The sequence below is a fragment of the Aulonocara sp. 'chitande type north' Nkhata Bay genome, linkage group LG2 (assembly GCF_057382095.1).
Source record: "Aulonocara sp. 'chitande type north' Nkhata Bay isolate Kocher_YH1m ecotype deep benthic linkage group LG2, A_spYH_male_GT1.1, whole genome shotgun sequence".
Lineage (NCBI taxonomy): Eukaryota > Metazoa > Chordata > Actinopteri > Cichliformes > Cichlidae > Aulonocara > Aulonocara sp. 'chitande type north' Nkhata Bay.
Genome location: NC_141345.1, coordinates 31,919,244 through 32,063,422, shown reverse-complemented (window position 1 = coordinate 32,063,422; position 144,179 = coordinate 31,919,244). Strand labels below are relative to the sequence as shown.

General features: G+C 38.8%; 3 protein-coding genes across 15 annotated transcripts; 2 read left to right on the top strand and 1 right to left on the bottom strand.

The window, feature by feature from the left end:
* The first annotated feature begins 19,774 nt into the window (after positions 1 to 19,774).
* Positions 19,775 to 23,216, top strand: phox2bb (paired like homeobox 2Bb). The gene is made up of 3 exons (XM_086264259.1): positions 19,775 to 20,368; positions 21,005 to 21,192; positions 21,529 to 23,216. Exons 1-3 carry the CDS (start codon positions 20,128 to 20,130, stop codon positions 21,955 to 21,957), a joined length of 858 nt encoding a protein of 285 aa, XP_086120385.1. The 5' UTR covers positions 19,775 to 20,127; the 3' UTR covers positions 21,958 to 23,216.
* A 1,272-nt stretch (positions 23,217 to 24,488) lies between these two features.
* Positions 24,489 to 107,326, bottom strand: LOC147338204 (LIM and calponin homology domains-containing protein 1-like). 13 transcript variants are annotated; one of them, XM_086259164.1, is made up of 29 exons: positions 107,029 to 107,325; positions 72,605 to 72,675; positions 70,257 to 70,326; positions 63,728 to 63,834; positions 59,418 to 59,448; positions 56,185 to 56,295; positions 54,597 to 54,795; positions 48,245 to 48,503; positions 46,726 to 46,998; positions 43,958 to 44,344; positions 42,642 to 42,677; positions 40,361 to 40,487; positions 39,945 to 40,102; positions 39,006 to 39,492; positions 37,036 to 37,365; positions 36,597 to 36,705; positions 36,391 to 36,482; positions 35,904 to 36,009; positions 35,235 to 35,309; positions 33,741 to 33,769; positions 33,021 to 33,134; positions 31,377 to 31,469; positions 31,026 to 31,193; positions 30,472 to 30,566; positions 29,883 to 30,035; positions 29,079 to 29,174; positions 28,062 to 28,170; positions 27,328 to 27,430; positions 24,489 to 26,423 (listed from the first exon to the last, which is right to left on the bottom strand). In XM_086259164.1, exons 1-29 carry the CDS (start codon positions 107,128 to 107,130, stop codon positions 26,398 to 26,400), a joined length of 4,116 nt encoding a protein of 1,371 aa, XP_086115290.1. In that variant the 5' UTR covers positions 107,131 to 107,325; the 3' UTR covers positions 24,489 to 26,397. The 13 variants fall into 13 exon arrangements, with proteins under 13 accessions (XP_086115290.1, XP_086115299.1, XP_086115330.1 ...); XM_086259173.1 differs by having other exon boundaries at positions 36,600 to 36,705; XM_086259204.1 differs by lacking the exon at positions 29,079 to 29,174 and having other exon boundaries at positions 107,029 to 107,326.
* Positions 107,327 to 110,866: 3,540 nt separating this feature from the next.
* LOC147338203 (transmembrane O-methyltransferase homolog) lies at positions 110,867 to 111,520 on the top strand (the record flags this gene model as incomplete). Its single annotated transcript, XM_086309374.1, has 2 exons — positions 110,867 to 111,051; positions 111,138 to 111,520. Coding segments are annotated over 2 exons (444 nt in total), but the record flags the coding sequence as incomplete, so codon positions are not given.
* Between the last annotated feature and the right edge of the window lie 32,659 nt (positions 111,521 to 144,179).

Below are 144,179 nucleotides of genomic sequence, written 5' to 3'. Positions count from 1 at the left end.
CTCCCTGTTTCCCTCAGTAGCCATCCAGCCATCCATCCATCTAGCCAGCTCTCCTGAGTCACTTTTCATAATTATTGAATTACATTCCTGGCAACCCATTAAGCAGGACATTCTCTTCTTAACCACCTGCTCTTCCCCCCTCCTCCACCTCATTTTACGCCATCAATCTTTCAGCGTTACCGGAGCCCCTAAAAGCTTTCTGACTGCTCTATAATGGGGGACAGCGCGGGGTCAGGGGGTGCTACAGGACTGTGTGTTCAGGAGCAGTGATGCCTCAGCATTTGGGTGGGGAGCAGGGCAAAGGGACAGGTCGTGGTGTTGGTGTGAGGGGGCAGTGGGGGTCACTCTGTGCAGCCTGGCTGGAGTAGGTCACTGACTGGACCTTTGGCTGGGAACAGGAGGGAAAAGACATGTTTGTTTTGTGATTAGGTGACTTTGTGTGAAAGTTAACTAATCATGTGCTTCAACAAATAAAAAAAAAACAAAATTAAGGTGTGCTGAGACTGTTTATAAGATGTTATAAATCTGTCACGTTCAGGCATTTTTAAAATTTTTTATAATTTACTTTTTCATGCCCTGTTTTAGGTCATTCTGCTTTAGGTAGCAATTTCCTACATTTCCCAGAATGCCTTTCTTGTCATCCTTTAAAGAATGTTGGACGAAGGATAAACCTGCTGCATTAAGTGATGGATTCAAGCATTAAACACCTCCCCTGCAGGCTTGAAACAGCTGTAAGAAGTTTTAGTCAACAGAATCAGATTATTAGTCCTTTTTTGTCCCGTTATTGTGTTGGAGAGTGATTCTTTTTTTGCACCACAGCATGAAACTGTTTGTGTTGCGGCAAGAAAAAAATGTAAAAAAATTTCAAGGACAGCTTATGTGAAGTGAGAGGAAACTCTTATTCATTGCCTACACAAAAATATGCACATCTACTCATCAGATCAAAGTTTCAAAGAAGGGGAAACAGATCACTCAGGAATTGTGTAAGTGATGTAAGTTTCTTCTGACATTTTATTTTACTTACTTTAAAAATGTGCTTCAATTTAAGTGCACATGTTGCAATAGTTTCCACTTCAACACAGGACATGAGTGAACAAGTGTTACACAGGATTTATATTGTAATTTCACTTGCTCTGTAATGACCGGCAATTCAAAGCCTCTTTGAGCTCACATCTGAGAAATAAAACATAACACAAAAATATCAGTTTCTGATTGGCTAGGATGTGTCTAGTAAACCTGCAGTTAGCAACTGAGTTTTGTTTGTATTTCTCAAATTTTTGAAGAAATTTTATTTGCATTTAACAGCTTAGATCGATGACCTATTAATGTTTCTTTTATTCCTGCCACCAGCCTAGTGGATAGCGCTAGTGATTTATCTTGATTGATATCAGTGGTTATCCTTAGCTGGCATGGCGGATATATGAACACTATTGGAATATATTGGATTTTAGTAATACAATCATTTAGACAGACATTTCCTCACATACTAAATAATTCTGATGCAATGTCTTCCTTTAAGACTACAGGAATGTGTGCTTTCTTTATGTACATTTTCCCCTTTCCACTGTGATATGGTAGTAGCTGTAACCACTTGTTTGGAGGAAACAAAATTTTAGAAACTGTAATTATACATAAAACCCACATGATAATTTTACTTTACCTCTTCAGTGAAGAAGGTTATTTCTTGTTTTCTTTCTCCATGTGCTGTCTTGAGTGCAGTTGATAGGTTATGAGGAAAACAGAAGTGATGCCATCCAGCACAACACCATTTTTGGACAGTCCCACCAACTGTATTACAACTAAAGTGGTCATCTTAACCACTGTCACTTTAATGTCATACAAATATAAAGAAATTAATATAGTAAATGATGTTGCTGCTTTCAAATGTGTTTGTTTTATTACAAAGCATGAAGTTTCCTTATTCTTTTTTGATGAAAGCTACAATTATGTCAGTAATTGTAGTCTGTTTATATAAAAGAATTTAATAATACCATACTCAGTAATAATGCAGTAAATGCAATAAACGTATTATAAATTTATAGAGATTTGCATTTTGCAAGATTTGTAATTTTAATTAGTAATAAATTGATAAATGGTCTTGATCCCTAATTAATTGAGCAGCTAAAGGACCTTTTTGGCTGGTTAATGTATTATTACGTCAAATGGGTTCTAGGACAATCACTGTGTGAAATTGGTGGGAGTCACACTTAACACTTTAAAGCTAAGTGTATCATTGTTGATACATGTGTTTTTGTGAGTTTTGTGAGTTGTGAGACTTCTACATCATTGGCATGACTTTTTTACCATCAAGAAATGATATAAATTGCATGACACATTTGCAATTAGTAAATTGCTAAAATACGGCTAATGTGGCAAATGTGAAACAAATTAAAACTCATATACGCAGATTAAAATTTTATATATTTTTATATTTTTTGTCTAAAGAAAATAGGAACACTCCATTATCAAAAAATTAAAGATTTCTGGCAGTTATTTCATGGTTCGGGTTTTAAAGGGTTAACACCATAATCACGATACTCTATTAGACAAAAAAAAAAATACTAAAAAAGACTTGACTGTGCATTTTAACTTATGAAAGAAGCAGTTCCCTCATAAAGTCTTTAATTACCGGGACACAGTTTTGTTTTATCATTTAATTACCAGCCAAAGTATTAAAGAGCATTATAGAAAACATGAAGGATAACTAAGTATAAACTGCATAGTGACTCTATATCCGCTATCATTTTCAACATCGGTTTTCTGTATAGTTTGTTACCACTTATTATGAAAGATTTACATTTTTTGGCGTGGATCCATTTATTCCAACACATGTATGCAAACCCTTTATACAAATTAACTATTGATGTAATAGGAGCACTATTAATCATGGTGAAACGGTAAATACTTTGACACTCATCACTTGAAAACCACTAACAGTATAATATGCTGGGGTATTTTGCTATTGTGAAACTCAGTACTCTTTTCGCTGTGTTTTCCAGGAGATTCCACGTAAGTCAATGTTAAGTGAATAGTAAGGTTAGGCTCGTCTTTACCCTGCTGGCTTATTGACTCACCTGTCAATGCCACTGCAGGGAAAATCTATAAAGCCTAAGAATGTTATCTCAACATCCATTTGTGGGTGTGTTGGTTCACTCATGCATGCCGGGGTTTAATGGTGTTGCAAAATATTTTAGCAGAATGTGCTTTAAATTGACTGTTTTGGAGAAATGTTGTTAGTGTACGGTGTAAATGTACTGTGTCATTGAATGATGGGAAGAATGTTTCCATGAGAGCAGAAATATGTATAGATTTTAACAAAACAACAAGACCTTTCATAAAACTGTAAGAATTAACCTTTGCCCTTTGGTGACATTAGATTTTTAAAACAAGGTGACAGTCGTGCAGCTCTCATAAACTTATAACTAGGCATGAAAAGCGATAGTGGAGGATTGTGCAATATAATGAAGACTGTTAAGGGACAAACATTTTACAAATATTGGTAACGGCAGTATCTAAAATGCGAATTACAGTTTGATAAAGTTTGAAGAAAAATTGTGGTCACAGTAAATAAAAATGCAGACTGTGATGCAGGTCTCAGTCTTATGAATGAAAGTCTAAAATGATACACATCCATCACCCTGATCTAAAGTCGTTCACTTTGTACATCATCAAATAGCAGAGCTTTCTTGACTGGAACATTGGACACCAAAGAATAAACTGCAGGATACGTTGAGCTAATTCTTCTTGTTATAATAATAAGAAATAACCATTTGGTTTTTTGGGGGTTCTTTTTGCTGTTTATGAAAATGGGTTTAATAAGAGGCTCAGTTATATAGTAAAATTTGTTATGTAATCACATCAAGAGCCTAAAAACTGGACTGACTGGACTAAATATTGTTTGGAAAATAAAATGCTAACTTGCTAAATCCTCATCAGATGATAGCTGGTATTTTTGAGGTTTAATCTAATTTGTACCCTTTTTTTGCTCTTCACATTTTTACCAACATAATCCCAAAGTCTACTTGAATAATAGCCTCAAACTCAAACAAATGACAGCAGAAGCTGTCTGCTGCTCTGTGTCTTTCCACTAGTCTGTATCTTTCCATGCACAATCTGTTTATTTTTTAAGGAAAGTAAAATATTACTTAGGACTTCAGTTTTGCTGAGGATCACGGAAAGTACAAGACTACATGTCCTTACAAGAATAGTAAAACAAACGTGTGTTGTTACATGTTTACAAGTAAGCACTATCAGTGCAGATGGAGGGTTCATGCCTCACCTCACAGCATGGAGCTCATTACCTAATGCTCAGATCCCAACACGTATTATTCATCTCTGACAGCTTGCGCACTTTGCATAAAACAAACACACACTCATAATCACACAGATACACACATGTTTGTACATCTATCTTTCTGAGGACCCTCACCGATTAGAATGCCTTTCTGAGCCCCTCGCTCTAACCGTACCCATCCCAAATAAATTCCTAACCACTATCCTAACCATAACTTAAACCTGATTCTGAAGTTTTGACCTTGAAACAGTTTTATAGGATGTGCATTTCCTAAAATTTTACTCTAAAGGCATCATTAACTCAAAAAACGCGTCCTCTTAAACACACACGAAAGAAAAACTAGCATGCTTTGCTGAACACAGACATAATGCACAGCTGCTCAAATCCACATATGCTGCATATAAAAGTGACCTTGCAGACCAAACGTAAACGTATGCCACACACACACACACACACACACACACACACACTGAGAGCATATGAGTAATGAACAACCTTAATAACACCTCCAACTTTTCCTCTTCTTCTCTCTGCTGGCTGTTTAAATTCACATCCCCCTTTAACATCGTTCTAATCTGATTACCACTGGGCTAATGGCTCTCCTTCTGCTCCTCCCAGACACTCTGCCCAGACCTTGGAAAATACACACACACACAAACACACACACAACCACACACACAAACTGTTCAGGGTGTGTGCAGAGGCACTACATCTGCAAAGTATGGCAGAGGGAAAAGAGCTGAGAGAAAGAGAAGAAGGGAGAAGTTGGTGTATGGTGTTTATATGCATGTGGGTGAATGTTTTGGAGGGTGAGGGTCGGATGAGGGTGGAGGGGTGGAGGGGTGCAGCGGATCAGCGGCCAACTCCACTCCAAAACCCTCCCCTCACTCTCCCTTTCTCTTCCCTGCAATACCACCCCCTCCCCTTGAGGAAATCTATAGGGAGGGAAGGCAGAGACAGGTGCATTTCTCCACAAATTGAGTTAGCCAAGACATGCCACATCCAATTGGGCTAAATTGATGTGAGAGTTTGTGATGTCTGCCGTGGGTATTACAGCAAAGGTCAGTGTGCCGAGACAATGACATCAATCTGGTCCACGTGGCCGAGCGCTCGGGCCCCCACCAGCCCACTGATTCAAATGCAAACCTGCAAACGCAGGCAAGGGAAGGAGAGGGCGGACAAACGCTGGTATCAAACGGGTGGGCATTTTGTGATTGCTTTTAAACAGACCTCAACACTCTCTGGCTGACAGGATAGGATTGGATAGGAAATACCAATTAGCTCTCTTAATCATAAAGTATTAAAAGCAGTAATCAAAAGGTGTCAACGATTCAGATAAATGTAATATTCAGGTTAATTTGCTTATATGGACATACCTCTGCAGTAAACCACTTAACAAGAGACTTTATTCAATTACAATATATACCATCTAAAATAGTTTGTTAAATATAATAAAGCGATATATTTCTGTCTTTAACTGAGCAGCATTTCATTTGTAGCAAAATAAATTGAGGCTGGTACTTTAAATGCTTCTGTCTGTCACTTCTTTCGTATAATTGAGTCTTGTTTTACTCTGAAAATAAAGTGTGTTATCATAATAAACCAGCTGTATGAACTGGGTGTGTCATAATAAGAATATGAGATTAGCGGAGTTACCCTAACCAAATCACAACATGCATCAACTTGGTTACTTGATTTAATTCCCCATCAAATTGTACATCAATGCAAACACAACCAGCAAAGACACTTCAGTCATGCTAATAAATGCCTGTAGGAGTGGCCTTGGTTTGCTGACTGATTGGCTTTGCTGAAGACATGGTAAACACATTTATGGCTATAATGTTGACAGTACTGAGCAAATAAGGCCAGATATTTTCATGAGAATTTGGAATTGGAATCAGGAAGTCCTTTCACCTACACAGCAGAGTTGGTCGATTGCCTGTGGTGCCCAGAACAGCTAATATTAGTTTGCAGATTTGCTCATGCCTCATTAGGATGGACAGTCAGTTGAGGTAGAATAAGAAGCAACTAAGTCCTCGTTTAAAGCAAGCAAAAGTGTTGAGGGACCGATACAGTCCGGAGAGAACTTTCATCTAGGAGACTGACGTTTGTATCCAGTGGGTGACCATTATATTTAAAGTGTAGGTTTTTACATTTAAACTGCTTGGTTAGGTTTAGAAAAAGACAGTGTAGGTTGTGGCTAAAATCCACCATGATACGTTTTTAATCACATGTTCGAACCTTTTCCACCCCACCTAATATATAACTGCCAAAAAGAATGAATAGACTCCATAGCTTTCCTAAAAAAGTTATTTTTATTGATGCAAGACGTAAACTTAAACCTCCATAAAACCCCAACCAGGATTGTTTTACTTGTTAAGATTTACAGCTGTTTTCTGAATTCTACCTGAGAATTCATGCAGAATATTAAGATTAGCTTAAAGTAAAGACTGGAATTAAAGGGAGAAAGTTAAAATCCATCTGAACTTGATTAGTTAGTCCTTGCTAGCACTGGATTGAACCTAAAAAGAATAAGGAACATTTTTCCAGTCCTCTATTGTCAAATTTTGTAGAGCCCATACAATTTGTGGCCTAAATTTCCTGTTATTACCCCACAGGAGTGGGACCCAGAGTGGTCTTCTGATGCTGTAGCTCTTCTGCTTCAAGGTTGCGCAATCAGAGATGCTCTTTTGCATACTTTGGTTAAAACAAGTGGCTATTTTTGTTCTTATTACCTTCTTATCAGCTCACAGCAGCCTGGTTATTCTCCTCTGAGAACCACGGAGAACATGTCCACAGATTTTCTTTCCACGTTTATAACAGAGCATGAAAAACAACATTAACAACCCTCAGCTGAAACTAGTGAAACCTGCTTTTTAACTGAATTCACTTCAAATGCATCAACCAACCATTAAGAAATTCAGTTAAAGTTTGTGTCAACTTTGCTAGTGTCTGGGATGTTATTCATATATAAGCCTATCTCAGCAAGTCTGCCAATGCAATTTACCTCATGAACACATATTGCCTATCAATTTCATATCCAACACATGAGTAGTAGTGGTTTAGGGCTACTTTGCTTCTGCTCTCAGAAAATCCAATAGAAACTTCATCATGCTGTCACCTCTACCAGGGCCTGCAAACCCAGATTTCAGGGGTATGGCTTTCATTCCACCTCTATTCAGAGAGCCATTTTCTTTGATCACATTAGCTTTATTGCTCTTCTTATGGTTCCCTCTGTCTTCTCACTGCTACTCTATATCAGCCCAGGGCTATTGGTTTTCATTCTGTGGCTTCAATCTGGACCTGGACCAGGCCAAGCTAGACCAGCTTACAGTGACGTTAATTCATATAAAAGCTATATGAACAGCCAAGTTCAACTCCTGACTTCCCAAGCTCACTCCATCAATGGGGCATTACAACTGACAGAGTACATTAAAAGGTAAATATACAGTAATAGTAATTTGTTGATGAATGTAGCTTTTCTCAAATCCCTCAAAGCAATAAGGGTAAATTGATGTTCTTCCTCTGGTACTTTTTTATATTAAGGTTTGCTTGATGTCATATTCATTTCTATAAAATGCCAAAACATACAAAAAATCTGATCACAATACCATGTAGAAAAAAGATGGTTGTTTTCAGTGATGCTCTGCATCGATCTTTATTTATCTCAGAGCTACTGTGCAGTTTATTTGTGTCTAATCTCACCTTTGTTTTTACCAAATGAGCTGAAAAGCTCTAATTTCTCTGTAAACTATCTGCAAACCCCAGCTGATTAAAGAAGAGTCATCATTTGCTCTCTTTGACAAGGTTTCCTGGAACCCATGGGATCCAGGAAGAAGGCTCAATTCATCGCCAGTCAGTGGAATCCCAGACCAGAGATTTGTCTGAGAGGCAATTTACTGTCATTTGCCAGAGAGCGCTGGGCTGATGCATAAACATCGTTCCTAATATGCCAATTCATCATCAGGCAGCCAGGGGATTCTGGGTGTGTTCTGATCAAATTTGCACCCAGCGATGATGAGGGGCATGTTGGTTTTGCTGCAGAAAAGTGCAGATCCAGCTATTTGTCACGTCAAGCTACCAAAGGGGAGGCAGAGGAGGAAAGATGCACTGCACAGAAATAATATACTGCAGAAGGAAAGGAAGCTCAAAGGTGTATCACGGCACTCTGTTCATACTCAGCTAACATATGCATTTTTAGCCTTGTAGTTTGGGCTGATCTAACACTTTAGTCTAAAATAAAAACGGTAGATTGTCTGAAATGTTTTACAGGCCTACTGACATTAGTGATCCCTTTACATGATGCCTTTCAACTATAGTTGAGACTATAGGCCAAATTACTTATTATACAGGATACCTCATTCAAAACGTTCTCGTCTGTGTTGGGCATTGTTTACAAATGTAGATACATTTTTAAATCTAATAATAATAATAATAATAATAATAATACATCACTGTATGACAATAGCCAGTGGTTTCAAGATTTCATTTTGGAAACTGTGTTCCCTCTCTTGCACATCACAGGAGGTCTTTACTCACAACTGGCTCCAAAAATAATGGATATTCCCTACAAATCATTATCATTTTGTAATGTATACTCATATGTCACTAGATTGTCTGTGACTGGGGTAGGGATTTCTTTGCATCTATTGAATATTTGATATGAAATTGGGTACAAATATATTCACACATTCTCAGCATGCTTTTAAATAAGTAACATTGACATTTGACTATATGATTTCTTTTTTCAGTACTTGGTTATATTAAAAAAAAGTAAAATCACAGTACCTGTATTTAGCAGGCATTATGAACATTGAGGTCCCAGTTTTTGCTAAACATGACAATGTAATCATTTTCCAAAAGCAGTGCTGCAGTAGTCTCACAGAGAGCCTAGACTTCTCTATCTCTATCATACCTTCATAATATGGCCCCAAAGATCACCTGGGAAAGCTATTATTACAGTCTAGTTATGCATTAAAGTAAAGCAAACAGCAGGGGGCTGTGTTACTAAGTTCATGTAAAATGAGAGCTGTTGTCATCACCCTAATGTTAAAAATGAGCTTTCTGAGATGTGTCTTGTGTTGCAAGGTGTCTCTTTCAAACCAGTAATGTTTGGGTTTTGGTGCCTTAAATCAAAATGCAAATGAAAGAAAAGCTAACGACAGTAACAAAATATTCAAATTCCAGCCATCTGGTCAAATTCTGATATGCTACCTGCCTCTTAACATGAACTTTGTCACTCTAAGAGTAAAGTGGATGATTTCCAGCTCACTTCTAGCTCCCTGTGTTTATTCTTGAACTGGTGTAGCTTTGCATCATTACCCATTCAGAATAACTCTTACTTATCCTATAGTGGGCTTTGACATGACTCCTACTGCTAAATACAGGCACTATGAACATTGAGGTCCCAGTTTTTGCTAAACATGACAATGTAATCATTTTCCAAAAGCAGTGCTGCAGTAGTCTCACAGAGAGTCTAGACTTCTCTATCTCTATGAAACCTTCATAATATGGTGCCTTAAATTACAAAAAAAGAAGGAAAAAGAAAGAATATGATCAATTAGCAGTTTTCATTTGTGTAAATTTTACTATATCTGGCATTTTTGTGCAGTTGACTGCGTAAAATGCATTGTGCCATTTTTTAAAGCTTTGGGTAAATAAAATTAAAAAAAATCACAGTGATGATGCACATGTTCTTATAAATCCACAAGAATATGTATCATATATAATACAGTTTGTGTTAAAGGGTTAGTGCATGCTCAGTTGGTACTAAGGAGTCCAAAATCTGCCGCAAAGATTTTCCCCAATGCCATTACACCACCCTCAGCCTGAACTGTTTCATGTTGTTTACACCAAATTTGGACCCCACCATTCAAATGTTACAGCATCACTCATCAGACCAGGCAAGGTTTTTTCCAGTCTTCTGTTGTCCAATTGTGATGAGCACATGTGAATTAGCCTTAGTTTCCTGTTCTTATCTTTTAATCATTCTCTGTAAACCCTGGAGATGGTTGTATAGGACAGCCCCAGTAGGTCAGCAGTTTCTGAAAGACTCAGACAAACTTATCTGACAACAACATTCAAAGCCACTAAAATTATCCCCATTCTGATGCTCTGAACTTCAGTAGGTTATTTGTCTAAGATAATGCCATGGCTTATTGAACAGGTGTAGCCGAACTCACAAAGTGGCTGTTGAGTGTATTATAGCACGTTATTTCTGGACAATCTATGGATTGTCTCAGGCAGGCTTATTTGGCAGACTTGTTGTTCCATACAAAGTCATATATTTGATCATTTTTTCATGAGGTCCCTTTATATTTTTCTTACCCGCTTCATGTAGTGATTAGTTTGGTGTGCATGTGTTTTTTTTAAAGTTCTTTACCAACAAACAAACAAACTACAACAAAACTGCTGCTGAAAAGTCATTTAAAAAATAAAGCTGGTGTTATGGGTTTTGTTTTGTTTTTTCTCTGAGAAAATTTCATGAAAATTGCAAAAGCATCAACAGTAAATGGGTGAAAAATGTGTTTTTAAAAAGGCTGAAGCATTTCTTAAAATGATCAGGCATCATTATTAGTCAAGCTGGAGTAAATAGTGCATTTGCTATGGACTATTTTCAAATGCTGATCAATACACATTTTGTGCTTTACTATTTCCAGAAGCGGGAATGTTGGATGGACTCTAAACACCGTATCTATCCATCCTAATGAAGCAACAGGGTGGCTTTGCAATATTTTTAATTTGACAAAACAAATGAACAAGATTTTGGCTACAGAGAACATATCATAATGATCAAATCGTTGTGTTCTTTTGATTTGTTCATATTATGAAAAATACATAAGAAATTATGCCTGTATCTTCTAGTGACTTGATATGGGCTCTAATGATGAAGCCCACTAACAAGAGCCTCTGTGAAAACATTAGAAAACATTATAAATCAAAGCACCCTTTTTGTTTACCGACCAATTTGCCATCCGCATCTATTGATTTCAGCCAGAATGCCGAATCTTTGTCTTCCAGTTCTGTAGTGCAGCATCATCCTTCAGAGCCCAGACAGTGGCCTTCTGGGAACAGGAAGTGAATCAGAGTCTGCAGTGGACAGACTGACTCTGATGGCTCCCATCTGGCTGTTCTTTAAGGATTCCATCCAATCAAATTAGCTTTGATTGATCAACAAGTGCTGCCATTGGATGGTAGTCATGGCAATATAAATCACCCTCTCCCATCAATACGGATGGCTTCATTGAAGATGAGCAGTGGTGACAAAGTGTGCATGAATTTCGAGGAAGTTGACTTCCTCTTGTACAGTTTAGTAAATTTGAGGTTGCTGCTGGAGAGAAGAGAGATGATGGTATCAGGATCTTGCTGTTCAAAGATGGATGTGATTCAACATGAACTCTGGATTTACGCATGAAAAACTCATCACAGTTATCTAATAAAATGATTTTCTAGCATGCAAATGAGTGCGCTAATCATTACTTATTAACTGATTATAAAATTTCAAATACTATGCACTTACCAAGATACACGTACAACAAACACAGCTATACATTTTGTTTGGGAAGAAACCAAGGTTTGTTCAATTTAGCATCCATCTGGTATTCAACAATTAATTCACTAACAACTTTTTTTTTAATGAGGAAACATTGCCAAATAGAGCTTCACAAATTGGATGTGGGACTCAATACCACTAAAATATTCAAAGTAATGCACAAACAGCAGTTGGAGTAGTAAGTGCTAGACTGAAACATGTCAAATCAACAAAAAATGAACAAGCAAATCAGTTAAAATGGTGGCATGGTCAATTAAAATAGATTTTATTCACTTCTCTAAATATCTTATCAATAGCTGTAGCCAAAAGCTCTAAACAGAGGCAGTTTAACTTATCAGTCACGACTGTACTGTACTGTTCTACTATAGCATTATGAAGCACAAGCGGTATGCTATGTGCTGCAGAATGCATCTCCATTGGTGAGTTTCTTGTTGTTTCAGCTTCTAAAGCCACTGAAAACAGTGACTTCAAATTTGGGCCTGGCAATTTTGTGCTAGCCATGCCAGTGCAAGCTTTTCGCCACTGCGTGTCAATGGAAAAGCATGGAACCAGTTTTAGATTGGGCTCTGGAACTGCTTTAGTGGAAAATAGATAGTGTGGTTATCTAATCTAAATCTAAAGTGAACTGAAGTTAAGTAACTTCTAGTGAAGAAGTAGCTCACAGGAGGAATGATGGTGGGCATGACAATGGAAAATAAATTAGAGCGCTAATTAACTAAAGTGATATGATCCTACTCCTTATTTATCATAATAGATTTTCATGTATTGAGAATTATAAAACTGCTATATCGTGATACCATCTTTATTATGGGTGATACTAATGGGAGCTACTGTAATGTCCACCCCATGTGGTAAACTTCTTCAACTGAGTAATTATAAAAAAATGTGGAAACAAACCATTGAGCACAGCTTCTTCAATATTTCCGCTGTTATGTTTAGCTTTCTTTGCATATAAGTTTAGATCTATTTGTTTTATTGTTATTTCAAAGCTTTTGTTTTAAAACTGAAAAAAAGGACTTTGTAAAATTAAAACTATATAGTACCTCATCTCAGTGGAAAAAGTGGAGAGAAACTTGCTTAAAAACACCAGCCATGGTAGATTTAGACTTTTTACTTTGCAGTAATAAACTTCAAACACTATTTGTGTATGAATGAATTGTAAAGTAGCCATTATAATTTAACCTACATGACTGTGGGGGTTTATAAGTATGGTGTCCATTAGTTGTTAATAAGGGTTGACTGAAGCTGTTCAGATTTCAGTCAAACACACCTGCACAATAAACTACCTCAAATCATCTGCATGATCAGGTGATGGCTGTACATCAGAGATGGGCAGTAACGCGTTACTTGTAATGCGTTACTGTAATCTGATTACTTTTTTCAATTAACGAGTAAAGTAAGGGATTACTATTGCAAAAACGGTAATTAGATTACCGTTACTTTCCCGTAGGAACGCTGCGTTACTAAAACCGTGATTTTTTTGCGAGAATGTCTCTGTGTGCAGATCAACAATGGATCATATATCGATTGTGGGAGAGAGTATGTGCATGCAGCGTTTAAAGCGTGGAAGTACTGACCTTACTTTGAGTTTGATTCCATAAAAAGTGACAAAAACATTAGTGTCCGTTGTGCGTGGGAAGAAAACTTCTTTTTACAGTGAAAAAACTCCCTAAACAAGCACCGAGTGCGCAACTATGTAATGGGAATTTCACAGAGAAACTCGCGGATTCTTCAACTGACCGCGGCACACCTGCACCAGGGTAAACCTCCGCCTACCGCAGTCCTGCTTTACAGGTGAAAATAGAGCAAAAGGACCCAGTGTCTTTGACTTTCTTTATTTTCTGCTGTGTTTTACTTGCATCTATTTGAAAGACTGAGTGTAAACACAAAAAATATTTTATTTTATTTGCTGGAATGTGCAGAAAATAGGTTTAAATGTTAAACTAATTTATTCAAGTCAGAGAATGTTGCATATAATTAAATTTTTGCTTGATGCATAAAGTTAAAAGATTAAAACTGATAAAACAAGTTAAAAAAAGAGACTTTTCCATTTGATTACATTTTGTATGATGGATTATGCAGAAAAAGTAGAATTGGGCTGAAAGATCTATCGCTTTAGTACCTATTCAGGTTGTAAATCGTGTTTTTAAAAAGTAACTAAGTAACTAAGTAATTAATTACTTTTGAAAATAAGTAATCAGTAAAGTAACGGGATTACCTTTTTGGGGAAGTCATCAGTAATTAGTTACTGATTACTTTTTTCAAGTAACTTGACCAACACTGCTGTACATCAGCTTAAATAAATGGTTATTTAATCTGTCTTACAAAATGTTTGTGAGAGACACTGTTTGAAGTTTTGTTACAGCAGTTCTGTTACAGCAGTAACAATATAGCACCCTGACAGCTTGTGATATTGATAAGTTCATTACCATTTGTACCATTTATACCAGATGTACAAGAAACAATAGATTTGAGAAGACCTGTTTTTGTGCATGCAGGGTTATTGTCTCTTGTTGGGACTCTTTTGACTATATGGAAATAATAATTCATATGAGCTGCCTGGTGATTTATGCAGATGGAGTCTGGGGGCAAAATAAAGAGTCTAATGTACAACTGGGGCCACGTGTTTAGTCTGAGCGCATCAAAAGAATATGAAATTGAGAACGGGGCACGAGGCTAAACAAATGAGCAGCTTTAGAAATTGATAGCAGGTGTTTACATGCGGCATTTTTGCATATTGTAATGTCGAAGCAGGGGTGTGTAATAAACATTACAAAGCGTTGTATAGTCTAATAATCAATATAACTCACAATGACCTTGACGTTTTATGATGGATTGGGAGACACGGCCTACTGTAATTGCTGCCCAGCCCTCCCTCCCTCTTTCCTTCCTTTCACCCTGCCGCCTCCGCTCCTTCTCTCTTCCCTTTTTTGACATTAAAAACCGCTCCATCATCCTCGATGCGCCGCCTTGTCGCCTGCCGCTCAGATGACCATTAATCGCTTAATTCCAGTAAACCTACGTGCGCACAAAAGGCCCCTGTCTGCTGCTTAATGCATGTGTGATTAAGCTTTTAGGCCGACCACACGGCATTATTAGCAAGCAGGTCCTTGTATAGAGAGCCAAATGCCTTCAGGGGGCCCGAGGGTGGTGTAGGATAGAGGAGGGGTGGGTGCGGAGGGTGAGAGGGGAGGCAAGTTAATGACACTGACCCTCACTTCCCCAACAGCTATTCAATTCAACAATAATAACGGGTCACGCAGCTGATTTATGAGGCTCAGGCTAATAATTGTCAATTGCTAATGCGGGGGTTGGAAGGGGGTTAATGCCAGTAGACTATGCTAAATAAAATATGCTTTGACCCCACTGGGGGGGAAAGCAGGAGGCCAGAAAAAAAATGACAGATGATTTTTCAGATTGCCCCCCTCCCCAAAAAAGCTTGTTGCAGTTTAACTGAGTCTAAATCACAACGTGGTTCGGCGTCTGTGACTTAAAACATTTATCTGGGACCTGACTCTGACTCTAAGCCTGACTCCGGCCTGCATACCCCATCCGTCCGCCTGCATGGCTGCAATAAATTAATAACAACCAAACAATGTGTCGTGGAGAGGCGGATTCAATTACCAAGTTTATTTACAGGGAAAATCTCATGAAGGCCATTGACCAACGTTAAACAGCGCGGGATGAAACGATGACAAGAGCTCCGATAAGAATTTAATTCCATCTCATTTCAGACGATTTTATGAATCAAATTCTTGAACACTGGCAAGAGATTTAATGATCACATCTTTGCGAAATCTTATTTCAGGACCGGTCGATGGCATTTCTCTGCGTTAATGTCGACTTAGAGGTTGGAGTAATTTAGTAATTGATTCCTTGCCTGGCTCTCGCCCGTGCCAAGGCCGCGTTTGAGGGTAATATGTTTCCTAATCTTATCCACTGGAATAAGATTTTTATGTTAATCCACTGGCTGGTCTCTTGGTCACTTGGGAAGAGCAGATAAAGGCTCAGAGGGGCCAGAGAGGCCAGAGGAGACGAGCTGTGCTCTGCTGGAGCTGGCTGCAGCATCTGGAAGACAGTTAACGTAAGATAAGAGGGAAAAATTACACACAACACAACCTGTAGTCCACGAATTCAAAACAGTTACATTCACAATTTATTACGTGATCATTATAAACCCATAAAGGCGAGATGAAATGGCGCTAAGTTGATTTTCCCCCTCCCTTCTTCTCCTTTACTGTATCTGACGATCACCGTGACCTCTGGTGATCTTATTTCATAGATTTTAACAAGCTGTAAATGCACATAATATTTTCTCCATAAAAATACAAAATACACAAACAACAACACGAGACTGAGCCTGCTCGCAGCAGGCTGTATCCCTGGCGTCTTTTGTGCTGGCTGAACGTTTTTTTCTGCAGACATGGAGAAAGACACCAGCTTCTAATTGAATTTTGCCTCTTTCCCAGATGTCACTTTCCATCTGTGCGCTTGGAAACGCGATGCGCCTTTTACGCACCAGCCTGGAACACCTTAAAGTCTGATGTTTGATCCCCCCACTCCCCCCACCCCAACCCATCCTTTTGAGTTAACATATTTTGCGATGTTCAGTTTTACATGGTGAAAAGAAAGTACACCTAGACAAAATATCCAACACGAATGTGATTTATTACAGAATAATTGCCGCCCATTAATAATAACCCGAATTATTAGTGTAAAGATGTAGCAAAGCCTCCTTTCTCATCTTGTAATCGTTTTTCTCAGATATTTTTCACGCATTTTGCAACTAGGGAGACCTTCTATCCATCCCGTCAAATTGAGACATCAGACTAAATTGCCATGAGAAATCGTCCCCAAAATGAATTTTTTATCTGCTCCAGAGCCCCTCCCCTGCAACACGCGGCCTTATTAATAACCGTTTTGATAAGCGTAGGATTTCCTCGGGCGGAGGAGTGAGACATTGTAGGTGAAATGTGACAGCGGGATCCTCCCATCTTTCTCTCTCTCTCTTTATCCTCCTCTGTTACTTTGCCTTTTCAGGGGAGTGGATCCATCCAATCCATCCAGAGACAATGGCATTTTGTTCCACTTTTTGTCCCTCCTGTCGACCCGCATTCCTATATTGCTGAGCAACGATAGTGTGCACTAAATGGAGAGGAGTTCCTCCCATATCCCTTCTATTGTCCGGCACTTGCCAAGGGAATTTAAGGTCTTGCACACATCGCGTTTTCCTGATTTATTTAAGTGAATACATATGGTTGAGGCCCTTTATTTGCACCGTAATTACGAATTAAAGGACAATTATGTTAGTGTAAATCACTGTTTCTTCCTCACTCACGGTGTTTGGAAAAGGTGCTTTGTATGGAGAGTGTTTCAACCTGCAGCCAACAGACCCTGTGCATCCACATAAAAGCTGACTGCACGTCTTGCATCGTGCAAAATCTTTTCAAAAGTCATTGAAGTCAACTCACATTGCAGATTTTCTCCTTTCAGATTTTATATTCTCACATCAAAACAAAATCAAACTGCGGCTTTGGGTGCCAGCCGAACCAGCTGAAAGAATTAAAAGATGTTGAAACTATAAAAAAGGAGGCGTTTCAATAGCTGGTCTATGGCGGAGGGACTATAGACCACAAGAATAAAGAGCAGCTTCAGTGAAAGAAACCGATGGCTAAAAGCTATAATTGTATTTGCCTCGGCGAAATATCAGAAAAGACTTCTCGTTCCTTTGAGCGTTATTAGATTAATTCCCAGAGATGGTTTCTTTTCTCGCTGCCAGACGCGTGGAGGGAGGACGGTGAACCATTTGGCTCTTTGGTTTCAATAATCAAATTAACCATTTGGTACAACTTTTGGGTCCCAGCTCGTGTGTAGAAAGAGAAAATAAAAAAAGAAAACATTTACATAATAGGGACGGTTGTGTCAAGAAAGAATTAACTTTTTTCTGTTCTCATTGATCCCTGGGAAGACAATGTACACAAGGAAGAAAAGGGAGAAACACACTGCAACACGTCAGCAATTGTGGAGAAAAATAATTGATGGCAGAATGCAAGCAGGTTTTCTATTTTTTTTTTTTTTTTTTTTTATTTAGCGGGAGCTGCACCTTGTTGTGTTCGGTGCCACATTCAGCCTCATATTCCCCCCTGTTTCAGTTTAAATAACAAAGCAAGTCAATATTTTTACTAAAAGGCAACAATTAAAAAAATAAAATCGTATATTTTATGTCATGGGGCTATAAATGGTGCACAGTCTATATATAGCTATAGAATATATAGGTAATATATCTTATTTTATTTAGTGCCGCTATTTAGAATATGAAATCTTTATGTCTGCTAGCATTTTTCCAGTAAACGTCTACATTGTTTTTATATCAGCCTACAAAAATTATTGTATATAAAACTCAATATTATGACAAAATCAAATATCTCCGAGGTACTACAGTTACAAGAAACAAAGATCCATAAAAATCTTATGATGACGTTTTATAGGTTTTACATATTACAAAAATTTTGTCTTAATGTCCAAGCTGATAGCCTCAATATAATAATAATAATAATAGAAAATACTAACATACTCTAGTCATCATTTTATCCTCAGATTATTATAAGAATATTATTGTAACACTTCGATGTAGGGCCACTACTCATATCAATCACCCAAACATGAACAGAATAATAAATTCAATAATCAAACACTTATGTGCTAAATTTAATAAATGCACCGTAATTGCTTTTCCTTCTTTTTGTGTTTCGATCATTTGAAAGGGAAAACTCGCTGCTTCAACAGAGGACTTGAACTCGGTCCAGTGGAAAAAAAGAGGAAGAAGAAACGCATCGAGAGTGTAAGCGCCATACAAAATGGTTCACCTTATTACGCAAACCAAATTAACCACTCAGCCAATATTGTGAGCCTAAGAGGTCCGATGACTGCCTCGCCAGTTCGTTACTTTCATTAGAAAGATGTTATTTGCCAAATAAACGGAATAATGAAAGTAATAAAGACAATTACAAACTCATTTGAATCATAAAAATACACCCGGAAGTTTCGGGGAGATTATACTGCAGCTGAGCAGGAAAAGATTTGGAAAAATGTTGGCAGAAAAGGCAAAATTTAGTATGAAATCGAAGCCGGAAAATACGTTTATTACCGCGCATAAATTCCAACACGTTGGGCTTTGAGCCCATGGAGACAATTTCTACCTTTCTTTCTACCTCCCCCTTAATAACAGCAACAAAGTCGTGAACCACAAATGATACTGTCCGGATTTAAAATCGAGCTGTGTCTAAGAGTTTCGTGTTAAATAAAACCCGAAGAAATCCAGACAGGCGATACTGCGTGCAGGTAGCACACATTCAGTTTAAAAATCATATACGTGAATGCATATCTCGTTTCTTTTTCTCTAAAGTTGATACAAACAGGTAATTAAAAAATTAAACCAGGTGCTTTTGTAACAAATTGTTTACCCCCAATAAAAATATAGATGGTTATAAGAGATAAAAGCCGACACGTTTGGCTTCACTGCAGAAGACCAGAGTCAGGATCAGTGAAAATAGTCGGAGCAGACGGGCAGAAAGAAGAGGTAGAGGGGGAATACTATGTGAAATCCTGCCCAAGGTATACGGTCGCTTAAAAGGCTTAAAAGCTTGGAGAAAATTGGATCAGGGAGAATCGTCACCCAACTTTCATTATTTCCAAGTGGTGTGATTGAATTAAAGGGCAAGATGGTGGTTGGAGAGGAGTGGGGTGGATGGGTAGAGGGGTGGGCGGCGGCGGCGGTGGTGGTGGAGGGGTGCGTAATGGCGAGGTATTAAATTCTAATTAGAGATGCAGGGGATCAATGATAGGGAGGTTGGACAGCCCGGGCCCCCAGTGCCAGCCCAATAGACTGATGAGTTATTGTCATGTAAAAAAGCGCTAGCAATAAGACCAAACGCTTTGCTATTGTCCAAGCGGAAAGAGCCAAGTTTATTATGAGGACTATATGCTCTAGAGACCTCGGGCTAGGCGGCTCTTAGGGGGCTTTTCATAAAACAGGGCTAGGTTCCTATAAAGGAGGCCAGTTTTGGAGCAGGCGCTGAGCAGTGAACATCTACCCACCGTCCAGCCTTTTTTTCCCAGTCAGTTCAAACCAAACAAGTAATCTTTCCCCCCAAACTCAGACCGCGCGTCCTCCTCATTTTTGTTTTTATTATTTTTTTCTTTCAAACCCATTTTTTGGGTGCTTTTGTTTGCCATTTTTTCCAGGGAAGTGCAGCTTTCTAACTCTACCGAGCCTTCTCAAATGTATAAAATGGAGTATTCTTACCTAAATTCCTCTGCCTACGAGTCATGTATGGCCGGGATGGACACTTCGAGCTTGGCATCGGCCTATGCGGACTTCAGTTCGTGCAGTCAAGCCAGTGGGTTTCAGTACAATCCCATCAGGACCACTTTTGGGGCCACCTCCGGCTGTCCGTCTCTCACGCCGGGGTCCTGCAGTCTGGGGACCCTGCGGGACCACCAGAGCAGCCCGTACGCCGCAGGTAAGCAGCGGCTCCAGAGCCTCAACCCCGTGTATTATAGGACGCCTTGATTGCATTTGAAAATGGAAATGTGTTTAGTATTTACGAAACGAAATTTGCTTACACAAATGAAAGAATTTATCACGTTAGAAGCGATTGCAGGCAAGCGGTAATTCGGTTACGGGGTTATACTATCCCAGTCACACCCAAAACCGCCAACAGAATTATCTTAAGCTGCCAAAATGATAGGCATAATTTATTTACTTTGCGATGAGACATAAAGCTTCGAAAATAATTAGATAACCAAAGACTAAAGCTCATTATTGACACCGAATTGGAGTTACAGTAGCAACAAGCGGGGCGGATGGGAACATTATGACAAGTTTTCAAACTTGAGCCTCAATCTGAGGAGAACAATTAGTTTAACATTACAATTAACCCCATCACAGGTCTGCAACGTTATCAGTTCTGAACTAATTCAAAGGTAATCAAAGGCATAATACAATTGGAAGCTTTAGCCCAGCGTCCTTAACCGGATTTTAAACAAAATATTGAATTTACTTCCATTTGACAACATCACATTTACACACCCTCATATCTCCCCATTACTGCACCGATAAGACCACTGCACGTGTAACCATGACATTTCATTCACAGTTCCATACAAACTCTTCACGGATCACGGGGGACTGAACGAGAAGAGAAAGCAGAGGCGCATCCGGACCACTTTCACCAGCGCACAGCTGAAGGAGCTGGAGCGGGTTTTTGCTGAAACACACTACCCGGACATCTACACTAGAGAGGAGCTGGCACTCAAAATCGATCTGACTGAAGCCAGAGTGCAGGTACATAACTACCGACTCCTTTTACTCACAGTTACGCACTGGTGGATGCAAATGAGAACTATTTCAAAATACTGGGTCTAATCAATCATTATCACTAGATTTTAAGCAAAAGTTGAACTGCTTTCACAATGTGAAGGGCTGAGTACTACTGCTGTGTACACATTGGCAAAATAGACAACGTCTTTCTTCTGAGGCTTTCAGATATTAAAACATCTTTATATGACTAAATTATTTAGAGAACTCAACTTTTCTGTCGCCCTTTGCTTTGTCAGTCTTCTAGAAATTTAAGTCACGGTCGTTAAACGTTTCTACTTCCACCTTTTCACAACTAAACAGGTATGGTTCCAAAACCGACGTGCCAAATTCCGCAAGCAGGAGCGGGCTGCAGCAGCGGCTGCAGCTGCAGCCAAGTCCAGTTCTGGAAAAAAGTCCGATTCGAGAGATGAAGACAGCAAAGAGACCAAAACCACCGACCCTGACAGCACAGGAGGACCGGGCCCGAACCCCGTGCCCACCTCCAACTGCGGCGGGCCGAGCCCTACTGCAGGCCAAGTCAACACCACCGGGAACGGACAAGCGGACCAAGTGAAGACCTCCGTGTCCACCGGCATGGGAGTGACAGCACCAAGCCAAGGCTGGGCCACCGCACCGGGGACCATCACCTCTATCCCGGACTCATTGGGCGGGCCCTTCGCCAGCGTACTGTCGTCTTTGCAAAGACAGAACGGAGCCAAAGCTACGTTAGTAAAGACCAGCATGTTCTAATGAAGCTTCACATCGGGGAAAGAGAAGCAGAGCAGGGGAAGAGAGATACGTTTCCTCCTTCTCTGGAGACTGAAAAGCAATCGCCCAAGACTGACTTAAGGACAACAAAAAGCAGTTAGGAAAAAAAGATTACTACTGTTATCTTTTATTTTTACGCCTTGCGTCGTTTCTTGTGGCCAGTTGGCAGTTTGCGGCAAACATATCCATCTTGACAAGTCAGATCGTCTTATAATAATAATAAAAAAAAGTTATTTTCTACAAACAAGTGCAAGTTGTGTAAAATCTTTTCAAGCATGTCTCGGGACGAAATACACTGAGAAATAAGACAGAAAAGGTCTTTTTCTACGTGCACCAATGTTATCTAAACAGCCATTATTCATGCATTAATTAAAAACACATTAAGCTTGAAATAAATACTTAAAATCGGATCAATTGACTTGTTAAGATGAATATATTTTGGTCAGATTTGGAGCATAAACAAACGTCGCCGCGCTGGAAAGGCGTAGTGCCATCAGTGAGCAAAGGAGCCTCGTTAAGTCACATTAAATGTCAGTGTTCATCAGATGCTTTGTTTCGTTCAGAGACGTTGAATTTCCACGACTGAGGATGCTTTCCACAAACATGGTATGAAACAACCAATATCCAACAAGACGCTGACGCATTTTGCTGTTTTGTTCTCTGCAGACACAACCTGCTGTGTGGAAGTGGCCTCTTACAGCTGTGTTTTGGTTTCTAAGGCTGCTGAGAGTTTAGTTTCTTTAAATTATCGATATAAACACAATTATTTCCTCAAGAAAAAAGGCACAAACTTACTGCAATGTTCACCTCTGACAGGAAATCTGTATGTTTTGTGTGTCTTTCTACGGCAATGTTTTTGTGGCTCAAAATTGTATAGTGTTAATACGTATTATTGTCTCCTATAGTTGAACCATAGGCCATACTCCCTCGTAGATCGATCATACAAGTCTTTTTGATGTTTTACAAAATTCCCTCGGAAGAATTTATTTTGGGTAAAAAAGGGGAATGGATGCAAACATTGTATTTATTTCTATATAATTTGCATGTTGTCTCTTTGTCTGATTTTACAATGATTTCCCTCCCATTTTGTGAGCATTATGTAACATGTTTTGTCCAGGATCTGAAAGTTATTTATATGTAGGTAATGAATGCTTATATTTAAGAAGGAAATATTTCTACATGTGCACATAGTTTTCCAGGTGTACCATTGAAATGATTGTTGATGATAAAAAAAAAAAATAATAGTCCATATTGTTTTGTCATGTTTTTCTTTGGGAAAGAAATCGTGGAAATGATCGGTTATTATTCTTTTTGTAGTATACGATTCTTGAACAATTTTGAAAAAACAAATTTTGTCACGGTGGTTTGAAAAGGGCGAAGATTTCAGCACCACGGACAGCACCGCGACGTTTCACAATTCGTACTTTCGGATTGACTTTTGGGAAAAAGAAAAAGAATGGGAGAAGGTAATCCGGCCTTTAGTTTAATTTATGAAACTAGGATGTTTCTATAAAAACAAACAAACAGACAAACAAACAAACAGTCAGTCAATCTTTCTTCAAGAAACTAACTCTTATTAAAAGGCAATGTTTAAATTCGGGGGAAATATTGTATACGAACTTGAAATTAAACTACACTAAAATACACTAATTATTTTTCAAGAAATGAAACTCAATCAGGTTTATTTTTAAAATGGTAAATAAGGAGTTAAACAAACTGGCTGACACTTTTTATTTTGTTAAAAAAAACATCCGTGGAATCCAGTTTTCTGACTCAAGGCACAATTTGGGAATAATCGCTACCAGATTTTAGGTGAGATCAAAAATACGGAAATCCGTTAGTTGAACACAGAATTCGTTTCATGTATAAGCCAGAGAGTCCATCGAGGTAAAGGTTTTAATTTTATGAAGTCACATTTTAAAAAGGCACTCTAATAAAAAACTCAGGACCTTAATAGGCACCTCTTTGAATTTAAGGCCAAATAAATGTTCGGAGTCGTTATTCTCGGTTTATTCTGACCCAACTTGAGTATTATTTTAGTATCACCTGAAAACATCATTAGGCTACAGACGGGTTTTTTGTGTTTTATCATTAGAAATTTATGGTGCTGTCATAAAAACGCACATGAAAAAAAAAAGAAAAAAAAAGAGGTTTCTATTCTCACTGGGTTAGAATGAGCTATTATATTATTTGATAGTTTATCAATAGGAAGACACATTTTAAACAATTTCTATGTAAATCTTTAAATAACACTCGAAAATTGGTTACGGTCAGCTTTTTGTTCTTGGAGTCACATGACACATAAAAAGGACAAAAACAAATACGCTGTGATTACAGGTGAAATGACTGAGCATAATATTTGTCCGTTTACTCATGATTCCAGACCTGAAGAGTTTCGCTTTGTGACACTTTTAACAAACAGGCATCTTACTAAATGTACATTTTAAAGCATTTATTTACTTTTCTTCTGTAATTTTATTGCAAAATGACCAGACAGAAGCAGGGCGTTAATGTATAACATTTTATTTATAAACATACAGTATGCTATAAATGCAAATGCATTTAAACATCAAATTAATCTATATTTCGCATAGTGCTCAGGTGAATATTACAATAAATACAGAACAGACGTAAAAGGTTTCATTCCCCAACTATCCTGCGATAAGAAGACCGTCTGAATATAGAGCTCCGTCTCAAAGATCCCGCTATAAGAGACTGGGCTTGACAATTATTCGTTAACTAAATTGAGAAAAAAAAATACACAATCATAACAGAAGTTTAAAAATACTGTAGATCAAGAGATGACCCCAGAGGGGAAGCTTGGCTATAGGACACAGTTCAGGAGGAGAAAAAGGAGGCTGTTTGCTAGTTTGCTTTCATACAGCAAATCATTTGGTTTTAGGCTTAAACGTGCACTTTTTTTCATTACATCCACAACACATAACAGGAAGAGCTCTTCTCATACACCTTAAAAAAGAAGCAAGTGACTGAAAATGTGCAGCCAGCGCCACAAATCTTTAGTTTTCATCCAACCAAATATTGCACAGGTGCAGCTGCTGCTGGTATATGTTTATAGTATTTTTGCTCTTTACCTAGTAATAACGTGTATTAGTGATTTTTTTTTAAATTTTCAAGGTATAAATGAATTCTATCATTGAGCCATTATCAAAATTACCTCAATTAAAAGCATAGAGAAGTCTATATCACTCTAGAATAAAACATCCAAATTAAATGAAATTTTCCCCTGCAGTATACATAATCTGTCTTTTACCAAGTAGACATCACACGCTTTATTTCATTTTATTCCAGTCTTTGCATTTTTTATAGCACTGCAAACCACAGAGGAAGGGAGGCGGGGGAATTATGAAATCAAATTTGAGTGAAAATAAACAGTACTTATCAACTAAAATAAAGCGTGATGTGAGGGAGAGCTGCAGCCTTCTTGTCTGCAGTTTAAAATTTGGCCAGATCCCTCCAACAAAATAAAATAAAACAACATAAAATAAAGGAGAAATAAAACACCATCATACAGCTGGTGTTTTTTCCTGCATCACCTTGCTTTCCTAAGGCACATTGAAGTCTTGACTTTCCAAGCTGATAGATTGGAAGAGGAACAACCTGCTGTGACCCAAAAGCACAAAACCAGCTTTTAAGTCCTGTTATTGCCCTAATGATGAACCTACATCCATACTATGTCTTTATACTCGAAGCTAATTTTATTCTGTAAAGAAAAAGAGACACTGGAGGTCACTGCAAGGGCCAAAGGATAAAAATAGTGGCTTGCTCTATATTGTATTTGAGTCTAAATAGTCACCTTTATTGCACTTTCTATATCTGTTTGCTGTAATTTATCACTTAACTGAAGGAGGATACATTTATTAATGTGTTTTGGATTAAACCTGTTTAGGCTCTCTGTCTGCCTAGCTGCCTTACCGCATAATCTATATTCTTTCCAGTTTTTGGATGCTTATCCCTCCAAATTAAGAAAATCTCTCTTAAACGATAAAAAGTGATATAATATACTGGCAATAATTCACATTTTTGAACACCTTGTTTGTGTTCATTCAGACAGTACAGGGCATCAACATAGTCTACCTGTGTTTGAAGCATCTGCAGATGTGTTTTCTTTTCAACATGGCTGCCGCCTCAGAGCAGTCTTTTTCTCGCTGCTGCGTGATGAAACACAGTCTGTGGTGGCATGAGGACCAATCAAATCCAGATTTCACTCATGCATCAGATGACACACATATGAAGATTTTTTTTTTTCCCACATTTGGGCCACATGATGAATCTTGAATGGTTATCGAACTGCAGAAGATGCAAAGATTCTGACACGCTGCGAAGGACGTGATTTGCAGATAATCAGGTTAAAACAGGGATGGGGGGGTTCTTCCTTTGAACCTTGTGCTTGTCAGTCGAGCGTCACAATGTGGTTGGCTGTCCGGCAGCTTGACAGGAAAGGAAAAGAGGGGAAAGAGAATCAAATTGGCAATTTTTATAAACCACAATTGTTTTTCTGGGACTTCATGTTCAAGGACATGGAGCTTTAATGAAAGAAGACCTTCTTAATTTGAGATAAAGACTCAGGAGTTTTCTGATAGAGGCCCTGATTTGATTTTGCGGTTTACTGATCCCCGAATGATAACGGCTGTTGAGAGGTTACTGAAACACGAGCTGTGTTGTTTGAAAAAGTTTTGCTGTTGTGCAGTAAAAGTGAAAGGGACAGAAAGTTACTGTCTTCCTCTTCTGAGTGCAACACCCCCATTTCCTCCTTCTGCCCGTTTCAGCTTCACTGCATCTGGTGCACCTGTATTAAGCTGTGCTGGCGAGGATTTTCATATTAAAATACACTTGTCCTATCAGCCTCACAGTTACGCTGCAATAAAGAGTAAGTTTTGAAACACACTGAAAAGTTTTAGCATAAAATAGTGTCAAGTTTACTTTGAAAACAATAAATCAAAATAAATTTGGTTTGTTTTTCTACCTGGTTCATGAGAGCCGTATTTACTGCTGCTGCTCACATTATTAAAATCTGCATTTATTCATCATTGAAAATAAGACATATGGCCAACATTAGCAAACAATAAGGGAGAAGAATACCTTTCCCTTTTTTTTTTTCTTCTAATTTTATACAAAGATTAAACTTTTTGTTTTGTGAGGATGATGCAAAAAGATAGTTATTTATTTCTGGTTATTTTTAGTTATTTATGGTGGTGTTGTTTTCTAATTCCGTACACCCTGACCACAGACGTAAACATTCCTTGTGAATGTTCCATTCTCCCTGGGAGACATAGATATAATGTAGGGGGAGACAGAGGAGGAAGACATAGGAGAGGGTTCAGGAGGACTCACAGCGGGAGCGGATGTAGCACTGGTGGCAGTTGAGGAGGCCGTTTTTTATTCGAACATCCGTCCCTGTGGTTGTATCGCCTAACTGTCCTTTACACACGCCACACTGAAGAGAGAGACAGAGGGAAATTGCAAATGTTGTTACCAACTGTTGTATCCTAAAGGAGAAGCCTGGTGTTCCCCTAAGAGTTTCTAAGTGTCAACAAATCCAGTGAAAGACTTCATTAAATCTTTTTGGCTTTCAAACCTTCACTTTCTGTGGTACTGAGACTCAAACCAATTATTTCTACTAAAAGGTGGACATTTTTAAAGACAGATCACATACAGATGGGTGACTGATTATTATTAAATCCTTTATTTATACAGGCTGTCCTTTTCCAAGTTCAGGAAGAATACGGAACACAGCTAATTTTAAAATGTCCTGTGACCTGTTATTGTAAGTGCTGTACATAAATTTAATCAAAGAGCAGAGGTAACCAGGCAGTCTTTGAAGCAAAGCCTTGTAGAGCCTCATCGATTCAACTGATACTCTTACACGTGTTTGATGATTTAAAAATTGTTTGCACTTGACTTGACCTGAAATATTTGTAGACTATTGTCTGAAGTAAAAAATGAAGAAAAACAACAATAATTTAACCACTCTTATCTTTTAACACTGCTACTCATTTTATCTAATCTAATCTGGATAATACACAAAACAGAGAATGACAAAGATGAGCACTCTCTCGTTCATCAACCTTAAAGCAGTGGATGTGGAAATAGAGGCTGAGGGTCTCTATGATCATGGCAGCCCCTTTCCCTAATGGCTGACCACAGCTGGAACACAGCTTCTTCCCACTGACAGACCTATAGGAGAGAGAGAGAGAGAAGTAGGAAGACACATAGATGGAAAATCACCAATATTAAGATAGAATCTGGTTTTCCACTCTTATGTTTTGTGGTGCTCTTTTTGACCCCTGCTAACTTGTGAGTCTGTATATTTAAAATATTGAAAATTCATTGACTAGTATGCTGACTTAGCTCCTGGGGAAAAGCTAATATTTCAGGGGTTTTTGGTGTAGCCAAGAAATCCAGACTCTCTGTTCCTTCTATCAGTCACTGTCTTTGAATGGAAACACATTTAAAAAAAACAACATTATCATCAGTCAGTAGATGTGTTTTCAGCAAATGCATCCCCTCTTTTGATCTCTACAAGGACTGCTCACCTGTGTGTAACTTAAGCCTGCTCAAACACGATTTGCCAATAAAACTGCAAACAGAAACCAGAAAGCCAGAAGTCTTATTCATTCCCTATAGATTCTGCAGGCAGTTATCTGTGGCAGAGATTCATGTACGTGCTGTCTTGTGCTTTCACTGATGTTCAGCAGAGGCTGTTTGCTGACATCATGGTGTACATGTATGTTTTTGGTCTCCTCTGCGTGCTGTTAACTGCATTTTAAAAACATGTTAACTGAAAGAAAACACAATTTCTTAAAGCTGGATAATGGATCATTTGGAGCAGTTTATGTGAATGTGCTCATTGTACGACGATGAAACATAAAAAACAAAACTACATAAAATGAATGAATACACTGCTACTTCTCGACTCCACCATTCTTTGGTTCTATTCAAATACCATACAGGTTAGAGGGTAAATGCTGCTGGTACATGTTATGAGCTGGGTGGAGAAATGCAAGCAGCAAAGCAGAAAATGACAATGCAGAAGTGAATCACAAGCTCCCTTTCCTCCATGTGGGCCATTTGTGATGCAATACCTGTTGGGTGCTGGAGGCAGTGCGTCAGAGGGTGGTGGGCATGCTGCAGGGGTTTTTGATGAGCTGCGGCCCATGTTATTATCAATAGGGCCACTCCTGGAAATGGACAGCAACATGCAACATGACGATGACTCGCAGTTACAGCGACACTATTGGCTGTCAGAGACAGACACGAGCCAATCCAAGACAGAACAACAGTCAAATCTGCTCAGTGATGTTTGGATAGATCCAGCATTACTTCATCCATTAAAATGTATTGTTATGTGTTACTATAGTATATGATTCTGCTGATAAGGTTTATAACACTTCGGTCATGGCAAACAATAATGCTGCTTCAAGTACTGGAAGACTATGAAGCAAAATGCAGGTATAAGATGCCACCTGGTGGTCAAACAGCATAACAGGAGCTTTTACTCCAACACAATAGAAACCTGCTGGTTTCTGGTGTGATTATTTAAAATATGCATTTATAACACAGATATCTCTATCTCTCTATATATCTCTATCTATCTATCTATCTATCTATTTTTTTTTTTTTTTTTTTTTTTTTTTTTTTAAAAAGCAGAATTTTTTTTTAAACTGAAGACAATGGACATGAGAGGATAAAATAATGTTAAAGAATCACACTGCAACATGAACACATGGCATATTTGGAGATTATATGTGTCAGGACAAGAAACTGCATTGTGTGCATGCTTTTAACCCACCTCTATTTAGAAGAGGAAAACAAATGGAAGCTATTAGAGAATAATATTCAGGAACTGTGGCAGAAGCTACACTGAAGCCTTGTTCTCTCTCACACACCTTCGTCCTCCTGGAGGTTTGCTGCCGTCTGCTGGGAGTTCTTGTTGTTTCTTGACTGGAGTTGAAGACTTGGCCAGTACCGGAGGAACCTTTTGGCCATTCTGTAGGCTGTGTCCAAATTTCTCCACCTGACTGCTGCTCTGACTCATTGAGCTGATGACAGCAGAGAGAGAAATGTGCTGAAATGATCGGTCAACTGTCAAAAATACACAGAATTCAGACAAAGACACAAAACAAAATACTGTCATGGCCATAGCCTGCAGGATTTGTTTCATCACACAGAAACAGGCGGATCAGTCTCACTGATCTCATTTTATCATTTAGTAGTTCATCATTTTAACCTGAGAGCAGTTCTCTTCTAAGCTGATTTACCTTTACCTAAAGTATCAAAATCAAAAGTGGCTCTCAATTTAAAACTGAACCTTTTAACTCATTTGCAAAAAAACAAAACAAAGAAAGCCCTCCTATTTATGACCAAATATAGAGCAGTATTCTAACATTTAAGCCTCATTAAGTGCTACTGTGGATTAAGAACTTATTATTTGAAAGAACATTGGAACATTTACTTAATGGAGACACCTTAACTAACCTTCTGGCTGTTTTCATGCTGTCATCAGCGGTGCTGATGTCACTAGTCCGGTCATTTTCTCTCCGTTTCAGATCCACGCTCTCTGTGCTCTCCCTCTGTGGCAGCAGGTAAGAAACAGCAAACTGTTAGCTGACCAGCCTCGATGTCCTCTTAAGTGACTTTCAAAAATAACTTGAGCCAGTTAAAAAGTAATGAATTTAGCAATAACTTATATTTATCATACTTATCATATATGCTATTAAAATCCAATGAAGTGCTCTATATGTGGTTGTGGCTTGTTTACAGCCACATATTGTCAAGACCAAATTAAATAATGTAATTTTGTGCATGCATCAAGGAGCATCATAAACATATTCATATATACACTATATTGTAAATTGCACCTTTTTTTTTAACTTGAACTCAGCTAAACGAGGTAGCAAACGAAAATACTTTATTAACAAAACAAAACAAAAAACATGTCACATGCAGGTGTTCTGGCCACTGTTCATATGAGGGTGAATTTATACAGTGTGACGGTACACAGCTCATATTATGATCAATGCGCTATTCACCGATTGCCTCTCCAGCAGTTCCTGTTTACGTTCCCAGTCAGCAAGAGAACGAACGATAGTGTCCTGAGGATCAGTTGGGAGAGAGGAGAGTTCATCTCGACTGGGGGAGGGCAGGGCGGAAGAGCGGGGCGTCAGAGGCGTCACGGTTTCCTCCAGTATCCGACGCTCCTGTTTTAATATGAACATAGATGAATTTTAAACCATAATTTAGTGGCCAGCTGGGCAAAGGTTAGCTGAAATACTACGTTTAAACTTCAAATTCACACACACATATTACATGTAATTCAGTTGATATTGTTAAGCAGAAAAACCCATCACAGGTGCTGTCAAGCAAAAAACACACCCACACACCTCCTCGTGGTACTTCCTTTCCTCCTCTGCCACCTCCTTCTGTGCTTTCTCCCACTCCTCCTTCAGTTTCTCCTGCTCACGCTGGTACTTCTCCTGTTACCATGGCAACACAACACATGACATGCAGCACAGCAGAGAGGAAGACTAAACTGTCTGCAGTTGGAAAACAAAGGAAATGCGCAGACATATCCGACATCAACAGAGTACTGAGAGACTTTTCAAAAGGCCAACCAAATGCTAAAAATTCTCTGCTTGTGATAATGTTTTAACTTGGTCCAAGAAGACAGAGAGCTGCAATAACAGGCACACGCTACAACATTTCCATGCAGAATACCCTCATTATGCACTTTAACTATGTGAAACTTGATGTACAGACATATGTGAAGGCAAATTTAGCTTCCTATCCACTGCTATGCCTAAAAAAAGATTTTATATCTGCTTGTTAGGAACAAAAAGCAAACAAAGGAGACCAAAAGCAGGCAGTGCAGACAAAAGCAGAAAGCGTATCATGCAGAAGCTCTCAAACAGTGGGTTCGTACACAATTTTCAAAACTCCATTTAAATGTTCTTTGGTTTGGAGTATGGTTTATAACTGCCTATATCCAATAAAAGCAGAAAAAACACAAACATATTTTCTCAGATTACCTTTTTAACCTTTTAGACTTGTGTAAGAACCCCAAAAAGAAGGCGCCATTTAAAGACAACACATAGACAACACAGACGCAGGGAGGCTAAAAGGAAGTAATGAGTACACTGATGCACCAGACATTCATCCATTTCAGCGCATCTCATCTCAAACCATCCTGCAACAACTGGAAAGAAGGGAAATCGGCTTTCATCACTGCTTCGTCTTTTTTCAAGATAACACTGTAGATGAGCTTGATAAATAACAGACACTGCAACTCCATTAAATGTTGACAAGTGTGTGGACTTGAGATGCACCTGTTATAAATTGAGGAGAGAGAGGGTGACTTGGGCAGCAGCAACAGCAGCAGCTTTGGACAGAGTCCTTGCCTCTGTCTGTGGCTTGAGATGGAGACAGTGAGGGAATAAAACCAAAACAGAGGTTCTTCCACTGCACAAAATCGCCACCTAATGGTTAAAGTGTGCACAGACGCAGCTTGGGGGGGATGGGGGTGAGTTTGCCTTTACAGGAGGATGTGTTCAATACAAAACAAATATGAGGCAAGCTTTGCGAGCAGCAATGAAATGTGGTTAATACATCCGACTGTAAGAGGAGCAAGTCAGTGACTGTGCAGCTGTGCAGCAGTGTGGTCTGGATTCATGTTTAGTTCCAGTTACAAAAAAAAAAAAGCTTTCCAGAAAATCATATTAGAAATAATCTTTAATAGCAAAATTCAGTAACAACACCTGCTTTCCACACCGGCTGCAATTTATTATTATTTTTGTTAAATCACCTCATTTGTAGAAATGAGTCTGAGGTCTCACAATTAAATGTCATTAAAACCTCAGGGGCCGAGACTGACCACAACCTGTTATGTCTTTCCACAAAACTGGTTTGTGCTGCTAAAACACAATATATCATTATAGCACACTGTAGGTATGTTGTTCTCTATAAGAAAGCTAACCCCTAACTTTGCAGCCTCATGCACCATGCTTGACTCTTTTAGGTATACTGTGTACCTGCAGCATGCGCTCCTGCTCTTGCTGCCACCTTTCCTGACGCTTTCGCTCCTCATCCGGGTCCCAAGACCAGCGGTCTCCCCGCTTGGCCTGGGGTAACACCGGAACTGACACCTGATAGACCCCAACACACACCCACACACACATATCACCATATACAAATATCCATGCACACATTCACATCCAACCACAACCCATTCACGCACAGATCAACACCAAAGTGCACACACATCCACCACAAAAAAAAGTAGAAGAAGAGAAGGGAGGAGACAGAAATAGTTGGTCTACCACAACAGCACTACTCCAATGCTAGCCAAAGGACTCCTACTAAGGAGAGAAGAGACAGAGAAAGAGAGAGATGAGCTTAAATGAAAATAAAATAAAAGCAGTCTCAGCCATCGACTACAGCATCATCATCTGGCATGCTACATAAACAGCTTTGTGTGTCCTATAATAATTAGCTGAGGCGCCTAAAATATGACAGTATGTGAGCACTGAATAATAAAACTGAAAGATTCACATGCAGTCATATTAATGGTTTTCTTGCTTTGCGTTTCTGTTAAAGTCTAAAACACCTTTTTCACTCTTACCTGTTGTATTTTGTGTATTCCCTCCCTTCCGCATAATTTTACTTTTACAACATTAAGCTAAACTACTGGTGTACCCATGGTACTGCAGGAGGGGATAAGCAGTAAAAAGGGTTTTTGTGAATTTACTCACATTTCCACGGTGATCCTTTTCCGCCTCTTCTACAGAGAAAGGAAACAGCGGTTAAAGCAAATGAGATATTTGGACACAGGGGATCAAACTAAGTCACTCGGATATTGAGGAAAAAGACAACACGCCAAGTGCTGATTTCCTGAGGAGTAAAATGGGGATGAAAGAAAACAAAGACAGAGCTGAGTCCACCAAGAGCAACAATCATAGTCAGTAAATTAATAATTTGTCAAAGGTTCAAAGGTTTTATTTTGTCTTTCTAGTTAGAAAAATGTTGATATAAATTGAAACTTTGCCTCTTACTAGGTCAGGTTTTGTAGGTTTAACCAGTGTGTGGAAAACAGCTGAACATTATCTTTTTTGACCTCGTCTGGCCAGGACTCTGCAGTCTATTTACACCTACAGGCCAGTGGACACTCTTTCAAGGATGAGGATGTACACATCCTGGACAGGGAGGAACGCTGGTTTGAGCGTGGAGTCAAGGAGACCATTTACGTGAAAAGGGAACGACCTCTGAATCGAGGAGGGGGCCTAAGGGTACATCTTTCAGCATCTTACAATGCTGTGATTGCAGCCATTCCCCAACTCTTTGTGAATGGAACTCATGGCCATTGATCGGTGGTCTTTGATCAATGGTCATGAGAATTTGCATAATTATGATGAAGGAACTGACCTCCCAGCCCTTTGTTCCTTCAGTGGGCTGGTTTCAGTCATTATGCAAATATACTGTTTATAAGATTTGGGGAAACCTGCAGTCAGCTGAGACTGAAGACGTCACTTGGATGAGTGACAAAACGTTTCTCCCACAAAACGCTACGTCCAGATGAACAGAATCAACTTTTGGAGATTATTTTTTTGAAATTCACACTTGCATGCAGAAAGACTGCTACGCAAAAGGAGTCCACAACAACTTATAAATAACAGTCAAATGTTCGAATGATCAAAACAACAGATAAACCTTACACAATTAAATAAATTTCTGTTAGTTACAGGCTGTAACTACAGTTCTGTGAGAATATATTTCTCCCCTACCCAACATCTGGCTTTCCCACTGCAGTGGGTACTGATTAATGCTGATCACAACTTTAATAGAGCTCTAATACACACCAGATGTTAGAGCTTTTGGTGGAAAAGCCCCCATAATGTGAAGCACACTGAGGCAAGCATGAAACTAAAAGTTAAGCAGGTCAAAAATGTGTATAATCTTCTTTTAATACATTGTCAAAGGGCACTTCTTCTCATTAAGAGCTTCTGTAAACATGATGAGAACATCTTTTACAACAACAAGACACTGATGAGCCAGTAATACTAAGAATGAGAAACTTCAAAACACATTTAAAACACAGAAAACGTCACTGTTCATTCACAAAAACATTGGAAATGAAGGAATAAACAAGAGATGGGTCTGGGGTCTAGCCCTTGGAGAAACGGCAGGGAAGCCCTGTGCACCAGCACTCAAGGGCGGAAATGTGATCGCCACGAGTGGAGGGAGTTTACCTTGCGGAGCGAAGAACTCCCAGCGTAATTTAGGGCTGCTGGTTGCCAACGAAGACCTGACACTGTTTGCAAGCTCTATAGCGAAATAAAATAAAAATGTGCAGGTGGAAGGAAAAGAGGGAATTAGGGGAGAAAGGGAAAGAAAGGAGGAAAGAATAAGGGATAGATGTCAAAACCAGGAGGTGGAGAGGGTGCAGATTGCAGCATTCCTCCTGTGATACTGTAAGTGGAAACTGGAAAACTGGTATAAAAAAAACTAAAATTAAAATAAATTTTTTTTTAAAAAAACCCTTAAAGAGCAACACTTTTTCCCCACATAAAAATTAATTCCAGTTTGGTTATACAAATTATGAATAAAAACAAATAAGAAAAAAAAACAAAGCAAGGCAGATTTTTTGATTGATGTTTTGTTGGATTGCATGTCCATCTCCCTTATGAAATAAAATGGGATATACTACAGCGATATGATAAGTGAGTCGAGGCTTTGCTAAAACAAGTCTCATCATGATCGCAAACCTTTGAATGCCCCTTTAATCATAGCAGCAAAGCAAAGTGACATATTGGAAGGCAAAAAGAAAAACAGGCACTAACAGGGATTTGCTGATCAAGCATCTAAAACAATAAGTATGGTAAATAAGCCAGTTTTCTGGGTGTTAAACATGTACATACCTGCTTTTGTTTCCCATTGCTGGTGATAACCAGATGATCCTGGTGGAGCTGAGCTTGATGACATCTCTGACCTCTGTAAGAGCTCCCGGGAGCAGGGATCATTGGCCTGCAGGTAGATTTAAGATTATAGAATAGAACACCTTTTATTGTCAGTATACACATGTACAATGAGATACAGAGCATCTCCTACACAGTGCAGATATGTAGGAAAAGAAAGGGGGGTGAGGTGCACAGGTCTGCAGCACTATATACATACGAACAGTATTCAAAATTTAAAATGTACAAATATAAAAATCGGGAAAAATAAATAAATAAATATTGTTATAAATTTACAAATTAAGGATTGCACCGTGGTGATGGTAGTTGTGTAGTCTGTGTATAGAGGGAAGTCCTTGGATTGGGGGGTGGAACTGTGTTATGAGTGCATGTTATCCACTAGACATCTACTAGACAGATGGCTCATAATTTGAGTTTTGATATCACCTACTGGCTGATATGACTGTATATCAACCCCAGACTGGACAAGATTAGAGAGGTCTTCACTAGATGGTTTGGACATTTCTTGTTCTTGTTTGGCTTCTGAAAAAAGACATACAAGAAGTTTAAAATCTACTAATATAGTTGCACAGTGTTGCATGAACTTCAGTAACACGTGTTTGTTCTAAAAGTAACCACAAGGTGTCAGCATACTACTACCTGCAGGTGGGTTTTGATAAGCTACAGCATTTGGCTTTTCTTCCTCTGAAGCAGCTGCTGTCTGGTTTCCAGTCTTTCCAAAGCTTTCCTGTGGCTTCTGCAGCTCCTGTAGGGGTCACATATGGATTTCTTTCTGAATGCTAAACTAAATTCTGCAGATCAAAGGGCCTATGTTGTGTAAGAAGTACAAACGAAACATGATATTTCAGACTTGAAGAGTTCAATCTCAACTAAATTTGGGCAAAATCATTGCAAGATGCATGATATAATGCATGGCAAGGAACAGAATACAGGGCAAGTATTCAATATACGGCATTATTGAGAGAGGCAAAATACTCTGCACCCAGAAAACTGGGCTTGGAGTAAAATACCCACTAACCATGCTTCTTTAAAAGACAAAAAAATGTAAATAACTATAAAACATCGGAATTCTCACTGATGGGAGTGAGGTGGGCCGGCTGGGTGGTGTTGACTCAGTGACTTTCTCCTCCTGGACCTCCTGAGTGTCCTCAGAAGCTATCTCTGTAACATCTTGTGTCTCCTTTGCCTTTGCTGACACTGGACTTCCTTCCCTAGAAGAGGTGTGGGTACTGTGAGGGAGTGAGGTTTCTGACAAGGGAACATCTACAGCACCATCTACAGTGCTGTTTTTGCTTTGGGAAGGGGATGCCTGAAAATGGGGAGGCGAGTCCCTCCCTTGACTCTCAGGTGTGGTGGGAACATCGTCACTTCCAACGTCACCATTTACTCGCAGCAAACCATCCACCTAGGTAAAAAGAGAAAAAGTTTAATGTTTAATTTTCTGTGTGTAGTGTTTATACCCTTCGCTTTTCAATAAATGGCTTCAACATGCATTAATGTTAAGAAAGCAAGCTGAACGATATGGCTATACCATTCAATTTTATTTATTTTGCTCTAAATCATAACATATGCAATTTCAAGGTAAGATTACAGTATTGAACCACTCATTTCTAGATAAGAAGGTGCTTATTGTCCAATTTATTCTTCATTCATTACATGGATAAATATAGAAATCCTGAACAACACTGACTGCGAATAAAAATGTAAAATAAACCACGCCAAAAAACCCAGTGGCCTCATTTGTGGTCATTATGAACCTCTCTTCTCAGTTAGTAATTAGCTATTCATCCAGCTCACAAGACCACACTGCCCTCTATGAACAAGAGGCACTAATATATGTGCGAAGAGCTCCTAGTGAGCGGTAACTCAAGACACGGTGGTAAAGATGGGTGAATGCAGGCTCAGTCTCCCCCTCTCTGCCTCCACCTTCTCATCCCTCTCCTTGCAGCCTGTGTGGGCTCTCTTTGTCCGTCGGGAGCCCACTTCACATTGAGAGGGTCCTACTTGTCAACTTCTTAAGTCAATAGGGAACAGAGGGCTCCATTGAAGCCCAGGCTTTGCTCAGACTCCTGACAAGGAATTCCAGAAGAGTGCTTTGTTCCATTTGGTCTGATAATAATCTTACCCTCCCTCTTTTCCACACCAAAACATAAGATCTCATCATGAAAATTCCCATTTTGTAATTTTTTTCTAGAAGAAAAGGAAATGGATCCCGTTGAGAGTACTTCGAGCTAAATTGAAACATTACATGCTTCTTCAGGGAGGGGATGTCTTACATTTTCCTACAAACCAGCCAGCTCATCACCATGGCAGTTCTGTGGTATTCTAATGTAAATGCCAAGAGACCCGGAGAGGAATTTACCCACAAGGAGGGAAACCGACACTTGCAAGTAACCACATTTGAAATGGTCAAGGCCTTAATCACCGTTAGACTAACAAGATCTTATCTTCTTTTTTGTATATAGGAATAAAGCTTTAGAATCACTGTGTACACAACCTGAACAAGAAGCACCATACTGTATATCCACAGCAGCCCTGAAGCTTCCTGTGACAATACCTGCAGGCAGTGCAAATGTTGAAAGCAGCTGGATTGTCAGCTGCTTAGTGCATAGTCATAGTCCAATATGTTCATGTACATGTTCGATGAACAGACACTAAGAAAGTGGGAGTCATATGCACTTCCTTCTATACCCAGGCAGCATCCTAGCCTAAACCAAACTGGGTATATCTAATAGTGAGAACAGATCACACATGAATGGGATTATTTCCTGCTGTGTCCCACGTGTGAGAGAGGGTAACATCTGCCAATGTTTTGGACTGAACCTCCTGATATTGTTCATGTGCAAAAACAGCTAAAAACAGGACTCAGTATTTGGAGTAGACAACTATGAACATTTTAATTGTTGTCACCTTAATCCTTAATCTTAAATGTTTCCACGTGTGAATTGTGGTGCAATGAAAAAAATATACTGACATCTGTGTTCTCACATTCAGATATATCTAGGTAAGTCAATATCTGACCTCCTTCGCCTGAGTCAATCATACCTTGTTGTTCCAAGTTTCACCTCCTGCAGGTCGGGCCTGGAAATAAGGCTTGGGCATCAGCAAAGGCACCGGTTTGGGTGACAGGGCTCGGGTTGATGGCGGTTCAGAGGAGCGAGAGCGTATCTGAGACCGCTGGTGTGAGGACGGTTCTTTGGGAAACTCCTCGATTCGCGCCTCAAATGTAGAAGTAAACTTTGGAGTCGGGGCAGACTGCTGGCGCAGATACCTCATGGGCCCATTGAAGTCAGAATCGAAAGGGTCTGGTGTCGTGGGAGAGGCTGACAGGGAGAGGGAGAGCGGGAAAGGTGAGGTGGGGAAGGAGGGGTCAGCGGATATGCTGCGGTCCAACAACTTTGGCAGCTGCAGGCGTTCGAGGACTGTTTCGCTTATGGAGAAACGCTGGGCGTAACGTTGGAGAATGCCAGTCGCCTCCTCAGGAGTTTTGGCTTTCTTGTATGCCTGCCGTAGATCCTCCTCACGACGCTCCCTTAGAAAGAAGAGAAAGCATAGCAGAGGTAAAGCAGTTGATATAACAATTATTTGAACCTACTCTTGCTTTAGCCAAGCTTTGTCTAAAAAGACAGATACAGAAATCAGTTGTAATTGCTACCAAAGGCTGATTGGTTGCTGTCAAACTCAAGAGACCTTTTTTTTTTCTTCACTGCAAAAGATCAGTTTCTTCTAGTCATTTCACAATCACTCACACAATCTGCTCTTCCTTTTAATTTCTGAAGGAGACCTATTTAAAGTGAACTCCAGGAGGAGCTGCATTCACCTCTGTGCCCGCTGACAGCAATGACAGGGGACATATAATTCTCTTCTCTGAGAATGACCCAGTTTTTCTTTACTTCTGATATCATACTGAGCAAAGAGCTATTGGCTTTCCTGTGGTATACTCATTAAAGCAGTTCTCAGTAGGTTGTCGTGGATGTAACTTACTTGTCCTCTACTATCTCCCTATAGGTCTTGATGCTTCTTCTCCTCTGAGAGGTATAAGTGTCTCCTGACATCAGGCGCTCCATCATCTTCCTTTCCTCCTCCTTTTTGATCAGATCCTGGGAAATACTCCTCCTCCGACTTTTCCATCGGGCCAGGTCCTGACACCCATACAGACAGATTCAAAGTATGTCCTGGTTCAGCAGCACTTTGAGCTCCCTGTTATTTTACTGGGGCACAGCTAAAATGACTTTAGAAGACGCTTGTATAACAGGCCACAGGCAGTAAAACCATAGCAGTTAAAAAGGAATAATGAAAGTAATGCAAAGATGTAACAAACTGCATACAAATAAATGTCAGTCCCATAAAACAAAGACCGAAAGATACAGAGTGAGCGACCTAATGTCTGAGAAACTCACATCCTGCCAGTGGTCCTCCTCTTCCTTCATTTTGTTGTACTGGTTATGCATCCGCTCATGACGCACCTGACTGTGCGGCTGTAACGTGGCTTCTTCCTCACCACGCATGTCGATCATACTCACACTCCTGCAGGCAAGGGGAAAAAACAAGCAGTAATTATTTAAATCAAACTGGGCTTATTAGTTATACTACTAGTGATTCTATAGTACATGATGTACTACTACTGTAATGGTGTTTTCATTTTGTCATTGGAACACAATATAAAAAAAAAAAAAACTGCTTTAACATATTCTATACTTTCAATGCAACTTTGAAGAAGTAACATGTTTAATGTTGAATAAAAGCTACTTTTGACTGCTCACTTAATCATAAGATGTCACCATAGCAAGTAGGTCTACATGTTTGATCTGGCAGATTTCTTTTTACACCAGATGCCCTTCCTGAAGCAACCCAAAAGGGATTTCTCCCGCTTCCCGTAAAACTGGGATTTTTCTTTGCTTATAAGGCGAGTGTGTAATCCACTATACTACTGGAGCCACTGAAATGGTTAATGTCAAATAAACACAGAAAATTAGCTTTACCATGTATACCATGGAACAGTCCAAACAGAATGTATCAAACAAACCACATCGTTCAAAAACTACGTCAATTTATCATAATGAGGAAAAGGTAAATAAACTGGTCCCAGTGTCTCAGAGAGATACCAAAAATAAAATCATTGTTCCATGGAAACATGTTTTTAAAGGAAACTTCATGCTTGCTTAGTAAGCAGAACTAAGATTTTATCCAGCCCATTGTTCCCTCGGAAGATCAAACAAAGATTTCTGCGTCTTTGCTCTTTGGATGGATTCGATATGTTTCAAAACACATTTAAATACATTTAATATCAGTTTCAATCTGAGTTCATCAGATGCAACAATCAGTATGATCTTCATACAATCATTGACTCATTAAAGGCAGTTTACATTTCTCTTTACATTTGTTCTGCAATGGCGAAACAGTTTTACATTACAGATGAGACAGAAAGTACAGCTTTATTGTTAGAGGCATGCAGCAACAATGCATGTTGATCACAGAATTAGAAAGCCTAAGAGCAATGACAACTGTCTTAACTATGTGAATATAGCACCTGTCTATTTTTAGTACTTTTATGTGCTGGCAACAGGTAATTTTCAAAGGTATCGCTTGGCTTACAGTCATAAGTTACAAAAGAGTGGCACTTAGATGGTACTCACTCACAAATGCTTTTTGGTTCTCACTGAGCAGTGTGTGCATTAAAGAACATTGCAGCAGTACAGTATTTTCACACCAAGGGGCAACTGCACTTAAGCAATCCCCTGTCATCATGCTGCACTTTTAGCTGTTGTGTATGGGATTAAAGGGACTGGTTGTTGGCAGGCTGGTAGAAATGGCTGCTTTACATGACACATGCAGCTGGCTCGCAGAAGCACTGAGGATGAGTTTAGCAAGTCCTCTCCACATCCTTGGCAGCAGGCACGTTGAATAAATTTGAGAGGAATGGATTGTTGCCAGGCAAAGGCAAAAAAGCACTAGGTTTATTGAAGCCATATTTTCCATGATAAGCCTAAGAGCCAGGGACACCGTTTGACACTGTTGAAGCACACAGCCAAAAATGTCCACCACAAATCATTTAACTGCAAGCAGGAAAATCTGCTTATTTGTGAGACATTTATGTTTTCCATGCAGAAAAAAGTCGTCACATAAGATCGCCTTGTAACAAAAGCTGTCATACATCAGCACCGACTGGCTGCACTGATTCCCACTAATACCTCTACGAAAACAGAAATCAGATAAATTACTGTCATTGCAGAAAGCATTTTGGTTCCATTCCACATTTCTGTAGACTATGTGGTGTTTAACATGTCATGTCAAAATTGCCCCAAAAGATGAATTAAAGGAATGATTTATGACATTAGGGTATCAATTCCAGTAAAGTTTGAGGTTCTATGGGCCACTTCACATGATCCATACCCTGGTAAGAGCATATTATGGTTAAATGACAGCATAATGCAGCATTTTTTTCAACACAAGATTGTCAATATGAAATTAATAAAGGAAAAAATAGAACTTTTATAAATATAAATTGCTGTCAGTGGCGACATTTTTCTAAATTCCTTCAATTTCTGGCAGATTTCCCCACTTCCCTGACCTATTTCCAACAATGAACAAATGATTTAATGACTTATTGAGCCAGCTCTATTTTGTACTGCAGAGCAATGCCAGGCAGCTGAGCCTGTGAGGGGTAAAAAGACAACTTACTGCGGATCATCTGACACACAATCTGTGTGGCTGAATCTACAGAAGTCAGAAAGCATGGAGGGAAAACACAATCACAAATGAACACAACACTCTGAAGAGAGAAACATCTCATCCACGCGTGCAAATATTAAAAAGCCATGTTTGCAGCTGATAATGAGTTAGTTTGTGACTACGCACCAGCTTAATTTAATTACTAATGCTTGAAACAAATATGTGTGGTGATCTTTGGTTGTGTTAGCTCCTAGGTTAAATGACAAACCTCAAGCCAGACACAAGGGGGCAGTCTTATCCAGAACACAAATTTACTGCAGCACTAAAAGCACTGCTGGCATAAAATAAAAATAATTTTAAAAAACACATTATATGGCCATGATCTTAGAATGCAGTTGACACTAAACTATTGAAAAAAGAAAGAAAGAAAAAAGGAAATGCATGTTTTATTAGACAGCACAAGGGTAACATCAAGGATGCAGCTGTCTTTGTGTCTGTGACCACCACTTGTAGGTTTGGCCTTAACCACAAAGGTCTTCATACAGAGCTGTCTCTGTGATGTTGGAGGGGTGTGAGAGACAGTGTGGCCTGTGGTTTGAATCTCACAAGATGGGAAAAAAAAAGACTAAATCAAGACCAGGCAGATTGTTTGCTAAAAATGGTATTTGTCATATGGTATGTCCTAGTAAAACATCTATTTGCCATATGTTTTGGGGTAGATAGATGTGTGGCTGGGAATATGCTTTAAAGTCAGCTTTACTATAGAATTTCATTGGCACACTTTGAACTATCACTGTGTGATTGCCAATCTAGATTTGGATTCAAAGATATAGACTGAAGAATTACTCATCGATTTTGGTTCAAACTGGATCAAATTTACTTCAGAATGCACTGAAGTTGTTTCCTAATTTGAAATCCCTGAACAGCTCAAAAGCTGCCAACTAAAGTCATGCACAGTTAATCAAAAAGCACATTCTCAAATGTTTCTACTTTCACAAATTAATCAGTCACAAAAAAGCAAGGATAAGAGAAAAAGTCAACTTTTCAGACTTTCCATGCAGCCCTTTTCAACAACAGATTTTAGCTGGCACTATCAATTTGCCTTCATGTAAAACAGGTAAAAAAGGTCATGCAGTCTTCAGATAATGACATTCATCATCCACAGAGAAGCACTGCAGTCTCACGTCAAGATCACATGCTGATATAGAAAATTCAAAGGGATCATGGAAATAGAAGATCCCTTCACTTTGAAGTGAATTAAGCCGTTTTAGCTTAATGCAGCAAAGTTTCATTAAATAACAGTGTAGCTGTTGGAGTGAGCTCACTTTGCTGGAAGACTGCTGTCCACCCAAGACGTGCCTTCATCCATTTCAGTCTGTGGCTTTCCCTTCTGCCGGCACGTATCAGTCGTTTCTGTTGATGCGGTTGCCATGGCAGTGGGCACAGGAAGGAAGCTAGACGGACTCAGGGTGACGAGACATTTGGGTGAGGTCGGTATTTGACAAGCCTGTTTATCATCTCCTTTTGCATCTGCAGCTACCAGAGAACCAGGAACTCCTTTCCTTATTGCGACATCCTCCTGGTGTGTCACAGGTGAATGCTTCCCAGCTGTGTTGATGGGGCTCGTTTGAAACACGGAGGCGGCCGTGGCATTTGCTGCTAGGGTCGACGAATGGTGGAAGAATTCCTCTGAGCACGAGCGAGCTGGAGTACTGCAGAAAGCAAAGCAAACTAAACCGTTTTGCTGCCTGGTTATTATCCTACATCATAAGACAGCATTCCTCTGGAGAAGCCTAGTTTTTTTTAAAGACATAAATCTATGAAAATAGCGCATGGTCACAAATTCCTTCAGAGCAGACAAAGTCAAAGCAAAATTCACAAAACAGTCTGCTGTTTGTCATCCTGTGATGAACAGCTACTTTCTGGGAGGCTTATTATTGGACTGTAAATTCCCAGAATACATGGTAGGGAGGGAGAGACTGGCCAGCTGCCGGCAGTGAAAAGGCCAGGCTTCAGTCCCAGCCTGCTCAGGGTCAGGGAAGGAAGAAGGCCTCATTTCCTTACATCCTGAGGGTGGGTCGAATGTTCATGTTCTCTGTGAATGTTTGTTTGTGTGTGGACACATACAGTACATTCTTGTGTGCATCCATATTATATATACATATATATGTATATTTCTGTGTGTCCATGTTTCAGTTGTGCATGCAGCTTTGCTCCTAGCATATGATTGCAGATTTGATAGAAATATATTGTGATATAACTGGAAAGCAACCACTTGGTTCTTTTGTTCTCCCTTTCACTTGATCAAAATTTATGTTTGATTGAAAAAAATCTAGAGAACAACAGATTTCTGATACTTTAGATGTCAAACAGATTTGGTCATTACTGCAACTACAAAAACAGCTAAAAAAACATGGCACTGGGTATCTGCTCTACTCAACTAATTGAGTGAAACAGCAAAAGCTCTTAAAAAGGATGTGTCAACATTGCAAAAACCAATTAGCTGAAATTGAAAAAAAAATTCTAGCCTTGGCTTTATTCAGGAAATATGCAAGATGGGGAAATCCATATAAAATATCCTACAAATCCCCTTTGTCTCGGACAACCATCCGATTTCTATTGAGGATTCACTCCCTTAACATTCTCAATATTCAATCAATGTCACAACATCTGTGCCAGAAGACAATGCTGGAAACTGGAGGCATGACTCTCCAACAGCACTGTGAACGAAACGTCGGTTTGACTAGGAAATAACACCGGATAAGGCCGGACTGCGAAATTACATAAGAGACCTAAACTGACATTTTTCAAGGAGCACTGCAATCACATTGGATTTGTGTGAGCTGTAAAATATACAATGGCATTGTTCTTTGACAGCTCATAATCCTCACCTTGTTTCCTGACACCAAATGTATAATTTGAGACTTTGGGCTGTCCTGCTGCGTACAGACTTTCTGAAATATATAAGCAAAAGGCTGCAAGTGCATTACAGTCTGAAACTGGTTTAAATAAGATGTGACCCTCTTGCTAACTTACTGTTACCCAAGACTGGATAAAAGGAGCAGTGGAAAAGATGATCTGATAAAAGCAATGCCAAAAAGAAAAATTAAACATCAGCTGGAAAAGTTTTCTACCATGGAAACTGTCTTGAAGAAAACAGTTCTTAGAGATGTTTGTTGAGTATCGTGACTATCACAAACATTGGTTTTGGACAGGTACGCTACAGCTGAAATAAGCAAGATCAAATTTTCAGTGTTTTCTGTGGCATTCAAGAGGATTAGAGTCAAATATATCAAAACTTGCACATGAAACACGGCAAAATACCACTTGATGTAGAATAAGTTAACCTTTTAAAAAACAAAAGTTCAGCTGAAATATTACTGCTGACTCTACTCATGACCAACAATAATAAAGATCTCTACACACTGAGCACTAAACTCTTCTATCATGGACTTGCAAAGTTTCTTCCTGCAAAAACCAATTGTTGGCATTCACCAGGAGGTTTTAGGCAGAGCCAAAAGAAAAATCATCAGTATTGAAAAAACAATTTCAATTTTGCTCATTTGGTGATTGATTTTCCAAACATAGCAGGAATAACTGTCAATCAAATGGTCAGATTTTTACAGAAAACGTATACATTTCTATCAAATCTGTCAGAAAATCCATACCATCCATAACGTTATTGCACTACCACCCAAAATGCCTATTCTAACCCCAAACAACTCCAAATACTGTTTATATATTATTATCAAACTGGAGTGTAGAATAACAACATGCTATTAGTTTTTCATTTACCTTGGAGCTGTTAGCTTAAAGCAGATATGGATAGTGGTGTGGTAATTTTACTTTATTTACTTTTCTGACCTCCCCCCCACCTTAGCTGTGACACTGCACAGAGCTCTCTGCAGCCACCTAAAAACTTTACACATATAAAATAAATTTTTGCTTAAAAATCAGAGAAACAATGTGTAAAAGCACAAAAATAAACTTGACGGGTTAAATTAAAAAAACAAAAACATAAAAAATAGTAATTACAAAAAGGAATGGGGATGTTGATATCTGGTATTGAGAAAATATGAGTGAAGGTTAAAACCTTTGCTCAGAGGTGACCATCAGATGAATTACAGTCTCTCTTGGGGGCTCTGCTTGGGGCTGGGGGAGACTACTGGGCAGAGGCTCACTTCTCCTTCTTTTGCCTGCTGTATGGATCTCAATGCAAGGCGGAGATGCAGACTGCCTCCCTTCGTGCTTGTCCTTTTTAATGTGGTTCTCCTTTTGAATCTGTGTACAGGGTTTAAGGGGCAGGGTGGGGGATGGACTAGGGGATTCTCCAGGAGGGATTTCTAAGCTACAGACCTCATTTAGACTGAGGCATCACCCATTCATGCAACACACACACAGGAGAGGAATACGTAATCACATTGGGAGTAAAATTAGTCACATGAGGATAATCACAACATGATGGTCATAAGACATGAAGCACAAACAGATGTAGGGAGGGTTGGGGAAAGAACGAGTGAAGGACACACCATGACATAAAATAATAAGAGGTGAAGTAAAGAGATGGAGAAGGAGGGAAAGAGGAAAAGAATAAATGCAAAATCAATATGTGAGCTTTGATGGATGAAAAAAATAGGGAAATAACCAATTGGGTAGCAAAACTTTTGCGAGATCCCGAGTTTGTTTTGCGAGATCTCGCAAAAGTCCGTCTTAATTTTTTTTTCCTCCCATGTCCCCTGCGGGGCTCCGTACTAAACACCAAACTCAATCTAGTCAATAGCAAACAAGCAACATCGGAAGCTACAAGAGACAATCAAAGCACATCAAGGAATCTGCTGAGCAAGCAGAAATCTGAAACTTGTGATGAAATCTGCATGGTGTCATGCCAGACTATTTCAAAAAGACCTTTTGTTTTAAATCTGCTTCAGACATTTGCTTCAGTCAGAATTAGAGCCAATGAAAACCCACATCTGGCCTCTATTAGCCACTCACATCTGTACAATACTAGAAAAATAATCAAAAGCTGAGAGGTTTTATTACAGACATATGCAATTTGACATAACACCTAATCTTGCCAATTACTGTAAAAAAAACTCAAACAAACAAACCCCCCCTAAACATCACTCACACACAAAACATTTTAAAACATTGAAAAATCTCCAACAGCTGATTTGTTTTATCAGTTCTGTATTAAAGTAATTACTTTAAATTATTTCATGGTCTACATCCATATCTACTAATCTCAGCCATCATCTTCACGCTTATTAACAGGATTTCTGGGCAGTCAAACTTCTTCCATCCGCACCCTGAACTGTGCGCTTTCAGCCAGAACTTTTTAAACAAGCTTTAAAAGGGTTTATCTGCACCAATCAGTGTCAAGCCACAGTGGTGTAACATGTACCCCTGATAATCTGTTCATTAAGCTATTAAACTTCTTTGTTTCTTATTTTGGATTGTGCCCAACTTAACAACAATTGTATATATCGACACACAAACAACAGACACCTTTTAGTATTCCATACATATAATATTATATGATATTTTCAGTTAGGCTAAACTAAATGCCTTTTTGATAGCCAAGTCACAAGAGCACTCTCTAGTGTTACACCTACCTAAGAGGTCTGTCACCCCCTACAGGTGAAGTGGCGGTACTCCAGCTCTTGCGTCCTCCCTCCTCTTTGTCGTTGCTCTTTTTGCGTAGTGGCGTTGGCAGATATCCACTCTGGTTGCTCTTGTTGGGCAGGTACTGGTTAAAGGGTACGGCGGTTCGTGGCTCGCTGACAGACGTCCGTCGTGCCAACATGTCATCCTTACGAACGTCTGGCATCTTCCGGTGAGGAGCGCCGTCAGACTCCGAGTCGCTGCCACGGCCTAATGAGACGAACAGAAGTGTTCACTGGCACCAGAGGACACATTTTTCATCAAAATTGTATTTTTTAACCCATATGGAAGAAACAGACTATACTACATGTTATATATGCACTGTGTGTCTTTAGAGACTACACAGCGATGTCTCTCAAAAAGTATTTTGCATGAGAAAAACATAACCACTTTTTTTGCATTGGTCATGGTATGATGCTGTACATCTTGATATGATATGACAGAAACACTGATTAAAAGTTCTGAAATTAAGCAAAATGGCAGGAACAATGCTACCTGCTAATACTGATTTCCTTTACCTCAATGCTAAGAAAAAATAAGCTAAAAACAACAAAACTCAAAGTGTGATAGAAGTAATCAGAAACTCAGATATACTCTACAAAGCACCCAGTTCTCAGCCCATTTACACTTGTGACAAATCATGTAAACACAAGTATGTGTTATATTAAAGCCCCTTTTCAATCGCAATGTGTTCAAAAAACGATAAAAAACGACTTCATTTTAAGTATCCTACACAGCAAGAAAACTGTATCTTGCTGAGTCATTGCAAGAGAGAGACAGAGGGAGAACAAGAGGGAGACATAAGAGATTAAACCCAAAAATAAGATCAGAGGAAAAACTGTTGATTGAGGAGTCTCGTGGCAGAAAGCCCAGATTTATTTCTTTAAACCTTCATATACGCATAACAAAATTACAGTGGTCTAATAGTGTTATTAGACCACTGTGCATTCTTGCCACAGAGCATAAATCAGATGCAAGCCTGTTTTTATGAAACAAAGCAGGTGACATAAATCATCACTAAATTTGCATTGTGCAGCTTGTGCTGACTAAATATTAGCACGCAGTTAGACACGGAGTAAATTCTTCCTGTGTGAATCAGATTTTAAACATAATGTTAGCTTTGTAATATCAGTGGTAACACCTGGCTGCAGAAGTTTATTGCTTAAGGACTTTCCCTACTTGGGGTCCTAAATTCCTCTGTGCGATGGCCCACTGTGATCCTCTAAAAACATATAGAAGAAAGAAATGAAACTCAGTCTCATTCAGCAGGTCACATGTTTATAGTTCCAGTGATTTACTGAAGATATACCAGTCACATCCACGATTACTTGGCAATGTTTTGCAAACCAAAGCCTAGATATGTTAAAACCCGCAGCAAACAGATAACTGCAGCCTTGCTTTATTCAAGGTCGCTAAAAATTCCTCTCAAAGATGTTCAGCACATGTGCTACTGTCCCCTCCCTTTGAGTGCATGTGTACTCAGACTATGACCTATAAATTTATGACTCAATGTATATATATTCAGAGTACAAACCAAGAATTTTAACCAGATCTAAGTCATAAAATCTTCCCTTAGTTTTGTGGACATACACGTGGAAGCAGCTGTCACATTTGAACTTGTGAAAAGCTTCTTTTTCTATCAAAAGGCTTTTTATGTGGTTTCAAAGATTGACAGATCAAGGTCCAAAAAAAGACTTCGAGAAATCTGCACTTCTAACAACGAAGGGTTCAATTATGGCTCTTAACCCATGCAATGGAAACATGAGGGACTCTGCCATCCAAGTCGATCCATCTTTAAGGAACAACATATGTTTTTTACAGGATGATGTGCTCCCTCTGCACACATGGTAATAGTGAAGCTTGAGAGAAAATGTATCATGGGTCAGGTCCATAGTGTACCAAGATTTTAGAAAAATACAGTGACATCAATAGTCATCATCATCATCATCATCTAGTTATACTGCATTACGAAAGAAAAAGTTACAAAGTGTAGTTCAATAATGATCGCAGTAACTGAAAAGTTGTAACGAATGTCCAAAACACCAAGTATGAAAAGACAAAATGTAAGAACAATGTGAGAAATAATTAATTCAACAATGTGTTGCTAACTACAAATACGTAGCATTTATTATAACTGTACAATGCAAAAAGAAAAACTGGAAGAAATAACACAAATGTACTACTATTAATACCAATAGTAGTAAATAAGTAACTAATACGTAGTATGTATTATTTCCAGTGCATGGAAGCACATCAGTTGCTGATGAAAGTGCATCATCATTAAGACATCCAATGAATGTGAACAAACGTCAGCTTTGTTATATTCATCTGTGAGTCCGCTATTGTCTGAGTGACTTTTATCATCAGATGGTGAGTGCGAGTGTCCATGCGGGTGTCTGTGCACATGCTTGTTTTTCTGACCACTCGAATGTGATCAGAAACACTGACCACATACACCGTACACTGCTGAGACTTTACATTATAATGCACCAACTATCCAGACATCCGAGGCACAAGCCTTCAAGGGAACTTCAAAGAAGAACAACAGGAATGACTACTGAGCTGCCGGGTCCCCAGCTATACGTGTCCGTACAAGCGTTAGTTACACTCTACATTTTAGTTTACAAAATTAACAGTTGTTGCCTTTATATAAGATCATTTTCACTTCTATGCAAACTAAAATTAAAACAAATTAAAAAAAGATTCCAAGTTTGAATACAGACAATATCATTCTTACAATCGTAAACTGTTTATGTGGCAGTACGAGAAAAAAAGCTATGCTTTCAGTTTATGATGATTTTTCATTGATTATGTATGAAGCCAGGAGTCTGAAAACATATAGTTTTCAGACACTTTGGAGAGATATTTTCTACAAGACCTTTAAAACTATCTCAATTACATCATTCAATCATTCTTTCAAACGGCTTTTGACTGGCAGTGGGCGCTGCCCTGTAAACAGAGAAAGTGAGAAGGACAATTTTACTATAGAAGCCCACAAAAGTGCCTCATTTATCCAAACCGTATCCATCTCCACACATAGCCCAAACAAAAGGGCATTGCCAATATTGAATTTCTCGATTGAATCAAAGTTCCTAATTTCTGTCAGGGTGAAGTCAGTTTTCAGTGCTGAACAGAGAAAGGGCTTTGTCTAAAGGTCAGGGCAGGGAAAACCTGCTGGAGTCAAGTTTGTATGGATGTTAACAAAAGGATTCTTTTTTAACCCAGGGGGCTAGATGTACTCAAAGCCCCCTGGGTTAAAAATATCTAGTTTGTACCTGTGGGTCTCATTTGATCACTGATATTTTGATAACCAGGAATAATAAATATCACAAGATTGTGATGTTAAATATGTAGCTTTTGAAAGCATGTATGCATCACAAAGTGCTTCTGAAATAAAATAAACTTATCAAAACTTAAAAGGAAATTCCACCACAGGTAGCGGTATGCTAAACTTCAATCTGCCTCCTCAGTTCATCAGCTATCAACTCTCTTCGTTCTTTTCAATCTTTGGATGATATGTAGGTGTCAGCAGGTTGACAGTGTGACTAATCAGCTGTGAGTTACATGTGTCGGTGGAAAAATTGATTAGGTAATGCTTCTGTAGTATAAACAAGAGAGGTTGAAAGAATGTTTGTGGCAGCTTTTTTCGAGGCTATTTTTAAGAAAACAGAGCCCATTTATTCCATCAAGTTTCTTTTTGCGTAATAGTGGAATACCCTTGAAAAGCTAATTTTGGGTCACTGCCGGAAAAACGTGAGTTATTGTCAGATTTGGGGGTCGTCAGGCTGGTGTTGCTTATTGTATGTTTAATTCCCACTTCAAGCATGAAGAGAACGTAGCAGTTTCTTTTTAGGGCTCTATTAAAAGTATATAGTGACTTGTGGGACACCCTGTATAGCGATATCTTGCCTACCTTTATTAGCAAACATGAGTAGACAGACAACAACAATAAACATTTGCCTGGTTTTCTTAACTCTTTCAAGCTGCATGTGCATGTGTGTGCATGTGGTTAACAAGATCGCTAATAAAAGGTTTTCTACCCGCCTGGCACCCCACCAAGCCTACACAGTCCATATTTTTTAATAGACAAAATGACAGCAGGCAGTGCAACCTACGTTAAACTTGAAAAAAAGGTTTAAAAAAAAATAAAGAGAAACATGGTAAGGGGTCAACTTTCAGTAGACTGGCTAAAACTTGTTCATTGGCCCATATTTAGGATGTTTTGGATACCATCATCCTAGCACTTTTTTAAAAAAATAGCGAATATTGCTTCTACAACCAAAAATGAAAGCTACTTATCTACAACAATAAAGTAAACACTTAAAAAAAAAAACAAAACAAAAAAAACCACAGGATACATTGCGGATTTTTCCTTAAAGCACTATAGTTTGACTGTTGATGACAACAAGGGACAACAGTTTCCTTTTGCACTTCCCTCAAAACAAAAACATAATCAGACAGGATGCTTTTCCTCAGTTTTTCCCACATTCAGCACAGCAATGACAAGTACATTACACTGTGTGACGAACGCAGTAATCTTTTTTATAGTCTACCATTAAAATTTTATACCTTCAAATCCGCAAACAGTCTAGCAATTAGCAGCTTTCAATGAAAGCATGTGGCCAGTTTGGCATTATAAAATACTCATGTGAGACCAAAATGTATTTTTAACTCAATTTCTGACATCAGCCCAAAGCCACTTCAAAGGTTTTGCAGCTTATGCTGGTCTTGCAAGTGCCATGCTACCATGTCGGATGTCTTAAACTGCACATATACAGTAGTAAGCATTTTTCGTAATAAACAACAAAGCAATGTAAACACGTTGAGGGAAATCTAGAGACAAAGACAGAAATTAATGTGACAAATTTAAAAGTATACATATTTAATCTCTATTTGATGCCTTCCAAATAATTACAAAGACCATATTTTTACATATATACATACATTATATGTAACAATATCTTCTGTTCTCAAAACCAAGAGCTGTTAGTTTCATAATCCTTGACATACCAGTCAAGTGTCAGATCAAAACCACTGAAAGCTCCTTCATGAAACCACAACTCTTCCTCTTCTTTGTCTCACATACTGTATAGAGATAGGTCATACCTTCCTTAGTCTTTGGTGCTGTCACTCATCTGAGTCCACACTTAAAGAAACGCATCAAAAAGCCGTAACTAAGGACAAAAGGTTCAAACATCAAGCACAGAGATACTTTTGTGCAGATGTCAATGGTATGAGGAATGGTACAAACACCTTAAGACTGCGAGCTGGGACAAGTATGATAGCTGAGACTATTTTCATTCATACTAGATTTAATTAGATAAGCAACAGAGTTAATAAAGAAATAGAGTTATAAAATAAATCTACTGCATTGTGCATTTTTAGGGGAATTAAGGACTAAGATTTCATAGAGCTTTCCCTGAATAAGCAGGGTTTAAGTGTTTCACTGTTTAAACTACAGCTTAAAGTCTCCCTGCTTACTTCTTCATAAGGACAGGCTCTAATTTGTACTGTAACAAGAAGTACTTTTCAAAATTTCTAAACAAAAAGAAAGGACAAAACAGAAGCTGTGTGGCTGTTGCTGCCTTGCCAACTTCATCTTTTCATAAATTTTGAATTTTCCCTTCCAAAAAGATGAATAAATGAAATGCCTTTGGTTTTACATCACCTGCTTGTTGGAGCATATGTTAATATTACATAACTGAAATGTGTTTGAAACCAAACCAAATGTGGACAGATTTGTTATTGAAACTAGACTCTAGGATGTTTTCTGACACTGCAGATTGACGTCAGATAAGGTGAAGAACACAGAGAGCTTTAATACGGTGCGATTGTAGCCCTTGGTCTAAGAGAGGTAACAGACACTGGAACTGAGCCCAGCCACTACTGAATTCCTTTTACAATGTACATTACCATGGCTTAAATATAACAAGAGCCATAAATTGACTTCAAAACAGTACAGAGATTATTCATGTTATTCTCTCAAACAGCCTTTGACTTGAACTGGGCGTTGTCCTGCAAAAACACAGCCAGAACAACAAGCCTTCATACAGTAGCATTCAAAGCACAATAAACCTCATTTATCTATATGTTGCATCTGTGCACCTTGCCCAACCTGCACAAAGACTTACTTCTCACTCACAGGAAAAACAGCTATAGCTAAAACAACACAATGGCTACTGAACATATTTAACCTGCAAATTGTGATTTAAAGGGTGGCCATTGTAACCAGTCTTTCACAGTCAACTAAAACTAGCAGTTCAGTGTGAATCGAAGAGTGTATAGACTAAATTTTTTTCCTACCATCACTGCTGCCGCGGGCGACCAGGACGTCTGGTGACGGGGTTTGTCTTGAGCGTGATCCGAAGGAGTCCAGGCTGTCGAATGAATCCTCGCGCCCGTGGCGTGGCGGAGAGAGAGAGTCGCTGCGCTCAGAGTCCCAGCAGTCAATGTAGCCACTGTCCCGGATGCTGCGTTTAGGGCTCTCTGCCTCTTCTGTCTCCTGAGAATGCATACACACATTTTACAAAATGCATGAGCACAAAAAAAAGAGTGATAACAAATGGTGGAGAGTAATGAAAGTAATCAAACACCCTAAAATGAATTAGGAATTTTCGCTGCATATTCCATAAGTCGTCACTGAAGTCCCCCAAACTTGTGTTGTTTGGCCTTTGTGCCCACTACAGCTGTCATGCTGCAAGTCTCCACTCTGCCCACATCTATTTTTCCAATAACCTCTCTCTTCTTCTACCTACATCACTCTTCATCATTTTCTCTTCACCTTAGTGACCCCTCCCTTTCTCTGTCCACAGCTTTAATGTGTTGTTGCAGCTAATGGAAGGTGGGGAAAGGCCTTTCCTGTCTACCAAAAGACTTCCTGCCCATGACCCCTCTACCATCTGTTATGCAACTCCCAAACTCTCCTAAATGTCTTTGTTATGCTTATAAAACAGGCTCTACAGCAGCAGAAGTCATGTGTGATTTGTTTCTTTCACTTTTACACAATTTAAACCAATATATTATAACTTATATACCACTATACCAGTTAAGTAAGAAAATATGCATCTCCCTCGTAACTCACCCTTTAAAACAAGCACTTAAACTAAGTTTTTTACAAAAAGTAAATAAGAGCGCAGCTGAGCTCACATTTACCTGCTTAGTGCTTTTCAATCATCAGTTTTGGTAAGGTCCAGCTTCCATTTAGTAACTGTTGGAAGTGTGGCGGGAAGTGAATAGTCACTCTGGAATTTCATGCACCTGCACATGATGAGCTTTCCTTCATTTTATTAAAGTTTTTTTTGCTTTGTGGAATTATGGCTTTGTGTTGTCCGTCTGCAACGTGTGAACATCTGGGAAAGTATTTTTGCTGAATTGGCAGCAATTTCCCAGTTTTACAGAATAGCAAAAGGACGTCACATAGTGGAATAAATTGCACAGAACTGACATCATGGCTACGAATGACGGTCACAGAGGGTGTATGCATGTATGTGTCTTGAGGGTTTGCCATTTCTAACTTTTCTCCTTTTTCTTGGGTCATTAAAAAGGTAAAAGGTAGGTTAAATTCAATTTTCTTGACTGGAACTCGGGTGAAAGGTGTTTTCTCAGAAATGTTAGTACAGCGAACAAACACACATTTTCTGAATCTCAGTTCCAAAATAAGTGATTCTGCAGAAGCTGTGTGTCATGCCTCAGGTCACTTTGGCTGTAGAAATGAATTACTGCAGGGATCAAATATTTAATATAGCATATGGTCTCCCTACCTATTACACTTGATAGCTCTGGTTACTAAGAGAGACATAATGGGGGGGAAAAGCAAGTGCTGACTATATTATCCATGTACTTGAGATTTCCATTATATTTTTATCGCTGGCATAAACATGAGCTATCCAACCTTTCGCATCTGTGACAGCAGGCCCTCAAACTCTTTCAGGTCCAACGTGGGCCCGTTGTAGGATGTACAGCTATTGGCAGCACGACCCAACCAGTAGATAGTAATTAAAACCTGAAGAAAAGAAGAAATGCAGACAAAAATCATGAAAAAATATCAGCTGATCTTTCCAATAAAAGAAAAGCATGAAACAAATTAACCTTTTAAAACTAAAGAGCTACTTGATCACATTTCAATACCAACTCAAAGCACTCTGTCTTAATTCCAGTCGGCCTTACATCACCTTAAACAAATTGTACAGTCCAACAATATTAAACTTATTAATTTAGAAAAATAACATTAAAAATTAGTTTTCAAATCCTAATCGTCACTAGCAGAGAAAAAGCAGTCTGGGCAGCAGCCTCACAGGCCACTGGCATCCCAAGTCTTCAAAATGATAACCTGGATTCACACTGTTCATTAGCCTGTCAACTCAAAATATGCTACACGGGTGTATCTCTGGTATGTTCATGCAGCAAAGCAGTCAAATAGCTATAAATAATATTGGATGCATTGAAGGAAAAAGAAAAAAACAAAGAAAAAACTACAACAAAACACCCACTCTCTTGCTTTCACTTTTCCCTTTTTTGTAAAACAGTGCCAGCTAGTTTCCTGGTAATTGCAGCCCAGCCTCTTCCAAAGAAGTGATAAGTTAGCAAACGCAGCTGGAAGAAACACAACAACACTGAGGCACTGTTCAGACACCGAAACTGGTCACAGGCACTTCTCTTGCTGACATATAGCCACCTTTCTGTGGTCACAGTGATTTATAATTGCCTGTTAGCTAGCTTAGTGCTGAGTATATCAGTTACCCGGTCATTCTTAACTCTCTGAAACACATTAACAGCAGCTGAATGAGCAGCTGAAAGAGCCTCTACTTTTGTTTTGGCACCACTGGTTGTAACAAATGCCCCAACGTAACTGACTGTGGTTGAGGAACCAACGAACTGAAGTTCTTTTGTCAGCTAAATGTCTAAAATGTAAAATTTACACACCGACTCCAGCCAAAGGGAAATCACACAGAGCTGCACCTTTAACACTGTTGGCAAAGAGCTCCCAGCTATATTTACTGTGTCCATGTCAACGAGCTGTCCACAGGGAGCGCTTTGATAAGAAAGCTCAGCAAGGCTTAATGTGTTTATTTCAGTCATACTGTCAGTGTAAACAACTTCTGCCATTCAAGCGCAGTTGGAGGGAGTGCAAAAGAACCAGTCTGCTGATCAGAATAAGCACAAAGCTAAATGAGACCTTTTATGTGAAGCTGTGTTGGACGATGAAGATAAGTTAAACTTTTAGCCTTATTAAAGGGTGAAACATGATTGAGCTGCAACTGGGGACAGTTCCATCGATCAATCATTGACTCTAACTATTATACAATTTTAGTTTCATAAGCCATATTTTCAGAACCACATGAGATTTTTTATCTAATATCCTGACACTACAGAGGTGAAGCTGTGACAACACAGCTGCTGAGGTTTAGCTTCATTAGCTGCATACTGCAGCTCTCTCAGCAGCAGAATATGGAGTTTCTGTGTCACCACAATAGCAGATTCATGCCAACTCCCACTGGAACTGGGTCAGCACCAAATGTGTTTCACTTGCTTACTATTGTGCTGTAAACACACCCTTATCAATCCCAAACTCCACAATCACATTCCAAAACTCTGTCTGTATGATTTACACATGCAGCACTAAACCAACCAATACTTAACGAAGAGCATTCTTAAAGAATTTCAAAGGCAAACTTTAAGTACATGTCAGCGGAGTTTCGACAGTCAGGAATGAAAATAAACGACGTGACAGCAGAATAATGCATAGCGTCACACATGCTTTGCCTTGTCAATTTCAGCAGCTGCCTGTCAGTGCACACGTGGACAGACCTGTCAAGGAAGTTCCACTGGAAACCAACATTCACCTTTTTGGTTCATGTGCAAACACACTTAAAGTCACACACTGCAGGGTCATGAACGAAGCCAAAATTCCACCTATTATGTCAGGACCTCAGCACTATCCAGTGCATGCAGACATGCATACAGATACAGATTTTGTTTTGTTACCTCACAGTCATCACTATGCATAATCAGGCCTTCTTCTTCACACCTTTACCTGCTAAATAACAGTCTCATGAACACAGCAGATTCAGCAGTATCTTATCCAGGCATACCTCTTTTAAAAATGGTAACGTCCCATCTGCTGTTTGCTAAACAACACCTTTGTCATCACATCAGCAAATTCCTCTCGATGCAGTTTCGTCACCACTCAATATTTGATGTGTTGCAGAGACAGCTGCTGTCAAATCCTAGTCCTTAGTCCTGAATCTACAGAACATCACAGCAGAAGGTTCCTTGCAAAAGTGTTGGCTGCTGGGAATATGTTAGCCATTTGCCACCGCTGCAAATGCTGGAGTCCCCCATGTTTAGTCAGCTAAATGAGCTAACAGGCCTGACCAGTGCTGCAGTTCGACACTTTAACTTGTACAGTGCACAGCAGCATCACAGAGAGAGGAGGGGAGGACAGAGACATAGCGAGAGAGTGAGAGAGCGCGAGTAGAACTGCTTTGACTGCAGAGTAGGCAGGGCCAGCATTGTGTGTTCTACTTCTTAAAGCGGCATTATTAGAAAAAGGATAGGAAGGTGCTGATTTGAGCAGACAGTGACTATAACGGGCTTCTAAATAATTAAAAGGCTGTAAGAGAGGCAAGAATAAAGACGCCTGAAATCAATCTAGACTCACAGAATATGTAGAAATAGTTTACTTCGAAGGTGCAAGAAAACACTAAGCAAAAAATATGAAAAACCAACATACCATCTAAAACAAACAAAGTAAGATGCATGAACAGATGCACATAAACAGGGTAAAGTGGAAAGGTAATAAAGGATAATACAGACAGAATAGAAACTAGATATTTAACACCATTTCATAGTAAGAGTTGTGTCAAGGTACTTTATGTAAAGGTAAATGCCCCACAATATAGAGAAAGAACCCCAGTGATCCAGGCCCAGGGACAAGAACGTAGAAAAGAGGAACAACTTTTTAACAGGAAAACACAGAGGTGGATCACGGATTAGTAAGAGCCATTGAAATCATGGATAGTGAAAGCAAAAAGAGAAACACAGCACCAGAATAACACTTTCTTTCCAAACATGTATTTAGCACACAAACAAATTATCCCACTGTAACCTGACAGTATCACTTACATTCTTGAGCTTTCGACTGCCGTCACTTCCCCTGGAGAATGAAACACAGAGAGAGACAGACATTCAGTGAAGTGCCTTACATAAAGATAACAGCAGACAACTTCAAGATGTGCCATCTCCCACATATCTATGTGAAACAGCAGAAAAAACTAAACTTTGTGAAATATAAGAATCTGCAGTGACTGTAGCCCACGCACAGAAAGCTAACATTTTGGCAAAACCTTTCGTTAACAGTCTTAGCAACTGAATAACTGCTGAAATAGAAAGGAAAGAAACACTGAAATTAAAATGGTAAGTCCAGAATTCACAAAGAGAAATACTTTTGTAGTAGATAGAAGAGACACGTGCTATAGTGGTAGCCTAGTGAGTTGACTGCCAACTGATCTCTGGGAGGTGGAGCGTCTCTAAGAGAACACCACAGCGGAGGCCACTTAGCACCACAGACGCTGCCAAAATGAAATGATGTGAATCTTGCGGATTACCACGTGAGCTATAAATGGGAAGTGGAATGAAGCAATTGTAAACCTGACTAAAATGCACTCATGTTGTAGAAATACAAATTTCTAGGCTGAGAGGTGAAAAACAAAGACAGAGAAAACAAAGGCTAAAACACAGACGCATACAAGTGTGAGACTTTGTTTTCTTAAATAGTCTCAATCACATAAAATCCACAATCTGCCTTTTCTTAAGCTGTGAAAGACACGTGAAGCCTGATGAATGGCAAAATAAAAATAAAAATCTAACAATGGATAAAATATTTTTTTTCTTTTTGATAACAAAAAGAAAAAAAAAGGCAACAAAAACATTTAAAGTATTCTTAAACTAGAGTTGATTGCAATTATGTCCTGCCACAATCTTTGTATCTGGATCAGCGCAGCATGAGAGGATCACAGGATCAATAAATTGTTAAAATTGATACTTTATTAAACATTAGCGACTTGGGAAAAGCCAGAATAGTTATTATATCTTAGTATCAAGGTCAATAAAAATAACTAATGTATATCATACCAGCATAAGGTCATTTCACAACATTTTACTTTTTTTTTTTTAAAAATATCTTTATGGACAATGTATAAAAGGTCAACTTAAAAACAATTAATTATGGGAAACTCATATTTAGCTTAAATGTTACAGTTTTTTAAAATTAAGAATAATAACCTTTAATTTGGAAAAAAAAGCATAATGGATGGGAGGGATACCAGGAAACTATGTATAGCCAAGAGGTGAACACGAATTAGACTGGAATTATCTTTTGCTGGGCTGCTTATAGGCAAATGTAGAGGAGTTCAACCAGAGATGCTTGCGCACTTTTTCTTTTCATGTAGTACACTTGTTTTCATCTACAGTACATTTCCCAAGACTCCAAAGACTGCTGAACCAACCCATTTGTTTGATGTATAAATGCACACAGCAGTTTTATTTTTTTATTTGGTGCCTTCGTAAACATCTTTACGAAGGCTCTCAGCTTAACATGTCCTTATTATATATATATTGTACTTCCAGGGATTCAAAAAGAAAAGATAAACAAGGACACGAAATAGCTTATCTTGTACTTATATACAGGATTTTCTTATGTGGGGATTTCAATGTTACAGGTACAGAACACAACTATTTTATGCCATAATTCACACAACACATCCTGAGACTCTGCTTAACTTAGGCCAACTCATTCAACATGCAAGTGACACTCAAAGTTGGGCTTTGAATGGCAGCAGGTACATGAGAAACAAATAAAGGTGGAGAAGGTGAAATGAGCTTGAGAGCATGAACAGCAACCCCTCCCTCATCATCCTCTCATTCTGTCAGTTGACTAAATAAACATGGAGACAAGTACCTTTTCTCTGCTGTTAGCTAGTAAGTTCACAATCAAAGGACAAATACACATTCCACAAGGTATTAGATCATATTAAGAGGCCCAAGCTAATGTAAACAGCTCTCATATTCTTACATTTTTTTCCTGCATGTTTGTCTTTGTCGTTTAAATGACAAAATGTATTTAATGTAAAGGCTAAAAACAGATAAACTAGTAATGATATTGCTGCTTATTCTTTTCTCTTACATATGTCAAATGTATATTAAGCATGGGTATATACAGTAGTTTAATATCAAATTTGTAAAAACTGATATAAAGTAACTTATGGCTGAAAACAAACATTTGAAAAAGCCTTTACAAATTGGCTAGCTAGTTATTTCTGAAAAAATTCTCTCACGTGATTAGATTTTATAATCTGGCTTTGAAAGACATAATTTATTATTTACACTATATTTTTTTGTTAAACATAACTACCAAGACATTTCCCTCTATTAGCTCTATGTTATGTGATGATAGTAACATTATTCTTTCTGCTTATGAGTTAATGTTTATTTATTTTTGATGAAAGCTTTAAATGGTTTCCATAATTACTGCCAGTGGCATTAACTTAGCCATAATCAGTATATTTATGGATAATGCAACTGAGGTAAAGATTTAACCTGTGTTTTATATTTTACAGCATTTCAAAATTTTCTGTGAAATCCACTAGACTGCTGAACAGAAACACAGCTGTCATCTCCTCTCATCTCCACTACCTGGCAAACCATTGCTTATCCTGGAAAATGAGCCATGACCATCAACAGGAACAGTAGATATTCTATTCCTCAGCTCACAGTGCACTACAATCTGTTTGTCTGAGCCCTAGCTGTCCAAAGTTTTCTAGAAGAGTAAAGGTGTAGGAAATAACCTTCTATATGTGAGAGAGTTACATAAGCACCAGATGAAGTGCAGGGCTACTTGAACAATGAAAGCAAAGTTCAATTTTAACATGTCAATAGAAGCAATGGTGTATTGAGTAAATATGAATCCAGATTGCATCATTTTTAATATACTACTGCCTGCATGTTTTTGGAGATGCTATTAAACAATCAATGACAGAAAGAGAAAAAAAATCACCCCGTGGCATATTAGGTACAGGCTCACTATGAATGCTAATGAGTCGCCCAACTTAATTGTGTTGTTACCCAAGGCTCTATCCTGGGCCCCTGTTCTTTGTTTCGATATATACCTACATTTTTCTTTTTTACCACATCACTCAAAACCAGTTGTAAACAGTGTTATGAAAATGACACAATTATATGTCCCTCTTCATCTAACAATCTTGATTGGCAATATTAGATCTTTCTTACATTAACTAAATTATTATACTTGTAGATATGTGCACATGCTGAATCAAGAATAAATAAACAGAGACGCAAACAAAATAGAGATGCATTGCCCCATCTCCAAAAGCACCTTTAAAACCCTTCTGTGAATGAAACCTTGGTAATACACAGCCAGCAGACAGTGCATGCCAAAGACAGTGAAACACCCACATATTCACACAAACACATATACAGTATGAAAAGCTAGATGCAGTTGGCTTTGTTACCAAGCAACAAAGTAGGAGTCATGGTTCAGTGTGTGATGCACACCCTTGTGTTTTATTTGGACAGAGACCAATTGTGTCTCACAGATATGTCATTGTTGCTTCACTGGCACAGGCTCATGCAAACTTCCATTGACTCCCGTCTACTTATTTGTGTTTCAGTGAACTGCTTGATTGTCTGATGCAGAGAATGACAGACGGGTTACTGACAAAGTGAGACAAAGAAATGCACAACCAGTGTTTGAGACAAGCAGGCTAAAAGTGTTCACCATCACCATCTAGTGATATAGAGCATTTCCAACAAAGAATTTTAGGAAATACAGTTTTTTTTGTCTTTTTTGTTTGAAAATTTAAACCTCAATTTAAATGTGATAAGAATAATTTAAAAAGTTTAAACATCTGTCCTATAACAACAGAGAAAAATATCTCCAAAGGTAAATGTGGAGATATTTACCTTCTGAAGCAGAGAAACATTTAGGAAAATTCCATTCACCAAAGCTTCACTTTACTATGAAAGAACAGCACCCTCACTATTTTGTAGAGAGATAAAAGTTAGAGTCTTGTGTAAATAAATGTCAAAGCTATAAATAATTTAAAGCTCACATTAGTAAGTTTTATTTTAAAACTGTCACCTTTAGTTAGTGCCACAGTAACAGTGTCAACAGAGCGCAAAAAACAGTAAATTCTAAGACATTCACAAACTAAGCAAACTGATTAAAATTCATCAACTAACTTTTAGGCTCTTTTTTGTCATCCATGTATCTATGTTTTACCATCTGGAAAGCATCACATTAGACTTTTCTACATACAGTATATATGGTCAAATCTACACAGTCAACTCTGCAGGACTCGACTTGTTCAAATGGTAGATATTATCTGTGGAACATAACTCAAGTGGTCGAGTCTTACTTGGCCGTGGGGCGTGTTGATGTGTCCTGCAGGTCTCCAGGGTCAAAGAGCTGGGAGCCCTTCAGTCCTAACTCCTCACAGCCACGCAAAAACACACTGAGGTTGTCCTGTAGAGCGAAAGCACAATTTCATTGGGATAAATACTAGGAGACAGAAAGAAAAGCTACATCAGATAAACCATGCAAGACCTCAACTAATATACACTTTCTATTATAATTACAGAATTGTATTATTCTATTATTCTATTCTAAATGCAAACTCTGCAAGAAGGACCATATCATTTAACATGAATATACACTGAACTACTCGAAACATGCGAGTCACACAGGTGAGACAGATCACTTATTGACTTAAACATTTAAATCAACATGTTGCCTGGCTCATTATTTCATCAAATCAAAGTTCATCTAAAAAATAAAGGGAATGAATATACAAACCAATATTAACTGCTAAAAGTGATTCTGTTGACACAGTTCTAGCCCTTCTGAGTATGTCTACTTCATTTATTTTCATTGGCGTAGTAATCTTCCCCCCCCACCCCAATTTTATATTTTCTTTTCGATTAAATAGACTGAACTCCTGGTAGAAACATCTTTGCACACTAACAGCTAAAGAGAGAAAATGTCAACATTCTCTTAAATTATCCCACATGAACCATGTCCCACAAACATTTCCAAGGTCTCTGTCAGCCAAACAAACTGAAATGACCAGATACTTTCTTTCCTGCACAGAAACACACACAAACAAGGAGTCTCGCCATAAAAATCAGGATACCTGCTCAACAGAAATGTGACACCATCAGGTTTTGTGCCCAGCTTTCGTACATCTCATCTCTCAGATTACTCCAGCTTTCGCTCTTGACGGGTTCCTCTGTTCAAATATTTCCTGCTTCTTGTTTATCGGCTTCTTCTCGAATCCTTCCTTCCTTCTCTCCTCAATGTTTTATTCTGCCCATCGTCTTAGTCCTTCTCCCTCACTCTCCTTTGCTCTCTGACAAACTCTTTGTTGGACGCAACCTGAGCCAGGCTCTCCTCTCCAGTTCCCAGGTTCTCCCGCTCTCTTTGTTTCTATGTCTCTCAGTCTTTCAGAGGGCCACAACCTAAACTCTTTTCTCCCTTTCTCTCTCTCAGGGTGTCACCATTTCCTCTCCACCCCAATTGTCCCAAACACAGTCTCTCCCTCTCACATGCCAAACACAAGCACACTGTGCTTGTATACATGCACTTGCACAAAATGCTGCTTTAAATAAACTCTTTTTGGAATATTCAGACACATAAAACTTGGAGTGTTATTTATATGTACACACTACCAAGTATAAAATAAAATAAAAAAACCTGGTTAAAGCATGGGTACAATGACAAACATGCACACTTGTTCTCACGATCCTTTTCCAACTGTAGCAAACTACCCCTCCAAATCCACCCTGCACCTTCCTGTGTTTTTGGGACAGTGCCATCTCTGCTCTCCTGGTGAGGCAACCCCACCCAAAGATATACACACTTATGCTAGGATATCTCTCTAACAGGACCAGCAAGGTCTTTTTGAGAAATTTTACTTCTGAAATGACACACCTGCCACAGGATTAAGCTGATCATGGTCATATTAAACTTCAAAACAAAGGGTTTTCACATCAGCTGCATTCGATTAATACTAGTATTTATTTTCCAGATAGTAGAAATGAGTTAACACTTGGAACAAGGAATCCTCCAACTCACAAAGGAGGAGGATTAGAATTTTTGTGAAACATACTCTAAGAATATGATCATCATACTGATGTAACACAGGGAAGGCAACATGGTTTGTTTTTCCCACACAAAAACTTGGATCAAATAATATCTTTAAGCAGACATAATGAGTCTACTTTGAGCTGTTGCCTAACATCTGAAATTGCAGAAAGTTGAATATGAGACCAAATACAATACAGATTTAAAGAAAAAAAAAAAAGAACTAAGAAGCATACATAGATATGATTAATTATCACCTTTATAATAATTAACAACGACAAACATTGTAATATCCTTTGCTAGATTTAGATATGATAAACTGAGCTGAATAAACAATGATTGCATTATCCAACTCAAGTAAATCACAAGATAAACTGTTGCATAGACACAAAAAGCTTTGCAAACAAAGGAAGTGTACAACTACTTGACTAGATGTTGCTGTGCTTGCAAGTTGGCAGCATAGAAAGTGGCTAAAATAATTATCAACATTTTACCCATGTACTTTCAGGTTGACAGTTGGTTCTGCAATGTTTTTATAAAGCTGCAGCCAGAGCAGAGAGCTCACTTGCTCACAAACAAGATGGAAAAAAGACAGCTCAGAAAAATCACAGCAGTTATGCATTATTTTTGTAGGCTGTATCACCCTAACCTGCTGAATGACCCTTTGACTAGAGGAATGCATAATCACATTTTTCACAGGTGTGTGTTAACCTATAAGCAAAGATAATGGCTGCTGCAAGCACTGCTTATGGTACTCCCACTTGGCAAGTAAACTGTAGATTTGTGACTTCAATGTTGTGCATAACACAAAGTAACACACATTTCTGCTGCAGGTGAAATGTTTTGGTTACAGAATAATGTAATTAATGATTTAACTTGGTTGGTAAATATAGACACATACATACACAGTATTTCTATAAACCGTGGCTCATCTTGTCAATAATCTATCTATAGTCCATCCATCTATAGTCAGGGGCGGCAGGGGATATGGTAGTGTGAAAGAGGAACTTAATCTTGTTTCCAATTAAGCAGTTTCATCCCACATTTTCTCTGTTTAGTTCTAATATCATGTAGTCTGGAACCAGAATAAATAACAATAACAAAAGGGGATTTATCTGGCTCATTTGTTAGCAACTAACATGATAGATAAAGGGGCAATTTAGTGGGTATTTGGAAAGAGTGTGTGTGCGTTTTTAAGGAAGGGAGTATAACTTTGTTCTGATATGCAGGTCCTTGCCACAGGAAACTGGGTGTCTACCACAAAGAAATGACTGACAGCTGAATGTGTTTGGAGGAGGACTTGATGTCTGGAGGTAGACTCAGAAATAAAGCCCCTGTCCACTCTGTCCATTCTCAAAATTTCAGCATTGTGGTGAAATTAGCATGAATTAGAATGGAATGTAAATTAATTTTACAAACATCAGAACATATGTTCTTTAGCTAACACATTGGTCACATATTCCGAGACATAAAGGTCAAATTAGTTTTATATGTTTGGATTTCTTCAGACTTAACCTTCACTGGAATTTGATTAATGTCCTAATTAGAACAACAACTTTCTCAGGGAAGCAGGTCAGAGTTTAAGGCCTGATGTTGGACAATTGTTTTTGTCCCTTTCAAGAAAAACACTGCAAAAGACTTGGTAAGCCACCCACAGATCACCTCAGATATCTAAATATGAAATGGATTTTTCAGAGCTATCAGTCATATAAATTATTCTAACGGTGCAAAGTTTAATATGGCTCAATTTTTACTGCAGTGGTGAATCAGGTTTACAGATATTCTAATGACAACAGGATAATTAATTTTGCTTCAAACTGAAAAAAGAAAGTCTTCAACTTGATCAAGATTAAATTTTGAGTTGACAGCAAACACTTTTATATTTTTTTCAAAAATGAGTCATAGAATTTTTAAAATTGATATGCAAAATATGTAAAGTTCAAATTGGAAGGCATTTATGTAACATACCAGTGTTTATTATTAAAAATAATATAAAACACTTGATCTAATAAATGTCATGTCTAATGAAACATCTATTCAAGCAGATTAATTACTACTATTCATATTAATTAATTACCACTACTCGTCTTGCCAGGAGATCACCGTTGCATGTCTATTAACACACTATAAGACATGAGCATGCCAGTCAACCCAGAGATGCCTGGGATAAGAATCTGCCACAACCAGCGAACACTGACCTATACAGCTCGACCTGCCAAAACACTGAGGTAGCTGCTGTGATTATAAAACAGCCTAAACTCCACAGAGACTCGTTTTCGCATTAGCCCCCAAACAGGAAGAGGAAGGGGGAGTAGGCTATGTTTTATTACGATGGTCCAGATAACAGCAGTCCCCTTGTTTATGTATTTCTCACCTCACTAATCAAAGCCAAGAGGAAGAAAAATCCCTGCAAGGCCACAGGAACTTAAAAGCTATGAAACTTTGTAAGTATAACGAGTCACTTTATTCAGAACATCCAGCCGCTTTTTTTGTTTTCTTGTTTCAACTTTTATTATATATTATCCTCTAGCTACTAGTATAAACAGGCAGTCAATGGGTTACTGATTGTCCCTTTGAGCTAATTAGTAATGGCTGTGCTGTGTTTTTTGACCTTTAAGTGTCTACACCTGAGGCTAATTAGATTTCTTTTTATTTATAACTTTGGGACATGGAGTAGCCACTAGTGGACACAGTGATGCAACAGTTCTAGCTATAGCATCACCATGCCACCAGAGATACACTATGTGGACAAAAGTAATGGGCAACACCTCTTTAGCTGTTTGTACAAACAGTCTCAATTAGAGCCTGCTATTGAAACTCCTTCTTCTAAGTATTCCACAATAAACTACGAGTTATGTTATTGCAAAGTGGAAGAAATCTTCAGATTACAGATTGTGGTTTATATCATCAAAAAGGCGTCAAATAAGCTTAAAAATGCTCATTTATAATATCCCTTGTGTTACAGCTTTGTTTCCTGTTCACTGTTGAGAAAAATAAGACAGGAAATGAAAAGTAAAAACTCCATCATCAGATACTGTTGGTTTGATGCTCAGCAGAAAAGCATCTTTGGACCCTGAAAAAAAAACAACAACCATGAGCTGAGTGGATAAAATATATCTACTCTGCTGAAGTAATGCAACAATGATCCAAGTACAAAGGTTTGAAAAGTCTATTACTTTATGGTAGAAAACATAAAGTAATTAATTATCCAACGCTCTTTAAAAGTCAGAGCACTCAATGGCGGCTATTAGTGGCACAGTGAGACAAGAGTAGCCATTCTGCCCAGACCACGGCCTCCATCCCTCATCTGTGATGTTGTGATCTAAATAATTACATATTTTTTGTTGCTGAAGTACCAGAACTTCTGCTCTAAACTGCTATCATCGACAATCATCACATTTAATTCAGAAATTCCATTTTATTAAGGAAACATTCTGCCAGAGTAGTTTTCTTTGCTAAAACACATCAGTGTAAAGTACAGTTAAATAACTGATGATGCAAAGCTTTCACAATGACACAAAACAGGGCAAAGCATCAGTTGTTTTCTTATCAATACAAGAATAGACTGCCTATTTCTTAAATACAGTGATATTTGCCAAAGGATCAAAATAAGTCATGCATTTTCAGAATGACTAATAAAATATAGTTTTAATTGTCACTTTTTTAAAACTTTTACTTCTTGGTGTTCTATGTTTACAAAAAAAGGTGTTAAATTAAACGTGAATATGAAAAAAAATTACAAAGACAGCCTGAAGTTATACACTGACAAGCTATTCATGAAGAGAAGAGAGATGGAAGTACATGCTATCAACTTTCACTATGACTATGTTTACATGCGAGTGCTGGTCCTGAAAGGCCACTTCATCCAGATTAAGGTCTAAGGTCGTTATGAAAGAACTCTACTGTATTGCACTGTACTCAGCTGGAAAGTATCAGTGTCCGGATCAACTTCAATTCACAGAATCTCATTCAAAGCAAGACCCAAACTTGGGATTCTTCAGTAAAACCACAGACAACAATGAACAACTTCCATGTGAGGTTTTGGGAGCAGGAATAGGTTTCTATCATCTACATCTTTGAAAAATCCTTTTGGTTTTGATGCACCTCACCAATAATAATGTTGAGGCAGTAAATGACTTTGGGACATATAAAATCCTCAAGTGGATTTTTTGTGTTCCTGCAGTGATCCAGTATATTTCATAGCCAAGGGCTCTCAAGATTATCTGGTTCACTGCAGAACTGTACAATAAGTAAGCTTTTAAGTGCTGAGTGTTACACGCGACTGCTAATGCACACTTTGCCTGTTGTGCACCACAGCAACAAACATAATCACCATCTTAATACAAACCAAAGAAACAGCTTAATGTAACATAAACTTCATCTAATTCACATCCATAACTTTAGGATACTGAATTCTACTACTACTGCTACTCAGCAACTTTTGAAAAGCAGACTTAACAACACGTTTTTCCCTGAGAGATTGTATCAGCTCACCCAAATTCCACAATGACACAACAGTACTTGGGGTGATGAATGGAAGAAAAGCCATTTTCTTACAAGCTGTTATTGTGGCCTACCCCAGCTTCCTCTTGAAACATATGGAAAAAAGTGATGTATGAATGTATAATTAAATGTGGCCTGTAGTCTAAAGACTTTGAATATGACAGCAAGTTTTGATATTAGACAGCTTTGAATCATAGTATGACAGTGTGACAATGAAAGAAAAAGGAGCAAACTATAAAATGGTCTTCAGTTTTGGTTAAAATGCTGTAAAGCAGTCTAAAGAATGATTCCAAAACACTTACTAGGCCAGCAATCGGTGTTGGAAGTCTATTGATTTTCTTCACCAGTCCAGGTCTAATTGAGCTCAGCAACCTGACAAAAGACGCATAAAAAAGAAGACTTGTGGCTTTAAAACTTCTTTTACTGACATGTTGACTTCAATACTTCAAAGCATGCATTTCAAAGATGAAACGTCGCTAGAGCAGAATGAAATAACTGCAGGCAAAATACATGAATAGGTTTAAACTGTGGGTGTCTCTACAGAGAAAAGAAAGGGGAATTTAAAGGGATAAAGAAACATTTCTAAAACTCCCCTGTGGCGTCTGGAACATCTATAACGACGACGCATCCTAAATCACAGTGGAGAATCGTTTCTGCTCCTTTCACCCACTGGGACCTGTTAACTAGTTCCAGTAAATGTTATATCACAGGGAAGCACACATGAGTAGGTTTGTCTTGGTGCTGTCATCTCTCATCAGACCCACGCCGATGCGAAACCTTTTGGCGGGAAGTGTACAGTACATTGCATTCCTCAAACTCTGCCCGCTTATCAGCCATGAACAAGCAGTTTCAGCATTCCCGCCTCTCTCTCCCTTCCTCTCTGTCTCCAGTTTCATCTTTTGTGCGTGTTTTCATCAGAGGAAGCGCCGTAATGATTCTCCTCTAAAAAGGAAAAATCCGCCCTTGGATACGAGGTATTAGATATCAACAGTCTTATGGTGTTCATAGTATTTCAGCAGGTATTTTGAGATGAAGTGCTGTAATTTACCTTTTCAGTGAACTCTCTTTCCCTCAGCATGCCTCATGTACTCCTACGTTAAGTTGAAGATTTCCTGCTACACTGTATATTTCCAAGAATAATTCTGAACAACCCCAGGAGAAGGCAGTTCTTAATCCTACCTACATGCCAATATATTAAGATGTGTAGGTGGGGAGAATGAGTAATGGCATCAGAGAAGACAATATTTTCACTCTGAAAATTGCCTGGAATGTGAATGTTTGTCTGCTTTTTTAAAATGTAAGACTTTGTTTATAAACATGTTTTGGGGGAAATGGTTTTCAAATCCCACTGTGGCTTTGATGGAATTATTCAAACTTATATGCTGGGAAAAGAGGCCCACTTGTGTCTCCTGAAAATTTCACTTTCAGCCATTAACATGGTTGAACTGTGAGAGACATGTCATCTATTATCAAAACAAAGGCACAGTCAAAAGAAATCTAGACGCATAAACAAATAATCTTATGAGTGTGTACAGGGACATTTCCTAATTCTTTGAATATCAGGAAAATGAGGAAGAGGTTGGAGAGCATTTAAACTGATTCAATCAGGTCTCCTCTCTACCTGAATTATATGTAAATGAATTACTTGACTGGTTGTGCAGTTTTGGGGCCAAGAGGATGTCATATGCTCCAGTAACCAAGGACTCACAATTTTGATCACAGCTCTTGCCAATGACCTCTATAAATGCACTGTTTCAATGATCCCCAGTCTGTAATCAATCTGCTACAGTGGCTACAGTCAATCTGTAGCCATTTACTCACAAGATTATCCCGGACATTGCACGACTTTCCATTTCTCCGACAGCATCTGTCACTTTATCTCAGGACTTAATAGGGAAATCTTATGATGCCATAGCAATACTTGCATTGCCACTTTTAATCCAGCACAAATGGCTAAATTAGTCTTTATTTACTTGGTTGTAATTTCCCCCCCTTTTGTCAGTCACTTAGAAAGCAATGAAGGGCTTTTATTTTTGAGACTTACAGTACTACTGCACGTCTAAATATTCCATGATTTCCCAGAAATCCCCAAACCAGTGGGCACACTGGTAAATTGGCTCTGATATCTGTATTCACAATAAAGACAGCACAAACGCTGGGTTTGTGCAACACTGGCAGCAACTGGGACGTGGAAGAGGAAAGCGCAAGTGCATGTGAGTGTTTTCAGTCTCGTTTCAGCACCTCGACTCAATATGAGTGGGTATACCAGTTCAAGAGTCAAACTAGACGACAATTGAACCGGACACCAGTCGTTTTGATCACTGGACCACACTTCAAAGTACTTGAAACAAAAACCTGCTTGACTGCTAAAGTTCTTTCTATTCACTTTAAATAATGTGTGATTATTTTACGTTTACCAACCAGAGCATTATGATACTGAAACAAATACAGTACCACTATAAGTATTAAACCAAACAGCATATGTACAATTAAATTACAAAAACATCACAATGAATTGGTAAGATGACTAATCATTGAAAACTATTCAAGAATAATAAACGTACAAACCAGAGATGTGTAACATTCTGCTACTAGATTACAAGAAAAAAACAAAACGACAACAACAATAACAAATATAGTCACAACTTACTCGCACAGTAGTATTCCATTCTCTAAACCTCCTCGGAAATCCTTCTCACCAAAACATCTTCCTGTCACAGCCTGCAGATGGGAGTAAAAGGATTGAGTTAGCAACATATAACATGTAAAGAGGGCTTCAGGTTAAAAGAAAAATTAAGAATGAAAAAAAAAGTGCACCAAAAATTGTGTTTAGTGGCATTCACTGCTGAAAACCAAAAAGCAACACTTATCAGCACACCTTTTAAATCTTTCTTTGAACTGGATAGATTGTGTGGAGAGGTGCACAAAGACTTCTCGGACATATATCAAGTCCCTCTTAAGTCAACAACGCTAAACGCTAACAAGCTTGACATAAGCTGCAGTCATCCCAGCCAAGTGGCTCTGGCAGGCTAATGTGGTGGGACAGGGGATTTATCGGGTAATAGTTGGTCAGACCCTCTGAGGAAAAAAAGCTGCCAGCTTGCATGTGAACAACTACTGTACATCATAAAACATGCATTTACTTGGACAAATATTGCACCAGATATGTATGAATCTCAGATGTGACATTTAGTTTCAGTTACTGTGAGGATGGTTGTTCCTTACTGCAAGAGATTCTGGATTCTATTTTAAAGCTCTTAAGTTTTTTGAGCTACTTTTATGTGTAAAACTGGTCAAGGACAAACACATGCGTGCATTTTGCACAGACAGACAAATAGACAGATAGATAAAATACAAGCAATCTTATACAATACAATCTTTAGTGCAACTCCAGTGTTGAAATAATTACCTCCAAAAATCTGCTGTTGCGAGACTTTTAGGACCAAGCCTACTTAAAATCTATTTATTCCCACAAACGCTGGCAGACAGTTGGTGTAAAATGAGGAGACCTCTTTAGAATGCTCTTTTAAAAGCCAAAACAATTACAAGATTAAATTTCCTGAGAATTTCTTTCACATTTGTTTGCACAGCTGTGGGGAAAAGAAAATGCGTGGAGATGTAGAGTATCTGGCCTGGCTGGATCTTTCTGTCAGCTTCTTGGCTAGTTTGGGAACCTGGACCTCTTACAAAAGAAATGGACTGCTGTGTGTCAATGAGTGGGCCGACAGTAGGCCTCATTTCTACGAGAGGCGTGATGTTTGGTGTTCAGGAGAGGCAGATAAAGAGATAAGCAGTGAAAGGAAAGTGGCAGAGAATTTATCACTTTGCTGACATTTAGCTATTCACTGCCACTATTCCATACTGCAGCAGCACTTATGAACAGGCCATTGTGTGTCTGGTGTTGACAGCACAAAAGCAATGAGTGAAGCCTGAGTGTGAGGCCTAAAAGTCTGCCTTACAGTGCAAACAGATGGTTCACAAACCCACACTGCAACGGACCTGCTCTGCACAAAGAACTAATATTTCTTGAATTAAACATGAATCGGACAAAGGTCTATTCTAAGAGTTAAAAGTTTTTTTCTAAAACATGTGTTGTGCCTAGACCCTCTTTACAGACATACAATGCAGGGTAGGGATGCATAAAATGCAGGATTATGTGCCAGGAGACCAAAATTTGGACCTTGGTTTTACTTTTTCTCCCCCACTCACTGTTTGATGTCGTTTTTACTCGCAGGTTAGGATTAGTCACTAACATCTACTTGGTAAGGTTTAGAAAAAAATTACAACATGTTCCTTTAAAAGCGTAATTCCTCTTGTGCAAGTTGTGTAAGTGAGACACAGGGAAACTCAATCTTAAACTTAATCTGCAAGCAGGGAATAGAGCCAGTTTGTTATATTTTATTTGATTAACCTGCACAATAGCTGATGTGCAATATGCAGACTTGTATTTGCATTATTTTTCTTACAAATACCTAACAAATAAAAAAAATTGTGGGAAAATGGCACCCCACAATAGTGTTCATGGGTTGGATGTCATTATCTTTAAACTTAATTTGCACTGCTGTATAGTTTATGGACATACAGACAAAAAGAGCAGCCAGTGTGCACCTGTGTGTTTATGCACCAGTGTGCATAGATGTGTCTAGGACCACACTGTGTCATAATGACATGCCCGCACACACGCACACTGCGATAACAATCCCATAAATGGTCTTGCAGTTGGAAACAAGATACAACATGTTATAGAATGAGGTTCTGTGATCCTCCTACATGCATTTTGTTCCCTCTATATACAGCCAGGCTAGCTATTTCTCCCTGTTTCCAATATTTATTATTATCTGTTATAAAATTTACAGAAATTAGAGTGTTTAGAATGGTCACATCTAACTCAGGAATAAATCAAATAATTCCCCAAATGTTAATTGGTTTAGTCAAGCAGACGACTATCGATGTACATTTTCTTCATTGACTGCCAGTAGTAGTTGGAGTCACTTTGATTCAGGGTAAAGTTACCTTGCCAGAAAATTGTCTTGGCTCTTCGTGCTCATGCTTAACTTAAACAGTAAGATTAAATCTATTCCAAAACCACACCAAATAAATATTTTATAACACAAAAGATTCTTTTGTGAGAGATTTTACAACTAGAGGACAGCTAAATGATCCCACTATTAGCTAATGGCATTTTCATCCTTTATACAGTTGAGAATGAAATTTCCAGGTCTTACAATACTTTGTAACATACTGTAGTGTTGTGCATGAGAGATTATCCTTCCCAGGGGATTAGCGTTACTGAATAGCAATCCCAGGTTTCAGCACATTAAAAATAGCATTCCCTGGTTTGGTTCAAGACAGCAACATTTCATGGTCAGTGGACTAGACAGACAAAAACAACACAGGCCATTATTCTTTAAAATAAAATTTAAAAATAACTTTCTATGCTGACTTATAATGTCCTTACAGGTGGTATTTTAGGATTTCAGTGGAATACACATAAACTATCATAATTTCATGAAAAAAAGAAACAATGAAAAAAATGTTTAGAACTGTACGTGAATATTAAGCTTTTTTACCAAATCCAATAAATCCCATATTTCATTTTATTGGCCTTTAGTAGGTCAAAAATCCTCGGTGGAAACCAGTGTCTCCAAGGGTAAATCAATTAATATATTGCCTTTTGGGGTTCATGCACATTAATATCAATTACATGTTTGACTTCTTGCTACAGAAAGTTCCGAACTGTAGAAAATGTAAAGGGTTTGGTATCCTCATTATCCTGCTTTTCAGTTTGGCAGTGTCTGCACACAAGCCAAGGACTTTGATTCATGCACATCTGTGGCACATCTGTTAGAAGACACTCCTAACTCCTCTGTGACCCAAGGGAATTCTTGACTATACCATTTGAGCAAAATACAAAATCAAATGGACATATTAGGTAAAATACTTGTTGATAATGGGCATACCAGTGGTGACATTAAAAATAAATATCATTATTTATAATAAGGGGCTAGCTACCTGCGTGGCCTTGCATCTCTGTTGCATCAGCTATTAAAATGTTATTACCTGCAGGTTAAATATAAAGACAGAAATCTACAAAAGAAAATTTCAAGTGGGCAATAAAGATTTCAACAAAAACATTACTTACAGCAACTATAATGGAAAGACTAATACCACAAAAACTATTTCCTGATCACAAAAACAAATATTCCGATGAGAACATTTCAAATTTAAAAGCTGTCAACGCAAAGATAAAGCTGTAAAGACCTGGAAGGTTCTGGATATGAATGTGTTTTCTAACCCCTTCAGGGTCATGTGAGGGTATTCAATTAAAAAGAGGAATTTGTTGCCTTTGTTGTTTTCAGTGGAATGTCGCCCACATTGTTTCACACACAATTGAACGTTGTTGATTGGCTTTACTTTCCTTCTTTTCACTTCCTTTTCCTTCAGAAGCCCTTCATGTGTCCAGACCAAACTAATTCTCATGGATTCATGTCTAGAGCACCCATTACTATTATTCTTACATCAACAAATAAAAGAAGTCCCCGTTGGTTTGGAAATGCATGAATGAAGCTTGCAGAGTCAAACTTTTGCCAAATCAAGTATCCCTGAGGGAGCATTGGTGTGTGTGAATCTATTTTTTACTTTAATGAAACGATTTCTGAAAACGAATACCCAATAAAAGGCTAGCATGGAAACTCCAAAGAGACTTTGCTTTCATGTTCTGAGAGATAAAACATGTGAAGTTAGGAGTCTCCTCCACAGTTAAATCATATCTGACGGTGGACCACAATTTCAAAACAATTTACTAAAAAAATATCGCCAAGAAAAATGAAAAACTAGGAACGGCAGTCATAACAACAGCTATATCAAAGAGCCTTCCATCAAACCATTGAGTCTAAGACCATCAGTGTTGGCTCCCTGTCTGAACCAGATAACTGCAATCCTTCCACTGTGACTGTCATCCAATGAAAACAAAGCCATTGCAGTAATCTCAGAGGCCTTGCTTTGGACCACTACCTGTCCCAAATTATCAAGTAATAGCTCAAGATTTACAGAGAAGCTGTTTTTTGTGACTTGTAAAAGTAAAACATTACTTACATCAGGACCCTTGGGCAAAGTGTTATCGGCCTGTTAAAGAGCTGAAAGCTGCTAGCTCAGGGGCTGGTGAACATAAAGAGAGACGTGCTTCCAACCCACAGACTGCTTTATAACCACATGCCTCCTTTGTAGTCAAACACATTCTGCTTCACAGGATGTTGCCTTAAGTGTGTTGCATAATCCTGGTGGAATCCAACACTGTGTGTTCAGGTCCAAGAACACATGTAAATACGTCTTCTGGCCTAGGGCCGGTAATCTTGTTAATTCAACTGGGCAGGAATCTATCCTAATCTGTAAATGCTTCTGATTAACAGAACAAAGGCAAGAGTATGTAACCTAGCAATTCACTAAGAAGTGCGGGAGGAACAGAAATAAACAATAATGCTGCTGCGTGATTTGTGAAGTCGAGTGTCTTTTCAAAGCAAGCGACACAATAAAACCACTCAATGTGTTCAGTACTGGAGAATCTACAGTAAATCAACTTTCCAGTTCAAGACAAAACACCATCTTGGCACAGAAATGGAGCGTAAACTGCCAAGTTTTTAATATCATAAAAAGATAAAATCTTGCCTCTGGCTTTTTTGAAAATAAAGGACTTGATAAAAAAGGGAGATTTCCAAAGACAATAAATAAATAAATACATTAAAAAGGAGTGAAATTACGAACAAATGACTGTTCATAAGAGGAGACTCTCTGGCCGGAGGTACCCAGTCTTATGGAGCCTCAAGAAGTTCACCCAAATATAAGGAGTGGTATCTAACTATGATTAGTCATCCAGACCTTTTCAGTGCCTGCCGCCACTGCCACCATCACAGGGATCCTTCATTGTGACTACAGAGCCTTCACTCTGTGCACAGTGTGTTGGCGTTTGTATAAATGGGAAAGAAAAGGAACTGGGAAGTTGATCTGGGGTCGGGTTGATCTGAGCAAGCTAGGTTAATTTCTCAATAAGCACTTTTACTTATGTCAAATGAGATGAGTCAGCATTTGTGTATATTTTTGTGCACTGTTTATCCAATGGAGCACAATATGTGAGTTTTTTTAAATTGTGAAAATTATGTTGAATGAACTCTGAACTTCATACTTTCAAACAAAAAACAAAACATGTCTTTAGCATTGAGCCAACAGTTAGCTGACAGTTGGAACATATTTTATCCCACATAAAAGACATTTTGGACTAGCTTCTAAGACAAGAGATTATAACTACATAAAGTATTATCTAGAAAAACCATCTGTTGTATTTAAGAGAATGAAGTTCAAGTTTTATGTGACAAAGTATGGAAAGAATCAGAATCAGAATCAGAATGGGTTTATTGCCAGATGTTGAGGTTTACAACATTAGGAAATTGCTGCGGTGCTTCAGTGCAGACAATAAGAATTAAAGTGCTATGTAGAAAGAAAGATATGTGCATGAGATATACATGAGATATATACATGAGAATAAGAATTATGAGTGCTACGTAGAAAGATATATACATGAGTGCAGGTGGTGATCAGTGCCAAACATGAAATGATGCAGTGACACAGCGTAGGGTCATGTGTTAGTGGCGGGGACAATCATGTGGTTATTGTTCATGTGTCCAACAGCAGAGGGGAAGAAACTGTTCTTGTGGCGAGAGGTTCTGGTGCGAATGGACCGGAGCCTCCTGCCTGAGGGGAGCAGGTCAAACAGACTGTGTCCAGGGTGAGAAAATCTATTTATCAACATATCATTAGGGATTTGCTAGAAACCACCATTTTTCAGTGTAAGAATGAGCTCCAAATCCTGTAACAAAGTAATTTCCAGTTAGCAAACTGAGGTACTTAAGGTATTTGGGGCCCATGTGAATCTGGAAAACGGAATACCGTGTCCATCTTTGAGCCCCATGCCTAATCTTTAGCATACATCATGAGGTTTCTATGAGTTGGCAGAGGTTTTATAAGATTTGGGATAATATTGGATCTTGCCTCTGAAGTTGACATGGCAGCTCCCCATTAAATCACAACAATCATCAGCACATCCAGCCTTTCTTCATGTTAGACTGATCTGGAGACAGCATCACCAGATCCAGTTTGCAGAGCAAAAACAGCCAGAGGGATGATCAAACAAGCATGTTCGCACAATCTAGCCCTAAATGCCAGTGACTAACAACAGTTTATCAACCGACACAAACACAGAGACCCCTATTGGACAAGACATCAAAAAGCATTCAGTGACCCAGGCTTCTACAAACCCATCAGTATATGTATTTGATGTCAGCATGTGTTTACAGGATGCAAACACCAAAGTTCTTTTTCCTTCTTTTTGGCAGGAGTTAAGACAAATGGCTTTGAGGAAGTGGCTAAAGTTTTTAAGTCAATTGAGCAAAGTTGGAACGGCAGTAGTGTTGCTGCCCAGCCTGGAGACAATGAACAAAAGAGTATTATGAAACAGGTATTAAGCAAGCAATGACAGTTAATAGAAACTAATTAGCATGTTATTATAGGAAATAGTAGAATCAGCACTGGAGTGCAACAGTCCAATCACAGAGCAGGAATGCTCAGTTTATCTGATAGATGAGTGAGTTTTATAGAGTAAAACTTGTGAAAGGCTGAACTGAACAAATGCAATAAAGACTGCTGTCAGAAGGAAAGCATTTAGGTACAAAACATCATTTAATTTTCAATCTCAAAGATAAAACAGAAAAAAATATGTGTGGGACAGCATGTTATGCAAGACCTTTGTACCACACGCCGTAGGCAGCAGCAATGAATTATGTTGATTTATAGTCATGCAGAGCACAATAAAGAGGGAAAAGAAGGAATAAATAAAGTGTGCAGTTCAAGAGAAGGAAAGGAAAAAAAAAACACTGAAACAGACTAGTTAAACAGAATAGTTTCAAAAGTGGTAGGAATCACCAGACACACCACAATATGATAATATCACAATACTTCATCCATAATATGACATAAAAACAATTTGCTGAGTTATCACCTTTTTTCAAATTCTGTCCTTAAAAGTTAAACTTTGTCAGTATTGTTTGTATCCAATAAGAAAGTCATATCACTTCAGTTATTTATTTATTTTTTGCTGCAAAATTATATTGTTAAGAATACCAACACTGGCACTAAAACTTGTCATAAATATTGTTATAAGATAGAGTTTATAAACGCAAAGAGGTTGCAGTCCTATTTTTACTCAATGCGAATGTGCCTTTAGATTGGTCTGAATTGGAAGGTAGCTTTGTCAAGCTAAGTGTGTACACTGTTGGATGTTTTTTCAGTTGAGTCAATTCAATTTCAGATTTATTTATCTAAATATCAATACCCTGAATTGGATAAGTGGAAGAGGATGGATGGACGGATGGATGGGTGGAAATATTAAATATCTGGTGTCCCTGTATGGATACATTTTTCCCACCCCACCCCACCCCCAGTATGCAATAGATTTCCTTTTAAAACACAAACACTCTCAGCAGTACTGTCACATTTCAGTCCAAAGAGCACAAATGTTTCCAGGCACATGGTGGATCCTGTGAGAGTCATCTGGCGTGGGAAACCTACAAAACCAATGCTTAGTCATGTACTGCTCCTACTCAGCAAGACACACTGGTTTTCTCTGAGAAGAAGTTTCATCACATTAACATGTTAGACTGGAGCTGTCAACTGACACTCGAAGAGCAATCGTGGTCCAGATAAATATTTAACTACAAAACTAGTTGGTTAAAAATAAAAAAAAAATGTGGTCAATCTCATGCTAAAGTAGAAACAGTAAAATGAAAGCTCACTCTGAATCCGAGAAAGACATTTTCTTGTGGTGGAGCTATAGCTACAGTTATAATAAAGTTTAATTCATGAATGAGGAGCATTTTTCTTTTTAACACAAATGGACAAACAAAACAATAAAAATTAACTACCAAAGACTGAAACTGCACATGAAACCAAAAATATATAGAGATCAAGGATTGACAAAAATGTACTGAAGAAAACCCAAGAGCCACATCTCATTTAGCATGTTTAATTTTGAATTTCTTGAGTACAATAAGTACAATTACAAAAAGACTGAACAAGTGTGGAACAAGCCTCTTCTCTCTAAAAAGAAGATGGCAGCATGGCTTAAGCTTGCAAAGTAGTCTGAGCTGAATAAAACCTTTCTCTGTCCTTTGGACAAAGGAGAACTTGGACATAATGCAAAGGACAATCTTTGGTGAAAGGTCCAACACAGCATATTAGCACAAACAACTCATACTGTACTTTTCAAGTACAGTGGTGAAGGGGCGATAATTTTGGCTTATTTTTCAGCCACAGGACCAGGGCAGCTTGAAGTTACCAAGTTGACCGTCTATGTATAAGAACTCTAGAGTTAAATTTAAGGCCATATGTCTGATAACTAAAGCTTGTCTGAGACTGTGTCATACAGCACGATCCTACCACAAACACCAAATCTAAAATAGTATGATTCATCTCTTTTGTTAGCCAAAGGGTCGCAAAGCCCAGTCAAAGTCCAGACCTCAACCTAACTGAAAAGCTGTGGTGGGCCCTTAAGACAGCTGTGCATACAGTGGGGCAAAAAAGTATTTAGTCAGCCACCGATTGTGCAAGTTCCCCCACCTAAAATGATGACAGAGGTCAGTAATTTGCACCAGAGGTACACTTCAACTGTGAGAGACAGAATGTGAAAAAAAAAAAAATCCATGAATCCACATGGTAGGATTTGTAAAGAATTTATTCGTAAATTAGGGTGGAAAATAAGTATTTGGTCAATAACAAAAATACAACTCAATACTTTGTAACATAACCTTTGTTGGCAATAACAGAGGTCAAACGTTTACTATAGGTCTTTACCAGGTTTGCACACACAGTAGCTGGTATTTTGGCCCATTCCTCCATGCAGATCTTCTCGAGAGCAGTGATGTTTTGGGGCTGTCGCCGAGCAACACGAACTTTCAACTCCCGCCACAGATTTTCTATGGGGTTGAGGTCTGGAGACTGGCTAGGCCACTCCAGGACTTTCAAATGCTTCTTACGGAGCCACTCCTTTGTTGCCCGGGCGGTGTGTTTTGGATCATTGTCATGTTGGAAGACCCAGCCTCGTTTCATCTTCAAAGAGGTTTTGGCCAAAATCTCACGATACATGGCCCCATTCATTCTGTCCTTAACACGGATCAGTCGTCCTGTCCCCTTGGCAGAAAAACAGCCCCATAGCATGATGTTTCCACCCCCATGCTTCACAGTAGGTATGGTGTTCTTGGGATGCAACTCAGTATTCTTCTTCCTCCAAACACGACGAGTTGAGTTTATACCAAAAAGTTCTACTTTGGTTTCATCTGACCACATGACATTCTCCCAATCCTCTGCTGTATCATCCATGTGCTCTCTGGCAAACTTCAGACGGGGCTGGACATGCACTGGCTTCAGCAGCGGAACACGTCTGGCACTGCGGGATTTGATTCCCTGCCGTTGTAGTGTGTTACTGATGGTGACCTTTGTTACTTTGGTCCCAGCTCTCTGCAGGTCATTCACCAGGTCCCCCCGTGTGGTTCTGGGATCTTTGCTCACCGTTCTCATGATCATTTTGACCCCACGGGATGAGATCTTGCGTGGAGCCCCAGATGGAGGGAGATTATCAGTGGTCTTGTATGTCTTCCATTTTCTGATGATTGCTCCCACAGTTGATTTTTTCACACCAAGCTGCTTGCCTATTGTAGATTCACTCTTCCCAGTCTGGTGCAGGTCTACAATACTTTTCCTGGTGTCCTTCGAAAGCTCTTTGGTCTTGGCCATGGCGGAGTTTGGAGTCTGACTGTTTGAGGCTGTGGACAGGTGTCTTTTATACAGATGATGAGTTCAAACAGGTGCCATTCATACAGGTAACGAGTGGGGGACAGAAAAGCTTCTTACAGAAGACGTTACAGGTCTGTGAGAGCCAGAGATTTTCCTTGTTTGAGGTGACCAAATACTTATTTTCCACCCTGATTTACGAATAAATTCTTTACAAATCCTACCATGTGGATTCATGGATTTTTTTTTCACATTCTGTCTCTCACAGTTGAAGTGTACCTCTGGTGCAAATTACTGAACTCTGTCATCATTTTAAGTGGGGGAACTTGCACAATCGGTGGCTGACTAAATACTTTTTTGCCCCACTGTACATTATTGCTGGCAAACCTCACTGAAGATAAGCGATGATATAAGGAAAAGTGGGCCAACAATGTGAGATACCGATAAAGTAAGTAATTCACAATATTGCTGCTACTGAATCATAGGGTGTCTTAGTTTTTCACAGGATTGCTTAGAATCCTTAAATAACTTTCCTAAAACTGCACATGCAAAGTGCTGACTCATTTAAAGGTAATTGATAAGTCTTATTGTTATGAATTGTAATATTGTAAAAAGGGTTTATAATCCTGATTACATTATGACAGAAGTTTTTGATATTAACATTTGTTAGTCATCACTGTAAAAACACCGCAGCTCTTTAAAGACTGCAGTTATTCTGATTTTTATGGAGATACGTAATGCTGGACACACAGAAGTCAGTTAACTGGAGGCCCTAGTTTTAAGATATCATAATTGAAATGTCAGAATATAAAACACATGTCCTGTTTGGTTCTTTCCAAATGCAACCAGGCTTTTTTCTGTCTTGCTGATTTTTTTTCTTTGGTTTTCAGTGAGTAGAAAGTGACTCTCTCACTCAAAGGTAAAACAGCTTTTAAGTTGAAAGGTTTTCTCGTGTTATGACCTTCATGTTTTTCTTTTTTCTTTTTAACTGTACCTGAGTGCTGAGTGCCCCATGTTGGTGGTGATGCTGCTACATGTTACTCGTAATACAAATAATTTTCTACTCTTGAGACACTGGTCAACACGACTGTCAGTTTTAATAGTAACCACTTCTCCTTTTCACCCTTGCATACAAGCGTGCAAGTGCCCAACCGCTTGTCACCTGGTTTCAATTAGCAGGAAAAAGACAGACAAACACAGTCACACACACCAAATCTGTTACATTCAGCTAAACACCCTGTGACAGTAATTCCCAAAGACTAGTAGGTGAACTTGGAGTGTAGCAAGTTTTCCACACTTGGCTCAACTTTTGCATCTCTCTTCAACAGAGCAATGAATCAACTCCCACTCATGAGAGAGGTGACACATATGGCACAATATTAACAAAGTTAAGTTCACAGTTTAAACTAACATTTAATCTGTTGCCACTACCTTGTTAAGGGAGTATTCAAAAACTACTTTTAATTTACTAGTTGCACATGTCATCCAAGTTAGTTTACTTTTCAAAGGGTGCTTGCAAAAGATGCAGTCTTAGCCTTTCCTGCATCCATAAATCTTTAAATATATGGTGTCAATAGATATCATTGGGAGTTAAACTCATAATGTCAACTGGAAACCATGCAAGCTGTGGCCTCTTGCAAAGTAAACACGTTGTCATCACATTTTAAACAGGTGCATTAAGTAGGATTTTCCCTTTAAATTTTGAATATTTTCCATGGATCATGATAGAAATGTGGGCAATGCCAATGCAGCTGTTCATTTAATACCCCATAATGGTGTAAACAACGGTGTATAACAGCACAGGTTTTTTCATTTAATAACCAATGACATTAAAAAGTATTATACTATTTTTTATATGGATCTTTTTAAATTCAACAGCCATTATTATATAAAACTAAGCATTTTAACCCATTAATCCCATTAGGACACGAGCAAGGAGAAAACTCGCCATTTTGTTTTTGTTAGTTCTTTAAATTTGGCCGTAAAAGCCGTTCTTTGTCATTTCCTTTCACATCAAAGATGAAATGCTGGATGAAAAGATGGCTCAGCATTCACATAAACATATCTTTTGATGAAGCTTGACACTAAACAAGAAGGTCAAATTTCAAACATCTCAAGAATAAAGCATTGGCATTTAATATGAAAAAAAAAACAAAGAAAGAAAGAAGGAAAGAAAAAAAAGAACTGCAGATACCGTATTATGTTAAAGTAAGGGCTGAAGTACTACACAACACTGGAGAAATTGCAGAATAAATCGTTTGTGTAGCAAATTGTAAAGCTGTATGTGAGCGCAGTAGGAGAAATTTGGATTGGGAAAAGATTTCTAACCAAGAGAGCAGAAAACAATTATGCTATAGAATAGAATAGAATAGAATAGAATAGAATAATCCTTTGATTGTCCCACAAGGGGACAATCAGCAGAAGAAAATAGTTGCTAGATAGCTAGATATTTGATGGTTAATATACTTTCTTTACTTGATTTGTTTTTTTCATATTCTGAATTAACTATTCAAACATGGCTTTGAACAAGCAGGAAGAACAGGAGGAATGCAAACAAAATATGTTGTATTAATTAGGTTTGTAAAAACTGTTTCATTGAACTCTAACCTACACCATCAAAAGGTTTCTTTTTACAAATTAATCTCTCTCATTGTGATTATTACTCAATGAGGAAAAAACAGCTTACCAAGTGTGCCACACACTCCCACACACCATTCACACACAATACAGTTCCTTTTCTACTCAGGCATGCCCAGTGCTATTGTATATTTAGCTGTGAATAACAACAAGGGGGCTTTTCAAAGTGCTACAGTGTTTAAAATACCTAAAATTCTATTTAGCTTGTTACTCTGCTAACCCTTTAGACTATAGCAGTATAACATACATTCAAACTATACACCTTGAATTAGAGCAGAGGAGACAGCTCTCTTCCAAACATGTTTTCCTAAGAGCTTTAACTGTCTGAATTCCAATGCCCAGTTCTCTTCTTTATGCCTCCCTTTTCCCTCAACTCTGGATAAGCCCCCTCTGATTAAACATGCCAAATTTCCTGCCAGTAAAATGGCAGCGCTGTGAGCTAAATGTTAGTATTCCAGCCAGTCCGTCCCATTTCCACCCAGATTAGATGATGGAACAATGTTTGGGTTGTGGATTAACTGAAGTCCTGGCCCCCAAAGATGCTCACTTCCACCCCAACTCCCTCCAGTGTTTTCTCCTCCAATACTCTTCTATGCTTGGTGGGTCTTTGAGTCGACATGAGGGGAAGATATTTTTGTCCTGGGAATGACTTGGCAATTGTCAGGGTAAAAGACAAAAAAGAAGAGGGGACTAAAATGGACGATGGAGTACAGTCCAAGGTGAGGTATATTATGAGATGACAGGCAGGTTTAAGTTGATTAAAATGTCCTGTTTTAGCTGCAAGGTGATGCTTATATTTTTGGGTTGGTTGCCAGCTTCAGAAAGGTGCATGTGGCGAGTGTGTTTACACAGGAACAGGGATGAAACCGTTGTGTGACACTTCCTAAATCAATATTTAATTGTGTTCACGGTAGTCTAGTGGGCAATAGGCAGACTAATGCAACAACACTTTTGAATGAAAGACGTTATGGTGATCCATTTGAGCTGACACTTAAAGAACATATAGTATACACTTATGGATGATTTGTCTAAAGGCCTCACACACAACTGAACGATGTGAGACCAAATTTATTGCTGAATTGTAAAGAAATCAGTCAAAATTCTTTACCAATACATCCATTAAGCGAAAGTAAAACTCTAATATCAATCCTACCAGTTTACAGTGTTGCTGCAAAGAGAAATGTCCCAACTGAGGGCAAGCAGACTCACTTTAATGCACTTATTAAAGAGATAGCACATGACAGCTAAATACTGGTCCCACAAACGAGGTCCTTAGAGGACAACACAGGTGTGGGTGCTATAACTGACATTTGATATCTGTATATTGACTCACAAATATTTGTTCAACTGTGCCATTAAAGTGCTTGGGAGAACAAAAAACACTGACAGCAGTAGAGGCCTATTTGCTACTTTTGCAAGGCTGCTCGCATGGAAATTTTTAAGATAAGAGGGGGTTATATGTCTTTTTTTGTCTTAAAACAATGTATCTTTGTTAGGTACAAAATTATGAATGTGAAACCTGCTTTTGATTTTTTTTATAACTACAATTGAGAATTTAATATATTTCTATATTTGCATTTAGCCTTTTGGGTAGGACAGGGGCATACAAGCCCTTAACTGTCACCCCCAAACTGGCTTTATGGGATGAACATGAGTGAGAATAAACCTTCAAACCCCCCTCTACTCAGGAAATACTCTAGGGGCTTTTGAATTCCTCTCAGTGGCACAGATTCTGGCTCTTCAATTTAGCTGCTACAAATCCCCATTCTACTAACCCAGATCATGTTACACACATGTTGAGTGAAGTTAGACACAGCAAGCGAAAGGGTGAATTCATTTATAAAAGACAACTTTGTGAAGGGGAAAAAAAAATTATGAAGAAATGGCGTTCCAGTTTGACACAGACCCCACAAAGTTGCTCACAATGAATGACAAGAGTGATATGACCTTTGAGCTATAGTCTAGCCTTTTTAGGGCCAAGTCCTCTGGATACAATACAGATGAAAAAAACAACCCAATAATGATGGTTACTGAGGTTAAACATTAACCATCTCATGCAGAGCCATGCCTTACCATACCATGCATACCATACCTAGCTGAATTTAACTGACTGCTCCCCACAGCTCTGTAGGATCAGAAACAAAGAACCTCCGTGTCTATACTGGCCGTCTGACCTAAGCTTTGCAAGCGCGCAGGTTTTTACAGGGGCCTCTCCTAGTCTCCAATATCCTGCCTGCTACAGTTTTCCTGTGAATGACGGAAACATCTATCCAGTAGCCACACTGGAAGCTGTAGTAAAATAGACAGCCACTTCGGTCTTGGTCTAGCTGGATGGACATCTTGACGCCAGTGTTAGATCGAACAGGTTTAAATAGGTGCTTTTATTGAAACAGAGGGCCATTTAAGCTACCAAGTAAACACATCTCCAATAGCTACTGAAAGACTTGACTCAGTGGTTAAATGTACAAAGACAGCGTGGTAAAGGCCTAAAACACTTTAAAATAGTTTAGATGCATTACTAGTCCAAACATAATGAGTTCCTTCATTATATTAGCAAGTTTTATAAGTTAACTCCTAGTTGTGTTTTCTCTATATTTTTATTAGCAAGTACAGAAACCACAACAAGATAACACAAAAACCTTGTTACTGGGAGTATGATTTAGAGCTTGTACAGTTTTAATTCTGTACTGATCTTAAACAACCTAATGTCCAAGCTAATAATAACCCTATGAAAAAAAGGTCTTAAGCTTTAAGTAAAGACATTATGACAGAAAATGTCAAACTGGAAACCAAAATTTTGCAGAACGCACATTAAAAGCACCATCCTTCAGACAGTATCCAGGCAACAGATCTTACTGCTAGAAACAAGTAAGAAGATAATGATTACATTCATCTTCATGCTTTAATATTAAAAGGGGGCCTGTATCACAGCCAAGGCAAACCAAAACACTTCTAAATTTCTATTTTAGAACTAGATTTTGGTTTAAGCTGTTTGCGTGTCTCAACATGCTCTTCTTTAGTCTCATTATTAAGCTCTGTCCTCAGAAGGACTGAACAAATTGGGAGCTTTGCTGAAACACTGTATCAACACGAGATCAGTCGGAGATAATCAGCCTGTTTACTGTGACTTCTGCTGTTGGACGTTTGAGACGCGCTTTGTTCAACAGTGTAATTATGATGAAGCATTACAATGTTTGAGTTAAACATGACCAAAAGCTTACAAAATTAATGTAAACATATGGTTAAGAAATTGCTCTAAGCCACAACCACAGGCTACACACTTGTTTTGAGACAGTTGGTTTTTTTCCACCTGCTCTGAAGTCCCACCCATCTGCTGTTCAAACCTTCTGTTTATAATGGGCAACCAAATAAAAGAAAGTCGTCTTACAAGGAAGGGAGCTAAAAACTGGCTGTTTCAGACAGTCTTAACTGAAAGGCTGTACAAATAAGAATTTAAACTGTGAATCGTGCAATGCCATTTTTAGCAGATCTAAAAATACAGATCTATATGATGATATGATTTTAACAGGGCCCCTTTAATACAACTTAAATTCATTTTGAATGTTGAACTACACTTTTAAAAAAATATATCCAGCTAAATATATGCCTACACCCCCTAAGACTACCCAAACACAGATGAGCACTTAACACAAAGCATCAAAGACTACAAAATTCACAGATGCCACCCACTCTCCCATGTCAAGGAATCAAACTTTCAATAGGTAACTGGAAGGTAATGGAATCCCTGTTCCCTGACAGATTCCCAAAGCTAAGTGCTTTTTTTCACCCTAGGAAACCATGGATGTTTGTCATTCCAAGTTAGCAGTGAGCTTCCACTAGGAAAATGAAACACTGAAGCCAAGCTTTCCTTTCCCAAAATGCACAGAAATCCTGCCATTGTACCTCTCCCCAGGGGTTCAGGGTGTTTTTAAGAAAGAATCCCTGGACCAATACTGTAGCGTTCAAAGAGCAAAATAATGGACTATACTTCGAAAATTCTTTTTTCAAAGTAGTAGGGCTGAAAGCATTGTGGCTGTAATGTTCTCTTAAATATCAAAAATAACAAGAAATAGCAAAAAAAAGAAAGAAGTCTTATATGGGTCAATTCTGCTGTTGATATAACACAGACAGACAAAATGTTGGAGATAACACATCTCAGATTTATCTTTTTGGCACTATAGTCATTCCATGAATTGGATGACTAGCTCAGCCACATTTGAGTAAATTACTAAAGTTAATCATGTTGAGCTGCGGGTGGGTCAGTCCCTCAAAAGAAAAAGAAAAAAGTAGCAAACAAAAACAAAAGACTATAACTGTATCTGTAATATTACAAGATATGGAAATCATCTGTTTTAAGAAAATGTAGATGTTTGTGCCAGATCAGAGACAAATATTATGCTTGGAGAAAAGAAGAAGCTGTGTGACTCATTGACAGATTCCCAGAACTGATGGGCACAATGTGGAGTAGAAATGCTGCTCTCTTCAGGTAATTGTTGTGATGTAATGGAGCAATCTACCAGTGGAAATGCTGAAAACAGTTAGAGGAGCCATCATTTCAATGTCAAAGGTTTGAACTGTTCAAAAGCTGGTGTAACAATTGCAAACCAAGAACCGAGAGTCCCTAAGCAGAAAACTACGGACCTACCTATCATTCTGTGTGGGCAAACATCTTCTACATGGTGAAATGTCAATAAAAATAAAATAAAGAAAAAGACATTTCTACGATAGCACTCTGGTGGCATATTGTAAACTAATTTGTAATTAGGAGGTAAACTCTTAAAATGCTCAAATAACCTGTAAGTAACAACTTCTTTAAAGGAATTTTCCATGAAAGGATCATGTAAACCGACAGCCCACACTCTATTACATAGAGTTTGTATTACTTACTGTTTATACACAAGCCTGCATACTGTCAGCAATCTGATACTGTATGGACTGGTGACAGATCTGGTTGTTTCTACTCCTGCTGCAGTAGGATTAACATGGAACTGAGCTCTGAAGTACATGCTGTGAAAATGAATATTAAGTTTAAAGCATCTCTGCCCTGTGCTGCCCCGGGGGAAATAGTTTAAAAGGCAAGTAACATATGATCTTGACAGTTCGCTTATATCATAGGGTATCATGAGACAATATTCCCTGTACTCAGAGCTATAGATCTATCAGAGAAAAACAAATCCAGGATAAAAATTTCATTTAATAACTCAGTTCACAACATCACACTACACCACATGCAGATAAGCTTCTTGTTTTCATATAACGATGGTGTCAAAGTTGGTCTAAAGCCAAGTGGGGGGAGCTGTCAAGCTAGCCCCCAAAGAAGGGAGGTGCAGCTGGCTAGATTAGTCAAGATTAGAGTTTATCTTCTGTTACAAGCAAGCTGATGGGGATAACATCACTCAAGACCGGTACTGTAAGCTAAGCTACTCCACTGCAGGTATTAAGTTGACATTGTTACCAAGACGGACTCGGGGTGGGAGCCAGTAGTGTTCTGAGCAAGAAAACTAGAGATATTGCATAATGATTGTTGCACTATCAAACTAAATGAGCAGTGTGTTAGTTGGTTTCTAAAAGGTGACATGACATGAAAGAGTAGCAAAACACCCCAGCCTACAATCACTGTTAGTTCCTAATGTAGCTCATTCAAAATATATATACACTCAGTCATATTCTTGAATGTTGGTCTCTAAAATATTGCAGATTTTAAGTAACAAACAGTATTTATACCAGTTGTATAAAAGTATCACCTATTGTAAGGGTGCTATTTGGCTTTGAATAATATATTTTGTTTTTTAAATGTCACAATGCCAATTTAGAACAACAGTGAACGCACAAGTCCACCGGTCTATACAAGAGAGGTTTTAGCAGTCTGGTAGTAATTTAGTCAGTTTAATTAATATCAGTGTGTATGTGAATACAATACAATACAACTTTATTTGTATAGCACATTTAAAACCAGCGGTACACCAAAGTGCTTTACAGTAATGCAATAATTTAGAGAAAGAAACATTAACAGGGTATAAATACACCAACAGGTGGAGAGCACTAATTAGCCGCAGCGCAGTGAAAATATGCAAAAGAAAATACAAACACAACTCGACTAAGAGATTATTCAGCAATAAAATAGAATAAAATTATTAAAACTACATAAAAAACATTTGCAGGATACAGACACTAACTAGGGAAGGCTAGATTGAATAAATGGGTTTTCAACTGCGATTTAAAAGATTGAACCGATTCAGATATGCGAATAGCAGTAGGAAGATTATTCCAGAGTTTGGGTGCAGCTATGGCAAAAGTGCAATCACCTCTGCTCTTCAGCCGTGACCTAGGTTGCACAAAGAGCAGTTGGCCTGTTGATCTCAGTGCTCTCCCAGGAGTGTACAAGCTGAGAGGTTCAACAAGATAGCTGGGAGCAATGTTATTTATAATTTTATAGGTAAGCAATAGAATTTTAAAATCAATACGGTATTTGATGGGAAGCCAATGCAGGTCAGCAACGATAGGGGTAATGGAGTCAAACCTGCCAATTCCAGTTAAGAGGTGTGCCTCTCATTTTGAACAAGCTGCAGTCTGCAGTGAAGGGTAGATTGGAGGCCAATATAGAGGGAGTTACAGTATCTGGTCAGTTGAGGGCTTCATATACAATATTTCTAGCAGAGCTTGCCTTTGCCAATCTTGGGTACAGTAAATACCCTGCCAAAATTAAATTGTTGCCAACTTGTAACAAACAGGCTCCCTGAATTGAAGGGCTGGCTTTGGTCCAGCTCCTCTGCCTGCTGCTGTCGTTACACAGAGGCTGACCTGCTGCAGTCAGAGAAAACAGGGCTCCTACTGTACAAGCTAAACACATGCCATCTAGCGCAAACTTTTATCCCCTTCACTACAGTGACTGCTTGTATCTTCAGCATGGCTGGGCCCAGGGGAAATCTGAACTTTTTACCCTGCTAGTAGCAGCGCCAATGAGATACTAACAACAGGCAACTGTCAGAGTTTAGGATTGGTTTTCTTTTCTTTTTGTAGTAAACTGCTGTAATTAAGCAGATGTACACGAATTCATGATCAGCATATAGGTTTTGCCATGTTTGTGTAAAACATTGTTTGAATTTATAAAATGTGATAATTCATTTCAAGATTTGTTTACTTCAACAGCACTTAGTCATAGCACAGTAGCTCACTGTTTCATCTTCCCTGCTTAAGAGAAGAATGACTATGTATCTATTAATGTAGGTGCAAGATATGCTATTAGAATAATTTGCCAGACTGTTACAGCTTGTTACAGTAACATCTGCTGACAGTATATTTGTGTGGCCCTGGTTCTCATCTTGCCAATTAAACTTCATGCTCGGTGATGAGATCCAAATGGGTGAAAGGAAATCACCACAATATGCCACTATTAGCTGGACCACCTAGAGTTTTCAATCTTCCAATAAATTCCGATTTCTCAACACAAACTGAGAAGTGAGGATCTATGTTTACACAGACAGCCAGCCAAATATTCCACAGTTGTATTTATTTCTCTAAGACTACGTGTGAATCAATAGATGTTTCAAATTCACCACCAGGACCCCTCTTGCTGTCTCAGGAGCTGACAAACACAGCTTTTCATTCAAATCCAAAAGAAAAGCAAATATAAAAAAAGAGAAAGAGAGACTCTGAAACTTATTCTAAAGCAAATATGAGTTAATAGGTTGAACTGAACACCAAATAATAATAATCAATCAAATAAACTTAATGTTTGCACTGAGGGATACAAACAGATGTTATCTAGCAAGCATTATGTTCTTCTGTTATAAACTGAAGGTTTTGCCTCTCCCATACAGCTTCTTGGACCTGAAAGTATGGGAAAACAAGAACAACTGAAAAAAAAATCCCACTACAAAAGGAATATTGTTTAGGAGTCATTTAATAGTGAGTTTCTCTGAGCAAAGAGAAATTTCCGCAATTAGTTGTTAGCAGATGTAGCTGCAAGAATTTCTAACCAGGCATTTAACCCTTCAAGTGAGAAATCTAAATCAACTTATGTAGACTGTAACTACACGGAAAGATCTTTTATAGACTAAACAAACATTCACTGATATAGCAGAAAAACACTGACATGCTGTATCATGCAGGCTAGTTCAGACAAATGCCAGTCAGCTGAGGCACAATTGTGTCACTTTCCAGATTTTGGTGACAGCATGCATTGTTGTTGGGGGGTTACCAATATGTGTGTAACAGTGTGTGTGTGTGTGTGTGTGTGTGTGTGTGTGTGTGTGTGTGTGTGTGTGTGTGTGTGTGTGTGTGTGTACGCTGGTGTCTGAATGGGATGGGGACTGAGGGGGTTAGGAATGTTGGGGTGAGTGGGAACGGAGTCATGTGTACAACGCTGTGTGCGAGACAATGAAAACCATCCCACTCAGTATTAAAAGCCTCCATTCATGGTGAACCTGAGTCATCTTGATACCTCCAGTGAAACAAGACTAACAGTTTTACCTTTCGCTTTAAACAACAGAAAGATGTTTTATAAGAGACTGAAGCGGATGATTCTAGTTGATTCAAGAATTCCAGAACATTTATGCTGAATTAAAACTGAATACCATCAGCAACTACCTACAACAACTAAATATTAACTCTAGTTAAAATGTAAATGTCAACTCTGTCTAACATTTAGTGGTTTTAGCTGTAAGTTGTACAAAGGGGCAATGCAAGCATGTTGATGTTTAGTCATTAAAACATTTACCTACATGAAAAACGTTCTCAAGCATGTTGCTTTCAGTGGGTTTCATCTGGGTGCTGTGGTTTCCTCCTGTAGTCCAAATACACGCAAGCAACATTAATTAAAAACTACTTTAAACTTTTTCAGATCCAGATAACTTTATTAATCCCATAAAGTAGATTTGTTTGCAGTGAACCTATAAAACCTATTCACAGAGTGAAACTCAAACTACAGTCCTTAAACACTAATCACAATCAGTGTTGTGTGCCAAGGCACCGATCAGCAAATATAGACTTATTATTATACAAAAATAAATAAATAAAATCAATGAATCAATAAATAGAAAAGCAAGAACATGTGTAAAATTAAACAATCATAGAAAGAAAATGTATCCAAATGTCGCCAGTCAAAGTTAGGTGACTTAATAACTGAGAGGATTTTAAGTATCTATTTGTTTTACACTGTGGTATAAGGTAGCAGCGACCTGCTCCCTTATTCATGAGACATTGCCACAGTGGGACTTTTATGCTGGGTGCCCTTCCTGACACAAGCCCCCCCTCCCAGAATAAAAATCTTTCGCTTGTCAGGCAAATGCGTAAACCACTGTACTCTGGAGCCACCATGCTAGTAAGTTTACTGCTAATTATGTCTATATTTGAAATTGTCTCTCTGTGTAAGCCCTGTGATGATGAACTTGTAGTCTGCCCACAGGCAAAAGCAGCCACCATAACTAATTGGTTAGTGGCGTCCAACTGTGAAACCACAAGCTGAGTGTTACCTGTGGATGTCTTACTGCAATAAACGGCAACAAAAAAAGAATGCAGCTTCAAAGCGCTTGGCCATCATCCTCATACAGAGTCTATGAGTGCGTCTTATCGCTCACCGTGTCACCTGAATTAGGCTCCAGCAGGTTGGTTAAAAAAAAAAAAAAAAAAAAAAGAGAAAAAAAACAAGGCCGGGAATCAAACCACCAGCTCTGCGATAAACACTCCGATGCCCAACAAACACTGCTGTGACAAGAGCCAAGGCATGATCTTCAGCCAATCATGTACATCAAAACATAGCAAGCCTAAAGCAAAAGGAAGGGAACTTGAGCATAGTCTTTTTATATAAAGCAGCCTGAAACTGTTGCTATGTGACTGTGACTGGCAGTCAGCCATGCAGCACAGGTCACACTTGCTCCCTTGATAGTCAGAAAGAGTCCAGCTCCCCAGCGCCTCAACTAAGAAAACTAGGAAACCAGCTCATGACCCAATTAGAAACATCCCTGGACAGTGCAGAAACATCATTCTGCCTGATCTATCAAATAGTTCCAATTACTGCATACAGAAAGAAATCCTGGTAACAATTCTTGTAAAGCCTTAATATTAACATGTTTTATTGTAGTTTAATTATAGCCTTGAAAGCTGCCTATTGCACAACAAATCTGCATTTTGTACATCACTCAGTAGGTTCCAGAAGATGTTGAGAGAGGTCAGCACATGACCCAAAGAGAGATCTTTACAAGTATCTCTTGGAGAGCGTTGAACATTTGCAAATGTTTGCCAGTCTAAGGCCACGTCAAAAATCAACAGAGCAGTAAATAAATTCGAGTTAAACGGATGCATGCAAAGTGACCCACTTTGCCTTTGAATAAGGGCAATCAATAGAGCAATGGGAGATTGCATGAAAGAGGTATGGCCTGTAATTATAGATAACGATTAGAGGACACGCTTGTGACGCTTTGATCTGTGAGAGCTTTGATAATATCTCATAATATTCCCAATATATTGCAGATCCTTTCAGAGCAGTAGTGATGGCAGTACTGTCTGTACAGGCCATACTTCACATGTAACTTTGTTCTCCCTTTATCTTCTACACAAAGCAAGTGCTGAATATTTTAAATTAACCTGAATAATTTGACAGACTATACTTTTGCACGGCTGCACAGATCCCTGTCATTTTTGAACTTCATCTCACATTTAATGAGAAGAAAAGCAAAACCTTCAAGTAAACTTTAAATGTTTTCATTTTATGGGGTATTACAAAGAAAATTATTAACTCTAGCTGTGGGTTTCATGAGGAAGTACAGCAAATTACAAGACAACTGCATAACAGTATCTACTTCAAGAGTGCCTTCGAGTGGTTTTCCTTTTCCTTTAAAAATATTAATAAAAATGTTTTACAGTTCCTGTACTTGATGTTGATGCTAAATGTCAGCCATGCACAAGTACTGAGCTGAACAACGATCAAAATGTTCTTTTGTAGTTTCATTTTGAATTTGGCCTTTCTTAGAGAAAAAAGAAAGTTTAAAAAAAAAAAAAGGGCTGTGACTCATCAGTCCAAACAACAAAATTGGCAAGGCTGATGTGGAATATTAAAGCACGCCCGCCCAGGCTGTGGAGCTGGTTATCAAAGATAACTGAACATTTTTTGGAACGAGCAGCTGTCTATCCTTACATTCAGCTATCTGTCTCCTGGAAACTAGAGAAAAGAACAAAAAGGAAAGTTTCTCTGCCTGCTTGGCTTTTATGTTACTCCTGAAAACTCACAATCCTTCTACAATGAACATTAAGTGTTTTTAGAGAGTTCAGACTTAACACTTCATCAGGGTGCTGAGTGTCTGACTTTGTACTTGCCACAAGCCAACTTTCTTGGTAGGTCACGCAACAGCAGATGCTGCAAAATAGAATAGAAATGTGAGTGAAAATGGGGACTTATGCAAGAAGACACTGGAAATGATCGTATTATAGGGATGGTGAAAGCTATGATTACTGGCTTTCTAATGTCAGTCTCTATTAGGGCACTCTAGATACTTTAAGTATACTCTAAAGTGCTTGATGTTCACAGTAAGATGCTGTTATTATGTCAGTTATGTTTCTTGTCAGAGTGAGTGTGGTAAGTAACAACAGTTACCAACAGCTTCCCTGCAGAGGGTGGCTGTTCAGCCCTGGCACACAGCCGGCTGTCACTTCTTCACAGTGGTCCTTATTGTCTGTGAATGTGTATGTGTGTGTCACACTGCAGTTTAAGTGCCAGGCTGCCTTGATCTCTCCTCCTTTCTCTTTCAGTGCATGAACACACAGCGCTGACAGCTGAACAAGATGAGTATGTTCACCTTGTCATAGGCAGACATGCCCCATCAGGCAAAATAAACATACACAGAAAGCCAAAGACATCCCAAGGTAGCAGCAGATATTCTCATTGCTGGATTCTAGATGGCTGTTTAATAATTCTAACCAATTTTAATTAATATGCACTTCATTATAGGTTGCAGTGGACTAATGTCTCTGCTAGAGTATACAGTATCTAGTGAGGAGATGAGCACACCCTGGATAGATGGACAGTGCATTACATAATTCTGGCATTAAGTTGGACACGTGAGCAGGTCATAAGACAGTCTCATCAAATGTGAATGTAACAAAGGTTAAAGAGGCCTTGAAACACTTTGGCATATTAAAATATTCTAAGAACTAAAACAACCTTAGTTTTTTCCCCCCATTAAGAGCCAAGAAGCTGATTCCTAAACCTAACTTGTCATTTCTCAGATGACCCACTAGCTATTAACGCTTGGGAAGAAAAAAAAAAAAAAAAGACTAAACTAACTCCCAAAGGGTACACCAAGTAAAATATCAAAAAATAACAAACACTACATGGATACATGGAACAACAGCACCTTGAGGCGACTGTTGTTGTGATTTGGCGCTGTATAAATAAAATTGAATTGAACTGAATTGAATTGAACTGAACAGAGCAGAGCCAGCTCAACAAGGCGATGCTAAGCTGTAAATCTGCACCTAAAATACCCTCTTTCAAGGACACTCCTGTTAAAATTTTGAACAGGGGGACAGGAACAGCTGGCTTGACAGAGGAGCGATACATGTCTGTGTCCACCATGAAAAACCATCATTAAACAGAATTACACTCTTACCATTAGCACACACAGATTTACCTGTGAAACATCTTCACAAACCAGAAAGTCATTCAGTCGTTATAACTTTGATGCCTGAGAACCTATAAAGACACTGAGTAAATATAAGCTGCTATTGGTCAAACTGGATAATGCTGCTTTCACCAAGTGCAACGACTGACATTATTTGAATATATTTGGCTGTGCAAATGAAGTACCTGCAGATTTTAATAGATAAGCTGAACCTCTCTGCATCACATCAGCACGTTTCTTGTGTAAGTCTGCTCTGGTAGATACAGCCTTAAATATCCACTATGGAAATTTATGGAAGTCCATGTGAGAATGGAAAATTATCCATAATGTTAAAATAATGATAAAAAAAAAAAAAAAGTAGTATCTACTTGTGGGGGGAAAAAACGAAAGAACAAAAACAGAACACACAAAATTGAATTGACAGAAATAATACATGCGAGAGAAAATGATTGTTATACCAACAAAAAAGAAAAACTCGTTGAGTTGTGGCTGCAGAAGCATGTTTTTATGATGTGTCCTCCAGCTGTTATCATGACTAAGCCAAGGGGGGGTGGCATGGAGTCCAACAGCAGAGGAATAACAGTTATCTTGGCCCCGATTCAGTAGATATCAAACAGCCTACATATTCTTGATGTCCTACCCAAGTTTATTTGATTAATATGGCAGTGTCTGGTTTTCAGCTAACCTGAAACCTCAGCATGCGTAGCCACTTTTACAACAATATGAGAACAAATATACAGGGATTCAGACACACTGAAATGGAAAGGGGGTTAATCTGTCATCTAGTTGAGTAAACCATCATGTGATCACCTCCCACTCTAAACGTGCATGTGTTTATAAAGACCCATCTGTACCCAGACTGACAGGCATTTGCTGAGAACATTATAATTTCATTACCATCTGGATTTTTGTTTAAAAGGTATACATGTTTTTGCTAACAGTCCATACTTACGGATATATACTGCACAAATCCACATGAAAGCTAGTGATTATATCTAAAAACACTATAGTCAAAAGATACACCTTTCCATTCATAAGTGTGAATGGAAAAGCCATCAGTCAACCGCTGTCAAATGTGTAATTCCTGCTACTTCCTCTTTCACTAATGTCACCATGTCAACACACCAGTTCTCAGAAGGCTTTGGCTGTGGTTAAGAAGATCATAACCACAGGATTAGAGATCGATTAGCATCTTACCGACAGGGATTTCTCATTTGTGTCAGTGACCGAAGCGACTGCATTAAACTGTCAACACTACAGAATCCAATCTTGTATGGGAGTAGTAACAGCCATAGCTCAGTGCTGCATGTTAATTATGTTGTGACTAGCTTAATCAGTGGCATTTCTAATGCTTCTCTGTAAGCAGTGTAGGCAGTGTCTCTTTGACCGTTTAAAACACTGTATACTACAAGCAGTATTCACCCATTTGTACAGCATTTTTTTCTGCCCAACAACACTTCAACAAATGCACTGGAAGACCTGGAGATTGAACCATAAGCGGTAATGCCCCTAAATGATTATTAAAACCTCCTTAACAAGAATTCTGAAAATGTTCATGCAACTACTTCATGTAACAAAGACTTGGTTGAGTTTTCTTCTATATCTCTGCCCTGATAGTTTCATGAAAATTGTTCAAAACAGCACATTTTTTTTAATGTAAAAACTTCTGTGTGATGACAGTGACTAGCATCTTGAAAAGGCTGTATGTATGCATGCCTTGTGCATGCTTCACTTAGACCTTTTACTCCATGTCAAAAGGATATAAGCTTTGACTCTTTCCACTTGGGAATCTGTCTGTAATAATACTTGCACTTGAAAACAGCTGGCCTATAATGGCCTTTAATTTCCTTACATTTAATTGAAAGGCCATAAAGGATAATAAAATTAAAGCAACGGTTTAACTTCTGTCTTATCTATGATTACTGATTATGATTTTCTTAGTACATTTTATCAAATTGGAAAAAACAAACTTTATTATCCTCCTGAAATAACACCTCATCATTTAAGCTTTACAGTTAGCAGGTCATGTGGTAGACTGTCATATCCTTAAGGTAAGTGATGAAAGGTACTTCCTCAATATAGCCTGAATCCTTCTCTAACAGAATACTTCCTTCCAAAATTACATTCCTGCATAGCTTGTAGTCATAGTAATGCATGGCAGGTACTGCAAAAAAAGTGACAAGAAAACTAAACATATCTCAGTCTGTTTTGCAGGAAAGAATGACAATGACCACAAACTGGGAATGACATCATGGAATGATACAGGAGAGTACAGACCTTTGTCAGGCAGCCTTTCAAAACAGCCTGGGGCCACAGAAAGAAGATACTTGGATCAAAATGCCTAAAAATGCCAACAGCCTCTGGGAGGCCAGATTCAAAGGATTTCCATCTTATAGTTCAGACAGAAGAAGAGAGAGCGGGACTTAATAAGAGCTTTTTGTCACTATGAAAGACAATGATGGCTTCTCCATGTGTACCTATCAATAGCGTTTGTGTAGCAAAAAAACAAAACACTCTGAAGTGGCTAATCCAGACTGCAAAGACAACTACAAAGAAATCCAAATAATGATGAATAACAACTGGAACTTCGATATGCATCAGTCTTAAATAGCTCTCAACTGCCTCTCTTCTATCAGCCTGTGCTGGCACTGCAACTAAGCTTCTGCCTTGGTTCCTTTTGAGATCAGGCCCACATTTAATAATCAGTCCTAAAACCTGTTGATTATGTAGTGTTACAAGCACATGTTGATGTTCAGTGGCAAAATAATCATGGCTGGCTGTATCTGCAAAAAAGGGTTAAATTCCAACTTCGGGCTGAGCAATTTTGTGGTGTCACCTTTGGCACCAGTACCAGCTTTCTTTGGTGGCAATATATTGAACTACTTCCAGACAGGACACTTGCAGCAGCACTGCATCAATGGAAAAGGTGTAAGAGATGCAGCAACACTGTTCCCAAATTTAAGATGTTCCATTGATTACTTTATCAACATATTGTATAACTCAACAGAAGCCATTTCTTTGGGTCTACAAAAGAGTTATGCTGCCCTGGTAAACATTCTTATATCATGCTATCACACCATAGGCTCTTTCATTTTATTGGATGGGATAAATATTAATTTGGTTCACTTTAAAAACACCTTTTGGCTGTTTTGTTCCACAGAGTACTCAGAATTTCATTCAAATCTTTCACAGTCTTACAAGCTAAATGTTTTTTTATTCAACACTACCATCATAGTCTAAAAAATAATCTTCTGAAAATTTGAATGATCCTCATAGCAAGTTAGGCATCTTAAGAAGTGTGTAGAGACTGTTCTCAGAGGGCACGATCATCAGTATTTAAAACTCTTTAACAATTATAACGTTCTTTTTCCCCGCCACTGTCTTGTTTCATGTTTTCCTTGCTGTTTAACTCAACTTTTCCGTAGCAAACACCAAGAGCTGTCATCAAGTCTGGTCCCGTTTGGCATTTTAACTTGATATACGGCATCCCATTCCAGTAGGATTAGTTTGGCTCTCGTTGTCAATCAGTCACTATGTAAACATGTTTGCAGTCTAGTCTGTATTGGATGCCTTCCATTGAACCTTTGCACAGGACTTATCATGCCTTTGCAAAATCTTTTGTTATCATTTCAAAGAACACCACCATAGATACTTGTTCTAGCTGAATGATATTTTGCAATTTTGTGCAGGTTTGTTGAATAGCATAACAATGAATGCATTAAAAAAACAAAAACAAAAAAAACCCACTTTCATCCAAGTTCCAAGGTAAAATACCACTGCAGATACATACTGCAGATAGTTGGTTAGGATTAAATCTCCACTGATGTAATATCTATACTGTAAAGATGTTCTGAGGACATTGATTAGACTGCTGATTTGTCTGACCCAGTAGCATTTTCCCAATTCCATTTCACAATGGAATTTTATTATTCTCAACTGCTTAAACATGTTATGACTTAGGCAGTAGACAAGAGAGAAGAGACTCTAAACAAGTTGAGACAAGTGCTTGGAAAAATACCCAACAAGCACTTCATTAGTAACACCACATGCATACATCTAATCAGCCAATGACATGGCAGTTACTTAGTGAATTTAGGCAAGTAGACATGGTCACGCCAACCTGCTGAAAAATATCCAGTGAGTAGCAGTTCTCTGGGTGAAAAATCCTAGCTGTTTGAGCTAATAGGAAGGCAACATTAATCAAATAACCACTTGTCACAACTAAGGTATGCAGAAGATCATCTGTGAAGCAACAACATGTCAAATCTACTGCTGTAGCAGATGGGTGAAAGCACCAGGGGCCATTCCTGTCAACTGTGGATACAAAACTGAGGCCACAATTCATGAGGACTCATGAAAACAGGATAATAAATGATTGGAAAAATGTTGCCCGTCTGTTGAATCTCAATTTCTGCTGTGACATTTGGATGGCAGGTTCAGAATTCGGTGTAAACAATATGGAACCATAGAACCATCCAGCCTTGAATCAATATATGGGAGATATTTTCTTGGCAGACTTTGCGCCCACTGTTATCCGATGAGCACTTATTAAAAACTACAACCTACCTGAGAATGTACATATGTTCTGATGGGTGTATCCAGAGTCCAGGATTATGTGGTGTGATGATTGGAAACCAGTTTTAAATCATCCAAAATGCATGATTTTACCATGTCAATATGATCACAAACTCTCAGGAATGTTTCCAGCACTGTGTTGAATCTATGCCATGAAGAATTAAAGCAGTTCTGAAATCAAATGAGATGCCAACCCAGTAAATGTCAATGTAAAGTCCATGTTGGCCTTCCAAGTTTTGCAAATATGTGGACCCAGCTGTCTTTCCAGTTTATGCAGGTTTTGTGCTAAACAGTACAAGACAAGCTCTCAGGTGATGAGGGGTAATTGCCAGTTTACATAGATTACTACGAATTTTTTACTGTGTCTAACACCTCAAGAAAAACCACCCACCACCACAAAAAAGAATCAGTGAGATAATCTAAAGCACTTGGATTATTACACTCCATCTGCCAAAGTAAGCTTTCTTTTCTTGGCAACTTTTTATTTATTTTTTCCTCAAATTGTTCCAGTGGACACTCTTCATGTTCATTTATCAGCTGAATGTTTGTCTTCAAACATAAGGAGAGTGATGGAATTACGCAACTCTGGTATTCACTCATAGTTACACTTTGTTTTGAATTCGCCAGCAGCAAAGTACTCCTCAAACACTGTTAACAAGGAAGCAAATTAATCAAACTAAAAAGAGGCCTCCGAGAAAAAGACCCAGTCAGATAATATCATCGGGGCTCCATTCACACAAACAGCCTGTGGCTACATGACAGAAATCAATCAACTTAACCAACTGAAAGCTTTCGCCCTCATCAAAGGGCTCGTCAGTCTTCTGAAGTTCAGAGAAGCTTAAACACCATTATTGGCAACGGCGTTACTGACAGATGGTGAGAGGCTGCCACTTTCAAGGAAACAATAAGTGCAGGTGTGAATGCTTCTTTAAGATGTTGGATTTTTACTCTTGGATGCCATCTGATAGGACTTCGTTGAAGACGCGTTAAAATTGAACAATACAGATTTGCTGCTTTGAAAAAAAAAGAAAAAAAAAATCTAAATTATGCCTCCCTCCCAGTTAAACATTGCCTTTGAGCATAACTGTGATTGAAAAATATACTTCAAAATATACGTCTGCTCGTGTTTTTTCAGGCATGTCGCCACTGCTGTTCGAGATTGTTGAGCGTGAACTCAAGAAAACATGTGACAACATGATTCATTAATCTTCCCTTAAAACATTTTCTAACACAAATGTGTTCATTAAATATTTACATGTATCACAATTGATTTATTTTCTTTTACTACAAAAGACTGTTTTGTTTTCTATCTAGCAAAATAATTGCCAGTGCAAGCCCTCCCATGTCACAACATGCAGGAAACATTAATTTAAGTATACAATAAATGCACAACATGGTTATGGTGCTTGCATCAGCAATCAACAGAGTAAAACCCAACACTGAGCTATAAATCAGTTTACTGTTAATGCATTTTTGGTGGGACCAGCAGAACAGGCTGACACAGAGGCATAAATCTGGAATTCAACAGCAGTTTCAAGGACCTCTGTATGCTTATTGAGTGCAAAGATTTTAAAATAATCTCACTGGCTAAAACAAACCACACTTGAATACAGCTGCTCTACAACATAAGAAAATAAATAAAAGTATATCACTCTATATATTTGGACCTAAAAATAGTACAAGGAGGATATTAAGAGCTCTGCAAGACAAGTCTATCATCTGGTCTAACAATGAATGGCATTGTTAAACAGGGTTTACTGGTGGAATTTCATGCCTTCTTAATGGGACTATCGGTTATGTTGTGCAGAAGTCAGGTTGGGACACAGCTGACGTCCCTATTTGACACCTGTTAGAATTAATATTATTGCAAGAACCAATCAGCTAAGTAAAGAGAAATGACAGTCCATCATTACTTTAAGAACTGAAGGTCAGTCAGTCTGGAAAACTCCAAAAACTTTGAATGTGTCTCCAAGTGCAGTCGTAAAAACCATCAAGTGCTATGACGAAACTGGCTAACATGAGGACAGCCCCAGAAAAGGAAGACCAAGACAAATTCATCAGAGTCACCAGCCTCAGAAACCGCAAGTTAACCTCAGATCAGAGCCCAGATAAATGCCACACAGAGTTCCAGTAGCAGACACATGTCTACATCAACTGTTCAGAGGAGACTGTGGGAATCAGACCTTTATGGTTGGTCCCATCATTTATTTCTTAAACAGGACAGTGACCCCAAAAACACCTCCAGGCTGTGTAAGGGGTATTTGACCAACAAGGAAAGTGATGAAGTACTACGCCAGATGACCTAGCCATGGGATGAGATGGAATCGCAGAACAAGTACTCGTGATCTCTGGTAACTCCTTCAAGACTGTTAGAAAACCATTTCAGGTGACTACCTCTTGAAGCTCATCGAGAGGATGGCTAAGCGTGTACAAAGCAGTAATCAAAGCGAATGGTGGCTATTTTGAAGAATCTAAAATATAAAACATGTTGAGTTATTTCACACTTTTTGTTTACTACATAATTCCATATGTGTTCATTCATAGTTCTGATGCCTTCAGTGAGAATCTACAATGTAAATAGTCATGAAAATAAAGAAAAACCATTAAATGAAATGATGTGTCCAACCTTTTGACTGGTAGTGTATATATACAAAAATTATAAAAAACAAAAAGCAAAAGCTTAGTTTCTAAACAGTGGTGAGTGGTTGCAAAGGTGCACAAAACAAAAACCACAGGTCTTAACAGTCCCTTTGCTTTTTTAAAAATTTCTATCTGACAATTCATGTCAAACAGAAAACCTTTTTTACAACCTCTAGCCTCAGGCTCGGATATTATATAGGACACAGCAGTTGAATATGAGCAGTTATTAGAATCTGGACTGAGGTTTTGTGTTGCTGTTTTCACTCTGGATCTAGTGAGTGGTCTCTTGTTCCTTGAGGTTACTTAAGGACTGTCACAGGTGTATGTGGATAATCAGTCCCCATGGGGAAAGGGTGAAAGAGAAAAAATGCAGGAGTGGTGTCACTTCACTCTCACCTTTTCAGCTTTTGCCCCTAATCCACCTTGGAAATTCTAGGTCAATAGTGGCTTTTTAAAGATGTGATTTGAGCCTCTGAGGACTTTGGAACTACTAAATAGGCCTGTAATGGCGCCTGACACGCTTAAAGAGGATCTGTCACTTTTAATGAAGTCAATGACATACGCAGGTTAGTCAGTGTATTAAAATACCAACGGGCACAGAAGTAGTAAAAAAGGAAGTTTCACTTCATATTACTTCCTATTAACTATGAGAAACATTACCACTAACTTTTGTGCTGTTTTGTGTGTTTCAGGTAGTTTTTCGTTGTTTAATTCAAATGTTAATCTGAAATTTAAATCTGGTATTATTGGCCTTAAGGACCAACACAAAGGTGCTTTAAGAAACTGATGTGATCATTCCAAAAAAACAAACAAAAACACTGATGCCCTTCAGAAAAAATGTTTAAAAAAAAAGAAAAGAAAATCACAAATCATATCATCAGCACTGACAAAAATGTTGTATAGAGGCCCCATAATCCCAGTCTACACCCCTGCTACCCTGAATCACAAACTTTAGAAAAAGCGCTGTGCCACTCCGAACTGTTATCCCTTTATGGAAACACACAAAGTCACGCCTGCACTCGACCAACATGCAAATTATAACCACCCAGTCATCAGTGTTTTGAAGCCTGACAGGAGGACAGCTCACTGCATGATGACAAAGTCAAACGCAATGGGGGCAGGCAAGTGTCGTGATTGAAATTCTCTCAGAACAAAACCTCGTTTGTGTGATTATTGTTCACCGGGCTCGCAATGAGGCAAAAATCCATTCCACATGATGCATTCATTGTTTGCAGCCAAACACGCACCAGGCCTCATAGCGACCAAAGCTACTGTACACAGGCCCTCACCAAAAAACAACAGAAAGCCTTCTTCAACATTTAGGAAGGTCTGGTGAAAATGCGCACAAAATAAATAGCCAGTGTCACTTGGAAGAATTCTGTATTATTGCAGATAGGAATGAATGATCTTTTTCCATTTTATTTTGAGGACAGTTATTTTAACTCATATGTACTGATAATTGTTAACATAATAATAATTTAAACAGCTCATACTGACATAATATGCACACCTGCAAGGGAACTCTAACCCATCCCGGGGACTTCACAGGAACACAGTGACGATGTGTTTTTAGGATCTGAGTCAAATTACTGTCACCTTTCAACAGGTGACGAAGCAATAAAATAAACTGCCTTTTAAAGGGGCAGACGCTGCAGGTACAAACCAGTAACTAGGGCCATGCGATGACAACGAAACACCTGCGCGAAAGGGAAGGAAAGTGGTGGAGAGGTGACACAGCGTTTGGGCTCGCTGCTGGTACTCCGTGACTCACCTCTATCCATTTCTGCGCCTCCAGAAACGCGGACTGTGCGGCCGACTCGTTCACGGGGTGATGCTGATGAGACTGTCCTATGTCTGCAACCGGACTTGCCATTGGCGAAGAAGCTGTGTCCTGCAGATATGTATGAAAGCAGCTTGGTGCAGCGTTATTCCACCGAAATTGGTCGTCAAATGCGTCGGCCAGTCTGTTTTCCCCTGATTGTAGAAGGTGCTGTAGCAGCAGCAGCACCGGTAAGACGGACGAACCAGTTGCTGCTCCCGTATCGCTCCTGTTAAGAGTATGTGGGCAAACAACCAGCTTCCAAGCCAGAGAGAGTCGTCAAACACAGGAATTCCGGTGGGAGATCTCAGAATAAAAGCTTTAGTGGATGACCAGGAAATTCAAATTTATCAAAAATAATAATACAGTCCAGTAAATTGAGTATAAACCCACCATCAAATTGCATTATTTATCGCTATTAGAATTATGTATTTATATTCCAGCCTACTTCTTTTCAATGCTGCAAGAAAATGAACATTGTTTCTGAGAGTAATCACAAACTGATATGATTGAAAAATATCTCACTTTTAACCAGGCTTAAAGGGAGAACTCTGTTTATGCCTGTCCTGTAACTGTTCAGTCATAATTTCTACATCCCACCTTTGGCTGACAGAGTTCAGTGCTACACTACAGTCATTCAGGGTAAGGTAGCATGTGTTTCTCAAAGATAAATATCCAGTTACATAGATTGATTCACCATATACTAACCCAGCTTTTGAAATTAAATTAAGTAAAAAAAAAGTCGCAGTCCTCTTTCTTAAGAAACATAATGGCAATCAGAAGTAAACATTATTTCATTATCATTATTTTGGCAATGCAAACCCAAAAAGTACATATTTATTTACGTATGTATGATTTACACATCATACATATGATGCATATGATCATATGATACAATGTTTCATTTTGATAGCATTAATGGTTCAACAATATGTTGCCAAGTATGTTTCATTTCTTTCTAGAGCTGGTCATCTCCATGGTTACAGCCTTCCATCCACGCTGATATGTTGTGTTTGCTCTTATTTTGATGGCACCGTGCTTTGCTTCCGGTTATAATCCAGCAGTTCTAGGTCAGCTTGATTCCGCTGGACTGATGGACTTGCACACTGCAGTATGATTAGCTCCAACGACCAAAAATACACAGAGCAGCGCCGCTTCACCGGCAGCCAACGAGGGCAGCAGCACGCTGGGGAGCTCACACCCACTTTCATTATGTGGGGCAACTTAGAAAAGAGGAAGTGCACAGATTTCGAGCAAAGGCGCCTGAAACTGAGGGCCAACATTAAACTCCAGATGCTCATCCATTAACATAATTTTCCATTAACAAAACTCTACAGGCTCTATGATATAATGTATTCATATTTATCAGTTTAATTCTGTTACAGACTTCTGAGAATTGTGTTAGTCTTTAAAAAAAAAGAAGAACACTTTTGTAAATATAAGCAAACGAAAGTTCAGCAATGTTTCCACGCTTTTGCAACTGTTGGGTTATTCTCTTTTCACCTATTTTATCTGTTTGTCAGAGTTTTCCTTAAGACAGTTCTACTTCTGCCATATCAGTGTTTGAAATGGAAGTTGTAACTGCTCAGTACTACCAGCTGTCCACCTGGAGCCAAAACAACCAGCAATGAGTGAAATACCCATCGGGAAATTATTTATTCGTCAAATGGCAGATTCCGCACAAAAACATTTGGAGTCGCATCCCATGCCTTGTATACTTTGAGACTTGTCAGTTCCACGACGACCCTTGAAACTTTTCAAAGCCCCACAGACTCTTTTTTCCAAATGATTGCTGGCATTCTTAACCTTCATCTCTGCTGACCTCTTGTGGAAAAAAGCAGTGGTGCAGACAGAGAGGAGGAGGAGTTTCCCAGACAGCACCATCGATTGTATGTTCTTTTTGTAGTTTAGGTGCACTCACCACGCCTGCTTCATGGATGCCACCAAACAGTGTTGTCTTTCGGACTTTAGTCATACAGAGAGTCTGTAAGAGAGAGAAAAAGTGATCCGTTTATGCTGACCACCTGCTTGACTTCCACAAGAGGCAAGATGACCTGTGTTTGACAGGATGGACTCTGATCCTGGACGAGCAATATTGAAATTTGGCGAGTACTGCTTTATCCATTCATTCATCAGTTTTCTATCCGTTATCCAGGAGGGTAAGCAGGGGTGCCAAGACCTTCCTGTCTTCGGCTTTCCCTGGGGGTATTATCCCCGAATGGTTTTACAAACCAGGGAGCGTGTATAATACATACATATAAATACAAACGTACATACTCTATCCAGCAGCGTGTCTCTGTTTGTGTCCCAAGCCTGAAAAACCTGACCAGGGATTGGGAGGCGTCCACAAGGTATCCTATACAGGTAGCCGAAGCATCTCAACTGACTTATTTACTCCGAGTTGAATGAGCTCCTTACCTAAGATCATACAACCAGACACCCAGCAGCAGAAGAACCTCATTTCTGCTGCTTATCCTCACGGCCTGCTTTAATGCAAGCAACCTGTGGGCAGGTTTGAAGTGGAACGGTCAAGGTGAGTGTACGGACATAGGTCTACCATTTAATACTATTTTTTTTACTCATTTTGGATGAACAAATGGATTTTATTTCATTACTTAAAATGCTATTTCACAAATTTTAATTAGCTGCGTTAATAGTTTCAAGGACTTTAAAAACTGAACTAAAAAAAAGAACACATGTTTATGGATGTGATAATGGTTATCATTAAATATAATGAATAAAGAATGTAGGCTGTACTCATTTATTTGTTTATTTTTATGCAATGATGCAGTAGGCTACAATTATCGAATAAGGCCTCTAATAAAGATGATATTTTTGCAAAAAAGTTTGTGAATGCTCGCGTTAATAAATAAGATGCAGTCTCTTTTATTTAGATATACAATTACATTTGCAACTTGATGGTAAAATAATAAAGGTTGTGTAATTTATTTACATGATAATGACATCAAGACCCCGTGGGGCCCATTGCCTTTTCTTTTAAGACTTCTGAAAAATATTTCTTTTTTTTTTTCATGCTTTTGGATATTTTCCACTTCTGTCAGAGGAAAACAATAAAAAGTAGCAGTCATTAGCTCAGTTTCTACAAACTATGTTGCTTTTGCAGATGTTACGTCCCTCTGCAGCCCCTAATCATCTCAATGTTTTCAGCTGGTGCTAATTGGCCACACCTAGTCAGGTGTGGATAAAAGCATACTGAGGCAAGTTCCCTAGGAGCTCACTTGTCTTTGCCTTGGTGGCACCAGCCATTTTAGCCAACCTGGTATTCCATTATAAGATAAAACCTCTTCTCACTAACACTCTGGTATTAATCTCTTTTTTTTATGTTGCGGTCTTTGAGCCGGGTTGTAACAGCAGAGCATTTCATACCACAACATCTTGCAATTTTACCCAACTTGCTTATGCTTTTTTCCACAAAAGTCAGAAATATAACACCTTTCTTTGAACACTGAGCATTTAGCAATGCAATGGTAAATCGTGAACTTGCTTTAAACCATTTGATTTATTTAATTTTCTTTCATTTACTAAACATTATTAGTCTGCAATTACTATATTTTGCTAAAAAGCAAGTTTGGCTGAAATGGCAGCAGGTACCTACCTTTGGTTTAGTAACCATTCCCTTAATTTATTATGTAATACATTTTTGTATTTTATATTCATTAATATAAGTTATTGTAATGTAACTTATTTATTGGGTGCATATGTTCTACATTCCACAATGTCAAAATGTTCCAAAATGTCAACTATACTCCCTGGTTTATGCAAAGGAAATAAAGTGAAAAGTGTCCGCCCTTTGTGGGTGCTGGAGCTCAGAATGCACTGTGGCTACAGCTCTGGCCGTCTGCTTCGTCTGCTGCCCCATGGAGGCAGACTGATCACAGTGGTGCTGGACCCAGTCACAGCAGATCTTGGAGAGGAAATCATCCTGGTGGCTGGCTTCAAGCAATCCCAGGTACAGTGAGGACTCTAAACCAGAATATGATTAAAATATCTCTAAAAGATAACTCTCTATTACTCACTTTTCCAAACCTCCTCAGTTCCAGGTTTTTACCCAGCTCAGCTGAGGCCATCCCAACATTAAATTCTTTCAGTGATGGCATAAATCTGGTGCTAATGGACCACGATTCCCAGCAGTACCTTTTAGATCTGCTGGCCTTGGAGAGAGAGGAGCTCCTCTGCCCATCTGGCTGCACTGTGCTGTTGAATAGAGGAATCAAAGAGCCGACGATCTCAGAGGAGTCCTGGATCACACCAGAGGAAGAGTCGATTCCTACTGCATCAAAACTGAGCATCCATTTATGATGGAGATTTTTTACAGGAAGGGAAGTACAAAGGAAGTCTGCAATGGCAAAGTTTAGCTAAGATGTGGGTGTATTTTGGGGGTGTTAAATATTTCATAATCTCTAGTATGACTCATAAGGCAAAGAACTGCAATTTTGAGAAAATTTTATTATAAATAAAAAAGTGATATTAATCATCCTATAAGTCTGTCTGTTCTCAGTATTTCAAAGTCTCCAAAGATATTACAGTTTCCTTTGTGGCAGAAATAAGAAGCATTTGTTATATACTTTAAATATGATCTACTTTACTTAAGCTTATTACTTCTCTTCATTTATTTCTTTTCCACATCATAGCCCCCAAAAGACAAATGACTACCTCCTATTGTTTAGCACATCCCTAAAAAATTCTTAAGGTGCTTACACAACCGCCTCGCCTCAACAAAAGAAACAAAGAGAAGACATTACCTGATGTACTGCACAGACTTACCACTTGGTGGCACTCCTGCCTTAAAAAGATAACAACCTAGACCCTGAACTGTGTTTGTTATGGAAAGCGTTTAAAGGTGAATGCCACCCATTTTGTTGTAAATACATGCATATTTATTTTGCTTTAAATTGGAAATTTAAGCCTGGCATTAATACATCCACTTTATCTTTAGTGGGGTTTTTTTTGTTTCATGCGTTTTGACACATATTTCCTCCGTTGATGAGCTGAATTTCTGTGAAAATTTAAGCAAAAACAAACAAGAAAATGAACTCAGTTGTTCTTTTCCTCCCTTTTCTGCTAAGTGACTCTAACGTCTATCAAGATTAACTGTTCCACCAAACATCTTAGATGAGGGGATTCAGTGTTTTTTCTTCTGTGCAGAACTCAGGTGGACTTTAATGAATTTGTCTGTAATGATGTTACTGAGGCTTTCAACGCAGCTGGAAAGCCATTACATGGTTTAGAGACAATTTAGTGCCTGATATAAATAAATAATATTTGTGCAATAATGATTTAATTAAATGCAATATTTCCCACAGCCTCAGGGAGGGTCTAGATTCTAGGTCGCAACTGTTGCACAAGAGAATAATGAATGTCGCAATATGTAAAATTATAAGAAGAGAGCTTACTGCAGTTAAAGAGAGACAGAAAATGAGAGTCAGGGGAAGAGCAGTGAATGAAACTACTATTATGCTACCCGTGTTCCTCTCACCCTAACTGGTTGAAACCAAAGCCCTAAGCTCTATCCAGTTTAACTGTTCACTCTTAATACCGAGAAAGAGCAAAACAGGTAATGGGGCAAGCCTCATTAATACTTAATAACCTCATACATAGATGATACTTTTCTTTATACCACAGGAAAAGTCATGATTGCGTTTGCGGATTTAGACTTTAAGGAAAAACACAGATTTTCAGGAAACTCTGACAGCTTGCAGATTAATAAATGTTTCTTCATCTTTACTATTGTGCATTATTTATCAGTTTAATGTTCTCTGGTTAACATGGGTACAACTATTGTTATTATTTAGCATCCTGTTGCTTCGGGCACACCATCAGCCAAAACACTGACTGAGAGACCGGCATGTTTTATACCTTAAGTATAAATATTTGACAACAATGGTGAACATTTGATGAATGCTGCAAACATTACACATATCTGGTTATTTCCTTTTGCCTTGCATTGCTCTTGGCTAGGGCTGTAGAAAGTGGTATATACCCTTACTTTGTACAAGTAAATAATTTATTGACGGCTCAAATGAAAACGATTTGTAAGTACCGTGGATTGAAAAAATGGCATTTCATTGGCTGAAGTAATATAAAAACAATAATCTAACTTGCCCGTCAGATCAGACCCTGTTGTTTATCCACTAAAGCGAGTGTTTTGCTGTGCTATATATTGTACTGTTCATTAGTTCAAGCTAACTCTAGCCTCTCTAAGCCAGAAGACAGCAATCTTAGGGTGAGTTTTACATCCTGAAATGAAACTCCGTCCATGAATGCTCCGACCTGCTGATGTTGACTGCAAGTTTTGCCCTGATGTCGGTCCCATTTCGGCTTTGCTAGATAAAACAAGTTATCTTCTTGATAAGATCAAGTCCAATTTGGCACTTGTGCAAGTGAGCAAACTGACAAATTTATCTGGGATCAAATAATTATTTTCTCCACTGTAAATAATAACAAACAAATGAAATGGTCATTCCCCCCCCTAATTCATGTACACCCTTTTGGGCCTTATGCAGATACCATAGAGTCACAAACTGGTGGATTTGCAAACCTACATTAGTATTTTGCATTTTAGTCTTTTAAGTTGATATTTGCACATTGGCTCTTTTTCCCTTAACAGCCCATAATGCACAAAGAGATAGTGGTTTTCTTCATACTAGGAAGGATTTTTGAGTCACTTACAAACATATCGATGTGTTTTCAAATGTCATGTTTATGCATGTAACTACACAAATAGACAATGTGTAAGGCTCACTTATTAGCTTCCAGCAACTTCTCAGCACAGAAAGCCTCCTTACTTCCCATAAGACAAGTGTAAGAGCCAAGAAGCGGTCAATTTCTCAGCTGTCAGAAGTGATTTAACATTTCCTTGCCTTGCTTACAGAGTAACACTAGTGTACATAGTGATGTACAGCCAGATGTAAACACCAGGCTCTATGACCACTCCAGCTTACACCCCTTCCTCCAACTTCCCCCCAAAATTCTCTTTTTAATGGGTTCAATTTTCTGGTCTCCTCTGTCACCAGGCTATGAACTGCACTCTGTGCTGTGGTGGCTGGAGAGCGGATGTAAACACAGCTTTCAATTATAAATCAAACCCTAAAAGAGCCATGTTCTGCTGCCCTCAGGCTCTATGCACAAAGGCCCAGCCTTCATAGCAAAACGCTTCACATTGCACTGATGGGAACTTCTGCCCTTCTATTTACCAGGATAAATTCAAAACAGAAACTTGTTCAGTGTCTGTGAGTGTCAAAGTTACTCAGAGGATGTTATGCTGATCTTTTGCACTGGCTTGCCTACTACTGTGTGACATCTATGATTTTATACGACACTATTAAACATGACCGAATGTAAGATTGCACCTTAAACATCACAGTTTATTATAATATGTAGATTACAACACTGTAAGTCAAACCAAATAGTAGTGTGCAGTGTATTTTCACAAGTTGCTGCAAACATCAACATATTATATCATGACCTAAGGAGATGTACAGCATATCCTAAAAGTATTAGCCTCAAGTATTTAGACATAGAGCAACCGAGGGCTTCAAATTTAAGCCAATCATTACATTAGATCACTGTTTTACTCTGATGGAGTCGTACTTGCCACAATACACAGGTCATTGTCAGCTAACTGTGAACAGCAAAAGGCAAAAGTGCAAAATGGAAATGATATTTTAGATAAAATATCAAAACAAAGATTTGAGTTGTCAGTGTAAACAAAAGTTATATATATATATATATATATATATATATATATATATATATATATATATTAAAAAACAAAAAAAACACCCAGCACGCCCCTGCGGGCGGTTTATCCTTCAAGCTCGGGTCCTCTACCAGAGGCCTGGGAGCTTGAGGGTCCTGCGCAGTATCTTAGCTGTTCCCAGGACTGCGCTCTTCTGGACAGAGATCTCCGATGTTGTTCCCGGGATCTGCTGGAGCCACTCGCCTAGCTTGGGAGTCACCGCACCTAGTGCTCCGATTACCACGGGGACCACCGTTACCTTCACCCTCCACATCCTCTCGAGCTCTTCTCTGAGCCCTTGGTATTTCTCCAGCTTCTCGTGTTCCTTCTTCCTGATATTGCTGTCATTCGGAACCGCTACATCGATCACTACGGCCGTCTTCTTCTGTTTGTCTACCACCACTATGTCCGGTTGGTTAGCCACCACCATTTTGTCCGTCTGTATCTGGAAGTCCCACAGGATCTTAGCTCGGTCATTCTCCACCACCCTTGGGGGCATCTCCCATTTTGACCTCGGGACTTCCAGGTTATACTCGGCACAGATGTTCCTGTACACTATGCCGGCCACTTGGTTATGGCGTTCCATGTATGCCTTGCCTGCTAGCATCTTGCACCCTGCTGTTATGTGCTGGATTGTCTCTGGGGCATCTTTACACAGCCTGCACCTGGGGTCTTGCCTGGTGTGATAGACCCCAGCCTCTATGTATCTTGTGCTCAGAGCTTGTTCTTGTGCTGCCATGATTAGTGCCTCTGTGCTGTCTTTCAGTCCAGCTTTGTCCAGCCACTGGTAGGATTTCTGGATATCAGCCACCTCCTCTATCTGCCGGTGGTACATACCGTGCAGGGGCCTGTCCTTCCATGATGGTTCCTCGTCTCCCTCCTCTTTCTTGGGTTTCTGCTGCCTGAGGTATTCACTGAGCACTCGGTCAGTTGGGGCCATCTTCCCAATGTATTCTTGGATGTTCGTTGTCTCATCCTGGACTGTGGTGCTGACACTCACCAGTCCCCGGCCCCCTTCCTTCCGCTTAGCGTACAGCCTCAGGGTGCTGGACTTGGGGTGAAACCCTTCATGCATGGTAAGGAGCTTTCTTGTCTTTATGTCAGTGGCTTCTATCTCCTCCTTTGGCCAGCCTATTACCCCAGCAGGGTACCTGATCACGGGCAGGGCGTACGTGTTGATGGCCCGGATCTTGTTCTTACCATTCAGCTGACTCCTCAGGACTTGCCTGACCCTCTGCAGGTACTTGGTGGTTGCAGCTTTTCTAGCGGCCTCTTTATGGTTCCCATTCGCCTGCGGGATCCCCAGGTACTTGTAACTGTCCTCTATGTCTGCAATGTTGCCTTCTGGTAGTTCAATCCCCTCAGTTCTGACTACCTTCCCTCTCTTTGTTACCATCCGACTACACTTCTCCAGTCCGAACGACATTCCAATGTCATTGCTGTATAGCCTGGTAGTGTGGATCAGTGAATCGATGTCTCGTTCACTCTTGGCATACAGCTTAATGTCATCCATGTACAGGAGGTGGCTGACAACTGCTCCGTTCCGTAGTCGGTATCCGTAGCCAGTCTTGTTAATGATCTCACTGAGGGGGTTCAGGCCTATGCAGAACAGCAGTGGGGACAGAGCATCTCCTTGGTAGATCCCGCACTTGATGGTGACTTGTGTTATGGGCTTGGAGTTGGCCTCTAGTGTTGTACGCCACATCCCCATTGAGTTCCTGATGAAGGCATTGATCTTATACAATTCTAGGAATTCCAGTATCTAGCTGTGGGGCATTGAGTCATAGGCCTTCTTGTAATCAATCCAGGCAGTGCACAGGTTGGTCAGTCTGGTCTTGCAGTCTCGGCTGATTGTTCTGTCTACCAGTCTACCTATTCATGTAGCCCCTTCCGCCGGGGTTACTTGCGTAGTAGCATTCCAACAACGCCCTGTTTTCATCTCTTGCCCACCGATGCCTTCTTGTTCCAGTAGCCCACTTTTTGTCAGGGTGCCCTGGTTCCTCAACACCTGACGCGGACCTTGTTGATCGGGGCGACGTCCGAGCCAGCATGCCTTCATATTTATCTGTCTCGCTCATGTCTGCGGTAGGCTTGCTTAGCATAGGGGGTCTAGCCTTAGGACCCTTACTGGATACAGACTCCCCAGGCAGGAATGGAACCTGCGATCCTCTGTTCCAAAGGCGTGTAGTCTGACCACTACGCTATCCAGCTGCTCCACTACGCTATCCAGCTGCTATGGATATATATATATATATATATATATATATATATATATATATATATATATATATATATATATATATATATATATATAGGAACAAGAAGGCATCGGTGGGCAAGAGACGAAAACAGGGCGTTGTTGGAATGCTACTACGCAAGTAACCCCGGCGGAAGGGGCTACATGAATAGGATGAGGGACCTATGGATTCTTCGATACCCAACATCCACAATGACGGCGAAACAACTAGTAGCTCGGTGTTCCAACATTCGAAAGAAGGGACTGCTCTCACAGCTAGAGATTGACGAGGTACAACACAAATGCTACGGCAAGGAGGAGTCAGGACGCCAGGTCAGGGGGGAGATATCATCACCCCCACCCGAGATTGGGTACATAGCCCCAAGTGCGATAGGAGAAGAGGAACTGACCTGAAAAATAGGATCATGGCCAAGCTTGAAACCTGGATCCCCCGTAGCCGGTTACCAAGATTACGTGAAGTACCCTCAGAAGGTCTGCTAGATGATGTTAATGCAGCACTACGGGCAATACCTACAACCACGATTACCGACACTAACAAGCTGATCTACAATACGGCAACAGTGATCAGTGAGATGCTTGGCTACAAGTTGAACAGCGACAAGGGGCAGTACCCTCCATGGAGAAGGAGGCTAGAGGGCAAGATCAAAGTAGCACGGAGGGAGGTTAGCCAACTAACGGAGTTGCAGAAAGGTGCGACAAATAAGGTGCCTAAGAAATGCAGCAAGCTGTCCATACCTGAGGCCTTGGAAACTGCCAAGCAAAGACTCACAGCCTTGGCCAGCCGCTTGAGGAGGTACACCAGAGAGATAGAAGGCAGGAGAATAAACCAGCTGTTCTCCACAGAACCAGCAAAGGTGTACTCTCAGTGGCAAGGGAACAATAAGAGAACAGCACCACCAAGGCTGGAGACGGAGCAATACTGGAAGAGCATATGGGAGAAGGATGCAACCCATAACGGCAATGCTCAGTGGCTAGAGGATCTGAGGGCTGACCACAGCGACCTCCCTGAACAGGGTCCAGTAACCATCACAGTGGCAGATATCCAAGAAAGGGTCTCCAGTATGAAGAGTTGGACAGCACCAGGGCCCGACATGGTTCACGCCTACTGGCTGAAGAAGCTGACTGCACTCCACGAGCGTCTGGCAGCACAAATGAACCAGCTGCTAGTTAACGAGAGACACCCGGAAACGCTAACTGAAGGCCGGACGGTCCTGATCCCCAAGGACCCCAAGAAGGGACCGGTCCCCTCCAACTACCGACCAATAACCTGCCTCAGTACTACATGGAAGCTCCTGTCAGGCATCATATCGGCTAAGATGAACAGGCACATGGGTCAATACATGAGCGGGACACAGAAAGGAATTGGCAAGAATACCAGAGGCGCAAAACACCAGCTACTGGTAGACAGAACAATCAGCCGAGACTGCAAGACCAGACTGACCAACCTGTGCACTGCCTGGATTGATTACAAGAAGGCCTATGACTCAATGCCCCACAGCTGGATACTGGAATACCTAGAATTGTACAAGATCAATGGGACCCTAAGAGCCTTCATCAGGAACTCAATGGGGATGTGGCGTACAACACTAGAGGCCAACTCCAAGCCCATAACACAAGTCACCATCAAGTGCGGGATCTACCAAGGAGATGCTCTGTCCCCACTGCTGTTCTGCATAGGCCTGAACCCCCTCAGTGAGATCATTAACAAGACTGGCTACGGATACCGACTACGGAACGGAGCAGTTGTCAGCCACCTCCTGTACATGGATGACATCAAGCTGTATGCCAAGAGTGAACGAGACATCGATTCACTGATCCACACTACCAGGCTATACAGCAATGACATTGGAATGTCGTTCGGACTGGAGAAGTGTAGTCGGATGGTAACAAAGAGAGGGAAGGTAGTCAGAACTGAGGGGATTGAAATACCAGAAGGCAACATTGCAGACATAGAGGACAGTTACAAGTACTTGGGGATCCCACAGGCGAATGGGAACCATAAAGAGGCCGCTAGAAAAGCTGCAACCACCAAGTACCTGCAGAGGGTCAGGCAAGTCCTGAGGAGTCAGCTGAATGGTAAGAACAAGATCCGGGCCATCAACACGTACGCCCTGCCCGTGATCAGGTACCCTGCTGGGGTAATAGGCTGGCCAAAGGAGGAGATAGAAGCCACTGACATAAAGACAAGAAAGCTCCTTACCATGCATGAAGGGTTTCACCCCAAGTCCAGCACCCTGAGGCTGTACGCTAAGCGGAAGGAAGGGGGCCGGGGACTGGTGAGTGTCAGCACCACAGTCCAGGATGAGACAACGAACATCCAAGAATACATTGGGAAGATGGCCCCAACTGACCGAGTGCTCAGTGAATACCTCAGGCAGCAGAAACCCAAGAAAGAGGAGGGAGACGAGGAACCATCATGGAAGGACAGGCCCCTGCACGGTATGTACCACCGGCAGATAGAGGAGGTGGCTGATATCCAGAAATCCTACCAGTGGCTGGACAAAGCTGGACTGAAAGACAGCACAGAGGCACTAATCATGGCAGCACAAGAACAAGCTCTGAGCACAAGATCATAGAGGCTGGGGTCTATCACACCAGGCAAGACCCCAGGTGCAGGCTGTGTAAAAATGCCCCAGAGACAATCCAACACATAACAGCAGGGTGCAAGATGCTAGCAGGCCAGGCATACATGGAACGCCATAACCAAGTGGCCGGCATAGTGTACAGGAACATCTGTGCCGAGTATAACCTGGAAGTCCCGAGGTCAAAATGGGAGATGCCCCCAAGGGTGGTGGAGAATGACCGAGCTAAGATCCTGTGGGACTTCCAGATACAGACGGACAAAATGGTGGTGGCTAACCAACCGGACATAGTGGTGGTAGACAAACAGAAGAAGACGGCCGTAGTGATCGATGTAGCGGTTCCGAATGACAGCAATATCAGGAAGAAGGAACACGAGAAGCTGGAGAAATACCAAGGGCTCAGAGAAGAGCTCGAGAGGATGTGGAGGGTGAAGGTAACGGTGGTCCCCGTGGTAATCGGAGCACTAGGTGCGGTGACTCCCAAGCTAGGCGAGTGGCTCCAGCAGATCCCGGGAACAACATCGGAGATCTCTGTCCAGAAGAGCGCAGTCCTGGGAACAGCTAAGATACTGCGCAGGACCCTCAAGCTCCCAGGCCTCTGGTAGAGGACCCGAGCTTGAAGGATAAACCGCCCGCAGGGGTGTGCTGGGTGTTGTTTTTATATATATATATATATATATATATATATATATATATATATATATATATTTAATATTAGGCCTAGCTCATCTATTTCACAACCAAGGTGGTTTATGCCTGCACCAAAACAACCTACATCTACAATATGGTCACGGGATTATTTTCATCTTAACATCAGCATGGGTGCTTTTTAAATTCACGCCATGTTTCTTCTCAGGCAGTGAGGGGAAAAAAAAGCTTTGCCCTTTGTGCTTAGTTCATCAACTGGAGTGGGCAGAGCAAAAGAAGAGTGAGTGTCTTGATGGTCTCTCCTGAGACCAAGTGACTTCTATATTTGGTACGCTGTGATAGCTCGTGATCCCGGCTCACGGGCCACCACCATCACACACAAACCAGCCTGCTCACTCTTCACCTTGGGGTTGTGAAATGGTGCTGTGACACAAGCTTAAATTTAGACTGTCCTGCTCTTTTGAGATATTAGAGTGAGTTTACAGTAAGAGAATACAACAGTCTTAGGGTTTGTTACTTTACTTTTGAAAATGAACTAAATTATTACACATTTTTTTCAACTTATTAATATTAAAATATCTCTGGCAATTGTGCTAAAACCCAAAGAGATGTTTTAGAAGGTAACATGCTTATTTAAAGTTCATCTGAATAAATAAAAGAAAGATTTGCTTTGAGATAAATATTTTACCTGGATCATCGAAGCCACAATAAGAGGAGTTCTGTGTTACCTGTTCCTTTACTTCCTATCATTTCGATAAGTGTCAGCGATTGAAGAATGAAAACACTTGAATTCTCTCTTATAATCTGTAGAGGGATCTGATAATGTGAAGTGACTCTGCCACCCGCCTTTGGCCCAGACTTTAACCTACACACATACACTGCACACACACACACATGAATTCAACCTTCCCTGTGGTGAGAGGGAAGATTGAGAGAAAATAGACCTCCTACTGTGTGGTGTCTTAAGAGGACTGAAGCCTCTCAGAATGCACTTTGTCTGTTGAAAGACCTCCTACGCTTGGGATTTTATTTTTTTTTAGTGAAAAGCAACACACATTGTCCATCTCTTGCTTGTAATTCAAATTTGTTGAGGGAAGATGTCATCAGACATTTTCACCAAAATGATGGCAATATTTCTTCTTTAGAAATATAAAACAGACGGCATTTTGTCAACATATCATCTCACCTGTTTTGACTACATTGTGAATTTGTATAAATGCAAATGTTACTACAATTAATGAAAATCTGGATTTTATACATTAAGATGGGAGAAAATCAATGTTTTACACAGTATTGAAAATAACAAGCTTATCTCCTTGATGGTTGCTAGCTATATACGTTACCTCGTTTAATGCATTGCTAATTACTTGGAAAATTGCCTAATTAAGCAGCAACTGAATAATGTAGCACAATGCCCTTGGTTTGTCACTGAGGGCCTTTGTTGTGTGTCAACACCCTCCCCTCCCCCACAGTTTCTGTCAGTTGCCAAACAAAGACAATAAAACGCCTCCTCATTTTAATGAACTTAATTATAGCCTTTATACATTAAAGATTTCAATGCTTACCAATGTTGATGTTTGTGAAGCTGATATTAAAACTAAACCTCTCAGAGACATAGCAGAAAGATGCACAGCTACGTTCACCACCAAAAAAGTAACCATCAGATTGTTATAAATAAATACTCTCATTCATCATTATAGTTGCATATATTGTAGGTTGGCACTATTATAAGCCTGCATTAGGAGATTTTAAATTGACAAAACTGCTTTGTTTCTGTGTATGTTTAGTAGTTTGCTTTGGTAGTCTTCATGCCGTTATGCCATTTATAGAATATGAACTATTATAAAAGCATATAATCAGAATAAGACATGAGAAGCTTTTGGCCGGTTATTTTTGTGTGGCTCAGCCCATAAAGGAAAAAGAAAGGAAGAGATGGGACATTAAGGGAAGGTCGATGAGGGAGGTAGATTGGAAATACTCTTGGTGAAGAGAGGGAACAAGTGCAATTAGTTCAATAAGTGTACATTGGCGGGACATCTCATTATCATTGACCTTTTATGTATTATTCAAGCATTTGCTTGGTCCACCAGGGTCAAGAAATAATTTGTGTGACTATAGTGTGTGTTTGTGTGTGTGTGTGTGTTTGTGTGTGCACGCATCCTTGAATGCATGTAGTAGGCCGCAGTGTTCACTCTCTTGCTCAGTATGGATTGAGCTCAACAGTTTTATTAATGGATCAATTGTGTTTCTGCATCATCAACCTTTTAAAGCTCACTAAGGGTGTATTGATTTCAGCACAAAAATACACACAAAAAAGGTGGGCTGGAAAAATGTGAATCCATTCATCTATAAGTTACTGGGGAAATGAGAGATGAATAGGCACTAAAAAGTTCTCAAAGGAGGATTATATAAAACTGACAGTGCATACTCCATACTCTGTAGAAGACAAATTAAAGGAAAAGATGAATTCTCTTAGTGTCACGGTTCTGGGTCCGTTGGACCCAGTATTTTGAGTTCATTATGTTTTGGTACTTTTGCATCATGGATTTTCCTTTATGTTTCTCTGGTACTTGGTGTTTCACTTATCTTGGTGTTTTTCTATATTATGATTTATGATCTGATACTGTTGTGATTATGATTATCATTTAGTAGCCTTTGGTCAGTGTCAAGTCTGTCTCTGTCTAGTCTGTGTCTTAGTAAAGTGTGTTTTGTTTCCTGTTTTACTTTGAAGGTTCTTGTTCCTGTCTGATGTTAGTATGTGCAGCTTTGTTCCCCCTGTCTCGTTAGCCCTGATCTCTCCCAGCTGTGTCTCCCTCCTGTTGCCGATTTCCCCGTTACTACCCTGTGTATATAAGCCCTGTGTTTTCCCATGCTCAGTGTCGTGTCGTACCATCAGTTTATGCCTGTGTGTCCTTGGTCTCAGTGTTCCGTCCTCACTTCATGTTTGTTTTCCTGCCAGCAATAAAGCTGAGGTTTTTTGAGTTACATTCCATTTTCCGAGTCCTGCATTTGGATCCTCATCTCTGCCTCCCCGCACACAGAGCCCTGACACTTAGAGTATTAGACCACTGCATGCCTCCAGGACAGGTTCAATGCACCTTGGGATTGATTCTTCAAATCTCTGGATATTTGCTGAAAGAATGAAACACCAAAAGATTTTCCCTCATCTAGAACAACGTTACATTTATAAATAAAGAACAGGTGAAAATAAACCAACACAGGTGAAGCTAGTGAGGCTGGACAATCACGAAGGAATGAAAGGAACAAAGGCAGGAAGTAAAATCAAAACAAGAGCCAAAAGAAAACGAATCTTAACTGTAAAAAAGTAAATGAGACATGACGAGTAACCCTAAACATGATGACGTGATGAAAAGCAAAACGATCGAGGCCAACAACCACACCAAACCTGAAACAATAGCACAAGGCTTCAGGAATTACACTTAATTTATCCAAATTTCAAAAAGCTGTAATAAATACTTCATGAAACAGAAACATGATTAGCTGAAATGAGAAATCCTACACATCAAAGTTCACATCAAAAAAGTCATCACTTAGAACTCACAGAAAATGATAAGAATCAGTTAATGAGTAAAAAGTGATAGAAAACAAAACTGTTGTTGAACACAGTAATGTCATTTCTTGGATATACTGCAAAATCTGCTCAACTCTTTAGACTAAAATAATGATTTAAATTAATACAGTGTTTTGATATTAGATTTGATATTCAATAAAAAAAAAAACCTGGTAGATCTACTTTTAAAACCACACATTGTTTGCATTAGTGAAACCTAGTATGATTGTTTCAGTGTTATTTGGTTTGGCTAACTGAAGAAACCAATGCTGTAGCACTGGAGGTCAGTTAGTGTTGAAACACAAAGATAGAATTACAAGCTCTGTTTTAAGTGTGTGCAGTTTACAACTGGATGTTTGTTTCACACTCAAATGCTTAACAAGGTGAGTTTAATTGTATTGTGGCAACTTTGTTAGCAGATCAGTTGAAAACAGAATTGCTGTTTTGTTTCTTTTGTCTCTTCTTTCAAAAAAGGAGAAAACCTCCAGCCTTATGGTGATATTAGTCAGAAATCTGGGAATTAACAAACTCATTAGGAATAATCTTCCTTGGAATATGATGAAAAAATGCATTCTTATTTATAGTCACCAGTATTTTAGCATGGGCCCAAAGGACAGATTAAAGGACAGCCTGAAGCTGCTTTCATGCACACACTGCAGCCTTGAACTGTCAAAGGCACTACTCAGCAGTTGGATCAGACATTAAGCTACTTTTAACCTGCCAGATCCTTAATTCAGAATCGGTGTGATGTCTGATTACCCCCATGTGAGAATAGCCAAGGCAATTATCCAGCAAATTCACAGCGAGTGAATGATTCTCTTAACATCGTCCAGAGTTCATGTGAGAAAATTGCTTTCCATTAGCATCCTGAAAGTGACACTACCGGCTAAAAACCTGTGAATGTTGCCAGAAATGATCATCAGTATATGTTTCAATAATCTTAATGTCTATTTTATCTTAAAATAGCAATTCAGTCAGAATGAGCCATCACCAAATTAAATGAATGTTAAATTCTTAAATCTGGCAAATGGTAAAAAAAATAACCTCACGTAAGCCACAGATGTTCCATCAAGCCCCACAAAAACCCAGCCTATAATGACCCTATTTCAAAATGGAGAGTAATTCCAACAAACTGCCATGGGTGAAGCAGAAACGGTTATGGAACTGCTGAGTTTATTTCCCATGAGTCTATAACTGTTGTAGTAGCCATAGATATATTAAGCCTTGAAGCAGAAAGAGCACCATGTGATCTAAGGCATGTTTTAAAGATATTTGGTAGCGGCACACCATAATATCAAATTTAAATTGTATTATTATTTTCCCTGATCGGCACACCTGAATTGAGGCTATTTCTGTGGATCCCTAATGGAATAAACTCACTTCCAGAGACCTGGATTTTTTTTTTAATATTGTCTAACCTATTTGCTCCAATAGTTTCTGTTGAGATTCCCCTGCATACAGCTGCTAATGGCTGCAGTGAATGTCTAATCTGATGCATCACTTTGGTCTTTTGCATTTTATTTGAAAATAGAGGACAAGTGTTCCTCAATCCCCTTGTGCAGAACCTCATTTTATAAGGCCACATAAGAGGAGGAGGCAACATTACTTGCCATCCAAATGGACTTTTCATTAGGACACGGAATGGGTTTGGGTCACAGCGGCAGCAGCAGAGATGATCAAATCTCAAACAATGGAGCTGCTGGCTCTGCTCCAGGTCTTTGTTTACTGATGTGATTCCAGGTGTGTGTGTGTGTGTGTGTGTGTGTGTGTGTGTGTGTGCATGTTAATGCTGGCTTGATGTGGCCCTGCCTGTGAATATAAGCTGCAGTGTGATCTGTGATTTGGCAAATAATGCAGGATTCACAAGAACACAATTTGTGTCTTCTTTTCATGTTTTCAACATTTAATCCCAGTTTTTACACGTTGTTCAAACAATTCCTACTCACATAAAAAAATTACTTTTGTGATTGTAGTAATCAAAGCTTAAAGAGATACTGCTGAAGGTTGGATCAGTGAACAAATGACATTCTCTTTCCAGTTAATTTAAGGCTACAGGTTATTGGTCACTGTCATTAGCTTAGATGACAGTAAATCATCAATAGGTTAAGCTGGCTCTGTTCAGAATTACAAAATACAAATTTTAGAGCAAAAGTGAAATTTAAAAAACAGCATGCTGTTCTGCTGAAAGTTATGTAATGAAATTTATTTGTACAGCTATATTTGGATGACTCTCTGGAAGTCCAGCTCTAAACCACTGCCATTTCACAACAGACCTTAAACCTCAGAGAGCAAACATCTGCTTTTGTGCCAAACTGAGCTGGGTCTCCAGACTAAAGCAGTTTTAGTGGAAGAACCTGGAGTAAACAAGCCTAAAGGCTGCTCATCATATTACCAGCAGCATGGTTGTCTCAATTTTGGACATTCACATTTATGACATATTTTTACTCCATAAATGTGATCCAAAGATTATGCCTGTCATTAATAAACTCTATACTGTAACGTTTTGAAGGGTTTGAGGAATTCAATACAGATGACCATACAGTTATGCTATCCTGCACTTGCTTTCAATACATTCAGGGCAGGAGTATCTTTGTTGCACTAACAATCATTGCTCACTATCTACTCTGCAGGTCTGCACCACATTTGTCTCCCTTTGACTTTTGTCTTTTCCATCAAATGAAATTCAAATTCAAGGGTTGCTTTCTTGACTCAGTGGAGAAGAGTCACCACACATCAGAAATTGCTTGAGCTCTGTAGGTGTAAGCAGTAGAGCACTCAAATATAGTCGCATTCATTAACATAACCTTACAGTGTGCACAAACTCAGCTTTCTAAATGTTTATTGGTTGAAAACAACAGTTTGAAAGGATATTTAACCATGATTCTCAGAAACATCACATGAAGTTAATCCATTCTCTTCTGCTTCTTATGTTTATCAGTGATGTGGGGGGTGAAATCGATTCCAGCTACCATAGGGTGAGAGGCTGGGACCCTGAAAGGCACATCATGTTAATCTCATACCAAAATAATGTTGTGCTCTCTCTACACTGTTCCTCACAGGGGTATCCCAAAAGTAGCAGTGCCATCTGGGGTGTGATTAAAAACTGCAGCATCCTTCCCCTCTGGCTACACACAAGTTAACCAGTAAGGTAAAATAGTTAGTAAAAAAAAACCCCAGAGAAGCTAATAAATTGATTATTACCTTTGGACAAAGCTACAAAGACTAGAATCCATCATTTCACATTTCAGTTTTTTTGGTAATGTATTCTGTAGCTTGTAATTCCACTACCTGTAAATTAGCTGCCAATGTTCAAAGACAAGGTAACTGCCAGGTATCAAATGTAAAAAAAAAAAGTCCTTAGACCAGCACATCATGATGCTGTATGTCAGGCTGTCTCTCTTTCTGTCTTTTTGACCTGGGAGCAGAAAGGAAAAGAATGAAATGCATCCCCATCCTCTTCTCTCAATAGATTTATTGTAGATGTTTGATAGAAAAACAAATGGCTATATGATGTGAATGTGGCGCTGGGACATTAAGTGGTTAGAGGTTGTAAATCAGACACTGATTAAATTTGTCTAGGCCAGAGCTGTCCATTTGCCTTGAGTGCAAAACTGACCTGATTTGGGATATTTTCCTGACAGGTCTATATATCACTTGCTGCGTAATTGCATAGTGGTGCATTTTGTGCCATTAAAGCTATCCGTAGCTATTATACTTCAGAGGTACAACATCCTCAATAGCACTTCTATGATTCTGTGAAAATGTTCAACTCTAAATGCATCAAATCTCTTAGGCTGCATTTTGGCAGGATAAAGAGAAAGTGGGAGATTCTGTCGTGTTATTTCCACTTCCTATGGCGTTGTTTAAGAAAAATAAGAGTGTCGTTTTTTCCCTCTTGCTGAGTTTTTATGTTTTGTAAAACACAATTTTAACTAAAACATAAAAACGTATATACACTTTGATCTGTTCTCTCTTGCAGCATTTCATCAGATAGGTGCTTTTTCTTCTTTCTGAAAAGACAAATCTGTCAGAGCCAGTTTAAAACTGAATACCTTTCCTCCTCTTTTTCCTTTCCTTTGTGTTCAGGTAGACAGAAGGTCATCACGCTCCAATGCAACAAAGAAATGGTTTATTACTGGTTCAGAGTAAACTGTATTTTGTTTTAAGTAACAGTGAACACTTTTCTCAGCATATTCACACTTTAGTTGGTAATCTGCACTTGAGAAAAAAACTGTTTTAACATTACAAACTATAAATTGGCAGATCTTAAACTCAAAACTCAATAAGTACACTTGACTAACTAGAGTAGCAGAATAGAACAGAATAGAATAGCTCTTTATTGTCGCTGTACATGTACAACGAAATTCTAGGTGCTCCACACCAACTGTGCAGGAATAAAATATAAATAGCGAGACAGCAGGAATAAATAACAAACATGAGAAATATATACAATCAAGGAGGATATATACAAAACAAGAGAAAGGCACACTTATTGAGCATTTCAGCAATTTGTACGATTCTGTTTTCTGGCTGCGTGAGCAGTATATGGTGGACAGATGCTGTAAGATAAAAAGACAATATTAGCTACAAATGTAACTTAATATCATGTGGTTGGGGAAAAAGTTTGGTTAAATGTATTTGTGCAATAATTGTGAATAAGGGTGCTGATTTTAGTACAAGTGGATTTATGCTTTGGCAAAATCTCACCTGTTTTCTCCTCTGTCCTCTCCAGGGTGTTTGGGTTAATGTGTCCTTGGGGCTCTGAACATGATTTAAAGATTTCAGGATACACCAAAAATAAGATATCTGTGAGTTTCTGACAAATGACTATTGAGTAGTTAGGTTACAATCATTGCAGGCAGAGACAGGTGCAGACTGGCTTTTGTTATTTTTATTTATCAGACATTTATTTACAGAGATCAACTTGGCAGGTCTATGGGGCATCTGTGACCTATACTAACACCAACTCCTACCTTGTTGTCAGTAGCCTGTTATTGATGAGCCACACTTCTAACTTGACAGGAGTGCCGCCATGTTTCCCAAAGGGCAATTAAGCAATGTAACAACTGTGTATATCATAGCGTACATTTTAAAAGTATCATCAGCCCTTTGGGAAATTTTTGAAGAGACTCAGAAAGAGCCATACTGAAGCAACCAATTAAGGATGACAAACTAATCAAATTCATGAAAAAGGTGAGAGGCCATCTAAAAAATGCCACTGTGTACATAAATAAGGACAACTGAGGAAGAAAAGAGTTTAGCTTTTACCCGAGAAGCCAAATTATTACACTGTAATTAAGATGAATTTAGCTTAGGGCTGTGCAATATGACCAAAATCTCATATCCCGTTATAAGAATTCTATCGTCCGATAACGATATAAATCACAAAAATCTAACATTTTCTGTAAATTCTGTGAATCGCGGGAAGTGTTTCCAGCTGCGTGTCATGTAGCTGGAGTCGAGTGTTTTAACCGATGCATGAAACGATACATTTTTAGACATAAGTTGTAACGGCCGCCGTTTTCTTTGTGAGTATTTATTACACGGTGTTCTGCGGGTAAAAGCCTGTTCTAACGTTTGAGTCTAAGGTTTATTTTTTAGCACCTGGCGGCTCTTTTTTAATTCTCATCCGTAAATAATCTGCTCTTTCACATGATTCAGTTTATTTTGAAAAGCCTCAACAGGATCTTGAGCTTTATTGTGAAAGGTATATGTGGAACATAAACAAGCGGCACCCGATGCTGTTACCGTCGTTGTTGCTAACCACAACGCATAAAAACAGGGGCTTGTCCGTCTGTAGTGTGGTTATATTAAATATAATAGAAAGAGAGAACTTTAAGAAATTAATATAGCCACTACAGTGACCATCAAAACGATGAAAAAAGTATTGCCGTAAACAGTTTATTTTGCGACACCACGAAACAAACGATAGCATAAAATGAAACATCCGATATATATCATTATATCGAACAGCCCTAATTTAGCTCATTTTAAGACCAAAGAAAAACCTTGGCAGTCCTTTTTAAGGCCAATGATTAAATCTGTGCTGTTTGGAAATTATTTTACATAATATTTATCTTTTTGAATCACAGCGCTGTTGATGATACTGAGATTGCAATACAAGGGTATAGTATACTATAGACAGGTTAGAAATAAATGTGGTGGAAGTGTAGTGTTTTATGTTCAAGATCATGTACCAGTCAAAATAAGAAGGTACACCTAACAGGGATGGAAGTATTGCAGTCCATTTACCTTATCTGAAACCTGTTTTATTGTTCTGATGTTATAGTATATATACAAGTTGTAATATACTGTACCTTGAGGCCATATGAACAATGCTACACTTAGTAACTGATACTGGCAGAGAGATACATTTTATTGAAGACCTTAATATTGACTGTTTCTTCTGTACCTGTATCTTGACGAAAAAATTAAATGACCTAGCTATTGTGTGTAATAAATCACCAAATGTAAATTTACTAGAATTAATATAAATTGTTATGAATGTCTTCAGCATGCATAGATCAGTGTTACTGATTAAGTACTAATTGTGTGGGCAAACGTACTCATAATGTACACATGTAACACATAAAACGTAAGTTTTATGTGTTACATGTGTAGGCCTCGGTGATCATATTATTGTTGTAGAAGGAAAACTGAGATCCCTAAAGCTGTAATACGTATATTAAAAAGAATGCAATGAAAACTTTTGTCAAAATGCATTCATTGAAGATAGGAAAAAGATACAGTGGTATATTTTGGAGAGTGAAAAAATGCAGACCAAAAAGCTGAATGAGGATCACAAGGATTACTAAGAACACTAGGGATACAAGGAAGTCACTAAGGGAGTAAGGAGGAAACAAGTAAGCAGACTACAAAAGTACAACATGACAAAGAAGAACAAAGAGGATTGGTGCTATTTATATAGTCATGGGCTAACAGAAAACAGGTGAGTAATGAGAACAGCTGAAAACAATCAGAAAATCAGGGAGAGCAGGCACGGGAAGTAAAGATACATCCGACTTTTTAAAGTAAAATACAGGAAGTAACTAAAGGAAACAGACACAGACAGAAATACAGACACTTAACAACAGCAACAAGAAAACATACTGAATGTGACAAAGCAGACTCACATTGCACATGAAGCCAGAGATGAGAAAACACAAAAAGATGCATCAATAACTTTGCACTAAGAATTGAAATCATCCTTTCATTAATGATCATGGACATAAATGATATAGATTACAATTAGCCCGTCCAGCAAATGCCACACGTGGAAGCAGGAGGTGGTGGCAGTGTCATAAGTTACAGTACGTTAAACTTACCATATCATTAGACTACAATATGAATCTCACACAAGGTCACTCTGCACACCTGAGTTTTACTTTGGTTGTCATTCACTATTTAGTTATAATAGATACAATAACAACTTGTTTTTGGAAAGATCATAGGTTAAAGTACAGTGATTACAAAGTGTTTCAGTAGGTCCTTTTCTGTGAAAATGCTAGCAACCTTTATATATGGCTCAAAACATGTATGAAACATACCTCCAATGAAATGCACAGCTTTAATTAGTCATAAAAGAAAGGGGACAATTTCTCATGAACTAATACATTAAATTTCATGTTTGGTCTGAGACCCTAAAGGCTATATAGTGTGTTAAAATGTGATGATGTCTTGACTAGATGCATGTATGCCAAAGAGGGAGAGAGACTGGGCTTTTCACATATCCCCCCCAAGTGTAAGCTTTCTGGGAGTGGTGTTCTGTCAAGGCAAGAAAGACAAACAGTGCTTGGCTAGTAAATTCTAAAAATTGATAGCAATTAATTCATACCAAAGTAAACAGAATTGCTCTCTTTTAAGCTCAAATGTTAATGTTATAAAGCTGTTATAAAGTTGTCTTATGGCCGCAGCTGGCCATTGTCTCTGAAAGCAAAATTAACTCTGCTTGATGCTATGAGGCACTGGAACCTGTATTGGGCCAGCATTTGGTGAGCATGTATGTATCACCTTAACAATGGCTTTAGCTTGCCAAATTATTTTGTTTTTGTCAAGCTAGGAGGCCATGAGCTTTTTTCTGGCTGTTTGTCCATGGGCATAATGGATAAATTTGTTGTCTGATAAGAAACCTATGAAAGACCAGTGTGGTAGGCAATGTAACCAGCTGTTCTGCTATACCACTTTCATTTTTATATGTGTTTTTAATATACATTTTTAAAAGAGGCTGTAGGCTTGTGCTTCTGGGCTGATTAACAGCTTTTAGAGATAACATATCTTCAGAGGACAGCCACACTACAAACATATTTTATAGAACACGATGTATTGTAGATTAACAATATGAAGTAAATGAGCTTAACCTTAAACATCAACAACAGTAACATTAATCCATAAAACACCAATTGTGAACATCTTTCTGAAGAAAAAGAACTTTTACTTTTGATTTTATGTGTAGTGAGGTGTTTTCATAATGTTTTATTGCTACCTTTACTAAAGAATAATTCTAAAAAATTCCACCACTCATCATTGTCAGGTAATAGTTAAATATTTAGATGATGAGTATAGAAGCAATATTTTTATGATCCTTCAGCTAGGAAGGACTGCAGAGAGGTGAAAATGTCTAGGAAGAGTGCAGCAAGCTGCAGGAGACTGTCAGCATCGTTGTCTCTGTTTTCCTTTCTGTAAATGTCACTGCTTTTTGACATTATGTGCTAATGCACACTGGCCATTCAGCACATGTCATGTGTTGTTCTTCGGTAATTCTTGAAAGGAAATTGTGAAAATGTGCTTGAGCTATGTGATTCACAGTGTATTTAGGATCAGTGTATCACTGCATAGTAAAATATAGGGCTTGACCTTGTTTTTCATACTGTTCGCATTGCCATGTAGATATGTAGCTCTTCTTGTCAAATGCAGGGACCATTAAAATATGTGGACATTCAGTAAGACAGAATCTATTATAATTATACCAAATCTGCATGCATGCTGTGTGTTTTTAGCTGTTAGTGCTTATATTTAAGATGCAAATTGTATCCCACAATGTCTTAAGACTCACCTAATGAAGGTCTTAATGCAAGCTTTGATTGCATTTTGGTTGTCATAAAAAGTGATTTGAAAGCTCTGCTGTCTGCATTAAATCTCCATAATGAAGCGAGACAAAAATGCCATGGCCATTAGCACACGGATTGCAATTTTTAATATGTTGAAGTTCATTACGTTGAAGCTCATGTGCAGGAGGAAGATTATTCGGGGGAGACATTGCCATATTTAGTTTAATATCAGCCTACACATCTGCTGTTTACTAAAAGTAAATCAAAATGCTGCATGCTACATAGAGTTACATAGATTTAACTCAGTATAGTATGTAACTAGGTATAGTATAGAAAAAAGGATAATCTGATATAGCTGAAGTTCTTTATTAGATGAAAGATGACGATGAAAACACACGCACAAGGATGTTGAAAGAACATATTTTCTGTGTCAAGAAAGTCACCTTATTGTGCGACTGCTATACACAGAAAGCAACTGTACTGCAGGTGCATGCTGTAAAAGCTTCATTTTCAATTTAAACTTTTCTGTCAAGTTTCCTTTTTCTTTTTCATCCCTGAGCAGCAGCTGCAAATATAAAGCAGCAACACCAGCTGACCCTGTGGGTCTTGCTTCTTGACAGTGCTCTCTGTTTGTCTCTGTGTTATGCTATAAATACAAGATAAGGGCCATGGCAGATCCCATATGTAGTGTGTTAATTGAGACCTAGCCTTAGTGACCCTGGTGTATGCCCAAGCCCTCCACACTACCGCCTATCACTCATGCTAGGTAATTGGTAGCAGAGCAGCAGCAGAGAACTAACTCAAGGGCCATGACTGACAACAAATTGTTGAAGAGACTCTTGTGGACAAATGATGTGTTGCTTTTAGAGGGAGTTTCATTAAGAAAACTAGAAAGGGATCCAGGTGCTACTTTTGTGATGCATTTTTGAAAAGGTATTTGTTTATCTGCATGCAAAAAACTTCACTAGGCAACATCAAATCACAAAGTACTAAAGAAAATAGTACTCCATTTCGATGCACAACATAACTCTCACGGTGTATGAAAATTAAAAACCGTAGTCTCAGATGCTGCTCTTTTGTAACAGGGAAAGAGATTAATCAAAACCTAAGAGGTAAACACAAGCTCTCTAACAAACAACTCCATCAGAGACAGCTTCATGAGCTTTGTTCAAAATCCCCAACTTGTTTTCTGATTCAGTACTCTGTAAGTAATTGACACTCACAGTAGTATTCTATGTAATGATGTGAATATTTAAACAAATAATTTGTAATTACAGACGGATGTAGTCCTGATGTAGAGTATGTAATTTATGCAGGGGTTTTTTAAATTAGATTTTGTATATATCTTATTTTGAATATCTTACGTAATAAAACTTACCAACAGTAAAGCTTATTTTTTGTTTCTCCTTCTCAAAATGTAAAACAACAAGTTTAGCAGTTAAGACACTCAAACAAAGGATGAGCAGCAGTTTGCGGTCCACCATTTTTAATAAGTTTCTTCTGCTAAATCTAATTCTATAAAACAGCTTTAAATGTTAGCCTACTGTCTTTTCTTGATGCCTTTTGTACTATTATGCAATCAGTAAGTTGCCATTTTTTAGTCTTTACTGCTGATGCACATCAACGATACATGGTCACAATGCACCAAATTACAGAAATGGTAGGATCACACATAAACATTGTTAATTGTGTAGCATAGTTACATCTGCAGGAGTACCTCTTCATTGTGATTACATTGTTAGTCCAATTTTGGTTCAACCTATACAGTTGAACTTCAGGGTTTTGTTCCTAGCTGGCAGCTCTTAGAGGGCTATGCCTATATAGACTCTGTTACAGTATGTGTTTTAGCCTTATATTGACTGGGACAGCTAAACATTCGCAGCAAAGGGGCTTTCCACAGTGAAAAGAGTGGCAGAGCTATGTAGGCTGCAGTATTACAGAAACATATTTCTTGAACATTAATGCATCTGAAGTGCTACAAGGAAAAATAAAACTATGTACCCGTAAATGAGCCCTATGAGGACATTTTAAGGTGAAGGTTAGGGTCATGTTTAAACAAATAAAAGCAATCAACAATGACTTGCTGAACATGTTTCCAGATAAGTCTTTGTTCATGTTTAAACAGCATAAAACAATAAATACAGGTGACGTGAATGTTGCTAGTTAACATAATACAATGCAATTATTTTTCTTTTAAAAGGTACTGGGTAAAGCAAATATGGAACAGTATAAATAAGTATATTTCTCAGTAGATGAGATTGGCTTTTGATATCCAGACATTTTAAGTAATACTTATTATTAGTATTGTTTCAAAATGTCTGTGTATGAAGCTGTGCATGTCTCACACACAAAATCAAACATTTACAAAATTAGATATGAAAAAAAAAAACATTCTGCCAGCATAACAGACAGCCTCCATACTCAATTGCATCCAATAATCATTGATCAATAGTTAATATCTTCCCTGTAGATCTCTACTCTCAATTGAGCATTGTGGATTTTTTTCTACATTCAATTAGCATGACCCCCAGAAGAATATGCTCTCCACTGTGACTGTGCTCAGTTCCATCCTTCCTGAATGCCATTTCCACCCATGGAAAAGGTGACACAATGAACAGCCGCAGGTATTTTTTCACCCGTCCTGAAAGAGGGGTGATGGTGGAGGGGGCTGTGAGTGTATCTTTGTATGTGTGCAGTGTGGAAATGGGGGTGCAATATCCCCAGGGGAGGGCAGCACAAATCCAAGGGAACAAAAACGCATCCATATTTGGCAGGGGGCTTTTGTCTCCCCTGACAGCTGAGTGTACCAAGGGGGGCCCGCAATAATGAATTGGATTAAACGCGAGAGTAACAAAGCATTGCTCCTCAAAGGCCAGGGTAGGGGGGAGAGAGGTGTGCAGTTGCAAAAGGTTTTGAAGGTGGATCAAAGATAAGTTTTTAAAAAGTTGGCTCACTAGAGGAGATTAGTGATATTAAAAATTTTTTTTCCTATTTTTATGCTTGCTAAATGAGCTCTCTGGAAAGTGATTGCTTTCCAAAAGCAGCCAGCACTTCCCTTGTTGTTTCTTTTAGAGAAATGAGCAGAAAGGAATGAAAATCTCTCTCTAATGAGCAAAGATGAGCTCGGTACAGCAGTAAATCATACATATATGAACTGTGTAAATCACAGTCACACATAGCCCTCTAAACTGGTTAAAACACCTGATGCCACACAGTATAGTGCCCAGCTAATTTAATCAGCATTCCTACTCATTCTATATTCCATTACTCTACACTCTTTCAACATGACCTTAAACCTCAGCAGATTCCTTTTATTGCCGCACTTTAATGTATAAATCTTCCAAAGAGAGAACTGCAGAGATTTTAATTTGCATTTTATTGAGCCTTAGATTGTTCTGGGATAATGATGAGATGTGGGGGCAGTGTTAATGCTGTAAATGTTGACCATCACCATACATTCTCTTTGTCTTCGCTGCGTAGTGTAATTGCTTTTAGATATCCAAAGCTTGGCTAAAATACAAGGCAGGTTGACCTCACTGACAAACGAAGAACACTCAGATATAAATAAAATGAATTTAGATGCAAACTCACATTACTGCAAGTGATTAATAATGCCGATGTTACAGGTACTTCCAATAACGTTTGAATCACATCATTTGTCAAAGTAATATAACAGTCAACATACAAGTAGGTTAGCTCTCTTTATGAGGCATGTAGATGAGTGAATAAATTCTTAGAAAAAATAACTGATAACTGTTATTTTAGCAGTAACTTACCTATATCAAATAGTTTCCCTTTTGAATGATAGTTCATGCCATTCATACTCAGTTTGCATTTACAGCATTATTATTATTTTTTTATCTATGTGCCAAATTTCTAAATGCAACGTGTGAGCTGACCAATAATTTGCGTCATGTTATTGTCAACATCTTTTTTTCCTGATGATAACTAAACAAAACCTAACGCACAATGACAAAAATGACGATGAAGATATTCTGGAGAGACGAGATCCAAAGAAGTAAAGTTTTGGGTTAGATTTGATCTGCCCCTGGTAAATGGTACAGCTTTGTTGGGGGAAATGGTAGAGCCAGCACCCATGCTCCCTGTTTCTCATCAAAATAATAACAACAGGTCAGTGCTTGAGAGGAAGCCACATTTTTTATGTCATTTTTGAACATTTTTGATGTAAAGTGTCTGGAGCAACTATCACGGGTAAAAACATGACAAACTTGTAAATATTCTATTTTAGTCTTTAGATTTAGTCGTCTTTTATCTAGGAATGAAAGAATTACTTAGATTAAGATTAAAACTAACTGACATTTTAGTCAAAACTCTAAGACTAAAACTACATTTGAATTTGTAGGGAAAATTAACACAGCTGTCAAGACACTGGATTGCTCCTTCTTTCTTTTCTTCTAAGGAAGCAAACATACATGTACATAGGTCGCACCTGCAAACTTGTTTACTGGGGTAACTTTATTACCCCTGTCAGCACAGACTTCTTACATTACTGATTTACTGTCTGCTATTGGTTCTCCATCTCTCAATCGACTACTAGTTGCCCAGTTAAACTTTACTACTAATAAGCCTGATGTAAAAAATAAATAAATAAATAAAATAAAATTAAAAAAGGGCCAAGGTGGAACCACCTTCACAGAGAATAAAAGAAAATTCAGCCACCATCCAAAAGTCTAGTGTTTTTCCATACTTTAATGTTCTTTAATATACTATTACATTCTGGTGATGGTGTTTTGCAGCTATTTGAAACATATAGCTGTGATGTGTGAGCTCTGGTAGAGGCTGTGATCAGGTGACCCATTGCTGTTTGTGGATTTATGCAGCTCAATTCAACAACATGTAAGCAGATGTTTCATGAGCTATCTTGGCTGGTTTCCATTTCCTACACTAACAGTATATTGTATATTGCCTTTATACTAGACTGTATACAGTTGGTAATTCAGTGAATTAGCATCTAAGCATCATCACAAATAAATGCAAATTAGTCTACTACATTCAATGTAACCAAACACTCACCATAAGAACCACAGTAACTGTCCAGTGCACCAGTCCAACACAGCATAACTGTAAACTCACAGCAGTATGGCAGATAACTTTTTCTCTCCATGGAAATACAGCAGCTGGATTTAACAGCTGCAATAAAATACACACAAACAGTTTGGTTGTTTGCTGTTATTTGTTGAACTAATAGAAATATAGCATTTGAAATGAGCTGACGGTTAAATGTTACTTCCTTTATGCTCGCTCCTATTCAGTAGCACTAGCTTAATGCTAAAGTAGGTTTTTAAAAATGCAGGTAGTAAAAGTAAAAAGTTGTCAGAAAAATAAATCCCCAAGAAAAGTACAGATACATAAACATTTTATTTAAGTACACTAATGAACGTTACTTCCCACCTCTGCGAGTGGGGCCTCTTCTGTGTGAGGTTTGCATGTACTCCTTGTCCCTGTGTGAGCTTTCCATAGGTGTTCAGTTTTCCTTCCACTGTTTAGGAGTAGGTTATTTGGTGATTCGAAACTGATGGTGTGAGCGTGGATGGTTGTATGTCTCTGTGTTAGCCTTGTCCATGTCTGTCCATGGTGACCTGTGCTGCATGCCCAGCGTTTGATTGGATTCATGGTAAGCAGTCCTTAATGTTTAATATCTCCAAGTTGCAATTTCTTCTTTACTTGCATTTGCAATATATATCATATTTTTTTCAGTTTTCACTGAAAAAGTATCGCAACAGAAACTTCGTCTAAATGAAATCACTGCCTAATGTTTCCTGCAATGAATCATCTTATTTTATGGAAGCTTCTTCTCATATTGTACTAGAATGAATGGCAGCTAACAACCTCTTGTGCAAGGAGGAAACAACTGCTGAGTTACAATATAAGTGATTGGCACTAACATAAAAAAGCACTCGCTTCACTTTTTATTGCTATCCATCACTTTGTCAGCCAAATGTCACATATATTAAATGCTTGTAAAAACAATAAGACACCAATGTTTTCTGAAACTGAGTAGAAGAGACAGAGTGCTTCAACAGAACCCGGAACCACCAACCCCAATAATATTACTATATTACAGGCTCATTCACAGTAAAAGGTGCTCTGCAGATTTATTCAAGTTATATAATGACAACAAAACAGAAATATGTTGCAGGCATTTTATGCTGTTGATTTAAGAAGTATAACCTGCAGGTGTGACTATACTGCTCTAAAGAACGCTATGAATCCATCAGTGTCTGCATTCCCAAAGTGACAAAAATAACCTGTTAAGCTCGTGGCCTTCTAAGTTTTGTTAGTCTGCTCATATTCAGTCATCTCAGTCTGTGCTGAGGGGTGAAATGGATCATAACTGAATATTAAACAACGTTAACTTCATACAATCTCTCATTTAGCATTTCTTTTATTAGTATTTGTGAAAACAGGAAACATGTTCCCCATGGGTTACTCCCACTTCATCTAAATAAAAATAAATAACATGCCCATGTAGTGTTTTTTTTATTTTTTTATTTATATAAGCTCCAAGACATGCATGAAAGATTATATGCAGTAAATATTTCAGGGCATACTTGACTAAAACATGGCTTCAGACCGCTGGGTTTGTCATGTAGTCAAACCAAAGGGTCATCTTATGTCTTATGTTTCAAAAGAATTACATTATTTTTTAAAGAGATAGGTGAACCTGTACTTGTTGCTCTTCTTCCTCAGGACAGTTGCAAGTGTTTTTGCAACTTCTTTCATGTCAGTATGCTTCTGTTGTTAGCCAGAAGAATTCAGAAACGACTGTTTCATGTAACAGCTAGTGCTCCACCTAAAAAGATAAATGCTCATACACATCTTTGAACTTGGAGCATGATGTTTACATGCACAAAAACGAGATACTTCAAAAGCCCAAGATCCTCCAAAAATGGTTACGCTCATATCATGCTACCTGGTGCGGCTCTAACATCGCTAGTCTTAACGGCTGTATGATTAGAGCAAAATGTCTGTTCAACGTGTCTGTTTGTAACTGAAAAGACCTCTTTATTCAAGTTCATTAGAAGTAATACCAGAAATGACACACTCAAGGCCTCCCTTGACACAGTTAAACTACACTGGAATTGCATGATATTACCCTCAGGCTGCAGCGCTCTTGAGAGCCCCGAGGGGTGCACCTGTCCTCTGTGAATTTTAAAGGTCGTGGCAGTTTTACTCTCTCCCCTTGTCTCTCTCTTATGGCTGAGAAAAGAACATGAGCTCATGGCCTATTGAGAATATTTTGTTCTATCTCCGAGCCCCTATAGTGCATTTCGAAAGCTGCCCTTGGAAATGTGTTGAAAGGCAGCTCACAGCATGGCAAAACACACAACACGTTCTTGTTGATGCCCTTGGTGCCTCTCAATATGCACACCACAGATAATGGCATTCACTGCACAGTTGGTACGGACTTTCTTGCCCATCTTTTGAATGGGTACACTGGCTCATGCTGTTCTTTGTCTTATACTCTCTTGATAAACAATGAGAGCTGCACTGACGCCACCGACAACATGGATCAAATCTAGACACCAGAATCCCCAGGGAGAATGGGCCTGTGTCTCTCTTAAGCAACAATATCATGAACACGCACACACACGTATATATATATATATAAGTGCAGGGACACACAGGAGACAGTTCGAATAGACTGAAGTTACATTGCCAGAGATAACAAGGTCTCCTTAAGCCTTGCTGTATCTCAGCAGAGGAAGCAAGATATCTTCCCAGTTTGTTGACAGTCAGGTGAAGTGATCGTTTTCAGTGAGCTAGCAAACAGATGGTGTCACACCAGGGAAACACTGTTGCACTGTGGAGAAATCTGCTTCCTAGTTTTGTTTATTTCCATTTATCTGAATCAAATAAGCAGTAAACAGAACACGAATAGAGTGAAAATGGGAGAACGGGTGGTTTAATCCGCTGGGATATGTACTCTTGTTTGTCGTTTCAGCTCGTGACTGATTGTAACGTGATCCTGCAGCTATGACTTCATGGGTTTTGTAGAATAGTATGAGTAAAAGTGGAGTGCATGATTATTCTGACAGTGTAAATATATTTCATGAAAGATAAAATGAAATGGAAAGTCTGCCTTTCGATTTCTAGCTCCCGTATCCTTGAGCAAGATACTGAACCCCAAGTTGCCCCTGAGGCATCCATGAGAGTGTCAATGTTAGGTAAAGCACTCAGGCATAGAAAAAAGTAATTGTGTGAATATGGCTTGTTGTAAGAAAGTTCTTTGAGAGCTCAAATTGAGTAGAAAAAGCACTATAATTGCAGTGTTTACAATCTCAGAAATTGGATTGATGTTGACAAGTTGACATTTCTATATATCTCATTCTTGTGAGTTGGGCAAAATTGCATCCAACTTGCAAAAGTTAAAATATAATAATGCTCTATGAACTCTTGCATGCTACATGTATATAACACTGCTTGAGAGACCTTTTTCACTCTGTAATGTTTTCAGGAGTCACTAGCTATAGCCGAAACAATAAACTGTATTGTTTATGCATTCGTACTGGTATCACTGCAGCTTCGCAGCAAGCAGGTCCTGGGGTTGCATCCACTTTATGACTGGGGCCTCTTTATGCTGAGTTTCCATGTTTTCCTTGTGCCTGCATGGGTTCTCTTTGAGTACTCTGTCTTCCTCCCACAATCTAAAGACATACTTGTTAGATTAATTCGTGATTTTAAATTGGGTGTAGGTGTGAATGTGAATGATTATCTGTCTCTGTATTTGCCCTCTGAAAGACTCACTCCAGGGTGTACCCCTCCTCTTTGACAGCCAGGATAGGCACCAGCCTCCCCACGACCCTGAATTAGATAAGTGGAAGAAAATGGACGGATAGATGGTTTCACCATTTGGGGGAGGCATTAAAAAAGTCAACCCTGATGGAAGCTTTTGGAGCATAATTATTTTGGCTCCATAATGGCCTTCATGGATAGCCTAGATACACATTGTTATACTTTTCCTTATCTGGAAAGTAGATGTAGGAGGGTTATATGAAACTCTGTGTGAGATAACGACTTCAGAATTGACCAGAATTGATCAGAAATGACCATATATGCTGTAACATTTTTTGTCCATCTGTTCTCCTTGATACCAAGTAATACGTGTATCTATATTTTATATTTTTTCAGTATGTCTACTAAGCAATAATTTCAGCATGTGGGTAATCCTTGTCCCACCATAATTTCAAAAACAGACACTTGGCAGAATTGGGAATTGTATGGATAGCTTTAAGTTTCTAAAAAATGTTAATTTTTTTTTGAGTTTGTGAACAAGTATAAACAAACATCAAAAAATAGCTATCAGATACTGTGAATCATTTTGCATCACATGGTCATGCACTTTTTCATGTCTGCATGCCATATCACATCATGTAGGTACAATCACAGTAGTGTGTAGTAGAGCAGGGCGATATGACCAAAAATATTTATCACGATATACATTTGAAAATTTGCAATAACGATATAACTGACGATATAATTGACACTAGACAAAATACTTTACAACTCCACAACTTTATTAGTGCAAAAAAACCCCATCAATGTATTTTCACTTAAACAAGCAGCTGTTTTTTATGTGCATTACAGTGATATAAAAATTTAACAAATGCAAATTCCTTGCTGACAGTTTAACAAAAAGGCATTTTCAGTGGAAATTGGCCGACATATCCTCAGCGTAACCATGTATAATATCCACAAAACTTAAAGAGGTTATACACACACAATACGGTAATATTATGTTGAAGCACAGTACGTATCACTCCGCCAGGCTCCTGACTACGATAGCCGTAAAGCTCCGACAATCCTTCAAGCGGTGCGGGTTCGTAGCTTAGCAAAGTCATACTGAAACATTTGAGAGATTTTCGAGCGCCGTGTACGACATAAAATCATTTCGAGGTCAGTAAACACAACCAGAATTCATACATAAGGCATACGGGCAGTGTTGGGCAAGTTACTTTGAAAAAGTAATTAATTATAGTTACTAGTTACTTCTTCAAAAAAGTAACTGAGTTAGTAACTGAGTTACAATATTCTAAAAGTAATTAATTACTTGAAAAGTAACTACTTAAAAAAAAAAAAAAACGTTTAACCCTCTGGGGTCCAGGGTATAATTGGCCATTTTTAACTACTTTTGATTTTCCCTCCACATTTTACCTTTAAAAACTATTTACTTTGCCTTGTTTGGTATCATACGGTGGCCCCGTACTCTACCTCCCATTTTACCTTTAATTGTTCTAGGAACCACAAATAAACCAGCAGCCTGAGAGACAAGTTCTCTGTTATAAGTGTAATAAGGTACTATGAAGTGGGGTCTGATTATTCAAGACCTTGCGTGTGATTAGCAGTGTTGGGTAAGTTACTTTAAATTAGTAACTTAGTTACATTACTAGTTACTTCTATCAAAAGTAACTCAGTTACTTCAATTTACACATTACTTTCAAAGTAACTAGTTACTAGGGAAAGTAACTTTGGTTTTACTCAAAATTCTCTTGTTAATGTGTTGCTTCCGTAACTGGATACCCAGCAAGAGTGCCAGTCTTGCTGGGTACCTGCTGGCCTCCACCACTTGCTAATGTTACTGAATCTGTGGAAGCTCCGTGATAGCCACCACATGAAGGAATAAATAACGACCCTATCTAAATCCCAGTAATAATTAGTTACCGTGCTCGTTACCACAATAATAACGTAGTTACTGTAACGTGTTACTTGATAACGCGTTAGTCCCTACACTGGTGATTAGAAAGATTTTCAATTTGATTCTTGATTTAACAGGGAGCCAATGAAGAGAAGGCAGTATGGGAGAAAAATGCTCAGAATAAACAATTTAAAAAAAAGTCATTAGTGATGTGATGGTATGTAATGCCATCTATATCTGCATCACAGGAGAACATTTTTTGACCCATAGTACTGGCCAAATTGTAATTAAAGCAGACCCTTAAACATACACAATACTAGCTAAAAGTAGAAGAGTGCATTCTTAACAGTTTAAGCAGCGTTCACATTTCCGTTTTTCATCCAGGCAGGTTGGCTATGAACACAGCCACATTTACAGCAACAGCCTGGAGGAACAGCTCTACTGGGAGGGAGTCATAAACACACAAAGCGCACACATGATGACTTGAACACTTTGATGGTACTTTTTTTCCTTGTGTTTTTAAAGTAGCATTAAGCAAGATGTACTCAAAGTAAACCCTGATTTAATGGAGAGTCAGGAAAA

Excerpts from the sequence above, each read along its gene's own strand:
- LOC147338204 (XM_086259164.1), bottom strand. The coding sequence starts at position 107,130 with ATGGCAAGTCCGGTTGCAGACATAGGACAGTCTCATCAGCATCACCCC. Across the intron at positions 39,493-39,944 it reads AGGGAGATAGTAGAGGACAA|GGAGCGTCGTGAGGAGGATC; the intron begins GTAAGTTACATC and ends CTTCTTTCTAAG. Across the intron at positions 31,194-31,376 it reads AAAGGAAGTACCACGAGGAG|GAGCGTCGGATACTGGAGGA; the intron begins GTGTGTGGGTGT and ends ATATTAAAACAG.
- phox2bb (XM_086264259.1), top strand. The coding sequence starts at position 20,128 with ATGTATAAAATGGAGTATTCTTACCTAAATTCCTCTGCCTACGAGTCA. Across the intron at positions 20,369-21,004 it reads GAGCAGCCCGTACGCCGCAG|TTCCATACAAACTCTTCACG; the intron begins GTAAGCAGCGGC and ends TTTCATTCACAG. Across the intron at positions 21,193-21,528 it reads TGACTGAAGCCAGAGTGCAG|GTATGGTTCCAAAACCGACG; the intron begins GTACATAACTAC and ends ACAACTAAACAG.